The sequence below is a fragment of the Cuculus canorus genome, chromosome 2, assembly GCF_017976375.1.
Source record: "Cuculus canorus isolate bCucCan1 chromosome 2, bCucCan1.pri, whole genome shotgun sequence".
Taxonomy (NCBI): Eukaryota; Metazoa; Chordata; class Aves; order Cuculiformes; family Cuculidae; genus Cuculus; species Cuculus canorus.
This window is the reverse complement of record NC_071402.1, coordinates 158,552,035-158,696,213: the sequence shown is the minus strand read 5'-3', so window position 1 is coordinate 158,696,213 and position 144,179 is coordinate 158,552,035. Positions and strand designations below refer to the sequence as shown.

Sequence of the window (144,179 nt, the reverse complement as noted above, 5' to 3'; positions counted from 1 at the left end):
AATGCTTTATATGGGAAAGCTGAGAGGAAAGAGTAGTAACAAATATTTCCCCAGCCAATGTGTTCCTCAAAGGCTAAGATGTAGGAAGGCTTGTCAGTCTAGAGAAGATGGATTAGTGAGCTAATATAAGTGAAGTTGCCTAATAAATGCAATTTATGCCTGGATCTGCAATCTGCATGGAACCGACCCTCCAGGGCTGCCTGTCTCTCTGCACGGTGCATCAATGCACACACACACCACTGTAGAGAATGCATTTAAGTGTCAAAGGGTTGTGGTCAATCAATCACTCCTTTGGCCACCACCTCTCTTCCTCTCCCCTCAGGGGGGCAACGTTCTGTGTTTTATTGTTTCCAGTCATCATTTATGTCTTTTGAAAGAACAGGCCTTCTTTGTCTGGGGCTCCTGCGAGTTGTACTAGATGGGAGGGGTGGGGGGATTCTCTCACAGGGTCTCCTAAGGCAAAACCTACAGCTGATTTCTGAGTACACCACGTACCGTCGTGTCACAAAGATACCACAAACAGAGAAAAGTCATGCAGCCATGTGTTATGGGAGCTGGCCCCATATTCATGCCAAGATTCTGGATTTCCTGGCGTTCTAAAGCTCTTTAGACCATAGGGATTATACATTGCACAAGGTATCAAATGCCAAACACTGACTTTTAAAAAAGCACATGGGAAACAAATCAAAATGACCTCTTAAAAAAAGGATCCTATAGATATGTTTTTAACAATAACAGAGTAGGGAACTCTGCCTTATTAGACATTTACCCAGCTTATCTGCCTGCTGGCATTCCTCAAGTGCACTTGAACACATGCTGGGCCACCTAGGTCTGCAATCCTCTCCGATTTCACAAAACAAGCAAGGTCAGCCCAGGCCATAGGTTGGATAAGATTCCTTCCAGTGAAACCTTACTGTCCATCAAAAATGGTGCTATTCTATTAATTGGCAATGAACTTCTTTTTCAGTCTAAGATTATTCCAGAGGTGGGAACAGCTGGAGTTGCTTTATTTGAAAAATGGGTCAAATCCATGTCTTTCTTACTGCCTGGCTATTGAAGAAAATATGAAAACACTCACCCTAAATGGCCTGGTCAAAGTTATTTTTAACTTGTTTTCCACCGCTCTACAATGTTTTTGATAGACAAAATGCTACGCACAGCACCTATCTTACTGACTTCAGTTTGCTTTTTGATACAGCATCAAGAGAGTTCCCTAGCCAGCAAAACCCTTGTACATTTGCTCTGTTTTCAGCAGGAGCAGCGCTATCAAACTTGATTGCTGAATTCAAATTATCCATTTGTTGCAATAGCCACACAGGTATTTCAGGACTTGAACTGTATTCAATGGGATTCAAGTCACACAAATATAGATGTCAAAAGTGTAGAGAGTTGCCTGAGCTTGTAACCCTCAGTTCTTAGACTCAACAGGAAAAAGAGGTCTTTTTAGGACATGATCCATATGATCTGGTAAATACATGTACTTTCAGATGAGTAAAATGTGGAAAAGTGCTTGAATTAATTCAGTAATTTTATTTTTGGAAGTCAGTAAGATGCAGCATTTTTTATTCAGTGCTAAGAGCCCTGAAGTTTTAGCACATTCTGAAACAATGGCATCAGGCTGTGGGCTGATTAGCACTTTAAACCAGCGCTGCCCATAACTTCTTCTGTGCCACCCATTCTCTCCAAAGTCACCAAAAGGATTTCCTACCCCCATAGCTCAGAATGTGAAAATGAATTAACTATTCATTTTGGGTTTAAGTAGGGAAAACTCAGACTGGGTGAGACTAGAAACAAAAAAGATTGTAAACAAGCATCTCCACCTACTCTTTCTGATCCGACTTGTCTAATGAATTCCTATGCATAGACTCATTTTCAGAGCAAAAAATCAGTCCATACAGTCCCCTTCAGCACCCTAGGGAATTTGTCTTTCTCACACTGGAAACCTGCACTCTTATGATCACCAGTCTTCTCAACTAGGTCTCTGCTCTTCTGCGGGCTCCATTCTGTCTGTGTCTGTATTTCACTCCCTCCCTCCATAAATATATCTGTATTTAACCCTCCATAAATGTCATTTTCCTAAGGAGGCCTTGCTGCCATCAAAAGGATTGTAATTTCCATGCTCTCTGCATGCAGTTTTTTAAAGGACTGTCAGTTATCACGCATCTAGAGTTCAATTTCCATGCATTTTAAAAACAGTTAATTATTCAACTGGCCTGTGTCTCTGAATAGACTTATCCTTAGGCTACCGCCTGACATCAACAGTGCGAGAAAGAGATGGGAACCCATAGCCCGTAAAAGACATGATTGCAGTCATTTGACTTGGTTCAGCCCATGCTGTTGTTGATCTGAATTCCAGGCTACAAATCCATGATTTTTGTTCAAGGTCAGAATCTACAGTAATTTCAATCAGAACCCTCTTAGATGAAAAATGTTTGCAAAATCCAGAGTTCTGTTCACGCAGGGTGATTTATTTTGCTAGGCATTCTTTAAGATGGGTTGCCTGAAATCTTATTTTCATGCTTTCCTTGCATATAGAATATAGACTATAAAGTTCAAGGATTCATTGTAGCTTTATCACTAAAATTAGTCAAGTTTATGAAGACGGCTTGAGCCTTCTCAGAATAAGGACCACTCATACTGAAGTACTCTATAGTGCTGTAGACCAAACAAACATAAAATCTAGATCCAGATTCTTCTTTACCTTTGGACACAACCAGGAACCCCACAGAAACTTGTGGATACAGGCTACGAACAGCAGCTTTGTAATTGGGTTTAAAAGAGTGAAAAGTGAAAATATTATGATATCTGCATAAACCTGAATACCTGCAGCAGCAGCAAGTGAGAAGAAAGTTGCTACAGCAGTGATGTGTGTTTGTGAGACCTGTTTGTGAGACCTGGTATCCTTGCTAGAGAGCACAAAGAAGGACAAGGAGCTGGGAAAGGGAGGGGACACAGACAGATAAAAAGTTTTATTAGGTGATTATTAAACTATTCTGCATTGCCAAGCACAGCACAAGCCTGCCAGCTTGCCTAAATTCAAAATCAAACTTAAAATTATGATAGGGGCCCTAATCAATTGGTGTCTAATGATCGATTTTCTGTCTGTGCTGGCTGACAATCTTCACTACCCTCATCAGTCTGAAGAAGAAACTCAGAGGCAGCAGAAAATCTTTCCCCGAGGGCAATACATTTTGGGCTCACTCTGGTGCCTTTCATACACACAGCCTCCTAATCTGGTAATGAAAAGTGTGATGAGAACCCGAACTACTGAGCAGCTAAGAGGTTGACTTCTTTCCCAGTGAACAGAGAGAAGATAGGACTGTCTTTCAATCACATACTCATAGAGCCTACTTCTTTTGACATGACTGTTTCATTCCATACACCCAGGGGCAGTATCTAGTGGGTGAAAGTGGGTGATCTGTGTTATTCATCACTGCCACATAATGAAATACCATCCATGGCATCTTCATCTATTTAGGTACCTTAATAGTGGACTTAAATCCATTCTTCAGGTATGGGATACGGACTTCTACCGTAGAAATTAAAACTTTCTCCTGAGGGTTGAAAGTGGATGTTACTTCCATTGTTCTCCGCCTTTAGCCCTCAGGGGAGACAAATCTTCAATCAGATGTTGAGTAAAAAAAAATGATCCAGGTCGTGATTCAGTAAAGCATCACAAATTTTGATTCTGACTGAGTTTGCTGGGTCACAAGCATTTGTTTGGCTTATCATAGAGACGACTGAGACAGACAAACATGCCTGGACCCAACAGCAATGTAGCCCAAGAGAATGATCCTGAGAGACACATGGGCTGGATGCACCCACACCTGGGAATATTGCAAGGACCAGAGTAAGGCCTTTTCCAGTATGAATGGATCTCATCTCTCTGACAGGCTGGTTCCATTTCTCTAGTGCCATCAGCTTTATGATTCTACATGCTATGACCGGTCTATTTTTAAATAGTGTCGGAAATACAGCCTTGCCTACATCATGCATCTGGGAACACTTTAATTGAACAACTTCTCTCTTGCAAGAAGCTTTCTCCACTCCTTCCTTTCATTTGCCTTGACCTCTTTTTCGTCTCCTTACTGTGGTGATGGCGACCTTCTCAGATCCCTGGACTAGGGAAGGTCATTGTCACTATGCCAGGCTGGCACAGAGGAAGCAATACGGACAGCCTTCCTTGACCTATGATGTTGTCCACCCATCTGAACACAAGTGTTCTGTGGGAAGTGTTAGCTGGCTTTAGGATCTGGCGGCAGATTTCCATGCTCAGAACTAGCGGTTCTGGTAATTCTCCAAGAGACGAAAGGGAGGAATATATAGCGCTGAGTGGAAAGGGAGTGCTGTTCTTAAAGAACTGTGTGGGGCTGACGTAATATTCTGTGCTACGATAGTCCCAGTAGGAACATATGACTTTGGGGCACAAGTTTGTGGGTAGCCATCTTCTTAACGTAATGGCAGCACAGAGCAATCCAGCCTCTGTTTTTCCACTGCGTACACATATGCACATCCATGTGGTTTCGCCTGCAAGCACGGAATAGCCTTTTATAAAACCCATGCCTTGTCTTTGTTCCTGAACTATTAGCTCACCCTTAGTGGATCTGGTAAGCTTCTCCTCTACAATTAATAGCCAGATGTGTACGTGGGGTGGATGGAGAAAGAGATCTCAGGGCTTCAGCACTTATAAATCCCACAGTAAGTTCCTATCTATTCCCACTCCTGCAGGAACACCATGGCAACGAGCTCAAACTGTGCAAATTGGCTGCAAAATTCTTTTCTTCAGTCAGTAACACAATACTTCTTCTTTCTCCAGACATCCAATATACACTTGCACCCCCTGAACACCTCTTACCAGCTCCCAATGAGATTAGCAATTAATTTGGTTAAGATGTCCTTTTATGGGAGTTAAAACTTTTAGAGTTGCTGGTCTTGGAAGAGACGTTAAAACTGCTCTCTGTTCTACCAGACCATTCAAGCAGAACATCACTACCTTGCCTCTTGGACACTACAATCCAAGTGATGTGAGAGCAGCTGTTGAGCTTGGAAAGCCTATTGAACCTGTCTACCATGCCTGAGAAGTATTTTCTGCATGGGAGGTATTTCTTCTACTGATCTTTAGAGCAGGGATAGATTTAAGTAGACAAATTATTTGGGCCCAACCTTACAAGACTATTCTCTGAGGAACTGTAATACTGCAGATCTATTTCCACTGTGATTCAAATCTTTTCCTCACTATCGGTTAGAAAGAAAATGTCAAAACATGCTACAGCTTAGTAAAACACAGCAAGAGTTGCTAATTTCCTTCCTGGAGATCCTATTCTACATTCTCATTGCAAATTCTGGTCTCAAAATGATATTCAAACTCCAGCGTAAATTCAGGACATACTAATGCTCAGTCTGTCTGCTTTCTCCACCAGAAGGCCATAGTGGGCTTGGTAGCTGCCATGGTCTCATTTAGACATTCTTTTCCCATCTTTTGCAATCCCTCAGATGCATTGCAATTTCTGTTACAGAAGTAGTGAGAGATCCTGTGTAAACTGAAACCCCATTTGGAAAAAAAGCCATAAAAACTAATAAAACAAAGTCTTTAGATGAGGAGCTTCCAAAGACAATACAAGTAAATAATCTTAAGAGAAAGGGAGGTGAATGAAATGAGACATAGCGGGATGAAGCAATTGGTTTAAAGTCACATAGCCTCTGCTACATCTTCTCACTCCGATCCTCAAGGTGGCTGAGATGATTTGTGGATGAGAAGCTGGACATGAGCCAGCAATGTATGCTTGTAGCCTGGAAGCCAGCTGTATCCTGGGCTGCATCTAAAGAAGCATGGTTAGCAGGATAAGGGAGGTGATTCTGCCCCACTACTCTTCCAGGTGAGACAATACCCGGATTACTGCATCCAGTTCTTGAGTCCACAGCACAGGAAAGACATAGACTTGTTGGAGAGAGTCCAGAGAAGGGCAATGACAATGATCAAGGACCTGAAACACCTTTGCTATGAAGAGAGACTGGGACAGTTGGGGTTGTTCAGCTTAGAGAGAAGACTCCCAGGAGACCTTATTGTGACCTTTCAATACTTAAAGGGGGCTTGTAATAAAGGTGGGGGAAAACTTTTTAGCTGGGCTTACAGCAACAGGACAAGGGATAATGGTTTGAAACTGAGAGAGGAGAGGTTTAGTCCAGATAGTAGGAAGAATTTTTTTACGCTGAGGGTAGTGAAACTCTGGCACAGGTTGCCCAGAGAGGTGGTAAATGCCTCATGCATGGAAACCTTCAAGGTTAGATTGGATAAGGCTCTGAGCAATCTGACCTAGTTGAAGATGTCCCTACTTACTGCATGCGAGTTAGACTGTATGATTTTTACGGTCCCTTCCAACACAAACTGTTCTATGATTCTATGATACTCCCAGTGATTTTTTTTTTTATTTTATTTTTAATTTAAAGGAAGAAAGATCAACGTCACAGCAAATGCCAAGGGCATGATACACAGAGGCTCGGGGTTTGTTTGGGGAAAGAAAGATTATGATAAACACATGATGCTAAAAGGCTTTGTTTTAGGGTGATGGCAAGGAAGGAGAGAGTGGCAATTCCAGTTATAGCACAGAATAATGTTTAAAGACAAACAGAATAGGAACAGAAAGGGAGAAACCGAATTAGTAGGACAGGCCAGCAACATCGATGGAAGCGTTGTTGTCTTTGAACAGCAATAGGGTGCCTCTAGAGAGAAAAAAAAAGTCCTAAATGGTGAAAGTCGTGTCAGCAGCAAAAAGTTGGCAGGAACCAGTGCCTGCACTGAGTGGTGCTGGCCTGCACAAGTAAAGCTGATTATTACACAGAATCACTTATTTGGTCCTCAGTTTTGACTCCCTCAATCCTACTACTGCAGCCTTTCTCCCAGCTGAAAAAGTGACATTCCCAAGATGTGTTTTAGGCTTTTTTTAACTCATACGCTCAATGATACTCTGTTTTGAATGCAGAATTGGTGCACCTAATGCAAATCAGGAAGATTCTGTCATGAGTAGACTTACTTATTTCTTCACTGGGAAAGTCTGAAAAACATTGAAGTAAATGGGAATAAGAAAACCAAATCATATGGGGGCAAAGTCCCTGAACTGGGAGTTCTTGTACGATATTGGGGAGGTCTTTAACACAGCTAGCTGTACCTCACTCCTTGACTTTGAAATAAGAGATGAAGGCATTTCTATTTGTTTGGATAGCAAGCTTTGATTGAGCTGAGCTCCTCAAAGCTGTCTTGGACATAACATTTACATTTCCAGGAAGCAGCATTTTCTTGGTTGTGCTCAGAGAGAGCATCCATTTTCTTCCTGGGACCATTTTTCACCCTGGAGAGGAGTCTCACACATTGCTCTCCTGCTTCTTGTGCTCATTCTTGTTCATTCCTCTCAGATAAAGTAACGTTTACTTAAGTCTGGAAAATCTTACTTTATGAACCTTTTACTTCATGGTTTGGGCTCGGCTCAGCTGAAAAATTAGAGGCCACATCTTCACGTAGTATAAAACGGGAATCAGGCCAGTTTCCACCAGGGGAGAATCCAACCTCCCCTGGCAGGAACAACGCTGTTCGTATCGACCAGCGAGGGTTAACGGGCCGTCATGCTTCACTTTTAACATCATCTCTAACAAAAGGAGAACACAGGAGACATAGAAAAGGAATGGGAGATTTTCTGAGGGAACATAAATATAATTGCAGTCAGAGGCCAATATTTTCCACGGTTTGCAGCAGAGTCATTCACAAGCCTCAGACATCAATAAATGAACCTTTAACTTGCCTCCTAGCTCTGTTATCTGTTCCACACAGTGCTTTAATTACTTGGTGCCTAAGAAGCATTTTGGACATTGAAGTCTGTCACCCCTTAAGCTGTCTGCCCGACTCTTCATTTCACGAACAAGATACACACGACCTTGTTTAGCCAATGGCAGGCTGGTCACACAAGTATTATGTTTTTCCTCTCGCTGTCTACTGTTTCACCACTGTAGGAATTACACAGCCAAGAGCACAGTAGGAATAATGGCTCTATTCATTTCCCCCTGGGACTAATTCTTACAGATGGCAAGCACTGCGATGGGGCAAATTAGCTTCTTATTTCATTTGGAGGCTTAAAGTTATAAGCTCATTTTGTTGTTGTTTATGGGGATAACTCACCACAGGACGGTGCAACCCTGTACATTGCTGTTGGAAGGAAAGGAGGCAAATCCTCTACCAACAGTGGTCAGGAGGTAGGAAAGGGGATGCTAGGAGGATCCTGTCACTGCTGAACTTGTACCCATTGTGTGCTCAGATCTGCAGCTGGAGGAAAGTTTTCTGGCTGCCTGGGCTCCCAGTCAGGTGCTGATATGAACGGGAGGCTTAGCAATGCTCCAATCCAGGATCACGGCAGCAGCAGCTTGGGAAAACAGGATTTGTGAGTGCTTCTGGGGAGAAGTGGAAGGAAAACAAGGACAGTTTCCACAAACAGGCTTGGCTGCTGTTAAACTAGTTGAAAATATGCTACAGATGGAAACCCAGGAGATCCTTGTTTACCTAAAAAACCTGACAAACAGACATACACGTGAAAGTTTCCTTTCACTGTCATTTTCCTCTAGAGACACGCGACACAGTTTCGAAACAGCAGCAGTTTCAAAACTCAACAGAAGTTCCTTGCAAAGGGAAGTCCATCTTTTTCCCTTTGGTAATCACTGTGTGGTTTGTGATCACCCACTGAACTATGGCCGTGTGCACCACCGCACCTTTACCAGATGGCAGTTCCAGACAGGGCTGGGCCTTCACATACATCGTCGTTTGTCTGATTTTCCAAACAGAAAATAGAAGGATATTTCCTCAGTTTTGAGTGAATCAGCATCTCTCTAGAGATTTCAGTTTGTACCAGCCACTAATCTTGCCCATAACATCACTTTTTATGGGAGCTTTCATGGTCAAAGTCTCTTCTCATGAGTAGAAATGTATCATGAATAGTAATAGAAGATGGATGGGATTTAATTTGCTTGCAAAAACATTGCATTTGTGTCTCAGAGAAAAATTGTCAGCAAAGCCAGTAACCATCATTCATCAGACATGTTATTAAGAGCTGTTTTCCTGCAACTTCCAGCCAAGATAAAGGAGCTATTTTCTGCAATGTCCCAGAAGATCATAAGGGTTGTCTAACCTCTCCTCGAAGAACCCTAAGGAGAGTGAGTTCAGCCTCTTATCAGAGAAATTATAGGTGTTGACTTGAATCATACCACTGAGATGGTTTTAAATGCGTGATGGACTGAGTCCCCAAATACTCTGTCCTCTTTAGTTTTTACCAGTGCTGCAAAGAGCTCTCTGAATTGTCAACATTTCAGCTAAAATTGAATTTTGGCTAAAATTTCATTTCAACAAATGCTGAAGCTGAAATGCACGCAAGTATTCCAATTCTGATCTATGAGCCTATTAACATCCCTATTCTTAACTCCTTTACATTTCCACCTCTCCCAAAAGTCACCTTCTGCTCTGATTTATTCTGCATTATTTATGCCTGTGTATATTTGTTACTTAAGTGTCTTTCTGCTTTATCTAGGAGGAATAGGAGAACAAGAGCTTGCCTCCCTTCACTCTCAGTGTTTGCATGTCCTCCTGAATTGGTCTCCTTCAACTCATTTTATAGTCTTGGAGAGAAAAAGGTATTTTCAGAGCATGATTCATCCAATTTATTCTTAGGGATGAATTGAACTGTAGATAGTACCTGGTGTGTTGACAGGTTCTCTGCCCATTATAAAAGGTCTCTGTGTTTTTCTCAGACATGTTTATGTATGTTATAAATGATCTTCAACTCCCTTCAAGCATCCTCATCCTTTGTGCCCTGCCCAGCTACACACTTCCTATTGCAGTGCCACACCTCTGACATCCATGGTAATTTCTCTTCCTTAAGAAACATGATGCAGTGTTCCAGATTCATCAGACACTGAGCCTTTCTTCCACAGTCCAACATGCCCCAGAGGGCACAAAATTGTATGCAGACACGATCAAGTGAAATTTAGTTTTTCAGGGCCTTCCCTCTCACAATCTTTCATTGACCCTGAGTCCTTATTTTCCCTGAGTCCAGGAAAAATTGGAAATTGGAAAGGAAGGAATTTTCCTTCCAATTTTCAAGGTGGAAATTGGAAGATGTCTTCATGACACAGTGCAGAATTTAACCCAGCAGAAAGCCATGTTTAGATGATCGGTGCTTTTAGTCCTTTAACTAGACCAGGATTTCCATGTGGCACAATTTTGTGTGAATCTTCTCTTATTCCATATCCTGTGATCTCACCCTTTAGATCCTACAGCTCTGGGTAATATTGTAGCATTAAGTAAACCTTACTTCCTATTGCATATTTTTTTCTATAGATTAAAGCAATTACTGGCCATTGACTTTACGCTTTCATGTTGCTGAGATTTAAAAAGACCTCATAGCTCCTAGGAGTGAAATCAGCAGTATTTACACAAGGCTCTTATTGTACACAAGTGGCAAGAGTGCACATACTTTGGTCATGTGGTACAATTTCCAGTCAAGAGTTAATGAGGTTTGGATGGTCACCACAAAGAGAAAAGTGGCATAGATCTTGTTTACATCTGAGATGTTTCTAGATCTGCATAAGAATATACATGTTTTTGAAGCAGTTCAAAATATTGAAGGTTAAAATCACTGTCAACAGTCTCTCTAAAAATGAATCTTTTGGGGAAAAAAATATAAGAGTTTGAATTAGAAGCAAAAACTTCTGCACATATGAAATAGATATAACCTACTATGATGATTTAAAAAATTATAATGACCATCACTGCATATAAAAGTCTCCAAAATGAAAAGTTATGACAATGTTAAAATTCATAATTCTCTTTCCTGACAAGATTAAGACAGATTGTTTCCATCCTACAAAATGCTACATTTGCATATGTACAGACACAGACATATGTTTGCAAAATGCAGCCTGCTAAGAGACACATCTTTTTTCTGAAATTTTTACTTGCAGAAAAATTAAAATAAATTCTATTTTCAACACAGAAACAGTCTTTTCAGAAAGCTTCCAGCCACGAGTGAATATACTAGTAGAAAAGCGATGATGAACTGCAATAGGTTTCCCAGGGAAGCTGTGGCTGCCCCCTTCCTGGAAGTGTTCAAGGCTAGGTTGGATGAGGCTTGGAGCAACATGTTCTAGTGGGAGGTGTCCCTGCCCATGGTGCGGGGGTTGGAACTGGATGATCTTTAAGGTCCCTCCCAATCCAAACCATTCTATGTTTTTGTGAAAACTAAACCTGGTTGTTCTGTTGAGCCACCATACCATGAGTTAATGTTCTAGATGGTTTGAACTATCCCAAGACTGTAGGTACTCTGGTGTAAATACGGATGATTAGAGCAATGCATGACGCAACACCCCCTCCATAGCTTTTCTACACGTATCCACCACCAACACCTTGGCTTTAGAGAAAGGATAGCCTACCTGTTCCTTAGGTCCATGGTTTTCTCGGCTCTACTTTACAAGTGGAATGCAGTTTTTGAGCTGTCCTGAGCTTGGCTACAGTCAAGCTCTGTTTCTGATCTGCCGCTTTTCCTGATGTGACAGGATGGAGCTTTGTCATAGTTTGCCCTTGGCTCTGCAGAGCAATCTCACTCTCCATTATAGAGTGACCACCTCCATGTTCTTCCAAGGCAGGCAAAAAGAAGAATAAAAAAACATGTCTTGATTGTAATGCCTTGTAATTGATATGCCTTCCTCAGCCTGATGCCTCCTCTCCCAGGTTTCTGTCCACCAAATCCTACGTTACATTGAGCCAAGTCCTTGCCTGTGTCCACCTCCACTCAGCCCCAAGCCCTTGAGGTGGAAGCCAGACTATAAAAGCCATGCAAGCACACTGGTGAAAGCCCATATCAGCAATGTATACATACAGACTTCCCTACCTTGCCGGATTAATGTTTTCTATAGTAGACTTGTTGCTGGTTTTACAACTGTAGACTCAAAGCGGGAAGGTGAGGAAGGGAGGGCCAAGAGAGGAGGCATCAAAGTTGAATAACAAAATCATGGCTAGCCTTGCCAAGGCATTTCATTATACAAGTTGAGCAGTGAGATCGTTTCCTACGCCCCTGTGACCAAAAGTATGCAGGGAGCACGTGGCTCGAACCAGCCGGTGAAATGGATAGCTGATTGAGTCCAGAAGCTGTCTCAGCTGTGTAGGAGTGCAGCATCACCAGTGAATGAACGAGCTGCTCCGGAGTTTCTCTAACTCTGGTCCAGGGGATTAAATTATTCACTCCAGGGTTTGCAAGAGAAAGCCTGGGTAAACCTGTCAAAGGCAGTGCAATAAGCATGCAAGGAGTTCAACTCAGCATTCCTTATTAAAGGAATAGAAATAAATGATAAAATGAAATTCCAGCATCTAAAAAGCAAAAAGCTCCATGTTTCTGGAAACTCCAGGTTGAAGAGCTTGTAATGTAATGCTGCTGCTTTCTGTTTTATTTCATTTTTCCAGATCCATCCACACCATTACACATACACACACTCTCTTCCTTCTCCTAACCCTACACACTAAACTCTGAAGCTAAATAAGCATCACTACCTATGTGCATACTTGCCAGTGTCCTTTGTTCACCGAATTATAAATAGTAAGTGATAGCAGCAAATATTAACAGACTGAACAACATCTTTTTTCTCCTCAAAGCAATAAAAAAGATGTATCAGAACTTATCTCTCCAGAAGTACCTGCCCAGGTAGGAGCCATCTCACTTGGATCAAGCTGTTTCCAACGGCCACTGTACAAGCTCCCTGAGTATTGTTAAACTTGTGGATTAATGTCTGTGCAAACCAGGAAAGCACCCTAAAAGTTAAGCAGTAATCTGGAAGTGAATGCATCTCTTTCCTTCTGCTACAGTTGCCTCAAGCTTGCAAGATTCATGAAGCTTGAAGAATAAGCAGCAAAGAGGGGTCTGCCTGTTTATTCATACCTGGTCAAAGTTTCTGGTGTCTAAAATAAAATATGAATACCCTTTGCAGAAATCCTCCAGAAAGCTACTCAGAACAGGAAAATATTTCATGGTCTTTTTCACTACCCATAAATCTGAAACGGCACACAGCATCCCTCCCTTTATTGTTTCCATCTTATTAGGGAAGTTTTCTCATTGCCTGTAATTCTTGCTTTGTGAAGTTCATTCGAGGAGCTAAATTCTACACCCCACCCTTTATAGAAGGAGGTGCGGTGCTGAAATTAGAAGTGTGCATCTCATTTACAGTGGTTGCTGACCAACTTCCAGATATTTCATCGTGGAGTGTTGCCCCATCTGTGCCATTTTGTGGAAAGACAGCCCTGCTGCAACAGTGCAATCAGCAAAGATCGAAGGGAGGAACAGTGTTTTTTATTAGATTGGAGACACAGTGCTTAGGAAAAAACCTAAACCAGAAGAGTAAATAAGACACAAGTTCCTTGGTAGGCAAGCCTTTCTTTGAGAGTGAAACAGGACCAACAAGTTTGTGCTTGGATTCTAAAGTGTACTTCACTTGAGCAGTTGGGTTGTATCCAAACTGCTGAAAAGAAGTGTTTGGCAACATATCACAAACCATTAGCTGTTCATGGGTGATGGGGCAGGAGCAAGAAAACACTGTTCCTACTCTTGACATAAAGTTAGGAGTTACTAAAATGAGCCATCGTCTTTTATGTACTCATACGTCTGTCAGACTCTTTTATTTGTACATGCATCGTTTTAAAAAAGAAATTCTCATAGTTATCTATAGGGGTATACATTATACAGAGCCATATCTGCACTTTGGTAAGGTGTCCCCTCAGCCTCCTCTACTCCAGCCCAAACAACCCCTGTTCTCTCAGCTGCCTCTCATAGCACTTCTGTTCCAACCACCTCCCCAACTGTGTTGCCCTTCTCTGGACATGTTCCAGTCACTCAATGTCTTTCATGGAGTGAGGGGCCCAGCACAGAAGGCAGGATTTGAGGGTGGCCTCACCAGTGCTGAATACAAGGGCACAGTAACTTCCTTGCTCCTGCTGGACACACCATTTCTGATCCAAGCCAGGAGGCTGTTGGCCTTCTTGGCCACCTGGGTACGCTGCTGGCTCATGTTCAGCTGGCTATCAACCAGCATCCTGAGGTCCTTTTCTGCCAGGCAGCTTTCCATCCACTCTGCCCCAAGCCTGTAGCGCTGCACAAGGTTATTGTGGCCCAGGTGCAGTACAAAACGTTGAACCTTATTGAACTCCATCTTGCTGGCCTCGGGCCATTGGTTCAGTCTGTTCGGGACCCTCTTTAATACCTTCATACCTCAAGAAGATCAACATTCCTGCCCAACTTGGTGTCATCTGCAAACTGACTGAGGAAGTACTTCATGCCCTTATCCAGATCATTGATCAAGATATTAAACAGAATCAGCCCCAACACTGAGCCCTGAAGAACAGCTCTTGCGACTGGCCACCAACTGGATTTAATTCCATGCTCCACAACTCTCTGGGCCCATCCATCCATCAGTGAAGGGTACTTCCATCCAAGCCATGATAAGCCAGTTTTCCCAGGACGATGTTGTGGGAAACTGTGTCAAAGAATTTATTAAAGTCTAGATAGGCAATATCCACAGGCTTTCCCTCATCCACTAATCAGATCATCTTCTCATAGAAGGAAAATAGATTTGTTAAGTAGGACCTGTCTTGCTGGTTGATGAGAAGTTTGACATGAGCCGGCAATGTGCGCTCACAGCCCAGAAGGCCAAATGTGTCCTGGGCTGCATCAAAAGAAGTACGGCCAGCAGAGCCAGGGAGGGGATTCTGACCCTGTATTCCTCTCTTGTGAGCCCCCCCTGAAGTACTATGTCCAATTCTGGAATCCTCAACAGAAGAAGGATACGAAGCTGTTGGAATGGATCCAGAGAAGACTACAAAGATGATCAGAGGGCTGGAGCACCACCCATACAATGACAGGCTGAGACAGTTGGGGTTGTTCAGCTCAAAGAAGAGAAGGCTCAGAGAAGACCTTATTGCAAACTTCCAGTACCTGAAGGACTTACAAGAAAGCTGAAGAGGGACTGTTCACGAAGGCTTGTAGTGACAGAACCAGGGGCAATGGTTATAAACTGGAGAGGAGCAGATTTAGACTAGACATAAGGAAGAATTTCTTCACAATGAGAGTGGTGAGACACTGGAACAGGTTGCCCAGGGAAGTTGTGGCTGCCTCATCCCTGGAGGTGTTCAAGGCCAGGTTGGATGAGGCTTTGAGCAGCCTGATCTAGTGGGAGATGCCCCTTCCCATGGCAGGCAGGGTGGAACTAGATGATCTTTAAAGTCCCTGCCAACCCAAACTATTCTATGATTCTATGATTATAAACCCATGGTGGCTCGGCTTCATCACCTGGTTATCCTGTATGCGCCACATGATGGCAGTCAAGATGATCTGCTCCATAACCCCTGAGGTCAGGCTGACAGGCCTGTAGCCCCCGAGATCATCCTTCCATTCCTTCTTCTAGATGGGTGTCACATTTGCTAATCTCTAGTCAAGTGGGACCTCACCAGTTAGCCAGGTCAGCTCATCCTAAAGTACTTCTGAAGCCTTTATTTAGTATTACTGCTACTCTTTCAAGCAAATCCTCAGCCAGTAATGAAGTCTTGCTATGCCAGCTGGTAAATAGATACTAGAGGTAAGTGAACTGCAGGATTTCTGCAATATTCAATATCAGTTTAATCAAATCTGGCTGCAATCGCTATTTTAAGATCAAGTGAAAAGCAAACTGCTCCTTTTTAGAAGCTGTATTCTGAAAATCCTAGACTCTCTCTTCTCCTTTAAGCCAAGTTCATGCCACTGTGATTCACCCGCTCACCTGTTTTTCCTGGTTTCTGTAGAAAAGGAATGGCCCAATAGGCAGGCCGGTTTCAAGCTGAGATAGAAATGCAGCTTAATATGCTGTCAAAAATGATTTGAAACAGATCTCTCTGTGCCAGCTGATAAAATTGAAATGTGCTGCTTTGTGTTGAGCCACCCCAGGTTGGAAGCTGACATTTTAGCCTTTTCCCATGAAAGAAAAAACAAATAATTCTTTGGGATAAAGTGAAAAAAAAAATAAAGTCAATATTCAGGTCCTCCCTTGAAGCATTTATAAAATTACTGATGTGAGACAAAGCAGTGGAGTATGTAATGCCTGTGTCAGAACCAAAAGGACAAGGCAGGGCTCCCAGGTGTGACTCCACTGGTACTTAATTCCTTGGTTTCAATGCCGTAGCCACTGCAGGAGACTGCCAGGCATCTCAGCCACGGTTTGCAGGAATTCATCCAACCACATCCTGACATGTGCAAGTATGCAAGAGCAACCTACGGCCACAACAATGCAGTCATGCATTCAGCTCCTCAATCTGCCCTTCGTGCTGATTGACAAAAAGGATGAGCTGCGTGGTAAGCAGATATCCTCGTTTGATTTATCTTAAGCTGATAACTTATTCCACTTATGCTACAGCATCAAGGTTTAAAAAGAGATGACCCAGCTGACCTCCAGCAACATCCACCCAGCCCCTCTCCCTGTTGGCTCTCATCAAAGCCCTGTCTGTCAAGCACTTACAGACTTTCAGCCTCTGCAATCTCAGTATCACAGGCAGCAAGAGTTTGTATACAAAGCTGTCACCACCCTCATGAGTGGGTGGATTTTCCAGCTCATCTGTAACCTGAGTGGCACTTCAGCCCTGGGATCTTTCTTCCTAGTGTCAACAGCATGCAGCGCTGTGCTATCCTGTTACACATTATCTTCGATCAAGTTGATGGGCAGGAGGGAGCAGAGCCAGAAGTAATTGTGACAGGCTGGGTGTTTTTACAGGCACAATAGTTAATGGGTTGGTTAATGTAAAGGATTAGCCCCTTCATCCCCAGGACATATGAGAGCTGAGGAAGGGGGTGGATCTGCTCAGCAAGCCCCAGTAGGAAATGCCGCGATCAGCTTGTAATCAGATAGATGCAAATCAGAAAAATCCTTTATAATATCTTGTTGTTAGCACAACGGCTGGCATTCTGGGATGCTGATGCTCATGGATGCACGGGATCCAATACAACAAAACAGAGCTTTAATGTGAATCATGCTTCAGGGGAGCAGGGAAAGAACAAGAAGGTTAAATAAATGTTCTTTTCCCTCAGGCAGGGGATAAGAGGGAGAGGCAAGGGAGAAGCTCTCAGCTGTGCTGCCAGGTCATCAGGCCTCCTCTCCCAGAAACTCCCCCCGGCACACGATAAAAAGCATTACGTCTCTGTGTTAGGGGGTTCAGTAAGCAGTTGCCCAGGGGTATTGCTGCATGCTGGAGCTGTCTGTGTGTACAGTGGACATTTGCCACATTGCCTAAGACAGCAAAGCCTGTAGATCCGACCCTGAGGCTCCAGGCTCTCCCTCTTGCATCCACCTTGCATTACAGCAGCATTATCCAGAGGAATCCATCAAGCGCTATTGTATCACCGCTAAAAGCCCAAGCTTATAGGATTTATGGCCATATGCTCGCATGGCTTATGCATCAAGAAGTTTAGAAACTCTTCCTCCAAATTCTTCAGGCAGGCTAAAACCTCCTGCCTGACAGCTGGATCAGCTTACAGCACACAGACAGCCCTACTGAGACACTCCTCAGAAAAGCTGCTAAGCATCAGAAGAAAAGAACTTTGACAGGGTTCCTCACAGCCTCCTCCTAGAGAAACTGGTGTGCTATGTCCTAGACAAGCGGTCTGTGCAGCAAGTGAGGAACTGGCTTACAGGCTGCGCCAGGAAGGTCGTGGCAAATAGTTTTTTCTCAAACTGGCCACCAGTCACAAGCAGGTTCCTCCAGGGATTGATATCAGGCTTGACGCTGTTTCATATCTTCATAATGATCTGGATGTTGGGATCAAAAGCACGCTGATGACTTTTGCAGGTGAGTGGGGAGTTTGACACTCCAGAGGGAAGAGCTACCCTCCAGGAAGACCTGGACAGGCTGGAAGAGTGGGCTAGCAGGAACCTTAAAATGTTCAATGGAGATAAGAGTAAGATCTTGCATCTGCGAATACATAACCCTGGAATGCAGCTCAGACTGGCTTCCATCTGGCTAGAGAGCAGCTCTGTGGAGAAGGACCTGGAGGTCTTGGTGGACAACAGGCTCATCATGAGTGAACAGTGTGCTGCAGCAGTGAAAGAATGCCAATGGGATGATGGGGTGCATCAAGAAGGGCATCACCAGCAGAGATAAACAAATCATTATCCCACTCTGATCAGCACTTGTGAGGCTACACCTGGAGTAATGTGTCCACTTTTGGTCCCTGCTATACAAAACAGAGGCAAACAGGCTGGAGACCCTCCAGAGGAGGGCCACTAAAATGATCAGAGGACTGGGAAACCTACCATATGAAGGAAGGCTGAGAGAACTGGGTTCATTCAGACTTGTGAGAAGGCTTAGGGGAGACCTTCACATACCAGTACATAAAGGGTGTCTTCCAAGAGGATGACACCTTGGAAGTGTCATCACTTTTTACAAGGAGTAACATGGAAAAGACAAGGGGGAATGGGTATAAGTTGCTCCTGTGGAGAGACTAATTGGATTCCAGAAGAAAAATTTTCACCCTGAAAACAGTGAAATATTTGGATAATCTCCCCAAGGAAGAGGTAGATGTTACACTGGACACTTATAAGGCTCAGCTTGACAAGGTGCTAGTCCATCTCGTTTAAACTATAGATCACCTAAAAGAGTTGGACAAGATGATCCTTCAGGTCCCTTCCAAACTGGCATTTTACGATGGTATGATGATTCTATGAAAAGCAACCACGGCCAGCAGGTATCTGGGAGGAGTTAATGCTGGCTTGATAGCATCCCAGTGAGGAAGGCAAATCTCAAGGAGGAAATATGGGGCAGTAGACAAGTCTGGTTTCCCCTGTGTCATTAAACCAGGAAGATACGGATTTGCCTGCAGCCAAGTTTTCAGATATGCTCTATAATTATTTGCATTTTGCATTAGGCTTCTGGGAGTTAACCATGTTCACAGACTAAATCTCTGTCATCTGCATAGCAAAGGGATATTTAGCATCTTCTTCACCACAATAACTTTCAGCTGTGTGACCTGGTCCCAACTACTTGAAAAATAAATTAAATTGGTGAAAACTCAGAAAGAGATTATCTGCTTCCTTCCCTTCTTCCCCCAAATGGCAACCTAATTTTAGCAACAAGAAACACAGGAAACAATACTTGTTTTATTATAGTTTAATTTTTTTAATATTATTTAACTTTTAATTTAATATAATTTTTTAATGTAATTTAGTAATTATTTCAAGTTCTGATATTTAGGTGGAGGGAAAAAATAACGGAAAATGTTCAAAAGTAGTGACCTTTCTGTCTTTGATTTGCCAAATCACATTCACTTCAGCAGCTTCACATTATGGTCATTATTGCCTTTAGAACCTGGCTAATTCCCAAGACCCGGTCACTGTGCTACCTTCTGTACAATCACTATCTTCCCTTGTATAAGTATCTACAATTACAACTAGGTTATACCCTGAGATTAGGTCTGTACATTTTCAAGAGCCCAATGTCACAAAGGAAGAGCGAAAAATGGCTGGTGGACCAACCCCTCATTTCTCAGTTAAATGGATGGTGCTTAAGGGGAGGTGGAGTAGCAGGAAGTTCACAAATCAAGCTCAAGCAACCTGGTTTAGAAACTATCTGAGGTGCTTTGAGGCTGATAGTCTCAACCCGCTTTAAGGAAGGAGGATTCTTGGTCACAACTAAAAGAAGCATCTCAGAAATTGTGCATAAAAGTAGAAACTAATTCACCAAATTCTATGAGTGTCCACAATTCACATGGAAGGACTGTTGTCAACTGTTCCATCAGTACACCAAGTTGTTCCCAGTAACCTCACTGAATATGGTGAGAATCAAGAACCTCATCACAAGAGATCAAGTAATCTCTGAACCACCTACCCACTTCATTGCTGCCTTCAAAAAGCAGTCAGTACTGTTATACTGCTGAACACATCCAGCCACCCTTGGGTCAGATATTTGGTCTCCATCATATCTCCTCCTCCACTTCTATTATACTTTAGCAGGGTTTTTTTTTTTTCTAGCAGCCTGTCTTCTCTGGGAATCAATTACGAAGCCTCACAGCCTGTTCTGCTAAGTGAAAGAAAGATGGACTTGCAACCAGAGCACTTCATCTGAATACCCTTGAGATGTGAACACAGCAGGGGTTTGAGTTAAGGAGGGGAGATGACGAAGCCTGGAGTATTATTTGGGAGCAGAGAGAGAGTAACTCAACTGAAGCAGTCTATTCCATAGATATATAAAGTGAGAAGAGATTTAGCCCACCATTTTATCTAATTTATGAGAGAGAAGAGTGCGGAAATTCTTATTACAATTATTATTAATTATTATTACTCCTACTATTATTATTACTTTGTAATGATACTCTGTAGTGACATCCATTGAAAAACAACCCTTCATTTCTTCACTGCGGACCATTCTTCATCTTTCCCAAACATGCGTGTAAATTCCATAGAAAATCAAATATTTTCTTTTTTTGTTTTTGCCTTTGGTTGATGTGCACAAAAAGATTCAAGTTAACAGGGCTAAATTTTCTGCTCAGGCATGCTCCAGCTTTGGAAATCTTCCAGATCTCCACATATGTAAAAAGGTTGAAAGCAATTGTATTGCTGTTGTGAAATATGAGTGTCAAAGAGAAGTCAAAAAGGAAAGTGTTTGTTCTGTTCTTAGATCAGGGCTTGGGCAGCTTTCAGAAAATTAGCCAGGGGCAAAACCCCAAACTGTGTCAATAATATATAACATTTAATAGCCAGTTTCTAAGAGGGAGCCATTCATTTTTGGGCACTGAATGGGGTAGGAGTTGTTCTAGCCTTACCTTACAGGCAAGTACATGGTTTTGAAATACCAGTTAGAGTTTAGACACATGCTGTGTTTTAGGAAATAGTGAAAGTTGCAGCAGGTCTAACAAAGAACAAGGTCCTCACTCAGCAAGGGATTCCCAAAAGAGATGGAGCTGGAAACCACCCTGCATCAAAGAGGTTAGAGACAAAGCAAGCATTATCATGCTCATTACAGATCAAGGCATCAAGAGATTAAAAGCTGGAATCTCATCTATATATATTTATATATAATATATTCACTATTCTGGCATTGTAAAGGGACCTTTAATTGACACTCAGTTACAGATGGTAATTACGAAGTGTGTACTAAATCTGCTCTGCAGAATTGCCAGTGTTGAGAGATAAAACAAAGGAAAAGTCTTTCATATTTTCCACCAATTCATAAATAAGGTAAAGAAGTAACGCAACATGCCCACGGTACAGAGGAAATTTGTGGCACAGCTGTTAATGAAGCCCAAACAACCACATTGTGATCAAGGACCTGTGCTTTTCAGGGGTTATTTTTATTAGGTTTTTTTTCTGTAGAAGTCATTTAAGCAAATATATATTTTAGCAAAGACTAGAGCTGTTTCAGCTGGAAGTGGACTTTTTAAATGGCCTTTCTATAGCAAAATAATGTCCCAGCTCTCAGCATAAGTGGGGAAAAGAAAACAAATATCCCCAGGAAATAGTTACAGCAAATTTTTCACCGATAAAGTAGTCAGTAGTTTAAATTAGACACACCTCATTTATAGATCTATGTTGATTCCACCTGCAAGGGCAAGAAACAAAAGAGAACTAAAAATCACGTAGAGCTCACACACTGTTTTCAGCACCCTTTGCGATATCTTGCTTTGCCAAGCAAAACCCACTTCAGTTCCGTGTCAGACCAAAAGCAAGTCTATACTGCATGACTCAAGATAATGTTTTCATCTAACAAGTGAGCAGGAGCTGAGGAGGGTGGGAGGGGTAGGAATGACAAAAAAAAGAAAAAAAAGAGAACTGTTAAGAAGAACAGTTAATTAATGTAAGAATTTGACTGGATCAATCCACGTATTCGTTTCAAGTCACTAAGCTTTGGGCTTCTGCACCTGGACCATTGAGGTTGCCTTCCACGCTAACAAAACAGCAAACCTGATTCAACATAAACAATGTTCCATACCGCAGACAAATGACGTCAATTTAGGATTTATTTATTCAAAGCAAGCATAGATTAGAAGTAATAGATGAGAAAAAGGATGACAAAGGATGAGGGGGGAAGGAAAAAAATAATTGACATCAAAGTTTTTGTTCAGCAAAGAATCTGCAAATATGCAGCATGTTAAGCATATGTTTAACTCCTTCTGGAAAAAAAACACTTTCAAAGAAAGTGTGATTCTTAATTACAGAAGAAGATTTCACATTTATTCAAAAAGAACTGAAATAATTGTTGCTCTCAACTAAGAAAATAATTTGGGTGTTTTTAAAGTAGCTTCCATATGGTTGAGAGGTGACTAAATATGCAGGGAAAAAGTTCTGGAATCCTCAACATAAGAAGGATATGGAGTTGTTGGAACGGGTCCAGATGATCAGAGGGCTGGAACACCTCCCATACAAGGACAGGCTGAGAGAGTTGGGGTTGTTCAGCCTGGAGAAGAGAAGGCTCAGAGGAGACATTATAGCCCTTTTAGTACCTGTAGGGGCTACAAGAAAGCTGAGGAGGGACTGCATACAAAGGCTTGTGGTAATAGGACAAGAGGCAATGGCTATAAATTGGAGAGGGGCAGAGTTTGACTAGACCTGAGGAAAATTTTCTTCACAATGAGAGTGATGAGGCCCTGGAACAGTTTGCCCAGAGAAGTTGTGGCTGCCCCATTCCTGGAAGTGTTCAAGGCCAGGTTGGATGGGTTGGGCAGCCTGATCTAGTGGGAGGTGTCCCAGCCCATAGCAGGGGGTTTGGAACTAGATGATCTTTAAAGTCTCTGCCAACCCAGACTATTCTATGATTCTATGAATCCATGATTCTATCATATACACATAGATAGAGTTAACATATGGTTTAGTAGGAAAAAAAAATAGGAATATTACTAAGAGAGAGCCATATCTGCCCAGCTCACTCAGGTATGTGTTTTCCCGTGCACCATGTCTCCTACAGCTTCCATAGATGTAGATCCTGAGTCCAGGGCAAGCACTGAGTGATCTAACTCTAAGGAACTCTTCCACTACGCAGAGATTAGTACCTCAAAGATTTCAAGAGGTCCAAGACCATTTCCATTGAGAAAGCACCTGAATCAGAGCACTCAGTCCCTTCCATGGAGTGCACATTTTGGATCTAGTAAAGAGTCACCGGATATTGGTGGTCTCTCCTGCTCTCATAATCACGTTTTCGTCATAACTTTTGGTCCTTGCTAGTAGGTCTTGCGTGTATTGTCGTACAGTGGGAAGCACGTTCTAGCGAGGCAGTATATACCTTGCTTTGATCAGGCTCAACTGAGACATCTTTCTTTCAAGTATCTAAGAGTAGAAGACACAAATACAAAAAAGAGTCATTAAACAGTCAATTTCAGACTCAGCCAATGCTTCCCAAAGAAGATGAAAGTTGTGATTTCTACCTAGATGTGCTGTTAACCCCTTATAAATCCAACAACTGAATATCGAATAATTTTCTGATGCCCTCCATTACACACATCTAATCAGCTCAGTTTCATGCCAAAACCACAATGACCTCTCACAGGGTGAGCAGGACAAACTTCCTGGTTTAAGTTTCTTCCTTCCTCAGTGTATGGAAAGGGATGACATCACTTGATTGGATGGGAGCTCTGCGTGAGTCAAGACTGCAGTAAGCCAGAAGCAAGTACCGGACTTAAAATCCGCCTTTCACACCAAAGGATTCGTATGTTTCTTATGAAGCCATTCAAGGAGAGTATAAAGACACCATGTAAATATCACTAAGGGGAAAGTGAATTTAAGGTGGGGCTAATTCAGAGCACTGTCATTAATTTAACCTATTGGAAAGTGCAGCTTACAGATTCCAAGCAAATTTGTCTTCAAGTACCACATGAGCAAACAGGCTCAAAAAGTAAAATGTAGGAAGAAATTAGCATAGAATTGCCAAAGGTGTTGGCCATGTAGCCTCTCCTTCCAGAATAGTAGCTAAGAATAATACAGGCCAAAATATGAGAATACGTGTACATATATGAATGCACCTATCCAGATATAACCATAATTTCACACATATGCAAAGGCATACATCACAGCTGAGAAGGTGTGAGGACTTACAGGGTGTTATAGCTCCAAGAAGATGAAGATTTAGCAGCTGGATGAACGAATATGCAAGTAGCATGAGAATAGATGGTGTTCATCTCTTAACTACTTGTGGCTGTTGATGGTGCTTTTGCGCAGCACTGTATGGGAAAATGATCAAGGGTTCTAAACTCACTAATGCCAGCTGTTTCTTTCCCAGAAAACCCCATAACTAGGAGACAAGATCAGTCTGAGATGTAATGCTTCCTTTTGAAAGCTCAAATGGAGCAAACTCCTATCAGATACGAGTCTGATCTGCATTTCATGATGGAGAATCAGGGTGAATCCTGAAGATAATGCTCTGGTTTTATAACATTCTTCACTGACTCACTGGGATAAATGGTAGATATTCCACAATTAAACATTGTGAACTAAACCAAAATAAAATGAAGATTATTAAGTGATTAATTCCCAACATTTTGTTAATTATCACCTGAAAATCCACTTTTTTCCTGTCTAGCCCACATAGTTGTCTAGACAATCAACACCTGCTCTTAATAAAGAAGTAATGTCCCAAACTGGAAACACTGTTGCCACATGACACAGACATGACCTCTGATCATCTCCTTCCACCAGCAAATGTTCAGAACAGCTGAAGATGGCCAAGCCCAGTTAACACTGCCCACCTGCTGCTGCAGTTACGGAAGCCCGGTCTGCTCCACTGTGCTGAGTGCCTTAGCGGTTTTGTTTTGGTTTTCTGCTGTGCTTTGTGTAGTGACCTAAATTGGCACAATTACGGCAATCACACTCTCACAAAATTGGAAAGAAAGCAAAAAAAAATATCGAGGATGTTTGCTGTATATTTTCTTTACAGAAAAAGTCATCTCTCCTGCATTCCAGTAATACAGCTGACAGCAGATTGTCTCCTAATCCTCTTGGATGGGTCAGAGGCCTTCATTTACATTGGTGTGCCACTAGGAACATGAGCGTTGCCCTCCAGAGATCATCTCCAGAGAGCTGATGCAATGTTTATTTTATAGTCAACCAGACTCCACCTCCAGCCCAACAATCCAGGAGAATCCTAATAGCCAAAATCTGACTAAAAGACTGAGAGGCAAAGCTCATCCAGCAGGAAAAGTGACAAACTACTCTGATCACTTGTCATTTTCATTCTAATCTCAGCGATATGTCAAAACAAGCCCTAGCCATTATACAGAGGAGCCCAAACCGCTGAGGTACTGCCTCCAATGATGCTGATGTTGGTGCTGATGACAGGTTATGATGTTGCTTTTCTAAAGAGAAAGACAAACTCTTATTATGTGGCAGTCAAATACACAGAGGGTAGCTAATGGTGACCTTGCTTCTTGAAAAAATGAGCCACACGCAAGACCATAATGTGAGAAAGCCTCAGCTGACATTTTTTTTTTTACCTAATAAACTGTCCATTCATTCTCAGTCTAAAGCTGTATCTCCCAGTCTGTTTAATTAGCACTGAATAATAAGAAGTCACAGCTTTAATGGAGGGAACTACCATTTAGACAAAGCTTTACCTTTGCTTACTAATATATCAGACCTCCATTAGGAGCAAAATTAAGACTGTCTCTGGATGCTGAGACATGTTTGTTCATGCTACTCATTCGCAAACGCTGACCATATTAGCCCTGATGAATGAGTGAATTTGCAAGTAACTCTTGGGTGCTGTTTAGGACTTAGCATGGAAAGCAAACATTTCCAGGAGTCATTTTCCATGCAGCCAAGCTGTTCTGCAGAGCAAGAATGTTTATCTGTAGATGCAGAAGTTGTTACTTCACAATTTGCCTCTACGTTAGAGGGACCTGAGGGTCATGACAAGCAACCTACTGGATCCATCTAAGATAGCCGTTGCTGCTTACTGTGGTATCTGACTTTAGAAAGCAATGACTCCAGCACAGTTGGACACTGGCTTCCCATACTGCTGTGATAAGACTCCCACAGGGCAACTAGCTTGTGGTTAAACTATGACCCCAAAGTCTCTCCTCCAAAGTATACAACCATTTTTTGACATCACCAAGGTCTATTCAAATCAGACTCTGCTAGGCATCCCTTGGTAATAGGAGGAGGGAATGTATGTATAATTATCCAAATAAGTGAAAGCTGGCTTCTCAACTCATATGGACCCATGTAACCGATAATTTCACACCAAGCAGAGATGTTACCTGTAATTCAATCTAGTGCCTGGGAGCAGAACTCTGCTCTCCAAGGGAAAAATACATTACTGAATAGAGAGAACTGGAGTGGAGATTGAAATAAAATAATTAAATTAACTGAAAACTTGCAGTTTTCTCCCCTTTCCAGACAGATTTCCTCCCAAGCCCTTCACCCCTTCTGCAACAAGATGCAAACTTTAATGTAGTTTTCACCCATGTGCGTGTGTATGTACGCATATACCTTTTCATTTCTAGTTTTATGCTGTGAACAAAGCTTAAACTTAGAAGCCCAGTTAACAGCTTGGGCAAAGGACATTGTTTTTGCTTTTGCTTTTTCACTTGGGCTGGGAGGGGGATAAGGGGGTGGGCTGGGAGGTGAATTGTGCAGGGCAGCAGAAGAAAGATGAGATGCCAAGGCAAAAAGAGGAAAACGGAGAAATTTGCAAGATTTGTTCAAGTTCATCCACCTATTAATAAAGGGCAAATGAGGAGTGACAGGCAGATAACACTGAGCAGGCCTCCACCATTTCACAAACCATCGCCTATAATTTCAGTGAGTAGGAACTCCAGCTGACAGATTTTTGGAGCCAGCCAGGGTGCTGTCATGGGCCTCGAGAGAGGAAAAGGAGGGGGTTGGCTGGAAGGGGGCAGATTTTGCAAAGAGGAGAGGGAGGTGAGCAAGGCTGAGGTCAACAACGAGGTGTCAGTAGCAGCTCATGTTGTGTAGTCTCTGGTCGCAGGCACAGCAAAAGCCACTGCTCAGTTTGGATGCACTCACAGCAGGATCACTTCATAAACTCTGCAGTCAGCTGCAGCAGAACTGGGAAAAAATGACCAGCCCGTCTTCTCCAAGGTGGCTTCTTACACTGCATTACCTGACATTTTCCCTGACCCAGCTTTACATGACTTAAGTGCCAGAGGTTGCATTAAGGAGGTGTGAACATCATGAGTTTGGATACCAGCCAAAGTTCATGAAGGTCAAGAAATGATTATTTCCACCAACTTCAACTGGACTTTCAATCAGTTCCAGGTTCAGCCTAAGGCATTCTCTGCATGTACTCAAGAAAATGAGGTGACGTGCCATGCAGTGAGTAGGATCACACAGTAGTGACTCACTTGCGGTTCCTCTCTCGTGATACGTTTGACAAGGATTTCTAGGAACACTCCTGCTTGGGGTGCATGGGAAATGAGCATCCTACCAGGTTTGTTGCTATTGTCTCAGAAGAAGAAGTGGGCAAGACAATCTCACGTGCAGGAAGATATTTAAAATATGGAGACAATATGTAAAATTAGAATCATAGAATAGTTGGGTTGGAAGGAACCAAAAAGACCATCTAGTTCCAACACCCCTGCCATGGGCAGGGACACCTCCCACTGGATCAGGCTGCCCAAGGCCTCACACAACCTGGCCTTGAACACCTCCAGGGATGGGGCATCCACATCTTCCCTGGGCAACCTGTGCCAGTGCCTCACCACCCTCATGATGAAGAAATTCCTCCTTGTGTCTAGTCTCAGTCTGCCCCTCTCCAGTTTATACCCACTGCCCCTGGTCCTATCACTGCAAGCCTTTGTGAACAGTCCCTCCCCAGCTTTCTTGTAGGCTCCCTTCAGGTACTGGAATTAGGGCTGAAATGTTAATATGTTGATTAGCAGATCCTGGCATCAGTTCCTTGCTTTGGGGACATTTTCAACAAGCAAGGACAAACTGCTTGGACAGCCAGACGAACCTCAGCTGCCACTGCTTCATTTACAAATACAGAGCCAGAGGAAGTTTTTAACCCACCAAGGGGTGCTGAGAGGGTAGAGGAATGGAAGTCAGTGAGGCAGTTCCACGTTGTGATTGAGAAGGAATTGCTCCATTAGCTTGGTAGGTACTCATCTGGTTTAACTGCATTTGCAGGTCTTGCTCAATGTGCTGAAATACATCTTCAGCTTTGCCATGAGCCCTCAAATAAATTACCATGGAGAGGTGTTTAGAGACCCCGTAGTTAGCAATGTGTTTTGAGAAAAGCACTAAAGAATGATGAAGAGTTGGTGAAATTTTATGTTACAAATATTTTTACAGCTTTAGCCCTATTTTTAGTTAACAAATCATCTATGGACCAATTATAATTTCCTTTGCACATATTAAGTACACATAAGAATTTGCCAAACACACTGGTGTTAACCCCAAGCATTCAAAAACCATGAGTCAGCCTTCTCTTTGCCTTCTCCCCTCCCCTCCCACTCATATTATCGACCTAAACTTCATCAGACTTCTACATAAATAAATGTAAGCTCCTTTTATTTGCCTTCTTGTACAGGAAATTTTTCCATTTTTACTTTTTAAGGTTACTTTTGCACTTCTGAGGATTATTACTTTATTTTCTTTTTTTTTTTTTGTTTAAAAAAAAAAAAGCCTGAGATTTCCTCATAATTACTTGTCTTGCAGAGTGAGGGAGCACAAAAAAAAAAAAAAAGCTTTACAACTGAAGACTGGGAAAAAGCACATATGATCTTTGGATTTCTCCATTTTAGTTGTATCCGCACAGTCTTATCTGTTTTTTACTTCGTTATGTGGAAAATGCAAGTAGGCAAATACTATGCTTATGGCTTCGTCTTCCCAGCTGGGATGGTAGTCAGATTGAAGATGTGGTCAGACCTTCATAAGTGTATGTTGGAGCAGTTTGAAAGCTTTCAGCCTTTTTAAATAGAGAATGATTCCTCCTCCCTCCAAGACAGCCGTGGTGATTAAGGGTCATCATTCATGCCTAAGCATAGGCATCCCATGCCATGTGAGAGGTTCTAGAGTATTCCAGCTGGCATCAAGCACGTGGAGGACCATTAGTATTCCGCAAGAGATGTCTGACATTCATTGGCCCTCTGTGGATGTCTTGCACTCCAAAGACCCTGAGATGGCACTTTGTGTCTATTTTTAGTGAAGTGTGGCCTTTCTCTACTGTAGTGAGATCCATATAAATGGCTCTGAAGATGACTTCAGCAAATTAGAACTTTGCTTTCCAGTGGACTTGTGGTCAAGTTACCACAGTATGGTCAACAGCATAACAACTTACTAAACCATTACAATCCTCTGCCCACAGTCCCCAGGAAAATCAGAATCAACGAATCTTTTAGGTTGGAAAAGATGTTTAAGATTATCAAGTCCAACTGTAAACCAAATACCTTCAACTCCACCACAAAACCACAACCCTAAGCACCACATCTACACATCTTTCAAATACTTCCAGGGATGGGGACTCCACCACTTCCCTGGGCAGCCTCTGCCAGTGCTTGACAACCCTTTTGGTGGAGTAATTTTTCTTAATATTCAATCTAAACTTCCCTGGTTCAACTTGAGGCCATTTCTTCTCATCCTATCACTTGGCAGAAGAGATCAAGGCCCACTTCATTGCAACCTCCTTTCAGGTAGTTGTAAAGGGTGATGAGGTCTCCCCTCAGCCTCCTTTTCTCCAGACTAAACAGCTGCAGTTCCCTCAGCTGCTTCTCATAACGCTTGTGCTTCAGACCTTTCACCAGCTCCATTGCCCTTCTTTGCACATGCTCCAGTGCCTCAATGACTTTCTTGTAGTGAGGAGCCCAAAACTGAACACAGGATCTGAGGTGAGGCCTAGCCAGCATCAAGAACAGGAGGACGATCACTTCTGTATTCATTTTGGCCCCACCATGGTTGATACAAACCAGGATGCTCTTGGTGGTGCTCTTGGCCACCTGGGGCACTGCTGGTTCACATTCAGCTGACTGTCAACTGACACCCCTAGGTCTTTTTCCACCGGTCAGTTTTCCAACCATTCACACCCAAGCCTGTAGTAATGCATGTGGTTGTTGCTGCCAACCCTAAGCTTTGCTGAACTCCATCCCATTGGCCTCATCCCATCTACCCATCCTGTTCTATTTACTCTGCAGAGCCTTCCTTCCCTCAAGCAGATCAACACGCCCATTGAGTTTGGTGTTATCTGCAAACTGACTGAGGCTGCACTCAATCCCCTCCTCCAGATCATGGATAAAGATAATAAACAGAATCAGCCCTAACACTGAGCCCTGGGCAACACCACTTGTGACCAGCTGCCAACCAGAACCGTGGTTGGTGTGTTTCGGCCACATAGTCATCTTCAAATCTATGAAAAATCTGCAATATGGTCATCTCCTCTTCTCCCATACATCAAAACAAAGAAGATATCTCTCTCTCATTTGTTAAAACAGTGCAAAGCCCCTTCAAAGAGATTTGGGAGATTGTCTTTGCTGCTGCCAGAATAGCTTCTATTAGACAAGCACATAAACCATAAGTTTTTCAGAGGAGGGGCTAGAGTTCTGTAAAGTCATGTTCTCTCGGTTGCAAAACTCAAGATCTCTTGCTTTTCTTCTTCCCAAAGCCCTACCCACCTTTTATTTTACTTTTTTTTTCATGTAGATTACCGTAGCTCCTGGATAGTTCAGACTGATGGCTGCTCAGAACTACAGTTCGCCACAGATTTCCCCTCCATTGACTATCCTGAAAGTGAAACACCTGGTGAGTTAGACCACCCTATCTGAATGGCAAGAATATATCCTGAATTTTCTTCTTACAGGCCTTTGAAGTAGATTATACATTTCACTTGCTGTCAAACTTGTCTGAGAAGACTGCAGATCTATCATTTGATCTTTATAAATTTAGTAGGGTGTTGTATATTAAATAGTGTAAAATATCACTGAAAATATTGTGAGAAAGAAATGTGAGCAGTGGTTTAACAGAACATGAATAAAAAAATAGATTTGCATGCTTAGATTTCCTTCAGGTATGGGAGGACTCCAGGTTGTAGATGCCTGCACCAGTGTCGCAACTTCAACAGGCGACACTGAGGGAAGCTGAGCAAACCCTCACCAAGATCCAAGCCCTCTTTACTAGTGTTCATCCAAACACTTTGATAAGCAGGAGCAGAAGTGGATGAGAGCTTCAGGACCAGGACCACACATACCTGGAGAAGGTCCACGCACATTGCAGAAAGAGAGGCAAAGGGCAATGGATTGGGTCTCACACCTCCAAGTCAAGAAGAGGTGTTCCTAACTTTACAAAGGTTATATAGAGGTTTGACTGTCATTTTAAGGTCGTAACTTAGGTATACATTTAAATACTGATATAGATAAAGGTATGTATGAACTGTAGTCTGTTTTTGTACATGGCTGAAGGTCTAGAAATGCAAGTTTGGAGCTCTTTGCACTTCAGAACTTTCTTTCTCATTTAAATGGACAGGGCCACAGAAATGCTTAATGCACAAAACATCATCCATAGAAAGCTTCTTTCTGAACCAGTGTTCCTTACTGTGCACTGTGGCAGACACTGAAGTAAATCCCTCCTGGCCTGTGTGGTTTTGTGAGAATCCAGGAAAAAATAAAAAAATTAAAAAACCAAAATTCACCAGATCAGCTTTCTAAGCAGTGAATTTCCTTGTGCTTTCTTAGAAACCCTGCTCTGCTTTTCCCATCTCCTGCCAAGCTGTATAGGATTGGATGAGCATAATTTTATTTTTTCTCCTTCGACAGGAGCTAATGCCAGTGCAAGAAAGTTTATTATTGTAACTTAACCCTCTCTTGCAAAGTGCATTTAAAGCACCTGGCTTTACATTTTGAATGAAAGTGGAACTGAGCCTACCTTGCTGAAAATTTAACTGCTTTTTATTTGACTTGCAGGGGTTTAAGTCAGCTGCAATGGATTGCGGTTAAGAGAGTCTCTGGTAAGAAAAACCTACCAGAGGAGAGAGCAGCTGGAAGTAAAATAGAATTGCAAAGTTCCTGACATGCTCTGTGTGTCAGTCTTCAAATCCTACCTGTGCAAAGGAGGACCCATTTGGAGGGTTTGGTTGGTTGGCTGGTTTCTTTTAAACTCGATTATATATTTTTATATTATTATTATATTTAATGAATTTGAACCTGGAGGTCAGGGGGCGAATGGGTGTCTGGAGGCTGCCTTCACTGTAAAGAGAGAATTGAGTGACTAGCGCAGCCTTAAGTAATTTGCAGTCATCTGATATTAAAATGAGAGAAATCCCACCCCCACTTCTACTGACTGGGAACTGTGCCCTGCAGACACTTTTAATGGCTGATGTGGCTCCATGCATCCTAACCTTTCAGGAATGCTTTTTTTCTGGGATTTTTATTGATTTTTCTGGATCTAAAAAATACCAAAGGAAAGAAAAAAAATAATTAAAAAGCTAGATCAGATGGAAAACTACTGATAATGCAGCATTAGAGAAATATCTAGAGGAGCTGTCAGCAAAATCATCCTGAAAATGTGGCAGCTTTGTAGAACTGGCACAACCAGGTCAAGGAAATCAAGTTACAAAAGTTAGTAAAATTACTGACCAGGGGTCATCCAGGACACCCATCACACTAAGGCTGGTAAACAGTTCTGCAGTCCCATCTTCCCCCGTGCGAAGGTTGTGATCATAAGCAGTGAAAAGAAATTGCAGGCTTTCAAGTATTTTGTTGGAAAATGGGGTTATATCAGAATCTATGGTGTCCAAGGAATAATAAATTAATCTGGAGTTTTATGTAGCTTGTATTACTGAATGTGTAATTCCTTTAAAGTTGAACAAGGATTTCCAAGCAAAACAGGTCTTTTGAATCATAGGCAATGTTCTGAAATGAAATACTGAGCTCGCTTTGCATCACCTCTCTTTCATTTAATTTCTTTTCTAGTTATCAGAATGGTCCCCAGACAAAGTCTGACAGGGATTCATCTAATTCCTGGGAATTCAGTTAATTTGTCCTCTAAATACACGTACGCATTCAACTACTCCTGAAAACTAGAAATTAACAATTTAGACAAGATACTAAATTTTAGATTGCTAATATTGACTAAAGTGAACCTTACTTTTTCCTTTATACCACCTCCAGCTTCCACTTGCAGAATGAAGATATTGTCACACTTCAGATGGTGTAATGAAAGAGTCCAAGACATAAAAAATAACACACTGGCAGTGGAGACACTAAAAATACTTTCTTTAGAGCCAAGCTTAACATTGCTGTTTTCAGCGCCAGCTCTTTGTTCTTTAACTCTGATTCACCTCTAGATCTTTCATTCTGCTTGCAGTAGTCCATCTTTTATTTCATTCTCTGTAAATAAGGAATGAGACCTAATTCAGATGAATCACAGGAACCAGAGAAACAAGGGCTGTTCTTCACAGCTTTGGGTCATTTTGAAATCAGTGTTTTTTCAGTGGTTGAAAGGGTCTGACAGCCAGAATGTTGTCAGACTGACATTGTCATTTGTCACAGCGTTGGGGATGAAAACCAAAATACCACCCCGCTTGATTCATGAAAGGTTGTCCTTATGTCAGCTCCTAAAGAAGGTTCATTGCTCTGTCTCAAGCATGAAGCTTAAGGTAAGAGTTCGTCTCACCCAACCTCTCAATAGCAGTGGGTTGTTTTCATCTCTGACCCTGCTTTGAGCAAGAGGTTGGACGAGGTGACCTGAAGTCTCCTCTGAGCTGAATTTGCCTATGATGCAGTATGACTTTCAGGGAAAAGGTTATCTTTGGAAGTAGGAAAGAAAAGGAGACCATCACCACAACTGACGCAACGATTTGGCAGGAAGCCTGATAAACCAAGCAAGCTCCTACCAGTAATATAACAAAGTTCAGTCTGGAGAGACTGAATCCCGAGGGACAAAACCCATCCTGTTCCTGCAAGGAACAACTCTCCACGGATAAGTCACACCACTTGCTGCACTTTAGCCTTGCTGCATCCATCTGATCCGATTGCTAACTTCATGACCTTTGTCCTGCCTCAAAACTTTCCATTTTCCATTCCTGACCTTTGGCTGCTGTGCCAAATTTTTCTCCTACTCTATCACTCCATATTTGAGATGCAAACCTCAACCACCGCATGGTCCCCTGCTTAAAATCTATCAAGAGAACATATGGCAGACCTTCTTTGTATATTTGGCCACCAGCAATAACCTCAAAAGTTTACCACATGCTAAGAGGAGACAGCATTCACTTCCCAGAGCCATCTTTCCTTTCCTTATTTAGAGAGATATTTCACCATTGGCTTGTTGCATTCTTGGTTAGTACTCGAGTGGTCAGGTCACTTAGTACATCAGACTCATAGGGCAGGCGGTCAAGGCTGTGAAACTTTATTTGCACATCGTTAATCAGAGGCATTTTATCTCTTTACAACACTAAACGTGCTGTTAATAGCACTGGCAAGTTTTAATTATGCAATGAACCTTAAAAACAGTGGTAAGTAGGGAAGGCTAGAACCATCTTCTTTTTGTATCTGTTAACTCGTCAAAATTTAAGGGAGGGGGAAGAAGGAAGAAAAGAGAGAAAAGCATTTCTGACACATTTCCTAGGAGTAGCACAGCAGAGGAAAAGTCCAAGTTCAATTTTTTTAATGTACTTTCCTATTTAAAGCATCAAAAGTGTAAGGCATCCTCTATCCAGACGCAAAATAAGGTGTCTACAGCAGAAGGCTAAAGGGGATTCACAGTGAAGAGCATCCCATGGTCCAGTTCACTAAAATAAACAGCAAAATCTAGAAAACCAAGTCAGCTGCTTCTGAGAGAGGGGGTGAGTCTTTGCGTGCTGTACCCTGAGAAAGAAAGGCAGATTTTACATCTCAGGCACAACTAAGCTTGCTTAGATTAGAGATGGAGAACAAAGCAGAGAAAGGTTTTGAAAGACATGGACAAAATGAAGCCTGCAGCGCAGTTCTTGAGCAGAAGACCTTTGCAACAGTGAAAAAGCAAATACACAGCCATACTCAGAGGGAAGAGGGTGACAGAGACTTTTCCTAGGGACTCAGAGGAGTTTGTGAAGGTGACTGGAACTTAAAGACTGTCTAGAAATTTCTGGACTGAGAATAAGCTGGAGGAGAAGATTTTTCTCTGCAAGGTGACAGCACACAGGAGTTCTCTCTATAAACACCTATTAATGAATGTAGCAAAATCTCTACTGGCAGGTCTGAACATCTCTGTTCCAGGAGGATGTTGCTTCCGTTTGAAGTCCAACAAGCTCTGGAGGTCAAAACTCAGCCGAAGGTTTGTGGATCCCTCACTACAGGAGACAAAGTCACCTCTTGCAAACTCAAGAACCCACCACAGTTCCTGCCAAAGACTCAGTTCTGCTGTTCAGTGCATCACAGTGGCTTCAGGAATAACTCAGCTCTTTAAAGAGGTGACAGAAACTGAATACACCCTACTAAACAGCGGTTCTCGTTGAATTCTTTCTTTTCACTACTACTTTGCCAAAAGCTCCCTAGGGCAGCTTCTTTCCTTTGTCTCAAGCCTATTTCCTCACATTTTTGCACCCATTTGTCAACCAAACAGCAATTACTGCTCTTATTTCACTTGCAAGTATCATCATGCTTTAATAAAAAAACAGTCATCAATAGTCATTCCTACAAATGTGGAGTAGTTCCACTCTGTGTTCACTGCAATAAGTGAGCAATGAGCTTGCTTATTTTCAGGGTTCAAACTACAAATTTAATAGATGGACAGACAGACAGTCTTTGTTTACCAAAAGGACTGCAGTACTACATCTTCTGCCACAAATCCATGAAGCCAACTTATAACAAGTAGTGCTGAGCAAAGCCCTACAAAATAAGTAGAAATGACCACAAATATGCCTGTGTTTTAAATTCTAGATGAGTTGGCACTGCCTGTAAGTCTGCTGGTTGGAAAGGAAGCAGCCAAACCTAAGTAACTGCAGCAAGGGGATGAATTTGCCAAGCAGTGCCTGGCATCCAAGTTAGTGCTGCGGAAAGCCCTTTTCAAAAGTGGTCTTCATTCTCCAAAGCAGCTTGCAGAAGCTGTTCAAAGAACAGATGCTGCTACTGTGTGACCTTTGCACCCAACTAAAGCAGCTCACCAGGAGGGAATGCTGAACCCTGTATAACCAGCAAGTGGTTCTCCTCCTGTACTCTGCACTGGTGAGGCCACACCTCGAATACTGTGTTCAGTTTTGGGCCTCTCGCTGTAAGAAAGACATTGAGGTCCTGGAATGTGTCCAGAGAAGAGTGACAAAGCTAGTAATGGGGCTGGAGAACAAGCCTTATGAGAAGCAGCTAAGGGAACTGGGGTTGTTTAGCCTGGAGATGAGGAGGTTGAGGGGAGACCTTATTGCTCTCTACAACTACCTAGAAGTTGTAGTGGTGGGGTGGTGGGTGTTGGTCTCTTCTCCCAAGTGACAGGTGATAGGACAAGAGGGAATGGCCTCAAGCTGCGTCAGGGGAAGTTTAGATTGGACATTAGGAAAAATTTCTTCTCAGAAAGGGTTATCAAGCACTGGCCCAGGGAGGTGATTGAGTCACCATCCCTGGAGGTGTTTAAAGGCTGGTAGATGAGGTGCTTGGGAGCATAATTTAGTAGTGAACAGTTACGGTTGGAGTTGATGATCTCAAAGGTCTTTTCCAACGTAATGATACCATGATTCTATGTGCTCACTCTCACTGTCTTGAGAGTCAAATTCAGGGCATTAGTTCAAGAAAATTATAACCCTTAAAAGAAAGTGATGAAAGGCAGCCACTAGAGTGTTTACCTAGATATAATCTATTACCTTCTCTTTAAATACAAAGAGTTTGGGAAAATATGCAGCACTTTTCTTGTGCTTTCAACTCTGAGGTTACCAACAAGGACACTGGGGGCAAATCTGCACAGCACTGAAGACTACTATTTTTCTTTAGTAAGGGTGTTTGCCCACAGAGAACAAATGGTCATATTCCAGCCACCAGCTGCAGCAAGTAAAGCAGACACAGGCACCATAAACTCAGGAAAGGGATTTCCTGCTTCTTTAGTTGTCATCATTCCTCAGAATTTGGAGTTGATTCCCAAAAGGAGCAGCAAAGCCATTAATTAGAGGTCAGTTTAGAGACACCCTGCTTAAATGAACATAAGATCTTTCTTCAGCTATTTTAACCCTGCAAGAAACACCTACCACAGCTACCTCTCACATCAGTGAGAGAATCCACTGATGCTTCCTGCTTCCACACTACAGAGTTGATATCTTCAGTGGATTGGCCAAATTTAGAGAAATAGTCCTTCTTCCTGGGCCACCACAGAAAGATAACATGGTAGCATTGATCAGACTGAACTTTCTGTTTCCACCAATACTGAAAGACATGAAGAAACAGGAAGTCTTTGATGGACTCCTGGAATATTCAACATCAATGTGTGCTCTGGTATTTCCATGGCAGAATTGCAGTCTTCACCAATGCGGAATGGTTGCATATGACTGTTATTCAAATTGGGAATTGGGCATTTTAGTCGTGACTAATACTTTTACTTCTCTCTGCTTCCTGTCTTCTAACCTCTAGAACATCAACCTTTTACACATCACTTGTATGGACAGAGCTGAAAACTCATTTGTACTAGATAAAATATTTTGGATTGTTTGATACTACATTGCTGTGTTTCCAATTACATTTCCTTGCTTTTATCTCCTTTGTGTAATCTCTTCAGTCCCTCCCACTAATTAGAACCTTATTTGCCTTTTTTCCCCTTTCAACAGTGTTTATCCTTCACATTGTTCCTTGCATCTCTGCTTAGCAAGATCGACTTCTGTTATCTTTGTTTTTTAAATATATGTTTAGATTTTATTGGCACAGATGTTGGTTAAGGCTATCCAACTATTCATTACAGACCTCATGATTTTCCATAGTAAATTTTCTAGACAATCAACTCAGATCAACATTATTTTTTGTCTCATTCTACATTCTTTCACAGAGTTATGTTTTATGAAAAGCCCAATACTTCAGATTATTACCTTTCATACATAACATTCCCTCAGAACCAGTGGATATCTGATGATTTTCTGATGGCTAGACCTCCAGATGTTTTATTTTATTTATCACATTTGGCTTGTTTTCTAGGACCAAGTCCAAAATAGCCTCTAATCTCAGAGGTTGCTCAACAAATTCTGTGAAGGGTTGTGAAAAGATATTAAGGGGAGAAAAAATACTTCTGCAAATCCTAGCATTGTCTTTATGCACTTAAAATATATGTTGATCAATAATGACCTTGTAGCAAGATTAATAAGGAATTTTAAAACGTACTTTTGGAAGGGTGTTGAAACTCTCAAAATAAATTCATTCCTTGCTTACACAAGTCAGGAAAATCTTTTGAAGGAAAGCTTTTCATATTTGTTCATTAGAAGTTCTTTGTGCTTATTTTCTGTAGCAAATGGCACTTGCCACTGATTGAGATTCAGAACAGCTTCTGGATCTGTAGTCTGAGCCAGGATTGCTGTCTTCATGTCCAGAAAAAAAAAAAAGAAAAACAGAACTATGATGAGAAGAACCGAATGTGCAACACGCTACAAAGCTTTCCTGCCTGCATGGAGGGGCTAGAACCAAAGGGGATCTTTCTGAAAGGACAGATCACCGCCACCTGAGTGAAGGGGCATGCATAGAGGTTAAAAAAAATAGTTACTGAAGACACAGCATCCCAAAATTAGAATCAATGAGCCAGTAAGTTTGCAATTAACAATTTCAGTGAGTAAAGCCATTTAACTTTCTGATAGTCAGGAAGTATGTTTCCATAGTAGAATGGTCTCCAGGAAGAATCTATTTCTGTCCACCCTATTTTCCCTCTGGTTCCAATCTAGGTTTGGTATCAGTGATAGATAATAGAACTCAGAGCCTGGGAATCAAACGTTCGGAGTTAGGTGGAGGGCACTCATACCTATAGAAACATTAAGACTTCTTCCACCAGATAAGTCAGCCACCTCTACTAATGACTGACACCATCAAAGGAACTTAGTGTTGTGGTTATCCTGAGAGAACTTATGTTGCTTGGCAGTGCTATCAAGGAACCATCCCATTCTTTGGAGCTAACGTTACCTGCACTATGAGCTGTGAACCTGCCCAGACAGTGGCTCTCCTTCTCCTGCCCATGACAATGCTAGAAGAGAGTAAGTGTAGGGCTAGGAGGAGTCTGCGGTGGTGCTGGCTTGTCAGTTGTCCAGACCCAGGGAGGGGGGAAACAAAAAGAGGACTCATAGAGACCTCTCCCAGTGTCATCTCACACCAATGACATCACTATCAGATGAAAGCTACTCTGAACAGGTTCCCGTACTTCAGGTGAGGTCAGAGAAAAAAGAGAACAAAAGAGAGGTTTCCTAGCCTAATTTCACCCAAGCATTGTATTAAACTTCTATTTTCTTGAGATCTCTATGTTAGTGAAATAAATAAGTTTTACAGCAAGATGCTCTGAATGGCAGAACAGCCATATGCTATTCTGTTTTATTTGTTTTACACAGAAGTTTATCAGAAGAAATAGATGAGGTTTCACTTTTCGAGTTCATGGTATGATCATTTCCTAGACTTGGTCAGGCCATCTCCACTCAGGCTCTCCACTCATCAGGACTGCTCAATGTCCAAGTGGAGACCAGTGATGAGTGGCGTACCTCAGGGGTCAGTATTGGGACTGGTGTTGTTTAACATCTTTGCCACAGACACGGACAGTGAGATTGAGTTCACCCTCAGCAAATTTGTGGGTTACATCAAGCTATGTGGTGTGGTTGACATGCCGAAGGGAAGGGATGCCATCCAGATGAAGCCCCATCCCTGGAAGGGCAGGTGGACCTAGTGGAAGGTGTCTCTGCCCGTGGCAGGGAGGTTGGAACTAGATGACCTTTAATGTCCCTTCCAACTCAAAGCACTGCACCATTCTATGATTTCAGTGGAAATTACAAGTTCAGTGTCATAGGCAAATCTTGATTCATCTGTAGGTAGATACCTCCATGCTCCTTTCTTGATTCCTATAGGTCTTCAGCTGAAATCCCAAAGCATGAAGAGAAGCCAGACTAACTGCATAACTAAGCACATAGTCTAATCTTGTCAACTTGCTCTGAGGTGCCTCTCGTCAGGTTTAGTATCCTTGGTTTCTTGCAGCCAGGCTCTCCAATATCATGAGTGCTCTCGGGAAAGGCAGTAACAAGACAAATGACACAAAACCAAAGAGAATTCTTTTGAGATTTTAAGGAAGTTTTGAAACTTTATTATTATCCTAAGGTTCTCCCCAAATCTCATGTAAATGTCTTTCTTTTCTTTCAAACTAAATTAAAAACTAACATGCTGAAATTCAGACAAAAAAAAAAAAAAAAAGTAGGAAATTTGAGGATTTTCCCACCCCACCCCATTTTCAACAGTTTCCAAACCTTTTTACTACGATGGCCTGAGAGGGCTCTTTATTTTTACAGCTGCTGCATACCTAGTTCTCCTCGCTGGAAGACGCACATGCAGCTCCAGCGATTCTAATCTTTTCATTCCAGGAAAGGAACCAGCTGTAAATCCACTGAAGTAAGATCAGGATACAGCACCAGGACTGTTGTTCTGGCCTCCCACTGGTTAAGACTTCCCTTGAACTGCTCTCACACTCAGTCCTGTCGTGGGTCCAGGAACCTCTGTTTTAAGAATCCCTTCCCACCTCCCAGTTCTGACCTCAGTAAGCCTTTAAAGGCAGTGGTATTATGATTTTCATGATCTGATGAGACACCTCTGCCAAGCAACAGTTGAGTCAGATTTGGATCGGCTGGAGGTGCTTGGTTTCTTCCACCCTTAAAGCACCTGAGAGAGGTGCTATGCTTGCATCCACTTCCAATTTCCAAACAAATGGTAGGGATTAAATTACTCCACACACACCCCCTGTCCCTGGGTGATACCATAAATGAATTTGTGTGATGGTGTTGTAGTACTCGCTAGCACAGCTCTTCCCTCTTTCACTCCAAGCAGGGCTTCCACGTTCCCTTCTGACATCATATCAGTCTTCCCCTGTACGGTAGGCCATGAGAACAACAAAAAACATTAACATTGTTTGAAAAAAAACAGATCAATATCTGCAAAGAGTGATAATTTCTCTGCACCCATACAAAATTGCTCAGGGAGTCACCCCAGGGTGGTGAGAACATCAGCTCCAGGCTGGGTCTTTCCCAAATCTTTATGGTAACCTGGTGCCGAGTGTGTACAAACACTCACAATGACTGCTTAGCAACATCTCCTGCCAACCCAGGCAGTGGCAGAGCAAACAAAAAATGTACGCTGTTCTCTCCAGCTATTTCTGCTATGAAAATATATCTTCAAGGAACAGTAAAACTTGTGTTGGGCTGATGAGGATGAGGTGGAGCAGGACCCCTCACCCCTCTTTCCGCACCACTAACACAAGTCTTACTTTGTCTTCTTGGACTTGGCAAATATCATTTGGGCTCTAGAGAGCTTCATGTCCTCCATAAAATCTGGCAGGTGTGAAAGCTATACATATTATACATACATATATATATATATCTTGTGTGTGGTAGAAGAGGCAGTTCTGCAGCAGAAGCCAGCAGTAGTTCCTACTACCCAGATGTCAGAAGATCTGCAAGATTTTTCTAGACATGGGCCATCCCCTCTTGTCCTGTCTAGATCAGATGTGGCACAACATATGGCCGTTTGGCATAGAAGGAGAGTATTGTTCTCAAAGCCATGGAACGAATAGATTCTGAGACCAAAGGCCACAATACACTCCCATTGCAGTCCTGTAATCTTCTGCAGTGTGTCCTTCAGTACTGTTCAATGTATGGCAGGACAGGTCATAGAATCATAGAATCATTAGGTTGGAAAAGACCTTAGAGATCATCACCTCCAACAGTCAACATGTCCCCACATATGCCATGATTCATCTCAGGTTTTCCACCTTTGGGGCATCTATTGCTATTGATTTTGGTGGCAGCTTTGGAGATGAGAATGCCTGTACCAGCCAGACAATAACTACTCACGGGGTTCTGAGCTAACACGAATGTGAGCTAAGTGCATCCATGCAGTACAGACCTTTGTGATGTAAAGGTGTTGACTCCAGCCTAAAAGCATACTGGTCACTTTGTGGGTACTTTAATTAATACTTTAATTAAGTATTAAACTTAATTAAAAGGAAATAAAGTGCCTTGTTCCGAATGATAACATTGTCCTATCATAACTAACTTGGGAGCAACCCTGTGCATTGCCGAGTCCTTCATTCTCACACCACACCTCACCACAAAAAGCTGTTTCTCTGATTTTCTGAGAGGCCAAGCATAAGTTTCCTCATTAGAGGACAGTTTCAGGAGGTGGGCACCTGCATCAACAAGATACTCTCCATTTGTCATCAGCTTAGCTGACAACAGATCTGTTTTTTCCTAGATACCCCTGAATACATTAAACTGGCTTAAAATCCAGCATTAGGAATGTGAAACCCTACTGAGATGGTGTTAATGATTCCTAGTCAAAACTCAAAGACCATGCAGTTTCCCAACAAGCATTTAATAAGCTTAAAACCCCTTGTAAATCGTCTTTGGAAAAAGTTCTCAAATATTTGGGACTTGCAATAAATTTCAGATGACTACTATTGGGTAAGTCTTCCTCTTTCTATTGCTGTTAAATATATACCACCAGTGCTCTTTCACAGGTAACTTCTGCATGTCAAGATTGTGACCGTAAGACACCTTCAGAGCTAGAAAGGAATGGCAGAATGTCAGAGGCGGACACCTCTGGCAGAGCCTATAATAGTGACCTTTTGAATGTCTTAGCTGAAGACATTTACATTTACTCCCATTCCCAGCAGTGTTTCAGCCTTGGGATTAATGTTCGCCTTAGCTTAATGTGGCTAACGTAACATAAATCTATAAAAAGTGAACCTGGGCCACACAATACATATTTCCTGGTCCGGCATCAACCAAAACTTTGTCCATAATTTGTATTTCCTGCTCCTGCCTGTGTTGTGTATGTTTCAGTTGTAGGAACGTCAGCTAAAAGTGACACCAGCTGCTCTACAAGCTTCAGAAGCAGTTTCCAAGCACAGCTCATAAATACTGTTTCTTACATTTGGCTATGTCTGAGCCTTTCTGGCCATGATACACTGTCCTGCTCTCCACGTCTGCAAGAATTAAAGCTCCTCAGAATGCCTGCCCCTCCCTACGTCTTTGATCCTTTTGCATGGACTGAAAAAATTCAAGCTGATACATATGTATAAAGCACGTGTGATACATCAGCCCGGTAGAAAGCTCTTGCATGTATTAGCCCTCTTCTGGAGGAGTGAGATTTTTGTGGTATGATGCACAGAGCCAAACCTGCCAGCATTCCCTGAAAAGCAGGAATAACGGGGAAAAAATCTGAGCTCATTATTTGAGATCTGATCATACAATTATACATATATCTCTTAATTATTAAACTAAACATCCACCCAGCTAATTTCCCAGTTGCTACCCTGCAAAAAGGGCCCTGGGAACTGTATATTGGATTCAGGGTATATTGATCTATTTGAAGGGTAGCGGCTGGGTTTGTCTGTACCGGTGAGCAGAAACATCTGGAGGAGAAGGAGGGTGAGTTCCAGAGCAGAGCAACAGCTGGCTGCCCGATGTGTCCACCCTAGCCACAGCTGGCACAGGCATACCATCACAGCCACAGAGCTTCAGCCTCCTTCCACCGGCACCGCTACCTCCTGTTATTGCCCTCACATCATATTCTCAGCCTCCTCATGTGCTACTTGTCACTTAGACTATTCCCACACGGCAGTGGCACCGCGTGGCCCTGTGCAGCATAAGGACACACGGTGATGGGGAGCCGGGGGTTGTATCATTTGCATCCCTGAGCCATGAGTAAGACCGTTTCCAAATACAGCAGCAACTTGGTCTCAAAGGTTGCAGGACCATTCATACCAGGAGCAGATGATTTGTGTATACTGTCATATGACATTATTAATTCTCCCTCCCAAGTGGAATACCTCCTCCTTTGAGGCAAAGCCCAGCTGGTATTTAAACACACAAAGGACCCCTGTCAACTATCCATCCTACTAAAGCTCTGACAAATCACTTTCCTCTCCCCAAGCAAGTTACAACAGGCTTGTCAATCCCCCCTTCCCAACACCAGCCCAGAAACATTTCTTTCCCAGTCAACCACCGATGGTCAGAACCAGTCCATAAAACCAGCTCCCTGGGGATGTGCAGATGACTTCTCTCTGCAAGAATGCTCTTCCCACCACCATACCGCAGAGGAGGGGGTTCAGGTCTCCAACCCATGAATCAAGAGCCTTTTGTACTTGCTGCAAAGCCAGAGGGCTATTGGATGATCTAAAGATTTCCTTAATTAAAACTAGAAATCAAATTCTTAAACTAGATATGATTCTATTTTGGACCGACTCCTAGGTTTGATTTTAATCCTTCTAGTCATACTTCCTTCTTCTCTTCCACTGAAAGTCACCGTCTAGAAGCCTTTGGCACCCAGTGGAGCAGACTTATTATAAAAGCACTAAAGAGCAGACCAATAATTCCTGAAAACTGAAATTGTGGGACAGGAATCAGTTAAGTTCCTGGCATTTTAGTGCTTTTTCCCCAGCCTGCTGGATATGTTTATCAACATGAAGTGCAGAAAGTTGGGGTATCTCTGAGAAGCTAAAGCACTTCAGGCTCTTTGCCACAACATGTAAGCTGCTAATGAAAATAAAGCAAAAATCTTTAAAGTCATAGACAATATTATAAAGAAAAGGAGATTGTGCATGCCTGTTTTTTCTTGTTGGGGAAGACAATTAACTTATCAGAAGGGTGTGATGCCAGTTGGTGAAGCTAAAAATCTCTCCAATGGACTAAATCCTTCAGTTGCATTGTAAACAAAATGATAAATGGATGAGTTGGAATATTATTAACATTTACTTCTCATTTCACCATTGGAACAGCCCCTGGGAAAATCTGTGCCAAACAAAAGGTGTTCCCAACCTCTGCCTTTATGAGGCAGTAGGTTGAGGAGCAAAAAGCCCTCCAAGACACATGCAATACAGATTAGGTTGCCCTAATAACTGCTGTCTAGGAGTGGTCTGAGCATATTAGCTGTTAACTAAATCACTTATCCAAAGAACCAGGTCCTAACTTGGGGATAAATCTAGGACAAACCTTACTAATGACAGAAGTCTGAGAACAAAAGCTGGGCTTTAGGAGCTACATTCCATCTCTACAGCCACCCCATCCTTAGGGTGGAAGGCCAGTGGAAGAGTCAAGGAAGTAATCAGGAGCTGCTGACCATCTCGTAGCATGACTTCCAGGTTAGTACCCTTAGAACCTTATGGAGTACACATCAAAGGAGCTCTTCTTGCCTAGCAATCCTAGGCCATAAATGGTTTTCTGCCTCCAAGGCAATTGACATATCTGGAGAATTGCTCTTTGACTTCATTGATCTTCACTGAAAAGATTTGAAGTACCAAGTGTCCGTGGGCATCCATGGATGTAGCACACATGCTGAGCTGACAACTGTCAGACAAGCAGAAATCGAGTTTCTGCTAGTTCTGGGTTAGTGAATGCCTTATCTTGGGAAGCGTTTCCAGACTCTGATGGCAAATTCTGTATTCTTCAAATTTCTTTTACAGAGATTACTTCAAATTTTAAAGCAGTGACCTATCCCATGGCTTCTTTTTGCATTGTTTTATTAAGTTTGCTTTGGTTTTCCTAGAGGTTCAGAAATGAAGATGGCTTTATCCACAAACCAACACTTAATCAGGGTCAGAGCATCGTCCTTCTTCCCACTTCCCAACCACTGCATCTTCCTTTGCAAAGAGCGTTAATTATCCCCCTACGCAGAGCAGGGTTTGGCTTCTCTGCTGAATACTCTGAGTATTAGTGCCAGCTGTTAAGGATGACACAGCCCCTGAGTGTACTGAGAAATGTGCTGAAACCACAAATTCATTTCATGTCAGTCACCGCTAGCACACTAGAGCCTTTGACCACTGCAGCTAAAATAGACTACTCTCAGACTAGCCATCTAGAAGAAACAGGAGAGGGGTATTTTACATCACATTTTCCATAAGACAAGTGGATCCAACTTCTTAGGTGGGAGGGATTGGATGTCAATATTGGGACCCTTTTTCAGAAGCTCTATGAATGGGATAAAAGCAAGTGCTGACCTTTATTTTCCGCTCAATTATATTCCAGACAAATAACAGGACGCATCATAGAGTCACAGGCGGTACCCACAAGGATCATTGAGTCCAACTCCTGTCCCTGCGCAGGACAACCCCAACATTCACACTGTGCATCTGAGGGTGTTTTCCAAATGTTTCTGCGATATTGTCAGGCTTGGCACCATTACTGCTTCCCTGGGGAGCTGTTCCAGTGTTCCACCACACTCTGGGTGAAGAACCTTTTTCCAATATCCAGTCTAAACCTCCCCTGGCACTTCATCCTGCTATTTCCCATTTAGTATCTAGCTGATGAGCTCCATGCATTGCCTGCACAACCATCTCTGCAAGGCAAATGCAGCAGGTTAGAGGGCATTGTCCTAGTGGCCAGATCCAACCCTCAAATCTCCAGCTGGGTCACTGGCTCGCTGACACTGCATTGGTGATCAAGCCAAGTTATCCAAGTTAGTAGTCCATCCTCTGGAGCTGTGAAAAGAACCCAAAGGTGATCCTTTCTGTTTGTCTAATGGGCTGGAGCAAAAAATATAAGAAAGGGGTAAAATAAGAAATCCGAATGAAAAGTTAAGACTAGACTTAGGGCTGGTTCTTGAGAGCTGGTTCTTAAATTCCATGTTTTATGGGAAGCAAGAGAGCAATCAGGATGAAAGCAGAGGTTTCACCTCACTCTTTCCATTATCCACAATGACTGCTTGTACTGTGGCAAGTTCTATGTAAACTGATCAGAGAGTAACTATGTAAGTTACGTCATGCGATTGCTCTGTGCGTGGATGTACACAAGCTGCACTTGGGAACTGAAGTAATATCGAAGATATATGGAGTTTGGATGTGATCTGGAGAATTTTGAAGCAGAAGAGGCCTTTGATGGAAGCTGTGCCTGATGAGCCATTTCTACTCACATTCTCAGATATTTCATTTTGACCCTCCTCTCCTTTTCTACTCAGGATCCTTCCATGGCCTTTCTTTTCAGATTCAGACATTCCACACACAAAATCATCCCAGATAAAGCGTATTGATCATCACCAGGGTGTGCTGTGCAAAGTCGTCTTTGCCTGCGATCCTGAGCTACAAGCACTGGTAACTCCCTAACACATTCAATACACTCTCTTATCTTCTTTTAAAGTTCTATACAATTCCTGTGTGCTAAAGTTTTGTGGGAATCAGTTCCAATTTCCAGTACCTAAAGGAGGCCTACAGGAAAGATGGGGGGGGGGAGGAATCTTCATCAGGGAGTGCAGTGATAGGACAAGAGGTAACGGTTTTAAGCTGAAGGAGCAGAGATTTAGATGAGACATTAGGAAGAAATATTTTACTCTCTGGGTGGTGAGGCACTGTCCCAGGTTGCCCAGAGAAGTCCTGGATGCTCTGTCTCTGGAGGTGTTCAAGACCAGGTTAGATGAGGCTTTGAGCAACCTGATTCAGTGGGAGGAGTCCCTGCCCATGGCAGGGTGGTTGGAACCGGACAATCTTGCAGGTCACTTCCAATTCAAACCATTCTGTGGTTCTCTGATTCTATGAAATGTCCTCTATAAACACATGAACAATGTTGCCATGGTTTACCAACAGTGCAAAATTTGCTGCAAAGACAAAATATTACGTCTTTTGTCTTCTTCCTTTTACAGCACTCACCTTGGTCCATCACAGCTGGAAGTATTTGTCTTCGGTAGTCCCTGTCAAATTCCAAAGGAGATAACCCACATCATGGGTCTTATGTCCAATCCAGTACCTAGGCAGATGATATATATGGGGAAACATCTGCTCTCTATACGTAAGTAGTAATCTTTCAGTTACAAGTAGCCCAATTAATAACCCTGACAGGATCTGACTAGTTCCTTTTCCAGGGAATACAAGCAGACAGGCAATGGTAGCAAAAACTGAGAAAAAGAACATTTTGGGTTTTTTGCCTGCAGTTCAGGTGTCACTGCACCAGGACAGAATCAGCCACAGCAGGGGAGAATGGAGGAGACGTCCTTTGCCGTTGCTATGGTCTGTTAGTCCTGTGTCTAATCAGAGGGTTTGAGGTCTCCATACCATCAATACAGGACTATAATTTCACATTACGAAACATCAAACCCACAAACGTACACTGTACACAACTTTAATGGAAACAAGTAAGTCCCCCAGACTAATAACCATTCCGTCATTCCTTCGGGTCTTGACATGCCATGGCCTAAGGCTCAGGTTATTTCATGTTCATTTGGCTTCTTTGTGGCCCTGTGTGAGGTCTTTCTGGAGTTTAAGCTGGAGGACAGCCAAAGTGTCAAAGGGACACCTTTCCTCTGAGCTGTTGAGTGGAATGTCCTCAGTTTATGAACACTGGAGTAATTCTAGGTATATGGCCCTCATGAGCACCATCAATCATAGATTTTCATTTCAAACTCTCCCTGCTTTTTATGGCACTTCCCATGGCTGGGTAGGAGAAATGCTGTCACTCCCACCAGATCACTGGAGCTTACTGAAGTTGCTGAGCTGGGTGCTAAGTTATTTTTAATACCCAGACTGAAGCCTCCAGCAGATTCCTGATGAGGATTGTGGAAATCTGAGAATGAAAAAAAAAACCTTTCAAACATTCCATCTCAATCCAAGTGTAGGGTAAAACTAACTGTCCTGATGCCTGTTGGGACAGGACTCATGTAAATAAGTGGGACTGTGGACAGTTTCTCATCGAGAAATATATGTATATATTCTGTAAAATCCCAGGGCAGAGATAGATTGGAGTCTGCGGGACATGGTGCTAACACCTCAGGTGCTTTAGAGTATACAGATTTCTCTGTTTACTGATTCATCTATCACTCACAAGGCTCTAGAAATTACTATTGAGGTTACTGATTATCTCAGGGAACATTCTCCATGTTAAAATGCTGTAACCAAGAAAAGAAACAAGCAAAACAAGTCTGAAATATCAGTCTAAGATTGTTCCAAAACCTACAATTACTCATTCCCACACACTTTAATGGACATGTTCAAATGGAAGTGGATCACTTAGACACATCTCTCTGATTATGTTTTTAATGTAAAAAATGGCATAAAATCATAAAATATCCCATGCTGAAAGGTATCCAGATGGAAAACCAAGTCCAATTCCTGTCCCTGCAGAGGACAAACATGACATTCACACCATGTCTCTAAGAGCGTTGTCCAAAAGCTTCTTGAGTGTTGTCGCACTAGGCATTATGACTGCTTCCCTGATGAGCTGTTCCAGTTCTCCACCACCCTGTGGATGAAGAATCTTTTCCTAATGCCCAACTTAACCCTCCTCTGTCACATCTTCCTGCCATTCCCTCAGGTCCTGTCACTGGTCACCAGAGAGAAGAGATCAGCGCCTGCCCCTCCTCCTTTCCTTGTGAGGAAGCAATGACCTGTGATGAAGTCTCCCCTCAGTCTCTCCTTCTCCAGGTTGAATAGACCCAATTCAGGGTAAAATTTCCCATCAGAGCCTGAAAAAGCTTCCAAAAAAGATAGCTGTACATTGGTGCTTGAGAAAACAGATTGGATGGGACCACCAGAGTCAGTGACCAATTTCTGAGATTTATCATGAAGCAGAGTTTTTATTCTATAGAATAAAACTTCCCTCCCTTCTGTCCTCTGCAGCAATCTGTCTTCCTCCAAGGTTCAATTGACCAGCTGCTTAGGCAAAGAGATTTTATAGATTTTCTCAATTTTACAGGTAGGAAACAAAAAACACACAGAAAGCAACTATTTGACAGCTCTGGGTTTAAGGAAGAGGCTGAACTTGGACCTGTATTTCCTTTGGTTCAGACCAGCATGCTAACTCAGATTCAACTTGCATCATTTTTACTTGTGGCTCAGACAGTATGAAGCACGCTGCTTTCCAAAGCGCTGTAGTCTTCAGTCCTAACAGAAGGCTCCTTTTCAGAGGTGAAGATGAATAAGCAGAGCAGGGCTAAGGACTGATCCATTCCACCTTGGAATATGATAAACTGCATGAGCAGCAGGAAAGCATGAGACTGCACAACCCTCCCAGGTGCTCTGGAGAGCCTTAGCCTTCCCAGTAACTTCATGGAACAAGAAAATGAACCTTACCATCTTAGCCTCTTCCTCATGTCAAGACGTATCCTTGCCAGTCCAGAATCAAGTCCTGGAGTTACCGTGCAAGGTCGCTTCAACAGCGTGGCATCTCAAGTTTTTCCTACCCTTCTCTTTTACACCAACTCCTTCCTCTCCCTGCCTTCTGCTTAAGCTTTCCTTGAACCATGAAGGGTGATGGATGAAATGGAAGAGCACAAGTTTTCCCCCAATAGAGAGGGGGCCACTGCAGGGCCAAGATACAGAGAAGAATTTTCCACCAAAGCACCGTTACTCCTCCATCCTTCCTAGACATTCAGAGGCTCAGCAGCCTCCATCTCCCAAGGCTACAGCCCAAGGAGTCAGCAGCTTTGTCCAGCTACTCTGCAGCCTTGAGGGAAACAAGGGGGGTATTTTATTTACTTGTCCCTTAATTCAGTTGGCAAACATTCCCCACACAAAAAAATACTGGGCTGGGAAGAATTGATCAATGCACCATCTTGCATTTACCAAATGGATTAGCTAGTAATTGCTGGGTGTCTCAAATGCAAAAGGGCTCCTGACTCCTATGTATAGCAGGTCTTTATTTAATTTATTTATCATTATTATTTCCCTCCTCCTTTCTCACCCTTGACAACACCCTGACCTGTTTCCTAAATCCCTTTTTGGAGGGAGGACTGCGGAGCAAAGGAGGGGTATAAGGCTCTTTCATTAGTGAGCCTGAAAATGACTTGGGAAGACAGGATATTAACCTTTATGGCTCCTAATGCCGCATTACAACGACTAATCCTGCATTCCATGGGAGGGTGAAGAACAAGGAAAGGATGGGCAGAAGAGAAAATATCACTCATTCTGCAAAATGCATTCACCCCAAAGAAAACAGAAGTCATTGCAAGATATGTAAAGAAACCAGACAAAAAAAAAGAATTTAAATAGACTTGAGTGGATTTTTCCGGGAATGCAGAGAAACTTCCAAAGAACAGAGGGGCCCTGGAATGACTCATTGAAATGATAATTTCATCTCATCCTTTCCTTCGCTTCACACCATTCCACATGCCCTCCCAAAAGTTATCTGCTCATGATTGTTATTGAGCTTTTATGACACAGGTGGTGGGGCCAGGATAATAGCTGTCCCCACCAGAGATGGAAACATGGACAGTAATACAGTTATGTGGTCTGATGGTAAAGTGCCACAATACAGAGGGAGCAATGGGGCTTAACAATGGCTCTCAGCAGCCATCCCTTCTGGACAAAATGTGGGATGACCAAAATTGTTTCTCACTGTGGGATGACTGATAATGTCAAGAGACAGGCAAAGCTCTTCATCTGTCCATGTTACCTTGCCAGCAGGCTCCACCCACCCGTCTATCTCAAAGAGTGACAGCAGCTAGGGTAAGCCAGTCCTAGGATAAGTCAGTTCTAAGCCCATAGTCTCCCTGCTCAAATATTTCACTCTTTATATATTGTAGGGATCATAGACACACAGAATGGTTTGGGTTGGAAGGGATCTTAAAGATCATCCAGTTCCAACTCCCCTGCTAAGGGCAGGGACACCTCCCACTGGATCAGGTTGCTCAAAGCCCCATCCAACCTGGCCTTGAACACCTCTGGGGGATGAAGGATCCACCACTTCTCTGGGCAACCTGGGCTAGTGCCTCACCACCTTAACAGGAAATTATTTCTTCCTAATATCTCATCTACATCTCTCCTTTTTCACCTTAAAATGATTACATCTCATCCTGTCCCTGCACTCCCTGATAAAGAGCCCCTCCCCAGCTTTTCTGTAGCCCCTTGAAGTACTGGAAGGCTGCTGTATGTTTTCCCTGGTGTCTTCTTTAGGTTGAACAACCCCAACTCTCTCAGCTTGTCCTCATATGGGAGTTGCTCAAGCCCTCAGATCATCTTTGAGGCCTCTTCTAGACTCACTCAAACAGTTCTATATCTTTCTTGGGCTGAGGGCTCCAGAACTGGACGCAGGACTACAGGTGAGATCTCATGAGAGCAGAGTAGAGGGACAGAATGACTTCCCTCAGTCTGCTGATGCAGTCCTCGATACGGTTGGATGTCAGAGTCTGATTTCACACAACCAGACATGAGTGAGCCATAAGGTCATCAGAAAACAGAAGTCTTACTACAAGCCGCTGCCTTGCATACACACAATGAAGCAGGGAGAATAGGGATTTGGAGATAGGAAGGAGAAACACATAACTGAATACACAATAAAACATCAGCCATAAAAGGAAAAAGAAAGAAGAAAGGAGAGTCAACACTTGAAAACACATTTGAAAATTAACTTTGATAGCTGTGACGTAAAGACCATCTTGAGGTTTTGATGTCTAACAAAACAGAACCTGAGCTTGAGTCAGTGATGTCTTCAACATCATTTTTTCTTTTCCAGTGGTGCAGAGGGAATCCCTACAGCATTGTCTGACAAGGGTTTTGTTGGTTATATCCGTGCTTTTTAACCAGCAGCATTGACAAAGCAAGGAACAGTGTAAAAATTCGTTAGGATCTGGATAATTGTTGAGCCTCCTGGAGGTTGTACTCCAGAATAGGGTTTTTTTCCAGGAAAAAAAGAGATGGAAGTATTATATGGGAATAAATTTATTTCCATAACATTTTTTTTCCAGAAAAAAAGAAAGAAAAAAGAAAAGAAAAAGAAAATTAATGCTTTAAGATGAAATTTTCCTTCTCTGACAAGTACAGAGTGGAATGATTCATGTTATTCAAGCAATCTGGAGGAGAGGGGGTAAGGAAGGGGATTAGTTTCTTGGTAAACTTTACAGTGTTTTTTAAATTACAGAATTCTCTTCAAAGCCAAAGTCAGATCCCACACATTTTGCATGCCTTCCAGTCTGCCTCTCTGCAGATGAATGTACTGATACATACCCATCTATTAACCCAGGCATCTAACCAATCATTAGATTTCATTACTACAGTCTCAAGAAAGCTCCTCGCATCTTGCTTAGAGATCTGACTCCTCATCAAGCCTGACAGCAAGTGAGAAAACAGAGGTCCTGGCTTGAGATCTGAGAGCTGGGGTACAAACACGTATTGAATTATCACTGCCAGCTGCTGTAAAATCACTCTCTATTCATGCTCCTTGATCACATTCATGCTTTTCTGCTCAGACACCCCACTTTTAAACCATTTTTCTCTTGGTTTATGTTCATGCAAATTAAACAACATAAACCAAAACAAATCAGCCCTGTCAAGCTTTGGGTTTGCTTCTTTTCTGCGAAGACACTCACTAGGGCTTTGCTTACTGCATAGCCAAAACCTAAGGACAATTAGGCTCCAGGTTCCCTTTTCAACTAAACATTCCCATCCAGGTCATGGGTTCTGCTCCAAACCAGACAGTGAATCCACTGAAGTGTAGGTAAAAGAGTTTAGCATTGTGGCACTCAGTCCCACAACTCCTTGCAAACCACCATCATGCTACAGATGTCAGGGATGCTGACCTGATGAACCTCTGGGTCAGCGTCTGAACATCCTAATTTTTCATCTAGGTCTGTAGGGGAAACATATTTGTTTTTCTCGAGGACAGATTTTATTTATCTTTTTTTCCTGGATTCGCAACAGCTAGCAAGGAGGAAAGAGGGTTAGAGAAGCTCATTGCCTCGCTAATGTGTGGTTTGCAACAAGAGCTGCGGAAAGGCTTCTTGAAGGAAAACCAAACTGGCTTCAGGAATGAGCCAAACCGAAGTGTTTGGGAGGGATCTGGGGGAGAGAATGAAGAGTGGAGAGGGGAAGAGGTAAAGGACGGTAATAAGACGGTAATAAGAGCTGTGTGTGGTACTTCTACATAGAAAATAAAGGTCTTGAGGAATGGATTTGGGATTTCTCCCTTTGGAAACAGTCGAAAAAAAGCGAGCAGAAGGCTGCATTTAAGAAGAGGTTAGAAATGTTTAAAAAACAAATAGACCAAAAACCCAAAACCATGTCCTTGAGGGTTTTGCTCCCATCAGCCCTCCCATTCCAGGGGAGCACACTGGGTAAGGCTACGTGACCAATGAATGCATCCTGACCCGAAACACACCACAAGAATAATAGATCTTATATATTCCTTCGGTAGAGTTCAGAACATTTTATGGCAAAAATTGTGTTTTCCACAAAATCTCTTTTCCACCAGGAACTGGAACTATAAGATAAAAAACAAATCTTTTAGAAATTTTCCATCTAAAATATAAAATCTAGAGGGAAAAACCATTTATGAGGGGGAGGGTAAGTTTTGTTTAAAACCAAAACATCTCACTTCTAAGAGGAAAGCCAAGGCATGGGGAGGTTAAAGTGGCTTGTCCAGAAACCCACTTGGGACTTACACCTAGATCTCCTAAGCCACAAGCCAGTCTGCCTTCAGTTAAACTGTAATGTCAACAGAGATTTCAGGCAAACATCGGAAAAAAAAGAGTGCAGTATTACTGGTAAAGTCGCCGGGCTGTAAACCAGCCTCTTTAGAGATCTCTGTGCCCACACACGTACTATTCATCACTGGTGTGTAACAGAAAAGCAAGGCAGGCTGTTCCCAGAGAGACCATTTACCCCTCTTATCCCCCTGTAATAACCAACCCACTAAAAGTGCGTAAAGCATTCCTTGCGCAATCTGCTCATCTGCTATGTGTAATATCACACATACTATGTACATAAGGTCAAGCTGTACACGCACAAGCCATTCCCAAGGCTCTGAAATTCCTGCGTTCTCCACATGGGCAACTTCTGTGAGTGAATTCCCCTGAACGACACCGAGTTTCAGCCTCTCCAGGACCTCAAGATTTTCTCCTAAGCAAACAGTACGTTAATCCTGCATGGAGTTTTTACAGAGCACACGGATCATGTCACGTATGGAGACTCTCAAGATGTCATCTGCCACTTAAGAGGTACTAAGAGAGCCAAGAATAGCAGAAACCCAGAGCAGCGCATACCCTTGGGTGCTCTACAGCTGTGCTCGAATCTGGAAGACATGTAATTTTCACACCATTTCTCACCAACCTACATTCAGTCAACTCCATTTTCCCAGCTTTGTGGTCTAAACACACAGATCTCCAATTTTCACTTTGTCTTCTCAGTCAAAAGCATTGGCAGTGCCTAGAGGGAAAATGCTTTCTGTCCACTGCATTTCTGTGCTCTGATTTACATTGGTTTCTGGAATTGGCTCCTCTAATAATTATTTAATTACGAAGAGAGTGGTGAAAAAAAATCCAAACAACCAGACCTACCTGGATGGATTGATCAACATTGGTTGAGGGCTTCACTGCACAACATCTTGGAGTGAGAATGAGGTGAGACACTGAGGACTGAGATGGAAGAAACCTCAACACAGTGAAGCAGAATATGTGGCATTCTACCTCCCTCCCTCCCAGCTCCTCTTTTTGCTGGTAAAGAAGTTTTTTCAACTTGCAGCCCTAGACTTACCCATCTCTTCAAGAAGAGTACACATTTCTCCAGCTAATAAATGTAGAAAGGCTTTTCCAGAGAGGTCCTTAATGTCATAAAAAAAAAAAAAAATACAAAGGAAGAATTCATAATTTGGGAGGTAAATTTGTAAATTGACTATTGTTAGTCATTGGTCAGCATCTCCACAGTGACTAGATCAACAGGCTCTTCTCTCAGCTGCAACCAGTCACATACTATCAACACCCTCTCCAGAAATGAAACAGATCTCTTCCAAATGAATGGAGAGATTTTTCATTAATTTTACACTTAAAACTAGCATCAAGTGCAACCAATCTAAACTATCATCAAATCTGACAGAAAAACACATTATAAGATAGGTTTCTTTGCCTGATTTTGAGGGAATTGGAATGGAAATGTTGGATCTGCAACACAACTTAGACAAACCCAAGACTTGGTCCCCTCAGGAACATATTGCATTGGGCTGAGGGTGTGTTGTACAGCGATACCACCACTGTGTGATGCTGCCCGTAGGTTCAGTCTCCAAGGCTTTTAAACAAAACTGGGTTTAAATATTTTGGGTTGACTTTTTTTTTTTTAGGATCTAAGCAAGTTAGGCACTGAGGTCTCACTGAAAGCCCTTTCTACACCTCTTGGGGACCTCTGGAAGCCCCAGCTTTCTACTGCTGTACTCTCCAACTAGCTAGTGTCTAGCTCCACAGACAGCGCTGAAATACAGCCTGATAACAAAAGGGTTAACATAATACCTAAGGCATGCTTTAAACATGCTAAGAGATTAAAATTTAGACTGCTGTATGATTTATTGGCAGATACGGTACTCAGAAAATATCATCCTTTACCAGTCCCAATGGTGAATAACTCATTGCACTCAAATCCTCTCAGGTTCAAGAATTTCATATATCAAACTCTTTGTTCATATATCTGTTTGTTTGTTTTAAAGGCTGGATCTACTATATAAGTCTTAAGACAAGCTCCACATAAAGAAGAAACCTGTCAGGAAATGACAACAAAGGATAAACTGCAGATTAGCCCCTAACAATCACTGTATCTGTCAGATGTCTTCTCCAAACGCCGGGTGATCGGGGTCAAGAGAATCTTTGTCTCTCATGATAAACCTGGCTCAAAACAGAGGGCCACACTCAAATCTATCCTCTGGCTCACAGTCCGTGTGGCATGAGAGATGATGGTCAAGTCCAAGGACCCTTATATCAGAGGAAGAACATGTTGATGCCACTCTGGCAGCCAAAGTGCTTACTTCTGCTGGTACCCTCTCTGCAGACATAGAATAAGGATTTGCCTTGGATCTGTTGTCTCGTGCCTTTCTTCTGCTTTTGTAGTAGAATAGCTGGCTGAGAGGGTCTGTGCATCTAGCCTTGTGTGTATTCACAACAAGGTGCTTCACAAAAGAGCTCTTGTTTGCCACCTTAAAGATGTCCACTGAAGTCAGTACAAGAGCATCTGTTGAGCCAGTAGGTGTTGGGTCAAGATCTAAAACAAATGGACTTCACTCTTTAAGATCCCATATATATCCACAAAACACTGCGGTATGTGCCAGCTACCAAGAGAACACATGGGGTAGATGTGAAGAATAACAACTCGTGAGAGAAGGTCTCACTGACTGGAATAAAGAAAAAAAAATTGCAGTAATTAAAATAGGATCAAACTTGCTCAGAAAAACCAACAAAAACAATCTATCCACGTATGTACTTTTCTCTAAACCTTAAAAAATAGGAAGAAAAAAAAATTCTTAGTTTGGCTTGGATTGAACTGAGTTGAGTATGAAGACCAAACCCAGTCACTAATTAACGGTGTCTGGTTTTCTGGTATTTACGCACCATAAAAATTAATAAGAGACTTCTCTGGGAAAATAAATGGTTAGCTGGAAAGCCAGATTTGGCTTTTGTTTTTTTCTGTTAGTCATAAGCTCTCAGTGAGATTCCTTGAAACTTTGAGCTGGTTACTTCCCAGGAACTTTCAGTGATTTCCCAAAGCCAACATTTCACATGAGGAACTGATGCAGTCTCCCGATAACAGCATACGGAGACTGGGTGTAAAATTTGACCGTTCATGCTGATTCCCAGACCTCATATTCTCCAGGTACACGTATGTAGGAAGAGCAGGCAAAAAATTTTTTAAAGCTGCACGTAATTTCAGTTGCAGCTATATAAATAATTTCCTGGATATCAAGATTTAGGCATCAAACACTCCATTCTTAAGCAGCGGTGGTCACCTATAGTGGTCATATGGAGGTCAGTGGGTTGGGGTTCTACACAAAAAAGTCCAAAGCTAGACAGAGACTGACCAGTGGACTATGGTGCAGTCTTCAGCTAAATTCCGTCATCTCCTCATATAATCCAGTCAGGCCCCATGCAGAGATACCAGGTTCAGCAGGTGCAGAGCCGTCAACATGATAGGAAAACGTTACTCAGAGAGCAAATAGCAGATTTAGAACACAAGCAAATTTTGGGCCTCACCAAAGCCTTGGGTATCTCATATCACCCACTTTCCTGGTGGAGTTCTATACTTCTTATCAGCCTCCCAGTCTCTCAAGAGGTAAATCCATTGCACCATTACCATTCATGGAAGCAACACATAGCAGCTTGGGTGGGCTGGCAGAGGAAGAGTGAGTGCATCGCTTTCTGCTGAGCAGACCTTGGTGCAGACCAGCAGAGCTCAGTGGACATGGAGCAAATGAACCCAAGAGCCCATTTTAAGGTCCTCATGAGAAAAAGTAGTGCTGACATTACATCCTCGCATAACCACTGGCACCCTGAGATTGAGGATCACAGGCCAAATCTTCAGCTGGATTAAATCAGGACAGCTTTTGACATTGACAGAGCTCTCCTAATTGACATCAGCTGAGGATCTGGCCCTCCTCTTTGTTTTTTCGCTGTGAGTTTTATTTTTCTCTCTTTGCAGTTCTTCTGGAATCTGTGGCCTGAGCTTTCCACCCTTAATCAATCCATTTCTTGCAATAGCATAGCATCAGAGGAGTCCTGTTCGGGCATTTCTAGTCAGTGATGTCTTCTTCAAGGCTTGTGGAGAGCTGCAGGTGTTTGGCTTTGGATCAAAGGAGGAACTAACAATGCTGGTTTATTCCTGACATTAGTCCTGATATTTTGATGAAGTATTTCAGTGATGTCAGAGCCAAACTTTAGAAAAATAATATATATAGTACACAGGGTTGGGACTGGTGGATGGATTAAAAGAACATGATTATTTTGATTACCTTGATTTAGAACACCAGCAGTGCTGAATCATGTTCAGCCAAAGAAATATCACGGAGACAAAATTTACTTCTCTATATGCAGAAAAGCAGAAGATGAGGAAGGCAGGGAGGAAAGAAAAATTACTCTGACTCAAAGGATGAAAATACACACCAGTTCAACATTTTCTTCTTGTAATGATTTTCTTTTTTGAGGAGGCAACCACAAAACACGGAGATGCTTAATCCATTAAAAGTGTCATTTTCTGGACAGAATAATCTGTGTGTAGTCAACCCACCAGCCTCCTTCTCACTGGGTGGGCTCTGGCTGGGGAGTGGATAGGCTCTCACGTGTTTCTCTCGGAACAGGTCGACGTGTCACGGTCTTTATGGATGGTATCTAACAGCCTTTGCTGGAAGATTGTCAACATGAGCACATGGGAAAATAGATTTTTTTCAGAGAGTAGCACAGATTTGATTGCCATCTGGTACCACGGTGGCAAAGGGGAGGATGACTTTTTATAAGAGTATGTACCTTGGGGAAGACTGAAATTATGGTTCTCTTTCAATGGTTTCCTTCACCAGTCATCGAGCTCTTCCCATTTTCCTCAAGGACTGGAAAGGCAGAAAAATCCCCCACTTTTTACAATGCATGGATGGATGGAGAGAGGTTTTGGAAACCTAGCTTGAGCCAGAGCAATGTAAAGCATCACTGGAGAAAGAGTAATTTTCATGAAGTATTAGCATAGGCAAGGGCACTGAATGGATGAAGACTTCTCCTTCCCTTGCTCCTCTCCTCTGAAATGGGAAAGGCATCAACAGGGCCATTAGCATTACAGCATTTACATACACACATTGAGGGCCTGTTTGAAAGATAGCTTGGGAAGATGAAGCAAAGGTCTTAGCATGAGCACAATCAAACAATAACCCTCTCTCCAGCAGCTGTTGTGTGGGGCTGCAGCTCATCTTGGACACAAAAGGTTTAAATTCAAATTTCAATATGTCCTTGGTCACTCTTAACTGTACAAAGGCTTTGGCTATTCTGTCAAGTACCTACACTTCTCTCTTATTTTGTGACGTTGCCCAAGGATCTCATCTTTGACTTGATGTAAGAAAAATACATGAAAGCTCACCCAAAAAGCGGCACTTCTATTGTACTTGGAAAAAAAAAAAAAGATAGTTTCTTGCTCATGTTATTTATACTCACTCTCTGCTTTCATTTGTGCATAGGCTTACGCAAGCATGCAAGAAAGGTCTTGATAGTATCATAGTAGTATAGTTTGGGTTGGAAGGGACCTTTAAGATCATCCAGTTCCAACCCCCTGCCATGGGCAGGGACATCCCACTAAATCAGGCTGCCCATCAGTCCATCCAACCTGGCCTTGAACACCTCCAGGGATGGGACATCCACAACCTCCCTGGGCAACTAGTTCCAGTGTCTCACCACTCTCATAGTGAAGTCCAGTCTAAATCTGCCCCTCTGCAGTTTATACCCATTCCCCTTGGTCCTATCCCCACAAGCCTTTATAAATAGCCACTCTCCAGCTTTTCTGTAGGCAATACTAATTATGCCATACCTGTGAAGATACCCTAGGAGTTTATATAAATGATCTGCACATCTCCTCTGCTAATTTAAGTAAATTCTTTTAAGAAAACCCAAATAATACAATATTCTCCTCTTTTTCCACACAGAGTCTGAAGCTGATTGTTTTCTACGACCAAGACCATTAGCAGGATGACAGTGAGGGGGTACCAGATCTCAAACCTGGAAGCCACTTTATCTGTTTCTTTCTGTAGTTCAAAAGACACCCCTAATAAACCTGCACACTAATTTCAGCAGAGCTGATCTCACAAACACCACACTTCAAAATAGCACTCCCATTTAATTTCTTTTGCTTTCATGAAGGCATTTTTGTTTCTCCCACACATTAAACGGGAAACTGAACATCAGGAAAGGACACACATCATGTCAATACACCCATGACACAGAGCTCAAAGAAAGATTGTCTCTGTTCCTGTTTCTGCTGAGCTTTCTGTGCACTGAGCAGAGCTTAGTCCGTATAGGTTATTTTCACATAAGAAAGTTGAGCTACTGCAGTACCACTGACAAAGCATAAGCAAACCTAGCTGTGATAATACAGATCTAAGTACTTTCTTCCTTAAGCTTTTGTTTGCTTGCTTGCTTTAACGAGAAGAATGGGCTGTAGAGTCACAGGAATATGAATAGCCTCTCTTTTTAATCCACGCATTTAAAGAAATGTTTGGTCTAGGTTTTTACAAAAGCAAAAAGATTTTGCCTCTCCCTCTCCTTTGGCCAGAAAAAAAAACCCAGGAAACACGTTATGCTATCTTTCCAGTTAAAATATCAGTTAAAGATTATTTTCCCATTAAAAACTAATCTGTTTTCATCAAAATGAGCATTTGGACTCAATGACCTCAAAGGCCTTTTCCAACCAAACAATTATCATACAATCATAAAAGCATAGAACCATAGAATAGTTTAGGTTCAAAGAGACCTTACAGATAATCTAATATCAACCCTCCTGCCATGGACAGGGACGCCACCCACTAGATCAGGATGCTCAAAGCCTCATCCAACCTGGCTTCGAACACTTACAGGGATGGGGCAGCCACAACTTCCCTGGGCAACCTGTTCCAGTGCTTCACCTCCCTCATTATGAAAAAATTCTATGATTCCTATTCAATCAAACAGCAAAAGTAACCCTTATATACACCAAGCCCTGAATACGGCAGGTAGGTGAGGAACTGCGGGCCAATATGTGTTACATCTATAAGTCCCAAGAGATCTCTACACTGAATCCAGTCCTGACACCTTCACATCACTGGAGTTAGCAGACACTCAGCAAAGGTCCTACGCTGATGCATCCCACTCTAGAAAGGGTGGTGAATTAAGGAGTAAAGTAGGATCAAAAGATCAAATGCAGAGGCTGAAGACTGGGATTCCCTGGAAGGAAAATGAAGGAAAATCTCTTGCATGAATCTCACCCTGGTCCCAGGCTGTGTGTCCTTCCCCACCGAAGTCATCCTAACCTTCTGCCCTGCATTTCTGCTTGCCTTTGGATGTGAGAGAGACCAGGATTATCTCACCCTGGTATGAGTGCAGAAAAACAGCCAGTTTCTCCTGTTTTCAAGGGTTGGGAGTTCAAAATTTTCCTTCATCTTAGCTGTAATAGTGCTCTGACTAAATGAACACTTTACTGGATTTAGTGAACTATTACTGGTGAATAAAACATGCAGGCTTAGGACCACCATGTACAGGCACAAACCTGTGAGATGGTCCCAAAACCACCCTTGAACACGAGGCTTTTCAGAGATGGGGCATATCTTGAACTATCCATTTGGTACCATGAGAAAGAGGTCTTCTTCACTGAGGATTTTCCCAGAAAGGTTATAACTGCCCCAAAAGCCCCTTGCATTACTAAACCACACACAAACTGAAGCCCAGAGGGCATGGAGCTAACTGCTCATTTCCCAGAACCCTTAGGCAGTTTGTAGTAGGCTAATAAAAAGAATAATGGATCATGGGGGAAAATCATAATTAGGCTTACAAAACATACCCTAGGCTTCTGGTTTTCTTTCAAATATCAGTCCCACCAAAGGAGTATTTTGTGTTTTTAGGATTTCCTGAGTAAAATTGGGAGGAAATCGTAAAATGCAAAAAACACCCACAAATGAAAAGTCCTTATCTTGACATGAAAATATTATTCAGAATCTCTGCAGAGTGCTTTGCTAATTTCCAAAATGAATGATCAAATACTGAGTGATCCTTCTTTGACTGCCAATATTTTTAATAGGCATCTTAGTCAATGTTAGTACAGCTGTCCTTTCAAATCAACTCTTCTGATGACTCACACTTGGATTCAGAGATTTCCCGAGGTTTTATCTGCTCTTGGTGGACCCGTCCTTGAATCTCGTCACATGAGAGAGCAGGAGGTGCCTCCTCATCCAAAACACACAACCCAATGGACAGTGAAAAGGACACACACAATTAAAAGTGGCAGGAAAGGAAGATAAAAAAAAAAGATGGGGGTGGGGAGGAAGGAAAAAAAATAGTAGACCAGCAGGGTCATTTCATGCTCCAGCAGATTGGCATTTATATATAAAAAGCTCTTGGAAAGCCGTACTTCTGCAGCCTTACTCATGGCGAGTTCACATCACCTGTTTCCCCTTTGAGTCGACATTTCCAAGGACTTTGGCTTCTTGACATGGAGTTGGAAAACTAAAAGGCAAGAAAGTCTTCACATTTAGAAGAAAATACAGCTCCTTGCAAAGCCCCAGGGAAAGGTCAACAGCCAACAGAAATGAAGAAGAGGAAGCCATGAGGCACTATCCTTACTGCACAGAAAAGCTAATGAATAAATATTAATTTTAAGAATATTATTTCACCTTAATGCAGTTTTCCAATGTCACTTTGACTGAAGAATTAAGGAGATTCAATAGTGTTGTTGTGGATGGGAGAAAACATTCCCCTCTAAAAGGTTGTTGTTCAGGTAGAAAACTGCTTTTTGTCCCAAAGTGTAATGTAAGAATGGATCTTGTGTAGATAACAGTAGTTTTACTACTGCCCAGATTGCTTTTGGTGCTCCTGGAAAAAAAAAAAAAAAATGGAGAAGTCTCTGGGCTGAATACTTTAATTTTGAAGACTCCAGTAGCTTGAAATATCTCCAAACCTATTAAACCCTGAAACCAAAATAAACATTTTGTCCTCCCTTCATGGAAGCATAAAGAATGTCTTAAGTCAACCCGTCCACTCGCCTGCCAATACCAAATTGCCCTCAAGAACATATTCTCCAGGGCTTTGTCAAATCAGCTTTAGCATTCCTCAAGCAACAGGGGGTTCTACCACGTTCTTGGAAAGTCTATTCCACAACTTGTTCCCGTATCCTTTTTAAAAAGCACCATAAAGTGCCTGTTACCTGCAAGCACCATAGCTGGAGAGGACCTGAATTTTCCACTCTGTGGTAAATCCCATGCTTTCAGATATCTTTCCAGTTTGGATCTAAAGGAAAGCAAAATATATTCAAACTTTCCTACTAAACAGTCTTTTCAGAGAAAGGAATACTAGCAGTTAATAGAAATATTCACGTCAATTAAGACAAATCTTTTGATTGAGCTCGAGGTTTATTGCTTCTATAGAACCAATATACTACAGGAATTAAACTAAGAAATAGAAATGAAAACACGTTCCAAAACTGAAAGCCAAAACTCTTTTCTTAATGAAATCTCATCAGAATTAACATTTGCAAACCATTTCAATTTTATCAAATTGGCTCTTTCCAACAGGAAAAGATTCCTGCAGAAAATTTCTCATTGGCGCTCAGACAGATCTTTGCAATATCAAGGTCACAAAGAGTGTTTTTTTGTTTCTGCTCTCCAAGAATTTAAACTGCCTGATTATTCCTTTCCCAGAAGATGCATTTCATAGAAAATTATTATAGAGAAATTTAAGGATGCCTTTTAAATTGAATATTTTAATCAGGGTATTTAGAAGCAGTATAGGACTTATGGTTAAATTCAAACAGGGCTTGGGTAGAGGCGATTCTTTTTATTTTCTCAGAATTTTAATTCTTGCACCCTTTTTTTTCTAAATATGTTTATCCAGTTAAGAACCTAAGTGTTTCTTGAAATGAAGAAAGTGTGAGCACACAACTTGATCTGCTCCAGAAAATAAACTTATGTCTAGGTTTAATGTGGATTGGCAAATATTGGAGGAGAGGGAAAAAAAAGAACAAAAAGCCTGACAAAACAAAACAAAACAAAACAAAACATATACTTACACACACAAAACCCCAAAATGGAAGGAATCTTTCCCCTTAAACCTTGGCAAAAGTAACATCAAGTCCTGGGTAACGACATGGGGCAGTGTTCATCCCTCTGCTCTCGTATGCGAGCAAATACCTGACATAAACACATATTTCCTCTGCAAAACCCAGTCTCCCTTTTGCTCTCATCTTAAGGGTTTATTGCACACCCCTCACCACCAAACCCCCCAACATTGATTAATAATTGTTTGCAGAGGGAAGCTGCTTGCACTGTCAGCCTTTTAGTATTGATTAAGAAGCACTCTGCAAGGAAAGACTGGGTGGTTCCAGCTCTGGGTAGTGCCAATGAAAATAAAGCTGGTATTAGTGGTCCTCAGCTTCTTTGCTGGGGCTGAGAAAAAGGCAGTATTGTGGGCCAGGAGACTGCTCACCAAGATGTCAGTCTTTGCCAGTTACCTAACAACAATAATAAGCATTGGATAAATAGGTGGGATACTCACGAGGGGAATCAGCTGAGGGAATTAAAAATGAGTAAAGGAAGAAAAAGGAGAGGAAAAAAAGGAGGGTGTTAAACTTTCCAGCATTCTGAGAGAACAAGGTTTTATCCTCAGTTCGAGGGAAAAACAGATTTACTAAACACGGTGACCTCACTTGTTTGCTTAGCATTCGGTAACGTGTATTTTATTACCTATGATACCTCCATGCTTGCAAAGCCTTTCCAGCAGCCCTGTGAAGGATGCCGAGTGTATGGAAAAGAAATAAACCGGCTTGAGGACGGAATGGTACAGCTGGGTGAAACAAAAAAAAAAAAAAATACAGGCTAAAACCGGTTGGGTGTAAATAAAACTGAGTGAACACCCTGATAGAAAACATTTCTCTCCTCTGCCCAGTGTCAGATAGCAGTCAGGGTCACTTGAATCATGGATGGTGAGGTGCAGATGGTGATGAGAAGAGACCTCTTACTTGTCCTGCCTTACTATAGGTGCTCTGTGGACTTGTTGGGCAGATTGAAGGAGACGTGCTAATGGGAAGAGGCCTGGAACCAGGTTGTATGGTAAGAAAGTCATAGAACCATTTGGTTTGGAAGGAACCATAAAGATCATCCAGTTCCACCACCACCACCCCCATCACGAGCAGGGACACTGAATCAGGTTGCTGAAAGGCTCATCCAACCTAGTCTTGAACACCTCCTGGAATGGGGCATTCATGACTTCTCTGAGCAACCTGTGCCAGTGTCTCACCACCCTCACAGTGAAAAATTTCTTCCTAATAGATCAACTAAATCTCCCCTCTTTCAGCTTAAAACTGTTCCTATCCTTGCACTTCCTGGTAAAGAGCCCCTCTCTGTCTTTCCTGTAAGTCCCCTTTAAGTAGTGGAAGGCTGCTATAAAGTCTCACCAGAGCCTTCTCTTCTCTAAGCTAGATAAGCCTAGCTTGTCCCACCTAGAGAGGCTCCTTGTGGGATCAGCCCCCGCCTGCAACACAGCTACTCCAGGAGCAATCATGACAGGCACTGCCAGCACCGGGTATGAGTGAAAGTGATCAGCAAAATAAGTTGATCACCAAAAAAAATGGATGTGATGCTGATTAATTGTGGTGAGGGCAGTGTCAACCTTACATGCAATCACAGGAAAGAGTGTCCCAAAAGTGATGCAATTGAAATCAAAGTTGAGCATTTTTATAGCTGTAAAATCAGGACCTTTGGCCACAAGATATGACCATAGTGTATGGAACAGGAAAACTGGTGGTCTGCAGCCTAGAGACAAAGCCCAGGGAAGCCCCAACAGCCATTTCCTAGAGCCCAGCTCCACCTCAGATGTCTCCTTTTCCAACTTTTTGCAGTAAGAGCATCTGTGCGCTGGAAAGAAGTAAATGAGAGCCTATGAACTGAATCCTAAAGTTCAACAGCATAAAAAAAAATATAACAAAAGCAACAGAAATCCCAGTAGCATAAAAATATTAATAACAATAATTAAAAAAAGTGCCGCGATTAAGAGACGGGACGCAGCTTGATGCAAGCAAATGTCGTCTTTATTGTGCAGCTAACTTATATTTATACCAGTTACAGCTAATTTAGGCTCATACATATTACAAAAAGCGAGCTCAGTATTGGCTAATACAAAAGGGTCTTCTGCCTCACTTAACGACAATTTCCTGCCATTCAACAATAAGTACCCGCGATCAAGCCAGCAATCTTTGTTAAAGTTCTTGTCTCACTCCCTCCCAGGGCCTGTGGCCTACAGTCTCCAGCGCGTCTGCCTTTATCAACTGATCTGTGCTGGGGGTTTTCCTGAAGCAACCCCCAGCTGTTGCAACAAAAAAGCAGGGAGGGGAATGGACTAGAATGAGGTGAAGCCCAGCGATCTCTGGGTCAGTCCGGTTTAAAAAAAGAAAAACAAGCCATCAAATGACCTATCTTCCCCCTTATATTAGAAGAGCAGAGGCTCTGCCTGTTCCTGTAGCAAAGATCATACAGGAGTGAGTTCAGGCAAGAAACCACTTTTGCTATTATTTCAAATTTAGCCCAAATAGCATTTGGTCAGGTTGGACTCTCCCCTCCAACCTGACCAAAGGCACCAAATAATCTAGGACCTGTGTAGACCAGATCCATGCAACTGTGCATCACTTCTCCATCTGCTGACTAACTTGCTACTGCTTTACTAGGCAGGAATGGAGGTTTGCCTGGGCAGAACATGAATGGGAGAAGAATGGCTCTTTGAATGACGTCCAATACTTGATCTTCCCTCAGCCACCCTTGCTCGGTGTCCCGGCCCTGGTGTTGTGCAATGTATTTTCTGAACTCTAGTCTTTCCCAGGACCACACTTATTCTTTGCCTTCCCCTTTGATATCTTTCCCTTATTTCCTGGGGTTTACTTTAACATGAGAGCCAACCTCCTGCCATGAATCTTAGTTCGATTTCACCCTTGGTTTCTCCACCTCCTGACTAGGAGCCTCCTTGAAAACAGCACCACAATCCTGGCACCAAACAGTAATCCAAGCTGCTCATCTGCTTGCCCTCATCCATTCTATGAACCCCTAACAGCACATAAACAATGGATCCCTGGTCTGACCTGTTGCAGGTGAATTGAGTCCTTTCTGGGCAACAAACAGTCGTGTTACAGCGCTGTGAGTCTCGTGGGATGAGCCCTGTCCAGAGGCAGATGATATTAAAGCAGATACAGCACTGTGTTCACCTGTTCAAATGGCTTTCACCTCCCAATTCATTATCATCTGACCTCTCCAGCATGTTGCTAGGGCAGACAGATATGAGTTGACTTCATTTGTGGAGTCCTGGCAAACCTCATGCAATATCTCCATTGCTAGCAATGCATATTAATATTAAGTCTCATTTAGGTTCCTCAACACCAGGGTGAAAGTCACAAAGCAGCAGCTCACAAGGCAAAAAGAGAATGGCCACACTTGATTCTATTCATGCAAATCAGTCCTGTGTGTGACCATCAGACTGGGCACAAGAACTGTTGTGTAAGTGAGGGTGGAGGAGAAAATATACAGCCTAGAGAAAGGAGAGGCACAAACAGGGCACTTTAAGTGGCTCCTATAATCTGTTAAGTGGTAGAAGCTGTCTCAGTGCCTACTGTGGTTAAGAGCCTCTTATAAATGGAAGAAGTGCATCAGCACAGCATTTCCACGCACTCTGGCTCAGTGCTGGAATAACAGAAGAGGTCAGCAATGCTGCGGCCATCACCTGAGCAGCTACTGAAAGATAAGGGTAGAAGCTCCACGAGACTAGCTTGAACCTTATTCCTGGAACTCCTGGACAGGCAGTCTGAAGCTGCAAGGTGATCACAGGCAGAAGCAAAGAACCGACCTAGGAGTTATCCATGAAATAAGCAGTTACAACAGCATTCCATTAGCTGTTCCTCCCAGCCAATGGTCATCCATGCCAAGGAATGGTTGCAATGGCCAGATTTACGTCTCGGCAGGAGTTCGTTCTTTGAAAACGAAACCACATGCAATTCCCCCTTCTTTGATTTTTTTCAGGAGGAAATTTCTCAGTAAGAAAGACATGAATTTCCTGGGCTGGGATGAGGGGAAAAAAAACCAACCAAACAAAAATTCCTCTTTTTGGTTAGCCACAGGGATTGCACAATCGTCCCAGGGTGTTGTCGGTTGGCCTGTTCCGAGGAGCTCTCTCCCAGCTCCACCTGGTGGCATAAAGGATGTTTGGGTTATTGCTGTGGGCATTGGATGGGGACCCAAGGGGACATGGATTGAGTTTCTGCTGCTGCCATTTGGCATGAGTGCCCCTCGTTATGCATGGCATTGTTTTGCCTCCTCCCGTGAGGTAGGAACAGCTTTTCACTGCATAAGTGAGTAAAATTGGTCTCCTACATGTGTGCGTGGTGTGGTGGGGAAATCACAGCTAGGAGGAAAGCACTTAGAAAGAAAGCAAAGGGAGCCTTGGGCTCACAGCTGACAGCTGTTTGCAGTATTTGCCTTGGGGCTGAATCACTCCTGACAGTCAAAGATCACAAACTACCATCAAGAGTCTTCTCTGAATGTGGTTAGGGATGTGATATCTTCTAGCTTCGTGTATGAGAGGTCCAAGACTGAACTCAATTGCCAAGACATAGGTATATTATGCCCTTTAAGATGACCTGAAATGCCTCACCTGTCTTGCTTTCCTTCTCACATGAAGGAGTGGCAGTTGGATTGCTACCTTGTGCTGGTGAAGATAACTTCAACTCCATCAGTATATTTGACATGACCATAATGATAAGGAGTTATAAAAAAATGAGATACAGATATAGACTTGCCCACATAGTGATATATTATTCCAGGGCCCTTCAAAGCCTTGAGCCTTTGAATGAATCAGATAACAAATCTTGATCAAGATAGCTCTAGGGTTTGGTCACCTCCTGTTCTTATCACAGATTTCTCCAGCTACATCAGTCAGAATAGAAAGAGTGGCATCGTTGCCTGTATCAACTTTTGAGAGAAGGAAAGAAAAAGAGAACCGAATGGAGGAAGAGAGAGAAAGAAACCAAGAAGAAAGCAAAGAAATGCCAGTATTTCCAGATGAAAAACAGAAGATCCCTTCCCCAAAAGCAGAAAATAATTATGGTTCGTTTTTGAAAGGTAGAAATCAGGTATTATAAAACGTGTAACAGAATATATTTCCTAAGAAAATAGAGAGAAAAAAGAATCATGAAGTCTCCGTTTTTTTCTTAAATATTAAATATCTAATTGGTAAACATTAAAAAGTATCAAAACTCATGAACTGGCAAAAAGTCCTGGAACTCACCTATAGACAATTAAGATGACACAGATCTGAGCATGTAATAGTTTGACTTCTAACATAAAGCTGATTATGAATACTGTTAATTATCATTGCTGAAAATACTCCCAGGAAGGCCGTGTGTATCCTTTGAGGATCTTCCCCTGGCTTACAAGTAACAGGCCTGACTTATACATGCCAGGAACTGAGGTCACTGGTATGAGAAACATCATGGTGTGAGAAGCAAAGCTTTTGCAGGAAGTTATAGGAGCTATAGAGGGTTAATGCCGAGTTCAGAAACACTGATGAAGCTGTATAGAGACAATACAGCATAAGGAAAGAGGGAAAAAAAAGGGGGAGATAAAGCCATGCTGCCAATGCTTCCAAAAGGCCAGTATCCCACTAAAATCCTGCTTATTACGTAAACTCCCCAAGTATATATAAAGTTAACTCATATGGAGACCAGCAAAGCAGATGTCCCAATCTAACCTCCACCCGTCAGGATCTACAGGGCAGTTCGCTGTGGATTGGTGTCCTCCACCCATTCAGGCACATCCCTTCTGGAAGGGAGAGGTGCCAATATGAGCAACAGCAAGGCAGCGAGGATGTAAGATGAAATCTGCATTTGGCTCTCTCCTAGGGCAGAAGACAGCATAGAGGACATTTCCAACACAAGAAAAAGAAGTATGAGATCCAAGAGGTTTTTTCCAACCTGGTTATTCTATGAGAGCTACACTGTCTCCCTTAACTCCAGAATCAACCGGTATGTTTGGAAAGAACTAAGGTGAATTCGGTAAATGCTCATTAATTCCAAACCATCTTTGATAACTGTCATAACACACGGAATCATAGAATGGTTTGGGTTGGAAAGGACCTTAAAGCTCATCCAATTCCAACCCCCCTGCCATGGGCAGGGACACCTTCTACCAGATGAGGTTTCTCAAAGCCTCATCCAGCCTGGCCTTGAACACCTTCAGGGATGGGGCGTCCATGATTTCTCTGGGCAACCTCTTCCAGTACCTCACCACCGTCACAGTGAAAAATTGCTTCCGAGTATGTCATCTCAATCTCCCCTCTTTCAGCTAAAACCACTCCCCCTCATCCTATCCCTGCACTCCCTGATAAAAAGCCCCTACACAGCTTTCCTATAGGACCCCTTTGTCTGCTGGCAGAAATGTTTTTTAGAAGAGGGTAAATGCCAAGTTAATAGCCAATGCAATCCAATTAAAAAACCCAGCTGTAAATATGCCCCATCCTCACTATGTCCTTGTACAGCCAGCCTGTGCTTCTGAGCTCGGTACATATCCCAGTGACCTGTCAGAAGGAATAAAGAAAAGCTAACAGGCGTAAGTGAGCTCATTCACACCTGGGGAAGGGAAAATTTTGGTTTTGTTGAGGTTTCCTTGCCTCGGGAGACAATAAACAGAAGAAAAAGAGAGTTGGCTCATGGAAAACATGATAGCAGACCAGCCTTGACACTCAGGACATTTTGCAGTCTAAAATTAATGAAGACACCAAATCACGTAAAGGTCACCCACTAGTGCCTCAAAGGTCTCCTTTACGCTTTTTTTATTCTTGAAGACTGTGTCCAATATTTCAATGTTGTTACCTTGTTAGAAGTAACTAACACCATGTTTTCATCCTTAATCCTTAAATAAAGCAGTAAAATCTCAGCCATACACAGTCTTCTTAGACATTGGGAATAAATTCTTCACCTTAAGGGTTAATGGGCACTGGAACGGGTTGCCTAGGGAGGTGGTTAAGTCACCATCCCAGAAGGTGTTTAAAAGACAGGTAGATGAAGTGCTCAGGGATATGATTTAGTAGTAGACAGATACGGTTGGACTTGATGATCTCAAAGGTCTTTTCCAACGAAGCGATTCTATGATTCGATGACTAGGTTGGAAGGGACCCACTGGGTCATCGAGTGTAACCATTCCTAACAATCCCTAAACCATGCCCCTCAGCACCTCATCCACCCATCCCTTAAAACACCTCCAGGGAAGGTGACTCAACCACCTGCCTGGGCAGTCTCTGCCAGTGCCCAATGATCCTTTCCATGAAAAATTTTTTCCTGATGTCCAACCTGAATCTCCCCTGGTGCAGCTTGAGGCCATTCCCCCTTGTCCTGTCCTCAGTCACTTGGGAGAAGAGCCCAGCTCCCTCCTCTCCACAACCTCTTTTCAGGTAGTTGTAGAGAGCAATGAGGTCTCCCCCTCAGCATCCTCTTCTCAAGGCTAAACAACCCCAGCTCTCTCAGCTGCTCCTCATATGACTTGTTCTCCAGCTCCCTCACTATTCCATCCTTCTATCTGAATTACCAAGTAGGGTTGGCTGATAGACTTTCCCAACAGATGTTGGGGGCTTGCCCAGGGATGGAGGTTCCCTCCAGTTTACACCTCAGTGCCCAACCACCTTTGTTTTCTTTTTATACCCTCAGCCCTCCCAGCAGGCTGCCCAGTTCTCCTGGGACATTGCTCACAGGCAGCCTGTTCTGCTTTAACAAGCATAATCCCTTGAGGGATTCTTCCATGCAAGTGAGGAGGAGAAATGAGTGATAATTTATGATGAGTGCCCTTGCAATTAGCACCTTGGAAAGTAACACTGCCTGGGGAAGCTGAGAAGGCCATAAATGAAAACGTAGCCAGGACAGAAGTGTCATTCTGATGCTAAGTTTAAATTCTTCTCAAAGTCAGTGGGAGCTGGAGGTGGTGGAGGATAGGAACGGCATAGCCTAGAGAGGTGGACAAGGCCCCAGGCAACTAGGAGTCTGAAATAGAGAGTGGACTGAAACAGAGGCTCTGGACTTGAATTCTAGTATTTATAACTGATATTCTAGTATCAGTTACATGGATGTGGAATTTCACACTCTGATCAGAGCCTTCTAGGGTCTTTCTGTTGGCTCCAGAAGGTTTTATATCAGTCCTTGAGTTTGGCATTCTTGCAGACCATGCTGCCAGCCATTAAACTCATAGGATATATGAATGTAAATACATAGGCGCAAGTATGAACGTGTATACACACATATACTGATAACCCAAAGCATGAACAGCCAATAAAGAGAGAGTATATGAGCAGAAGCAGTACCTTATTAAATAATTAAAGGCTGTTCAGTCCCTGAGCCTGTTGAAGAAGCAGCAGAAAGTTATACAGCACCCACAAACAGTAATAGGTATAAAGATTGATTACCTTTGCCTTGGCTATTTTTTGGCATGAACTCTTTTTCAAGGTCTGGTAATGTCTTATCCAAAAAAAAGTGATAATTTTTGTGAGGTTTAGTTATAGTTAAAATCACTTCAGAAGCATCTGCAGAAATACTTTCAGGAGTATCTGAAGGCTGATGTGCTGGAGCAGCCATGGTGGACTTGAGTTTCATTTTAGTCCTGGTCAACCAGGAAAGCCATCTTTCCCCAAGATGTGCTTTACCTACTGGAAGAATAAGAGAACTGACTAACAAATACTCTGGGCACAGCGTGTGAGGATTATTTGTAGAGCACTTGAATTTCTGCATGTATTTTAGCAGATTTAGAGAGTGTTGAGGAACATTCCTGGGCACTGGAACTTGGTCGAATATATTGTTAGAATATTAGAAAATCCCAGGCGTGCTTTTGGCTCAGGTAAAAGCACACTCCCAAGCAATTCCTGGGCATGGTTCAAGAGTCAGCATGGGCCAACGACCATTCCTAGGAGATATTTTGCACAGAGCCACCTTGTTCTGGAAGGCAAGAGTATTTAACAGGTTGGATGTGGGATGTTTTAAGCCAGGTGGCACCAGCATCAGACCTATGTTTAATTAAATTGTGGAGATGTAGCCAGAAAACTTAAATCTGTTCCCTAAATTGACACTGTGACTCTTGGCAGTAGGAGCAGAGATGACCTGAGAGAAGACGTAGACAGTGAAATGTCTCCTCCTCTTTTCTGAGTAACTGGCAGCATCTCCTCTCACTATCTCTGTGTACTAGGTCCTGAGGGAAAATCTCCATTTTGCATTTGACAGCTTTTCTACCCTTTATTAGCCTGGCTACAGCCCACCAGTACTGTAGCCAACAGCACACAAGGGAGTAATAGTTATAGCGTCATCTCCACCCCACTTTGATTCCCACTACAAGACTGGTAGTTGGCAGAAGTGGAAGAGACAGCTTCTAGTATAAGCCTGGAGAGCCAGGCTTGAAGCAAATCCGTAGGGAAACACGCGGATCATGCTGCTATCCCATCTGCTTCCCATTGCAGAAAGGCAGGGTGTGAATACTGAAGTGTAGCATGATTCATGTATTTTTCCTGGCCACTGGTGGTACTCCCACATCTCAAATAGTGTTGAGGGTACTCACCACTACAAGGTTTAGTCCCAGTTCTCAAAATGACCAAGGTATCACTTTGGGCAAGTCACATCTCCTTTCTAGCCCTCTTTCATCTCTCTCACTCTGTGTCTGTACTTGTATTTAGACAGAAAGAGAGTAGGCATAGCACCTCCTCTTAAATAACCCAGTTAGGACCTCTGCAATGAGATGTTCAAAAGTTTGAGCTATGTTAATGGTGAAGATGAATCCATATGTGGGACTTGACTTTCCCATCTCATCTCTTGGTGTTTTTATCCAGATAATGGTCAGATGTTAGTCCTTCATGCCTTTTTAAGAGGAAGATCTGTATAAAATTTGTCCTCTCAGGCTTTTTTTCTGTGTCTTTCTCCTCATTCTGTTTTTTGGGTTTTTTTTTTTTGCTCACAAATGCATGTTCCTCTACACTCATCTGCACTCAGTCAGTAGTTTTGTAGCTGGATTACACACACACAATTCAAACAAATCACATAGAATTGTTTGGGTTGAAGGGGACCTTAAAGATCATGAAATTTCCACCTCCCAGCCATGGGCAGGGACACCTCCCACTGGATCAGGTTTCTCATAGCCTCATCCAACCTGGTCTTGAACACCTCCAGGGATGGGACATCCGCAACCTGTGCCAATACCTCACCACCCTCACGGGAAAACATTTCTTCCCAAGATCTCACAAAAATCTTCACTTTCTCAGCTTTCCTCAGATGTGTAGCAGCTTGTAAGAGGTTCAGGCAAGTCCTTACTTCTTCCTAAGCTAAATGAACCCCTTTTGTTTATTGGATTTTACTTTCGTTCTCATACTCCCCTCCCGTTCAACACATGTACAGGTGCAAGCTTAAACCACCTTGATGCAAAGACCTAGCAGCGGCCTTGGGAAAGCAATGGGAGAGAAAGGGGAAGGAAATCTTTCTGTTTTTATGAAGGTGAAATCTCTCATCTGATACTTTTTTTTTTTTCTCTATTTTTTTTTAATCCCAGATTTTTACAATACACATTCTAGCTTCACCCACTTCCTCTGTGGGAACAGCTGTCAAAACGCTGCTACATCCTAGGCTACTGCGGCTTTACGACTCACATTAGCAGCTCTTTAAGGGTCTGGCTGAGGCTGGCTGCGAGGTTTCAAGCCTGTGATTTCTCATTACCCAATTGCCAGGAAGTGTAAGGCAAGGTCAGATGGGAAACTGAAGAAAGCAGGGAGGTAAACTGCAGGGTTTGAGGGGAGGTAGACCAGATGTAGCTCCATGGATCCCTCATCCCCAAACCCATCATCTCCAATCATCCCCTCCTCTTGCTGAAAACCACCTGGACCAAATATCAATCAAAGTATCTGCCTAGTTCCTCAGACCTTTGTGCTGATCATTCTCGTCACAAGAAGGGTCAGAGCAAAGCAAAAAGCAGAAGGTGCGTTGGTTGTACAGGTTTCTCACTGATTTACTGAACATTTTCTTGGGTGGATGCTGTAGATAATAAGGTTTGAGGAGTGCTACAGTGAGGATAGCAACATCAGTGTGATACTGGAGAAAAATACCATCATTTCTGTTTGAGGACGGACAGTGCTGATTCTGTGCAAAGCACTGAGGAGCCATCTCTTAAGGAGCTGGTTAAAGGCCTGGATGTGATCGCTACACCACAGCAGAAAATGAGATTTGAAGGTAAAATAAATGCAAGAATTTTAGTTGCATGGGAGGGAAAGAATTGGACAACCAACTCTGACTTTATGAAGTACCTTGGAGACACAAGCCAGAGTTTTCTAAATCCTCCAGCACACCATCAAGAACACAGTAGCCTTTGTTCAGTAGTCTAACTTGGGTTGTACAGCAGTTTATCAAGGGTACACTGAAAGGGCAGCTGTGGCTGAAGATCTTTCCAAGCTCAGATTTTCTATTAGATGCCCAATCAGCCTGCCAAGCAACTTGGGTTGTCTGGCTGCTTGTTTGAATCATCTGGACCACACTTAGCTGCCTCGACAGGGTGCCAAACCCTGAGAGGGAGTACCTGGACACATGCATGAAAGCCATTAAGTTACTGCAGGGTAGGACGTTGCTTTGTGTCAGCTGAACTACTTATGCGTTTTTTCTTACCCCACCCTATGCAGATGCTAACGTGATTACTTGACCATTGAGAGGGAGATGACAAGGATGCCAGAGCTTGGTTGCTTGCCTCAACAGACAGTGGCCCAGTAACCTAAATAGACTCTTACTTAATGGTCCACTACCTGCTATCTCAATAGGGTCTTTCCTGCCACAAGTTTTGTCTGCTCCGGGGTTAGGTTTTGGGTTGGTTGATTGTGTGTGTCTTTGTTTGCTTTAAACATCTTGAACAGTTGGACCATGGGTGGCTCCTGGGTAATTTCTCAGTTTTCTCTTCACCCACATGAAAAAGCAGCATCTGTCAACCATCCCACTACTGTGGTCCAGAGAAGCAACATCTCATTGAATGCACCCATGTACAGAGACACCGTGTTGCTGTGCAGAGGCCTTGCAAACCCAAATCACCTATGTTTGAGTCATTATTAGGTTGTAATATGAAGAAAAACAGCCTCTGGTTATTTAAATCTCAGCTGAAATTAGTTTCTTCAGCTCACAGTAATGCTATCAGGACACCGATGTTTAAACTTCCAAAGCACTAAATTCCCTGTGATTCAAAAGTCAGCACAAGGAGCTAAGATGGACAGAACTCAGAGTTCGCTTGGCATTAGATTGTTGCCAAGGCTGGGCTTGTTAAGGACTTGTTTCCTGAGCTGTTGACTCTGGTTTCTGCAGGCAGAATTATTGCAGAGAGAAAAGGAGAACACTTGCTCTAAAGGTTGCGATCATCCCTTCCCCTGAAAGCCTAAGGCTTTCAAAAGGGAGAAGGTTGCAATGGGATACAGTAGATGAAGATCTCCACCACCCAACCACATAATTGGGATAATTTCACCTCTCCCCAAGCACGGTACAATCTCAGGCTGGAAATTCACCAATCTACTCAGGTAGGCAGCACACCTGCCACCCTACTAGGCTCGACAGCTTTTCAAAGACTTATATGAGCCACTAGTAGAGGCTGGCTCCAGGACCAGAGGTCAGGAGTGGTGCTAAGGGAGGCACAGCCACTGAATTTAGACCTTTTTTTTTTAGACAACCACTGAAATTAGACCTTTTTCAGCAGAAGGGGAAAAAAAAAAAAAAAAGGAGGACACTTCGAGTATAATTTAAAATACATTTATTGTTTCATTTGTTCTGGCTTTTTTTGTTATACAAAGATGTTAAATAACTTAAATACATTCTCAACAGTCACTCAGAATCAGATTTATACCTACAAGCTGTACATATGAGGTAGAGAAAAATAACTTAGGCTCCCATAAGACATTGGAAAGGAAAAAAAAAGAAAAATACTAGTCCTTCATGTTAGTATTCCCACCTCCCTTTAAAAGGAAATGCCATCCCAAGTGTGCAAAACAAATCCTAAACTTTACATTCAGGCCTCAAAGAGAATTGTTAGAGAGGCAGGGTGGAACGAGGTGAAATTCTAGTGCTAGTTTCATGATCACTGTTTCAGATGGATCTATGCCCAAGGGGATGTGGCAGGGTTATCCACACAGAGCCTTCCTTAGTCCTGAATTCATCACCACCTCTATTAAGCTGCATATCTATGATTTTATCCCCTTCTCTTGTCAGCTTTTCCTACCCACCCACTAATACAAGAGATTTCCCCTTTTCTTTTTCCTCAGAAATATTGTTTCCTGCAATGTGTAAATAGCTTGGTCAAATCCAATGCTCATCAGTGAAAAATAGATTTAAAAGTTATTCAATGGTAACAACCATGGCCGTAAGACTTAACTCCTTCAGCAATGACCAGATTTCCACTGGCCTGATCTTGTGCCATACTGCGCCTCCTTCAAGTTAACGGTCATAAAAGGCACTATTTCTTTTGCAGGAGAATTTTGCTCTCCAAAAGTAATCTCCTAGTTAGCATCCTGAAAACTGAAAGCCATGGAAGCCAGACTCACCACAGAGCTAAATAGCTAGGAACAAAGAGCTTTGCTGCATTTATTTTATCAAGCATAGAACTGACCCAATTTTACTGCAGAAACAACTGAGGAATTTTTCACAGGCACTATAATGCACCAGAAAATTACCTGAAGCAGTACCTGCTCCATGAAAGTACTCTTGAGAAATCTGTCCCTTCATCTGAGTTCTCATCCAACTCTACTACAGTCCAACCAACATCATTTTCTCCTCGTGTGTTGGCTAAAATAGGGCAGCTGAAAAAATGATTAACAACCAAATTCAAGAATTAGGCTGAAGGAAAGTAGATGTGTACGAGCTGGCTGACCACAAAAAATCCTCAGAAATTATTTCACCCCTGCTCAGGTCTTCAAACCAGCAACCCCAAAAGCTCTTTTGAAAAGAGATGGTCCATAACACATCCCCCCTGTTCTCAAAATGAATGACAAGCTCCCTAAACCACAGCAGACCAAGTTCCTAGCTCCATAATTTTACAATGCCCCATTCAATTAGTTTAAACTTGACTTTGGTAGATCAAGCCTGGAATTTGGTCCTCTTCATGTAACCTTCCCATGTACTCGGATTATTTTCTTGTTCCCAAAAATCTTTTTAAGAGTCATTCTTCCCATGCCAACTGAGATCAATGACAAATATCTAGGTATTGTAAATATGTTCTGGATTTCTTCCATCCAGAACCATCTCAAGACCAGGATGCACAATTGAAAAGGGTAAGCTTGAGGTTTCAGGGTAGGTTCTTTGATTTTTATTACAAGTTACTGATTCTTCATAAGTAATTTTTACTGTCAGGTATAATAATAGAAAAAAGTCTGTTAGATTAAACATTGTTCCACCAATTGGAAATTTTTTGAGAGCTGGAAGACAATGAGAACATAATGTTTAGGACTAGTTTTGCATGTCTCTACATCCGGCATATATGAGTCAGTCACACAGAAAAGAAGCTTGTTAAAAAAACAGATGACGGGTGCAACAATTATTTGTGTGGGGTTTTATTTCTTTTAATAGAAAATTCTAATATAAAACAGCAAACATTTTCAGTTTGCCTTGTTTACAAAAATATTATATATATTTTTTATATTTCTGACATAACTAAATGCACTATTCAATAAAAATATTCTTCCATCAGCTAACTTCTCTTTTAAAAAAATTAATAAAAAAGTTATATAAATAATGGTTGCACCCCCCCACCACTCCAAAACTGATCTCACAAGTCTTGCTGGATCAGCTTAGGAGAACCAACACTTTGACACTTTTGGGGGGAACAGGGGGCAAAAGGGGGATCCAAAACCAGAGACCTCCCCTACACCTATCCATCCTTCTCCAGTTACGTCTGCTGCAAAAAAACTGTTCCTCTGAGGGGAAGAAAAAGGGAAAAAAGTTGCTTCGCACTTTTTGGTTTTAATATGAAATGACACCATGAAGGATTCAGGTACCCAAATCCACTCTTGTAGTAGTTTTACAAAAACAAGCAATTTCATTGAATTGCACTGGAGATCCAATGGTGTGGTGGTAGAATTAGCCTCTCTGGAAAAATCCAGTTTCATAAAGCTGGAACAAAAAGGGTTCTACAGGATGCTTATCAATGTTTTATAGAGGACTTCAGGGTCTCTTATCTAGGGTTTTCTGAACTTGTGTATGGAGTAGCAAAAGCAGAAGCTCCTGCTCCATGGGTTAATTCAATTCCAACATGCATCTATCACCAGCAGAAAACCCAGCTCAAGCATTTGAGAGTTTGACATCTTTTCTACCAGCTGCTACTTAGAATCATAGAATATTTTGGGTTGGAAGGGACATTGACAGTCATCTAGTCCAATCCCTGCACAGTGAGCTGAGTCATCTTCAACTAGATCAGGTCATTCAGGTTGTTTTATCCTACTCAAGCTCCACTGAATTTTTCCAAAACGAGGCTTTTTCCCCCTATTCTTTCTTCAAAGATAAGGCAAACATTGGAAAATGCTGGATCTAAATACCCCCACGCACCCAAAACACACACAATGTGGTGGAGGGGCAGAAGAAAACCCACATACATTTTACCACCCTAGGTCAAAAGGTCAAGAAGACAAGTTCTCCTGATTTCAGAGTGTTAGTATATTTTATACACTGCCTATACATTTAACACATGTGCCTCGCTACTATTTAGTTATTTATATTTTTTTTAACCACAGGAGAATAAACCTTGCTATTTACAATATATAACAGGCAAGTAATATATCCACATTAACATAAATACAATTTGTTTTTTGTGTGTTTTTCTTTTTTTTTTTTTTTCTTAAATACTTACAGAAAGCATCCAGGCTTCAGTGCGTGAGTTATAATACACAGAAGAGCTCTTTCACTCAGTAGTTCATTCACTCTTTGCCTCTTTCTTCTAGTCAAGCTTTGACAGTCTGCCTTATTGCCCACCCATCTCTCTCTCTCTCTCTCTCTCTCTCTCTCTCTCTCCTCCCACTGCCAAACACACCAAGCTACCCCTATCCCATCTGACCCAGGCATTTTCTCTGCAATGATATCGATGCCACCACCGCCCTCTCTTCTGCATCTAGGGACTCATTCTCCTCTCACACCAGTGCAATGTGGACTTACTCCAGCGAGGTCAATGGAGACAGAGACACCAGTGAAAAGGAGGAAAATGAGGCCCATGGTTTAAATATAACAACAATAATAATAATTAATAATAATAATAATGCACATAAATTGGGTCCCATTCTCTACTTAAGAACAAGTTTTTTTTTTTTTAAAAAGAATGGGGCTAGAAATATTAATTCAGACCCAAAAATCCTCATATCCTGAGCAGGTTTGGATCCGGCCTTACTTTGGAGGGGAAGAGCTAATCTAGCAGACACATAAAAATGTAACAGTGAGTTTGCACATATGTGTGAGAGAGAGAGACAGAGACAGAGGAAGAAAGAGAATTTAACATAATACCACATTGAAACCATAAGAAGGTCCTTCTGAAGGGCTTTACAATAAATAAATGTTAGTTCAATATTTATACATATATATTTATGTGTCAGCGTGTGTGTATATATACATATACACACATGCACACAGTGAATAATAGGTTTCTAGTCAGTTTATTTTTTAAACCATTAGACAAACTGCTCATGGGTGAATTTCAAAGCGGTGCATCTCCCAGAAGCTACGAGACCTTCCTGCGCAGAATGTACCACCGCACCTTTGCTGTGGTGGAAAGGATAAACACTGTGTGTGGAGTCTTCCTTCTCCAGCACCACCCCAACCTCCAGAATTGTACAGCAAATATCAAAAAAAGGGGACAGTATGCTTCACCTCGCAGGACCATAGCACTATTAACAGTAACATCCTGCCCCTCCCCATGCCTCCACCTCAAGATTTGATGCCAACAAGCCAGGCTGGACTACAGGTATTTATTACCAAGAAAAAAAAAATATATATCTTTTCTCCTCCCAGTAGATGCACATGAACAGCTTAAATATTAGTGGCTATTATTTGGGGGGAGAGGTGGGAAGGAAAAAAAAAAAAGAAAAAAATAAAGGTAGAAAAGAAAAACACCTTAAAAAATAATGGTCCATCTTGGAAAACTGCTCTCTTTTTTGCTTGGCTAACATCTATTACTTCTTGAAAAACTCCAGCCAGCTTTCCTCCTTTGAGAACCAGAACAATGGCTTATACAAAATAGATGGAAATTGCTACTACTGAACAATCAAAAATTGCTACCAAAAATAAAATAAAATGCCCGCCGCTCTCCAGTATTTCCTTAGAAAGCTTTGTTGAGGCATTCACTGGCTGCTTACAATCCACTTTTATATGACTGAAGGATATTGCCACATCAAGTCCTGGATTATAAGTACCCCCTTCAAAGGTAAAAAGAAATGCTGAAGGTTGTCCTCTATTTCACAACATCAGAGCGATCTACCACTGCAGTCAATTTCTGGCTTCTCTGGCCATTTGATAGTTTGTCTCTACATCGATTGGTTGTTCCAAATCCAATAGTTGCTTACTATTTAGCAGTTGCATTTTTAAAATACAGTTCTCGATCTAGTGGTTAAAAAAAAAAATCTTAAGGTCATACGGTTTACATACAGCTTGTGTCATGTACCACTGCCATGGTTTAGAGCAAATGGAATGATGACCTACTGAGAGAAAAGTCAACTCCTCCAGAGGTCTGATCTAGTCCAAAATAGCTGCTTTACAATGCAAGGCAGCACTGTGTTCCAACATGCACTGGAATTTCTCTTGTCCTACTCAGAAATGCACGTCCAAATTCTGGCATAAGCTGGCATAAGAACTAAAAAGTTCCAGTTCAGATTTCTGAAGTAGTTACCACAGGGTGAATTTGATCAATGAGAGGTGGGAAGAGGAGAGAAAAATAAATCATGCGCAAAGTGAAAATAAAACAAAAGTATCTAGTGGTTTTTTTTTTTAAAAAAAAACACAAACAAACAATTAAGACAGTAATAGTGCTAAAGAAACTGCATGTCAAGAAATTGCTTTAAAAAAGAACATTTGATGGACTGAAGGGGACAGGCACGTCTGGTTTTCTATTGTCTTCCCAACCTCTTTCTTGAATATATTTCTGTCTGCAACATGGTGGACCCAACATTTTTTGAGCTGTATTTAATGATCAAAGCATGTGGATATGGAGTTGTCGTTAAAAAGCTTACCCTCCCAGTGGGTCTCTTTGTCAGAGCCTTGTTTGCTCATTGTGCAGAAACTCCACTAGAGGAACTATTAGGGCTGTTCCTGCTTACCCTATGCACTTCTCTCCAGTTTTAGAGATGAAAACCAAAAATTGACCACTCCCCATACCATCTCATTCAAAGCAGAAAGATTGTTCTTTCTTATCTCCTTAGCTCTCTAAACAGTTGGGTAAGCCTCAGGAATAAAGTCGTAAAGGTTATTTATGCCAAAAAGAATATATTAGCCCAGGAGTTAATGGAGAATTGGTGAAATGATTAAGATGTTCCAAGGACAAATGGTCCATCAAACTGCATGGATGACTAAGGTGAAGGTCAGCTGGTGTCTAACCCCAGTGTGACAGGCACGTATTTCCACATGGTTGGACCTCATTAAAATTCAGTCTACATGAAAATAAAACAAAACAAAAAAAAACAAAAACAAAAACAAAACAGCAACACAGCTGGGTCACCTGTACCCTACAAAGTGCTTATGTCTTAACATAGCTTTCAGATACCAGAAGGTCAATCAAACCCTGTTTGTCTCCATATGTAGTTCTCATAGATCTCCATTGCCCATCACCGAGGGTTGCCATCAAGCAGAAAATGCGTCAGTCTTTGCAGGTGTAAACCTCTTCTCTCTGGGTGCATTGCTTGCATTCCACATAGCAGCACCAACGGACCTGGCACTGGCATGGACGGGTGACCACCCGGCTTTGTGTATTGTGCCCTCGCCCACAGCAGATGCTGTCACAGTTCTTGTCTTTGTAACATTTCCTTCCCGAAGTCCCAGGTGAGTATCTACTCATCATACAGAAACTTGGGGAATCGTCAATGTAGACAAGATCCGTAGTCCTTGGGATTTGATCACTGTGACCAGGGATGGACTTCTTGGGTGGGGAGATGTCTCCTTCCCCTGTAGCCTCATTGGTAGTGCTGCCCACTTTCAGCGATGTCTCGTACTTCTGCTTCAGCTGCTTCCCTATTTCATGGAATGGAGAGAGCTGCCTCCAGCATGTTCGGACAGTACAGGATCCAGATACTCCATGGCATTTACAGGTTGTCTCCACTCCAGCTTTGATGACCTGCAGACACACATGGCCCCAAAAGAAAATCAGTTATCGGGGAAGAAATCAAGGCATGGAGCAAAAAGAATACTTCCTAGAAGACACTCCTGGAACACAAAGTTGGTGATAACAGAAAAAATATCATTTGGAAGTGGACAGAAAGCACACGCTACAGGAAATACTTGGTTTAGTATGGTTCCAGTTTCCATAAATGTGACATTTACCTCCCATAATATTGCTTTATTGACTAGTCAATGATATGAGTGAAGCGTACAAAGGCTGATTGGTGCTGACACTCATCTATGTAGGCAGCGGTCTGAAGCTGAAATACAGCTAAGAGTTACAGAGATATAGACATTTTAGATATATATGGATATTTTAACACCTAGTTACATATTTTAATAAGAATAATATGATAAGATAGAACAAAAGTGGTTTAGTGGAGAGAAGATGAAGGACGGTGTCGTTAACACACGTAAACACACAGGTGGGGTGGCATATGCTCCAGAACGTGTGTGTGGGCAGTTTGAACCTTTCTTCATGCCACAACACACAGAATACCATCTTAAACTCATGCAGTTCCCAGTTAGCAACACAGACCCAGTGGAAACATGGTTAAGCCATGCTGTTTCCTCCAGTAGCAACCAGGCATAGAGAGCATCCCACCCAGTTCTCTTTGTGACTCAGGAAAAACCTTTGTGTAGATGAAATATATCTATAAGCCTTTGAGAACAACAGCCTGTATCTCCACCACCGAAACCAGCAGATCCAAAAACATCCACGTAGCTTCCACCTCTCTAGCCTGCATTCAGGATCCGCTTCTGGAGTGTAGTAGAATGTTCAAAAGGACCTGCCAAGTTTTTTCTGCTAGGAATGAAGAAGCCCACATGTGCTGTTAAAAATAAAGAGCGCTATTGCTTGATGGTCAAACACATGTTTAGTGAAGAACATTTTCACGTGAGGTGAAGCCCAAGGCTGCCTTGGTCTCCTCTGTGCCCTTCCTTTCTATGAAAAATAAAGACGTAAAGAAATGGAAAACAGACCCGTGTGTGAAGGGCTCCATAATCCCAGGTGCTTTAATGCAGCCTGCGGGATTTACTCTGTCTGTGGCACCAGCTGTAGACAGCTTGGAAGGTTGGCTTCTCACCCAGAGGGTTTCAAGAAGAAAAAAGCATACTCTGGGTTGATGCTGCAGTGAGAAGAGTCCATCTCAGTGGGTTCAGTTCTCAGATCATTAGGCAATATGAGACTACAACAGGGCTTGTGGCTGCAGAGAGGACTAGAGGAGCAGTTTTCAATTTTCAAGCTGAGAAAGGATGTGGGGCAGTGCCTCTGCCTGGGGATAACCGGTCTTTGAATTTTCAGTTCTCGCCATGGGAACAGACTTCCAGCGCTATATGCTGCCCCATCCCCTCTCCAGGAGCTGCCCCATGTCAGGATGAGGAACCTCAACTGCTGTCTTGATGCACCAGCAGCACCTTGGGGTGAACAGGTCTTGAGATTTGAGCAGGCAAGACAGTGTGCAAGGCCACAAATGTTAACAAAGAGCCTGACCCGGGATTGGAAAAAAACACTTAGCTAAATGCTGTGCAGGGCTTCTGGTGAGGGGATAAAAAGAAATGGCATCCCACAGGCATTCAGGAGCTGCTACACCCAAATGTTGTTTACTTAAGTCACCATCTAGGGGGGAACAGTGTGCAAGTTCCAAGTCCCAGGCTAGCATAGCTTCTATAATGTATTACAATGAACCATCTATAAGGTATTTTCAACCAGGATGGAAATGTATATTTTATTCACTCCACAAAAAAAAGCAAAGCACTTATGACGAAGGTCTTCAAAATCAAGTTGGAAAAAAAAAGAAAGACATTTAAATCCTTCAATAAACCTATCCCTGGAGATGTTCAAGGCCAGGCTGGATGGGGCCTTGGGCAGCCTGATCTAGTGGGACACGTCCTTGCCCATCACAGGGGGATTGGAACTAGATGATCTTTAGGGTCCCTTCCAACCTAAACTATTCTATGATTCTACGATTCTGTTCCCTCCACACCAGGACCCTCATGTTAAACTTTGTGGCTGGTTATTTCTCTTGATTAGAATTATCAAGGGCAAGACTTGGTTTCAAATCCTTTTTTTTAATTACATTTTTATCATTATTGTTTTAAAATTCAAACATCTGCAGTGGGTGTTGCAAAGACAAATAAATCTCATCTTGCAGATCACTAAAGTAGCAAGATAACTTGTTCAAGATAATAGAAAGCAAATTTGCATGTTTGACTTTCATTTGCTTTGGGAATAAACCAGTCTCCATATAGGAAAGCATACAGATCTTGCTTGTGGGTGGTTTGCATAGAAATGGCTCTCTTCAGACCACCAAAAAGCATAAATACAGAAAGAAGAGCAGAGCCAGTGGAACTACAGCATCCAAATAAAAGATAGAGAGAAAAGAAAGAGAAAGTTATTTTCAGCAGAAGCAGCAGCATGGAAAGGAGAAGCTGTATCACGAAGGGAAGAGAAGAAAGCAAAGAGTCAATGGTTATTCGTCTTGAAGAGAGTCAAAGATGGTAGCAGCCCCTCAGGTGCTCTAGAGGACCTCATGCCTATTAACGGACTGATACTAAACAGGATTTCATCCTTTTTGAATCAAACTGCGATAAAGATAATTCACAGCACCAAAGCATATCCATCTCCTTATAAATAGCATCTGAATATTCTCCCCCACCTTCTCCAGAGGTAAGTTTACACTTCAGACTCCTCCACGGGCAACACGAGAGCTGGCACATTATTTGAACAGTCACAGATAACCTGTGTTTTGTCAACAGATTATAAACAGATATTTATAGTTCTAGTTCTCCCTCCCCTGCCCCTTCCCCCCAAAACAGGCTACATATTGACTTTAAATGGGAAAGCTTTAACCACCCCTTAAAATAGCAAGTAAGAACAGAGTCTGCTTTACAGAGCTGTCTCCCATCAAGGTTCTACGGAAAGTGCCCTTCCTTTGGGCATCTATGGTATCTGACAAAAAAAATAAATAAATCTCCCCCTTCTGCCCATTATGGCATCTGCCAGCATTATGGCCTCATGACAGCAGAATACTGGCTCCGGTCCATTTCCCGACCATCCGGTTCTTAATTATTTGGCTGCATGAGTCCTGCTGAGCACCATGTGCAAATGTGCAATAGGTCATGGACTCAAAATTGGGGTCTGGCTCAATCCTGATATTACAGAGACATTTTTAGAAACTCACTATGCATAATACGGCCTTCAGCAAAGCCTGGCCAATGGTCACACTTCATTCCTGTGACAGCCAAGACCTTTTCAAATGCAATCCAATAATACACAGTAGCATTCAAACAAGTGACGGGTTACAGAGAGAGATGTGTTACTGCTTATAGTACTCAGCTGGACAGGCTTGGTTAGGGGCTGTCACGCTTTGTGTGCCAAAGTGTCTAGCCAACTCTGCAAGAAATCCCACAATGTTAGACAAGAGCGTACAGAACACATTTCAACACCAAGGGCGAAAAAAACCCCTCACCCATACTGTCCCTTATGTAAAGCCACATTTCACTGGCTGTCCAGAAGCGAGAGTTGAGTTCATGTGAAACAAAGCTCCTATACCTGATTTCACGCCCAGACCATCAGCAAACTGGGCAAAATTGCTGAGATACTTGCAGAAGGTCTACACACTACAGTCATTCATCAGTTTGGGCTTTTCTCAACCCTTCCAACTCCCCCAACCCGTCTGCATCTGCTCCACCTGGAAATGAGACAACCACCATTGTACAGTAGATGGGAAAGCAAGAAACCAACAAGGCACGATCATGAAATGCAGGAAGGGAGCATGGACACAGTGCTGTTCTCATCAGGAGCCATCACTCCAGAGCTCAGTGGGAAAGTTGACGTTGCAGGTGAATTATATCCAAGGCAATCATGTGGGGCTGGTAGGCATGGTAAAATGCATGTTGGAAATCCAAACCCAGAGGGACTGGCAGGTAGTAGATGGCAGCAGACCTTCAGCCAGGAATAGGCGTGTAGTTTTAGGCACCTGAATCACACCACTCAGTTAGGGTTGACCTCGCTGAGGTGGACTTTTGAGTTTAAATGCTTACATTTGAAAAACACCTCTAAACTCCCATCTGATTCAGTGGAGCCGAAGCAGGCAGGAGGTCCTGTAGTGAAGCAGACCCCTGCAAACACTCAGCTGAACAGCTCTCCAGGCTCCACCAACCATGCTGACCACAAGTCCACCCACAAACAGCTCATGGGAAGGCACTTCAATTTAAATACCTCAACTAAGCAGAATGCCATTCTCTAGGCAGAATTCAGATATCTAATTATCATCATCTAGCATTATTTAAGGTACAGTGGAACACTTCACCAGCTGCCCCCAGCAGCATAAAGGTCTTTCAAAGGGTACTAATGTGTATATTTGTTATACTCCCCTTGTCTGTGTATAAAAAGTCATGAACAAAACATTCCAGTCTGGTTTTTTTTTTCCTTAACCACTTCTAGCTCCTTGTTAAGCAATGCCTAGGAAAGCTTAGATGTCAGGCAGTGGTAGACCAAAGCATAAAAGGTTTCCATTGTCCCTGTTCTCATGAATGCACCAGTTCATGAAATCAAGCATGTGGATTTTCATATGGCCACTGTGCAAGCGTGGTGCATCCCAACAGCCCCATAAACCTTCTCCTTGAAGGGCCGGGAAGGGTTCAAGAATGTTATAAGGCAGCTATAGCGAAAATCCTAGAAAAATTTCTTCCCCAGCCAGCCTCCCCTGCTGCTGTCAGTCACGATGCAGCTACTCAAGGCAATGTGTGATGGAAAACTCCTGCCTACAGGCTTCTAACCACCCACGAGTCAAAATGAATCTTGGCAAAGCCCTTCTGTTTCCCATCTCGTTCCTCAGCTTCCACAAAGACCTTCCTCTTTTTGTTGCACTCTCCTATCACAGATTCTTAAATCTACTTCATTCTTCCAGGAAGCAGAACAAGACTTACCAAAGTCAGCAGGTTACTTGAAACACTATTGGAGAAACCCTTCCTGTCTGGACCCTGAGACAAATGGATAAATGTCTAGATCATGCTTTCAAATGTGGAAGAACCTCCAGGATAGAGTAACTTTGCTTTTATTGCCAAAAGTCTAGGGTACGTGAGACAAAAGACTTAATACAAGCCTCTCATTCCAAGACCATAGGTAGCTTCTGTTTTCTTTTCAAGGCCCATCACAGTTCAGAGCCTGATCTGCTCCCATCCCACACAGACTTAAACCTCCCTTAAACACAAGCCATCCCGCATTTAATAATCGTATTTGATCTACACCGGGGTAAGTGATCACACGAATGTTTTTGTCCTATTACAAATGTGAAATAAATTGCATGAGCTTAAATCCAAAGCATAAAATGTTTCATGCTCACTATGGCTTAAGCACCACCAGCAGAGCTGTAGTAACTCAGGAGTAACAACACAAGGGTGCATCTGAATGTTTATTGCGTTATATGCTGTAGAGAGCTACTACTATAAAAGCAAAGTTGAAGACAACTACAGGGTCAGGGATAGCATCGCACATTGAAATGATGTCCTCCCACTCTCCTCTGAACAACCACCTGGTTGAGTAGTCTCATAAATAGGAGAGCAGTTTGGGAGGAAAATAGTTCTTTGAGCAAATTAGTTTGTTTGACTTAGGAACACAAACTCCCATTGATTTTGTTGTGAGAATACCAAATACTGACAAAGGCACAATGAGGAAAACAATCATGATCGAGAAAGACTGCACCGCCTTTATTGGTGCTCACTGCTAAGAGGAAATTAGATAGCACGGCAGGACTGCCTGCCCAAATGGCTTTACAAGAGCCATAGGGAAAAGGGATCACAGCAGAGCATTGCTATGCAACATGTAATCCTTCCTCACAACAATGGTTTGCTACGAAGCTCAGACTAAGTGCCCCCGTAATGATCAGTCTCAGACATGCTGCAACACACAATTTCTCAGTGTTTTAGCTGAAACACTGAGGACAGATTCCCATTCATTCCCAGCTGGGTCACGGGGCTCTGGCGGTGGTTTTTCAGACAACTCTTGTCTGGGCAGCAGCAGTCCGAAGCGGACACGCAGCCGTGGGAATTCCTCGGTTAGAGCTCCGCTGTCGTCATGGCTAGTCTGCGGCTTCGAGGCTTCAAACCATTCGCTATGGTTTGGGAGAGAGGGAGCAGATGAACCTCCTTAGAGTTAAGCTTATCCAGGAAAAAGCCTGCCCTCGACTACTTCTGAAAGGGCTTTGAGATGCTTCTTTACAAGTCAAATCTCTTCCATCCTCTATATACATATCCTCCTTCAATTTAAATAGGCTTAGTTATTCTCTCAGCTCAAGTATTGATGTTTGCTTGGACAGCAGCCACAGTCTCAATTTCCTCACAGCGCCCAAACAACGAAGACCAAGCTTTTCTCTTAACATTGGCCATCGCCATTGGTTGAATTATAAAAGTTGCACACATTGTTAGGAGTTTTATTTTTCCTTCCCTTCTCTTTTTTCTTTTACCGCATTAAAAATGCCATTTTTTAAGCCTTTTCTCATTTTTCACTTTCGCTACTCTTCTTTCTTTAAAAATATGAACACTCAGTGAAATATGCATTAAAATACAAACACTTAAACATAGAATAACATAATACAATTTTAAATTGAGAACTTTAAAAGTACATTTTTCCCCTTCGGTATTTTTAGTGTGCTTCACGTGCTAAGAGAGCTCTACATAAACAACTAACTGCAATTACTTATGGCACACAGCAAGCAATTTTTTCCAGAGTGTTGACTTCCAGGCCTTAAAAAGACTTTGGCTTAGCCAATCTCAGCCTGAAAGAAGGAGGGGAAAATTCAGAGAGTATGTGTATGCATTCCTACCTGTCATAACCTGGAGTAATTAATTAATACTAGTGGTGGCTCCACAAACTGGTCTCTGTGTACAAAGTCAAGGTCTCATCTCAGAGAGGCTACTATTGGCTAGATTTGGTAAAAGTGAAAGAGTGATGTTAGGTTTCTCTATGCAAGTGCACTCTCTAAAGAAACTATGTAAATGATGCATTTTGTCTGCTTTTTTTTTCTTCCATGCACCAACTAAGCTCATATAGATTTGTCTCATCAAAAAGATGAATGTAGAGAAAAACAGAAATTAGCACTTAAATTTCCTTTTTGACAAACTCTGGAGTCTGACTGGAACCATGTTTGCTAGTACGAATCATGAGGCAGGACGGGCAGTGCTTGTAAACACTGTCTCTGCAACAGGAGACCAGGGTGCAAATCTGTGCTTTGCTACGCCTGTGTGTGACCTTTAGTAAGTCACTTAATCTTTCTGGGTCTCAATTTTCCCTCTGTAAAATGGAGATACAGAAATGAAGAGGGTGGCGTGCTCTGATAACATGCTACGTGATAGCTTGTGAAGTTCCTCAGACAGATGATAGCTGGGCAAACATCTACCTGATATGGAGAGTCCGTCTTCAGCACAGGAGGCATGCTCAGCCCTTGAGATAGAACTCTGCCAGCACTGCCTAAGGGGAAAAGCCATTCCTTGCTTGGACTTCCAAAACAAGCAAGTCAACAGCGAGGAAAAGTCCATGGACCTCCCACTATCCTCTCCAGAGCATCCCATATGATTTCAGAGATGCAGGTGTAACATGTCTCAGAGTGGGTCTGTAACCCTACGGCCACAAGGGTGACAAAGATCCTTCAGAAACATGCATATCGCTTGCACAGACCAAAATGTTGTTGATATTGTACAAAAACAATTTAGGAAACCTCATAAAGGGAATCAATTCAAAGACAGATATTGCCTAAAGAGAGACTTTCCAAGAGCAAGAATTTTTCTCCTTCTCCATTTCTGCCCTCTCATAGTTTTGCACTAAACACTCTTGGCTCTTATTAAGGAGACTGTGGTTATACCCCTGACTTTAGGGTCCTGAAGGCAAAAGTTTGCTTGTGTCCCTCCTTCTGGAAGGATAAAGGGAAAAGGGAATGAGAACATGACAATTTTTTCTTGGGTAACAGCAGCCCCCTTTAATAGTGCCCCTTGGATCTGTAAGACATGCTTGACCAGACATACCTCTGGAAGAGGTCAGCACTCCTGGGATTAAGAAACTTAGCAACGCTCCAGAGAGGGAGTTGGAAAGTCATGTTTAATGATACTTTGCTGAGAAACTGGGCAAATTTAATTAAAACATCACTTACTCGAGCCCAGTGGAACTAATTGAGTGCTCTAATATTCCAACTTTTCATTAATGGGTTACAAAAGAGGGCTGCACTTGTGTGTACAAGAGGGGAAAAAAAAGAGGGGGAGGATATAGAGAAGAAGAGAGCTTTAGCAAATCTGCCTGTGCTTCATTTAATATAACCAGGAAACTTCATTGCCAGCCATGGAGCTTTAATACAGTTGACTTCTCTCAGCACCACCGCCCCCATCCCCTTGACGCATACACACATCTCCCCCCAACACACACCCTCTCCACCCAAGACCCCTCTGAAAGAATAGCTGAATGAGCAAGAGTAGATTTGGCAAAGGAAGGGAAATTGCTTTTTTAATAAGTGGTCTATTCAGAGCTCCTACTTTTCAATAAAGAGAAGGCTGGAGAAGTCCTGGTCTAATTACCTCATCCTCACGCTAGACAAGCTCGCCCTTTCATTAGCGATTGAGGTCATATCATATAACTTTGTGAGCCATCACAGGCACAACATGTTCAGTGATTATTTCATTGGTGGCGGCAAAATTATAGTCGGCCCATCAAGGTTGTAAAAAACAGAAGTAAAATAATAATTAAATGAGAACGTCTACCAAGAGACACTAAAACTAGGCGGGATAGGATAATGTCACCCTCATAGAAATACACAGATTGTTTGCTAGTGTGACAGCACAGAGAAATAGCCATGTTGACCAGAAGCATATAGCGTTGGTTGCCAAATCAGTCAAATAAGCACACATCGGGTTTTATGCTGGGTCTCCCGGGACTATTTATACATTTTGCCATGTTTGAAAGTAACGAGACGGGAAGGATCATATGTTGTTAAGAATCCATGAAGAGACCACCAAGCTTGTGCTATATCTTTAATAGATATTCCTCCATTCCCTCAGTGAACACACATGTCCACCTCCTTACATACACTCTAATAGACCAACACAGCAGCAAGCTCCTGCAGCAAAAAAAAAAAACACTGGAAAAGAAAGTCTTTGTCCGTTCCTAGTCTGGTCCAAAGCATCTGTAGTGCAGCAAAAGTTCCAGTTCATGCATGTATAGCTTCGTTAACAGACACAAAATCTGCAGTTTGGTTAGAGAAAAACCACAGTAGATGCCAAGTAGGAATTCAGGAGAGCTGGCTTCAGTCTCCTGCTCTGTCATCAGCTTCCATAACCTTGGGAAAGGCATTCAGTTTGCAGCTTCTGTTAAAAATGTCCATAATCATCTTTTTGTAGCTTTCAGGGGCGTTTAACACATTAGAGGCCATAAGAGCATCTTAGTTATATAATGAGGGGTTCAGATCAAAATTGTGCAGTTCCAAAATGGCAAAGATTAAAGCCATCTGCACTCCGATATTGCCTTTGATCCACATCAAATCAAATACATGAGAGTTATTACCCAAATAACCAAACTAGTTTACTTTGAAGTGGTTTCAAGCTGTCATAGCCACTAGAGTAGCACCTCTTGCTACTCAGTGGTTGGAAAGTCTATAAGGCAGCAGTTGGTTGATGGGCAGAAAGATGAGTAGAGGAAACATGCTGAGTTTCACATTTAACCCATTGATTTCATCAAGGAAAATATCGGTAAATTCTGCAAAGGAACCTCGTATGTCTGCTGTACGACCGAAGGAAGCAGTATGAACTGATATTAGAATGGTTTGAGTTGGAAGGGACCTTAGAGATCATTCAGTTCAAACACTACTGCCATGAATAGAGATATCTCCCACTGGATCATGTTGCTCATAGCCTCATCCAACCTGGTCTTGAACAGTTCCAGGGATAGGGAATCCATGACTTCTCTGGACAACCTGTACCAGTGCCTTACCACACCCACAGGAAAACATTTCTACCTAAGATCTCAACAAAATCTCCCCTCTTTCAGCTTCAGACCATTACCCCCTCATCCTATCCCTGCACTGCCTGATAGACCCTTCCCAGCTCTCCTGTAGCCCCCTTTCAGTACTGGAAGACAGCTATGAGGTCTCCTTGGAGCCTTCTTGTCTCCAGGCTGAACAACCCCAACTCTCTCAGCCTGTCTATACTAAATAATCTGTACCAAAGCGTAAGCAATGTCAGAGGCAATCCATCAACCACCCTAAGGCCAACATTCAGTCTTCAAATCAGTTTCCATGTTTGGAAAACTGAAGCAAGTTTTGACTATGCAATTACAAAGCTAGTCTGGGTTCTCATCTCTGACTAGAACATCTCTGATCATCCTCTCAATGACACCATATTGTGTCAATAGTTTCGGTCCACACATCTTGCCTATATAGATGTATGTTCTCCTGTTCTTTAGCCACAATCCTCCTAAAAACTTCCTTCTCAATATGCAATTCGCTTCTTCTCTGCGTGGCTTCATGGTACTTCTGTGAATCTGGTGGGCCGCTTGGGTTGTCTTTCAACCAGATTTAGGTACAATTAATCTATGAGCATAAACAAAGAAATCATTGCAACCACTGCTGCAAATGGGCAAGAAAAGCTGTCAGACAGCAATACCAGCTTGACAGACATGGCGTGAGCGGACAAAAATAGGAACACCAGATCACTGACCTGCAGTAAAGGTCTTTGACTTGGATTGCCATGAGGGCTCTCGGTGTCTGGACAACCGTCACAACTGTTACTCAGCTGTTTAGCTGCAGATATTACACTAGTGCTTACAAACCACTGCCAATGACCAGGACCTGGATATGCCAAGTGGAGGCAGAGGATGCAAGAGAGTCTCCGATATCTCCCCTTCTCCTGGGAACTAGCTCTGTGGGGTTAGGACAAGAAATGGCAGGCAGAAAGGGCAGATTCACTCCCTCTGACTCATCCTTATAGTTCTTTTAGCTCAAAGTCACACAGTGTAGAGTAAACAAGGAGACCTGACCTAAATCCAACACAGGGTTCCAACCATGCAGGTATCCAGCCTGCAGCTACTGCGGCAGGGAGTACTTGGAGTTAGGTTAAATCCCTCAGGAAAATTTTTGAGCCCCACTACTGCTGGAGGGGAGAAGTTCATGGAGTTACAAGTATACATCAATGGCACCTAAAGCCACAGCCTTGCAGGTTTGGACAAGACTGTGTTATATGACTCTGGAAAGGGAGGAGAGCTGGGACATCTCACCGCACTCTCCAGCATGAAATCATGGCCTCCACAGACCACCTTCTCCATTTGCAGTCTTATTTGCTATACAGCCAACTCCAAAGAGTTAGGACAGGCCCTTGGGAACAACCAAACACAAGGATTAAAATAAATTTCATCACCCTGCAAAGTCTGTTTCACACGCCAAAGAGCTGCAACAGGAGTTCAGAGGCACTGAGCCTTTTAATCCAGAGGCAGAAAAGCTGTCAGCCAAAGCCAGACACCAGCTAAATCCAGGATATTTCTAATCCTGATCTCAGCACTGTCTAGGAGCATCTGGTGGTAGGGAGAGGGGGAGACTTTTTGCTGGCCAGCACTCACTGGTGGCATTCTCCAATGCCCCAATTCTGTCGTGAGGAATGACATTTTATGCATACACACAGGAACAACTGAGCTGGGGTGGTGATTCCTAGAATGCACAACTGGCTGGGCTGCATTTGCCTGGGAAACTGGAGACCCAGGTCCCCCATCCCAGCCCCAACTCTCCATCCAATCACACGGACAATAACAAGGCTCAAAGGCTATTTATAGCCTTACAGTATGTCCCTCTTCGAGGTTGGCGCAATGAAACACTGATCCTAAGCACCTGTGCTGGCCAATCTGAGGGATTTTCGTGTTTGAGCAACTCTAGGCTAGGTACAGCCAAGTAGATTACGGGAGAAGGTGGAAAGCTCCTTCCTTTCCCCTCTCTTGATGGGATAACTCAGCAATTGCAGTCACTTTGTCCTTTACATCAGTCCCACAGGGAGGCCCCCTGGCAGGAGGGTAAAGCCTCTTGGGAAGAACATGGGGTAAAGAGCAGAAAGTCCTCCAGCAGAGATAAGGATTGGGCGGGTGGGGAAAGAAATAAAGGACTATAAACCCTAGTACTGCCAGCTGCAAACTCAGCAGCTCTAGGTGAGATGGAAGGCTTCACATGGGAGCCTTCAGCCAGAAAACAAGGCTGAAGGGACTTTTAGGACTGAGGTCAGTCATAGAATATCTCCACCCTGGTTCCCTGCCAGTTGTTTGTCCAGACAGTTTTAGATAAACTTGGCTATGAAGATGCTACTGCATCCATGTTCTACTGAACTGCTGCAAGAAAAGCACCCTTCAACCTGCGTGAGGGTGGCACAAATCTCTTCTGCCTTGTCTTGTCTCATGTAAGCCTGGAGCACCTGCCTTTGCATCCCTTTTGCACCATAACACTCTCTCCTCCCTGTAGAAAGCCAAAAATCTTTCCTCCTACTTCAAATTTTTGAGACCTAGACAGTCCTACTTCTTTCCCTCTGGTCCCATCAATGGTTTTGGACAACTCTTGAAACACAGTCCCTTAACCGAGTCTTCACCCCTCCAGAAGAAGAATCCTTCCATATGTTTTGCATCCAACACTCCTGTTTCCACACTCAAGTGCAGGACCTTGTTGTCCCCTCAAATCCCACAATGGCATAAACCTCCACCCTAAGCAGTCTACAACGTACCTTCATGCCCACAAGGTTATTGTGGAAGTCCACCCTGGCTCGCAGGTCCTTGTTGGGTTTCCTCCCCAGGAACTCCTTGACAAACTTGTTGCTATATTTCAGGTTGTCACCGCAGCCACCCCACTGCCAAGCCTCACGGTTCTCCAGATCAGGTGCCTCGTCACAGGTGCAACGCTCCATTCTCCCCGCACTGCACGCCTTGGCCATGGCATGTGTCAGCCCCGCAGAGGAGATGGCGTACAAGAAAGCTGTCTCCTTAAAACCTGCGGAAGAGAGGAGGAGATGGCTTTAATTGCAGCTAGAGAAAGGCTCGAAGAAGAGAAAACAAGGAAATAGAGGCAAAACCCATTGTGAGAAGAGTTTGAGCGACGCCAAAGAATGATGAGCTCTATGTGCATCACTGATGGTGGAGAGCACAGTGGAAGACAAGGAATGATGGGTAAAGGTGGCACAAGCCAGGATTCAAGAACACAAATGGAATCTGGCCAGCTCTGTGGCTGTCGCTATGCAGAAAATCTCTACCTGAAAACAAAGAAGTAAGCAAGAGTCAGACAGGCCATGGAAATACCACCACCATGGTACATCACCACTGCTACCAAGGGGACACCAAATAGCAAGAACCCAGACGGAATTCCAGGTTGGCTTAGCATGGGCTAGCAACCATGAGTGCTCTGTATTCTTCCCTTTCCCTCCCCAAAATATCACTAGGTCCTAAGCCAGTCCAACAAAGTTGTTCACAGAAGACACCTGAGGGCTTGGAAGACACCAGACAGCCTGTCACCCAATGCAAGACCTCACTCAAATGCTTCAAAAAGCATTTACACCTCAAATCTCTCACACACAAACCTTTTTTTTATACCTCCAAGCTTACCTGCAGGGATGCAACAGCATCCACACCCCCCTACAGGTAAACTAAGACCCAGAAAGACCCATGATTTTGATCTAAATGATAAAAGCCAGAAATAAAAAGCAAACATATCAATATTTATAGCTCCTCATTCTGCAGCGATGGAAGCCGTAAACGACTGCATATTTGAGATGCAATTCCAGAATGGCTTTGGATCTGACTCAAGAAATCCCCCACTCAAAAATAACACAAGTGGATGGTGACAGTAGTGGATATATCTGTAATCTGGTGTGTCAACCAAGGACATGTGGAGACACTGCCAGGTCATTTTTGGAACTGTTCCTTGGGAGGTTCGTGGTAGTCCGAGCAAGCTCATGGGCCGCAACCATGGCCCATCCCCAGACCCTTCCCAAACCATTGCCCAGGTGCGCAATGCTGAACTTCAGTAGAAGACTGATGTAAATACAGTCCAGGAGACTGAAGCTCGGTCTTTCCAAGGAGGGTGACTCAAACTAGATTGTGATAGGAATTATCCAGCCATTCTACCGCTCACTTGGAAAAGAAGAGCAGGAAACTTTCCCTCGCTGGAAGGAATGTCAAACTAAAAAAGGCTGAACTTCACACTTGCCAAGGACACTCAAGAGTGGGCAGGGTTGCGAAAGCAAATTTGAGGTGTTCCCTTGTTTGTTTTCTCCCTGAAATTAGACTATGTCCTCTAGCACTCCAGAAACATCAACATTGCAAACTGTCTCATTGGGAATGGTGTGACAATTCTTTACTTAATTCATACAACAAAAACTCAAGGATATGCAGACCAAACTCCTTTGGGGGGAGGGGGGGTGTAAAAAAATAAAAAGCTTTCAAAGCAACTTTAGGTTTTTGTAGGCTAGTTCAGCTTTTCCTAGGTTATACTCCAGGTCAGACGGCCCACATGCCTGTCATGGGGATAACACTGCTAGAGACAGATACTCACAAGCCTCCACACTTCCAGCCTGTGGAATTGGCCTCTTAGAATCACAGAATGGTTTGGGTTGGAAGGGACCATGAAGATCACCTAGTTCAATCTCCCCTTCAGTGAGCAGGGACATCTTCAACTACATCAGGTTGTTCAGAGCCCTATGCAACATGACTTTGTGCATGGAGAGGTACCAGTGGGCTAACAGATGACCCTTGATGGAACAGGGTGTGCAAACTCTCCTCAGAGTCCGAGACCTACAAGTAGCAACAAGCAGCCTGCATGTGGTCCCACTTAGTAGATAGCCCAGACCTAGAACATGCTTGAAGCCTCCTGGTTTGGAGCATTGAATTCAGAGTGGCTGTGAAATCTCAGCAGAAAGTCAATGCTGTGCAACCACAATGCATACCAGATTTGACAGAAAGCCAGGAGGAACGGTTCATTTGCCAGGTTCTCCCCCTCCATCAATCTCTCTCCATCAGCTTCGGCTCTACTTCTTCCATTCCCCATGACTAAAAGCTTCACAAATTCCCAATGCCCATCAGCACGGGTATCATCTCACCCGCAGGCAGCTCAGGTGGCTTCCAAGCAAGTCCATGTGACTTTTGGCTCTGGCCAGATTTAAAGCCATCTCAGACATGCACTATTTGATTGCACCAAGATATTTTGTAACAAGATAATGAGGTTTAAATCAATGCAGGCATTCTAACCCCCAGTGCAGCGACAGCCTGCCATCCACAGCTATCCAGTTTCAGCCATTTCCAAAATTGTTCACGAGTATCCAAAGAGGATAACAAGTCCCTCAAACAATCCCCTGTTATTTTAAGAACCAGGCTGCATCAGCCCAAGTTGCAAACCGGCAGCCAGGCTCTTCTGGTGACCAAGTGTAAATATGGAGGGAGAAACGTTTCTTCCATGAAATTTAGGAAGTTTTGCCTTATTATTTTTTCTTTCCTGTCCTTAAAAACTGCAGCGGTACTGGAGGAGAGGAAGCAAGCCCATATGGACATAGCTGTGTCTTAATGGGTGATACATGTGTCCCTTTGCCCTCGGGTATCACTTGCTGCAATGCTGAACCAGGAACCAGCAGCTCCCGGAGGGGAGGAGAAAGATTTACAGGGCAGTGTGTTATGCTGCAGGAGCAACATCTGAAGGATTTACGGTATTGGTGGAGGGCAGAGATGTTCCAAGGGCATAAAACATGGAAGAATGAGACAGCAGACAGAGCCTTGCATCCCTCAGCGCTACCATTTATTACACGCAGTCCTGACAAGGTGGAGAGGAGGCAGTTCTTCCTGGTGTTTTAAGACAGATGAACTTTCAGGCTGCTTTGATATACCCCTTGCTGAGGGCTGCCCATGGGGGCAGGAGCGTCTGAAGGAACAAGCAGTGGCCTCCAGGTGTCAGCATGAGAAAGTGCTTGGCTTTCCCAAGGCGTCACTAATCCAGGAACTCCTTTGGCATGCAGGGATATTTTTAAATGTCTTGCAGCTCTGGCTGGACCTCTAAGGTTTCATAAGGACTTTCCTTGTTTCCACCACAGTCAGTGACACTGCATTAGTTAAGCCCCAGGGCTTCTGAATTACTCCTCCTCACTAATTAGCGAAGGAGGGCACTTTGTGAACCTCTGCTCTTATCTTTGAGCACATCAGATGCTGGGTTTCTAGGTCCAGCTCTGTTGCTGAGCATGGGAATTTCTGAAAGTCATTAAAGCCCTTGATACCCCATGCAAGCTATCTGAAAAATGGTCCTGCTGCAGCATTAGCTTCAGTCCAGAAATGAGAACTGGATTTGACTGGGAGGGTGTAGGAAACTGAACTACATGAGGTAGCACAAAGGAAAGAGATAAACATATGTTACTGCCATACAGCACATGCTTTGCCTCTATGCACTGTCATGGATAAGCTGAGCCTGGCTTTGTCTACAACCTTTTTTGGACCACTGGGGAGGTGGTGCCCACGGCTGGCAAAGGATGCTCCAGGATGACCACAATGCAAAACACCAGGGAAGATGATGGGTGCAAGAGGTGGCAGCACTCCACATTGAGACCCCCTGCCCACTCACCTCTCTTTAGCAAGCTGGCCCTGTAGCGACCCTCAAGGGTGCAGTTCCAGCGTTCAAAGCGAAACTGGTATTGACACTCCAATGCGCTCATACTGATCGCCTCCATCAGGGTCTCAGCCACGCCGGGGTCCCGCCGGCACATCCTGCGCTGCTTCTTCTCCAGCTTCAGGCGGTCACAGACTTTGTAGTGGGCTTTGACGGCAGCTTCCTCCATTTCTGAGGTCAGAGGGAGGATGGTCAGGGGTTCGTTCCCCGTCAGCCTGCAAAGGGACAGACAGACACAGTGGTGAGGACAGAGAAATACAGCCCACGGTAGGAATTGCGGCTGTGGTGGGGCCGTCTCTCTCCAGATGAGCACCCAAGTGGACTTGCCAATGCCTGAGCAAGGCTTTTACCACAAGGTTTTTTTTGCAGTGTGCACACAAGGTGGTAGCAAAAGGAGACATGTAAGAAGCAATATTTGAATTTATGTCTGCTACCATCTCTCACAGAGCTTGTTTGGACACAATACCTTGGCAATCTCCACCACAGGACTGTGTTGAAAACTGAAATGGGGAAGAAATAATTGAAGGTATTTAACTACATGAACTTGGGAAACTAGCAAAAAGGCAAGAGCACTACAGCCACTCTTGAGTGCATAAAGAAGTCTTTTTAGTACATTAAGCAAAACTAGCTTGGGAAGGGAGAGAAAGTGATTCAACCTACCAGATCCCAGGAGACACACTGAGAAAGCACATACAAACATTCAGCCCTCAGCAAAAGAGATCCTTACACAAAACTTAGCAAGACACAGCCTGAGCCTTGAGCAGGATACACTTTTACAGGCAATACTGCTAAAAGCTTTTACAAGAGAGAACAAGCTCCAAAACCTAAAAAATGACCTGAAGAAATACGTGTCCCCTTGCCTTCTCTGAGCACAAGGTCCTTGACTTGTACAATGTGCAACAAAAGAAGCCAGCGTACTGTTCCCGGTGTCGAGTGACGAGCGGCTGGAAAAGGACCAGGCTGGCATCGGACCCAGGGAGCAGAGAAGCTGCAGGAACATCTGCTGGGCTCATGAGTGGTTTGTTGGCCAGGCTGCCCACACCCCACTCTCCTGGCTCTGCCCTTTTCCAGCCAAGTGCCAGTCCATTCAGTCAATGAGAATCACTAGGTAGAGTTTCGAAGGACCTGAAGACACATTTCCCACAGCCAAAAAGGAAGAACTGCTAAAAGCCAGAACTAAAAACATGATGGAACATTGCAATGTTGCAGAGACGAGCGCAAGGATGGATTGCAGGCTCAGACATCTCCATTGCTGCAGGACCACTCGGGGTAAATGGGGTGGAGGGCACTGAGGGATCCTGGAAACCCTTTAAAACCCCATCTGCCCTGCAGGGGCAGGGATTTGTTGTTTCTTCTTTTAATGAGGATTTCTCTCTAATCATTGGGATACATCCTGCCAGGAGCACAGTACTCGGGGACCAAGTACCTAGGATGCTTCAACTTCAAACCTCATTGCACAATAGGCAAGAAAATCCTGACCTGAGGCACAGCCAGCAGCATCCTGTATAGGTTCAATCATTAATAATAATTTAACAAGGTGGTTTAACATCAGGTGTCTAAAGGAGGGAGACAAAAAATGGCTGGGTTTGGATTTTTAGGAGAATAAAGAGATGTTCTCCCTCAGTTACCTTCAAAACTATTAGAATTTAATAAATAAAATCTGCAACTCTAAAAATAAAATCAGAGTGGTTTGTGGGAAACATAGAAAACAAGTGTAACCAATGTACATTTCCAAAAAAAGTTACCCCAAATTCTGTTCCCCTGAAATGATAAAAACATTCAAAAGGCCAAACAGCAAGTTCCACCTGAAGCACTGACAAACATTAACTCTTATGTTTTTACTCTGTCTGGACAGGGACAGAATGTGGACGTGGGCTTGATAGTTGCCCAAGGAGATGGGTCATCATGCAGCCCCGCTGCCTCATTAACTGAGGCTCCGAGCAGGCTTGTTCATGAGAAACGAAAATCTCCAGGACATTAATTCCCAGACTTCATCAATACTTCTGTTCTGAAGGTTCGTTCCTGCAAGCTTTCACAGTTGGCGCAAGAGATCCTCAGCTGGCAAAACTGAGAGAGGGAGACAGAAAAGCACTTTCTACAGCTCCCCCATCCCCAGTTTACCTTTCCAACTGAGAAGGTTCTGTTTCACTACCTGGAGCTTGCCTTTTCTAGAATAAGTATCACATTGCAGTTTGCTCTCACAGTGAAGAAGGGTACAGGAATTGATCCTACAGCCAAGATTTCTGCAGTGCAATGGCTGCATTTGAACTTCTTTCCCAGCCTCCCCCTTGGGTGCTTGGCTTTGATACTTCAAAGTGTAGTTGCTGACAGCAGAGCCCAATTGTGTGTACCTCTAAAGTGCATCCCCATAAGAGTAACCTAAATAAAAGCAAAATAGATAAATAGAAAGATAAGAAACAGAATTTGTGGTAAGCACAATACCAGAGGACAGCCCTCCAGCAGCCTCTTTGAACCAATGGTTGGAAACTCCTGGGAAACAATAGAAAACTGAATCGCTAGATGGACCAATTGTCATCGATGTCAGTGCAAAAGTGCGCAGTGCAAAAGGCTTAGGTTAGACTTCACCAGCTCCGATATGTGGGGCACATGGATAACAGCCATAGTATGCCGAGAAAGCTGGGCCAGCATACAGACACCTACCTCACCCCTCTGAGAAAACAACCCAAAGACAAGACAAAAAAAATGTTCTTACAGGGAAGGCAGAACATCTTTTTCTACCTCCTGTTTCCTGACTAAGCTCTGCCCTGTCCTATATGAGAATAGGGGACACATGGAAACCCCAGCTGGTGAAAAACAAGTCACGCCATGGACAAGACGATACGTCCACCACTGCCTGGTTTATTGCTTGAACCAATTTCACTGGCTTTCAAGCTGGTCTGAATCAGAGCAAGGAAACTGAACTAGGAAAGCATCTCCAGAACAAGAGAAGTAAATTTAGGGGAAAGGGGCCTTTCTTAGGCAACAAGCAATGAAGCTCTTCCAGGTGAAGATGTCCATGAGCAAAAGCAGCACATATGCACATACACGTAGGTTTTCCCTCACTGGTGCTGGATCCGTACCCATTTCAGCAGGGGGGACCAATGCAGCAGCCTCAGTTTGGTACACACATTCCAGCAGCCCCAGGAAGAAGGTTGAGGTGGAACTTTTCAGAGCGTGGCATCAATAATAAACAAGCCCAGACAGAGCCAAGGAGAGCCAGTGCCCCCACCTGAAATGCTGCCTCGGAGCTGCCACTGCATGAAACCTTTATAATTCTATAAAGCCCTTTTATGCAATCTAGGCTGAGTGAGGTCCCATAAGGCAACGGTGTCAGAGTCTGATGCTTTCTCAGCTCCTCACAAAGACTGAGCTGTTCCTTCCAACGAAGTTTTTTGGGATGGGGGAGAAGGGAGGAATTTATTTTATTTTTTAAACACTCGATCCACAACTGTTACAATTACACTGCAAGCCGGCACTTGGTGCAATTGTATTAATTTGGATTAAGGGGGCTGAGCACAAGATGAAGGTGTATTTGTCCACTAGGAACCTGGAGAGAGACCAAACAGCTCATTGCACACAACCAATGAAGCTTTAACTCTCTGGAAATAAACTTTGGCCTCTGAGAGAAATACAAATCTACGAAGTCAAGAGACATTCTGCTTCAGACTTTGACCTAATCTTCTGTGGACCTTGCCTGGCTTCTGCTCTGAGTGGCACGCTTGCACTGTCTAGGAAGTGCCATATCTACTCACCTCAGAGGAATCTTTGCAACGTCATTTGCTCTGGTCTCCTCTCCTTCCAGTTCCTTCTGTCACTACTTTGCAGCCAGGAAACCAGAAGATTGTTTTATCACCAGCTGTAAATAACAAGACCTATCCGGTTTGTACATACACTACTGGTGGCATTCGGTTGCCTTGGTTGTGAACTTCATGTCAAACATTGCTAATTGCTTTGCTCTCCTGGAGTTCAGACTTCATCACCCAGGCTTGGGAGAGATCCTAAACACAGCCCCGGTCATTGCACAACTCAGACCTATAGCTGCACAGCCAAATTTTATCTGTAGCACCATGGGATTATTGTCCTTCCAGAGAGGCAATTCAACATGGGTCCTGCCTTCAGCTCATGTCAAAAGTCAAGAGTTTATTGCCTCATCAGCTCACACTTTCGTCAGTGTCCCTGTATTGTCCCTTGTTTGACTGGGGATTTTCCCAATGAGAACTTGAGCTGGACAAGACAGAAGTAAGGCGCCTCCATAGACTGGTGAATGCACTCTCGATTTTTGACATTTCCTTTGCTTTACCCACATGGAGTGACAGGCCTGCTGAAATATTGCACTTCTATCCCAGTGCTTCCTTCTTTGCAGAGAGATTTATCTTTGGTAAGTCTGTACAAAGACTGGACTGATTCTATTTACAACTTTTACATTAATGTTTTTCTTCTCTTTCCATCATTTTTCCTCTCTCTCAATAAACAGAAAAGTTTCTGAAAAGTTGACAATTTGAATACTAACATTCTTCACTAAATTAGTATGTAAGTAAATAAGTATCTAAATTAAATGTCTCCACAACTCCAGGAGTCAGAGTTAAGCTCAATATAAGGTTTAGATTATTATTATGTTTTGCATCCAATAACCTTCAGTTGCCCTATCCCCCACCATCACACTCGCACACGGTGAAGAAGCCTTCCTAGATTGACCTGCTATGTTCCCCCCCATCCCACAAAGGCTAATTGTCATTTGAAGCATAAGAAGCAAGAAGTCCAAGAAAACTGAATACCACGGTAAGTGATGAAGACTTGATATTTGGAGCAAGAGATGACCATTGAAGAATCAACTAACTAATTCGGCACTGTGCTCTTCGGGGTTTTTTAAAGTGTTCATAAGTACAAGAACAACTATTCTGCTTACACTAACTCAATGTCCTTTGGAGGAAACTATCTGAAGAGTGCTCACCACCCTCATTTCTGCTCTTCCCAGAGCTGTCAGAAGCATTAGTGGACACTCAACTCATTTGGGATCAAAGAAGGCTTTCTCCTCCTTGCTACTAAATAACAAGTTCTCTGTTTTCTTTCTACCTCTCAGAGTCAGAACTAAGTATTTTTGCTCCAAGATGCAGTGCTCACCCTAGTATTCAGGCATCCATATCTATTTCTACCTTGCTTAGAGCACAAAATCCAAAGCCACACATGCTAGTTTCAAAATTCTCTGTCGTTCTCTGAGCTACAAAGCCAAAGGTTTCCTATTTTGACTCACATGTATGTATGCAAAACAAATCCTAGATCAGCTTGAGTACTTACAAAAGAATAATGCAAGGTATTCTTCAAACCTCAGCAAGGATTTCTTAGAATCATAGAATAGTCAGAGTTGGAAGGGACCTTAAAGATCATCTAGTTCCAAGGCCCTTGCCATGGGCAGGGACATCCCACTAAATAAGGCTGCCCAAGGCCCCATCCAACCTGGCCTTGAAGTCCCGCCTGGCCTTCATTTCTCAGCTTATCTTGCCATCCCAGCAAGTGTTAGGGCCCTTCATGCAGATTGTTCTGTTATTCACTCCTCACCCAACCCTTGTTTTCTGAAATTTTCCCACCTATCTCTTCTGTCATGGTACTGAGACACTGTGGGTGTCATTGAAGGTAGCAGGAGTAAAAGTGATTCCCTAAGTCTGAGAAGATGTTGACCATCCATGGCTTTACGGGACAGAGCTAAACAGCCTACGCTCTACCTTCAAATCAAGAAGAGCTTTGCTAAAACTGTCTATCCAAGCACTTTGCAAGGCTTCCACCCCTTGTCATCATCCACAGACAGGTGTCCTTCATGCATGTGGGTGTTCTTTTCCTTCAAGGTCATTCCCAACCAATTCTCTGCTTTGGGCTCACCTCTCCTATATGCTTTTCATGACATTCTCCATAAACAATGGTGTCTTGCTGTTGGAGAAATTACTGTTTTGATCCTTACCCTTCCTCTCAATAGCATGGTACACACCCAGAGCTTTTCTTTCGACGGCAAACCCTCCAAGAAGGGCTTCCTCATTAATCAATAGTGCCCAAATCTCAGCTGGAGCTTCTACTTGCAAAGAAAAAAGTAGCAGCCCTCCCACCACAGAGATCACTACAACATTACACGCTTCCACCAACATACAGTAGGAACAATAAGGCCTTGCAACCCCACTGCATTCAAGTGGAAATCAGCCGTACTCCGTGCTCATGGTCATAGAATCACAGAATTGTTTGGGTTGGAAGTCACGTTAAAGATCATCCAGTTCCAACCCCCCTGCCATGGGCAGGGAATCCTCCCACTAGATCAGGCTGCCCAAGGCCCCATCCAACCTGTCCTTGAACACTTCCCAGGAGGGAGCATCTATAACTTCTCTGGGCACCCTGTTCCCGTGTCTCACCAGCCTCATAATAAAGAATTTCTTCCTAGTGTCTTGTCTAAATCTTTTCCCCTCTAATTTAAAGCCATTCCCCCTTGTCCTATTACCACATGATGGAGAAGAGGTGTTTCACAGAGGGAAAAGCCTTCAAGTCCTTGGATCTGCTTCTGAGTGGTGGGAATTAAGACGACAGAGGGGAGAAAAGCAACAGCATGGAAGAATTTCCAATCCAATAAATCTCACTTAGGAGGGAAGGAAGCATCAGTCTTCATCAGATTTCTGATGAAGTATGCTTAAACAGGTTTTCTGGTTTGGGGAAGCAAAGATTCTTGTAGGCTTCAGTCATTCAAACTTATCTTAGATCACTCCTCTGCCTGGACAGATCTATAAAGCCATTTTTCTGGTCCTCTTCTCTGAACATCTTGGGTAAGGAGATGGAGGAGTGGGCATGCAGAGATCCTGCTACACATACCCAACAGGCTCTTGGGTCCTATCAAGAGTTGCTTCCAGTATCCAATGAAAACAGAAACAACAGCTGCTTCTGAAAGAAAGAATTTGCTAGTGCGAATCTCCAGCTTTTCCCTTTCTTACACTGCTCTCCTGACCATTTCTAACACTCACATAGCCACTCTGATCCCAAATAATTAAACTCTTTTCAGGCCCAGGTGTTACAATAGAGATAATTTATGCCCGAGTTTCCCATCTTAGCCTTAACTGAAGTTCACACAGGAGTCAGAGGACTTCTCCCAGGCTGCTGAACACAGCGTTCCAAGCAAATGAAATCTCCCCATCCCAGCTGTCCTGTATTGTGAAGAGCACTGGACCCCAACATCCTTACAAAGCAGTTGTCACATCAGGTCAGAAGGGATTTTTCTGTGAATGGGGTAAGACACAGATGGTTGCCTCCCAGATACAGGATGGTTGCTGCATGTATAAATAAGCTTCCATGCAATTTCCTGCCAAAACATTTCCTCAACTTCTCCTGTAAATACTACCAACAAAAAGTCTGGCCTGCAGTATACGAGGGCGAAACTTAGCAACCAAGGGAAAAAATACTTCAGTGAACGAGCAGGGAGTACGTGACTCAGTTGTCAAGAGCTGGAGATGTTCTCGTTATGGTGCATTCCTGAGTAGCACCTATGGGACCAAGGTGGCATGAGGAACAGCTATTTTTGCACTGTGGCAACCAGAAGGACCACAAGCAAATACTTCAAGCTGCTGCAGCACTTCCCACTCCTGCAAGGCAGAGGATCTGCACAGGTTAGGAACTGTAGCTGTAGGTAACAGCACTCCACTGAAGTAAGGAAGCACTGCCTTCCCTTTTGCCTCCCTTCACCCAGTGAGAAGGGCATAAGCAACCACAGGAGAACCAACCCCACAGCAGAGGAAGGAATCAAACTTGGGTCTTTCAGCCCTTAACGGTGTGCCTGAACCACAAGGCACTACTCCTTGAGCCTCTCCTCCTTTCTCCCCCTACCTACAATAAACCTTATTCAGGAAGTTTCCAGTCCATCAGAACAACATAATTTTTATTTTAGTCATATATCTCAGAGTTGCACCATTTAGATTCACCAGGAAGAAAACAATACAAGGAGAGAGCAAATCCAAGGACCAGCTCTACATTCAAAATATTCCCTTGCAATTCACGTGGTTTGTGCTGAACAGTTCCAAACACAAAACTAACTTTAGAAAATACTGCTATGATTTCAAGGAGGGGGCATTAATTTTTACAACTCAATGACTATTGGCTGCCCTTGGTCGGGAGGTCCTAGGTAGCTTGGCCCCCAACCTAATTCCACTGGAACAACCCATTTTGTCTGTAAGTAAGCAGAGGTAGAGAAAGGAAGCACGGAGTGGGGAGAAGAGGAGGGGAAGGTTGTTTCCTCTCACCCTTCATCCTCTCAAGAATGAAACAGCAATCAATGAGATTTATGAAGGATTTTCAACGCAACTTAAAACTGGCCGGTGAACCGCGGTGCCAGTGGAATGCACGGGCCAGGCAACAACAGGGGCTTTCGCTCCCGATTTAAGACGGCATTAGCTTTGTCCTTCGCAGCCTGTGCCAGGAATTACACCCTGCTCCGCCCACATCCCCCTTCCTGGCTGGACATCTCCCAGACCCCCAACAGACCCCCAACCCCACCACTGCTCCTTATCCCAGCCACTGCTTATTTTTATTTCACTTTTTTTTTCCAGCTTAACATCATTTCTTTTGGCGTGGGTCCCACTAGACTGTAGGCAACTTGTACCTTTGAGTTTCGGTGCAGGGAAGCAGAAAAGCAGGGAGAAATGTGATGGAAGAAAAGGAAGAAATAAGCTCAGATTTTTAACCCATTTTGCTCTCCATTGTGTGATGGGAGGAAAGAGAGAGGTTTTCAGAATATTTGCCATGGTGAATTGGTGAGCAATGCACACACATACAACATATCTATGTTCTACAGTAACACCTCTTCAAGCAGGAAGACAAAACTACTGTAAGTTATGGGAGGGTTGTTTGATTGTTGCAGGTTTGTTTATTTGTTTGGCACTTTTTTTTGTGGGTTGAGGGTTTTGGATTTTTTTTTTGGAGATTGTGGGGCAGTAGTTGTTTGGTTTTGTTGGTTTTTTTTCCACTACTGAAAATCCTGCCATCCTGGAATCTCAGATACCTGCTACAGTAAAAAAACAGCTCAACTCCATCCCTGACATGGAATTAGAGTAGTTAATTTTAATCTAGAATTGGGCTTAAGAGTTACTGATGTAGAAAGCAAGGGCTATTTCTAGATGACATATACAGAAAATATACATAATCATCCCTACCCCCTGCCTTGCTTTTGAATTCTTTCTGACAGGGTTGAGGACCAGAAGAAGATCACAGATGTAATGGATCACACAAAGGAATCATAGAATGGTCTGGGTTGGAAGGGACCTGTTCTGTGTTGGAAGATCATGCAGTTCCACACCCTCTGCCATGGGCTGGGACACCTGGATCAGGTTGCTCATAGCCTCATTCAACTTGGCCTTGAACACTTCTAGGGATGAAGCAGCCACGACTTCTCTGGGAAACCTCTGCCAGTGCCTCACCACCCTCACAGGAAAAAAATCTTCCTAATATCTAACCTAAATCTCCTCTCTTTCAGCTTAAAACTGTTATTCCTGCACTCCCTGATAAAAAGCCCCTCTCCATCTTTCTGATAGGCACCCTTTAAGTACTAGAAGGCTACTATAAGATCTCCATGAAGAACATAAGGTCTCACAGTAGAATAATTTACACCAGGCTTTAAAGACAGCAGACCAAAAGTAAAAGGCCAGGCTCTCAATGGCACGATTTTCTTGCAACAGAGTGTTGAGCCATATAAATGCTGTTACATCAGCTCATACCATAAAGCCCTAATTCCCAAATGCCAGAAAGTCATGATGCTACAATAGTTTTAGTTTTCTGTTCCAAGCAAAAGGAAATACAAGTTCTTGGTCCTTCTTGTTAGCTTCTCTTGTCTGGGAAGAGTTGCACATAGCAAATGTTATTTAGCATTTTAAATACAAAGAACAAAAAAAAAAAAGCCCATTTGCTCATTGTGCTTTTTGAACTGGGGTTGCATTATGGTTCTTCCAGCGCATTTAATAAGGCAGCATCAGAAAGCATCACACATAGGGCAGGGGCACTCCTTCATAAAAGCAGTTCCAATTCCCACCTGTCCTCGCTCTCTACAGCTCAAGCTGCTGAGATGATGCCTAACCAAGTCCTGCAGGCTCTGCCCAGGGCTGAGGGCTCCACAGGGAGCGCTTTGCTCAGGGATCAAACCTGCTGAGTCAGGCCAGGCGCAGCAGTAAAAAAATAGTAATAAAAGCAAGAATGGAGCCTGTTTTCCAAACAGTGCATCATTAAATTGCAAGGCTCGTTGCCATCGGATGTTGTGAAGCCCAAAAATATTAACAGATTCCAAAAGGGATTAGACAGATTCAGGAAAGGGAGGTTCACCCAGGTGGGTGATGAAGCATGAGGGCTTGAACACAGCCTCTGGCTCAGGAAGCTTCTAAACCACTGGCTGCCAGCAGCAAGCAGGATACGCCAGGAGACACATCACTCGTCCCATTTCTCTTTGGCTTCCCCAGATGTCCATGCCTGGCTGAAGAAACCTTGGGTTTGACCTCGTACAGCAGTTATGTTCTCAGCACCAAGGCAGGCGCCTGTAAGAGATGCAATGCAGGACCCTGCTTTGGCTGCAGTATTTAAGCCACCTACACGCTCCAACCCTTCGGATGACAGCAAGAACTGCCCCAGCGGTGTCAAGCACGCACCACTTTGCAACACTGGGTTGATGAACTCATACAACCGCAGCACCCTGCCCTCTCCTCAGAGAAGCTATTGATGCCACGGTCACTTTTGGCAACCGCACCTCCATGGTCCCAGCAACAATCCTGCCACGTCCCCAGCAAGCCTCCCACCCACGGCAGCCTTCAGCACGCCAGGACGTGGGCATGCCTTGCACGGCTGCAGCGACAGTGCGGCCAGCCATGTGTTAGTGTCAGTCTCTCCCACCCGCTCCTGCCAGGGAACAAATCTGACTTTGCAATGAATCACCCATTTGTTTCCTTAACACCTCAGCCAGCTCTTTTGTTAAGCCTTTATCTCCAAAATTTAACAGCTCCACAGCACACATCATGCAGCAGGACTTGGCCTCTTCCTCTCTCCCCTCCCCAACCCGTCTGCTGGATAAATCCTGCTGTCCTTCCAGAACACTGCCCGGTCTGTTCTCGGCAGATGCTGCAGCTACATAGCTGCCCTTGCCCAGACCACAGAGATTGGCAGCCAGGGAAGAAACTCCTTGTAGCCAAGGCAGCAGCTTCTCTTGCTGCCTGGAGATATCCCTGTGCACACACACACTCAAGTAGCACAGCAGCTAAAGAGAAAATAAAGGTTACTCTCCAGACACAAGTCTCAGAAGCTGGGGGGTTGAAACTGAACCTTTGAGGGAAGCGCAGTGAATGTAAAGAGCTTCTCCAGTTCATTGGGACAGAAGAACAACTGCAGAATGAGCCTCCTCCTCAATCCCAGCCCTAGTTTTTATATACAAGACCCGGACGTCTCAGCTGGAAGCAGAGACCGGGTCCTAATCAACTTCTGGATAAATGAGAACTTCTACAAACAAGCGCGCAGATTCATGCAGAAGGAGGTTTTCACCGCCTCCCCTCAAAACATCTTACCCAGCCCCTATTTTATATCGCACGGAGGTCAGCTCGTGGAGTATTTAGATGGTTGGGCGGTTTGACACATCATCTGAGCTATTTCGGGAGCAGTTTACAGCTCTGCAATTCCTCCCCTGCACAACAGCGATAGCTTTTCCACTCTAATGTCATATTATCCTCGTGGCAGGTTTAAAATCTAAACAGGTGAAAAAACAAACTTTCTGAGCACTACAGAGAGCAGAATGCACAAGAGAAGCATTATGGTGATGTGATAGTAGAAGTTTATCCTCATTCTAAGCCGCAACAGAGATTATAGAAATGAACTGTGGAAGTAGAGGTTGGTTCCTTACAAAACTTGATAGCAGAATACTCAAAAGCTTTTGCATAACCATCAGTCCATGATGAAAGTTGTATCATGAATGTCTTTCTAAAGGAACTTTGCAGTCCTGAAGTCTTACAAGACTCAAATGAAATTTCAACAGTCAGATCTCCAGCTAAGCAAGTTCGCTCTAGCCAAGGTTTCAAACTCATCAGATAAGGACAAACCAGTGCAGGAGGTTACATTCTCTGATGTATGCTAAAACAGGTTTCCAAGAGGCCAACCAACATCACACACCTTACTGTCTTCAGCTCCAAATGCAAGGACATTGCAAGGTCCTTCCCTCATTGCCATCCACTGAATATCACTGATCTCTTCCCTTTGATTTCCTCCAGAACCCCAAAACATCACTCCTCCACACCACAATTTGTCCCAGCAGGGGGAAGACAGAAAGACAAAACAATGTGAACATCTGCCATCAACACCTTAATGACCATTCACCACCATCAAGGAAGGCCCAGGTCCCACACTGTTTTTTATATATATATATATATATATATAAAACTTTATATTTTTTTATATATATATATATAAACTTTCCTGAAAGGATTGAATCCATGCAGTTTTGTGGAAGGGAAGCAGATGCTGTAACAGCAGCTAATCATGTGCGATGAATAAATTGATTCCGATAGCCAAGACGTCCCTAGCAAACCTGTGCTGCCGGCAGGAACCTCACTTACCTTTTGCAGGTGACTGGGCTACAGAATATACATATTTTTTATTACACTATATAGAATCAAAGAATCACAGAAGGGTTTGGGTTGGAAGAGACCTTAAAAATCATCCAGTTCCAACTCCGCTGCCATGGGCAGGGACACTTTCCACTGAATCAGGTTCTCAATGTACCATCTAACTTTGTCTTGAACACCGCCAGGGATGGGGCATCCATGACTTCTCCAGGCAACCTGGGCCAGTGCCTCACCACACTCAGAGGAAAACATTTCTTCTCAAGATCTCGTATCTCCCCTATTTCAGCTTAAAACTGTTTCCTCTTGTCCTGCCCCTGAACTCCTTGATAAAGGGTCCTCTGCACCCCAGCTTTCTTGCAGTCCCCTGTCAGTACTGGAAGGCTGCTCTAAGGTCTCCCTGGAGCTTTCTCTTCTCTAGGCTGGGAAAACCCAACTCTCTCAGCCTGTTCTCATATGAACAAAGAGTTATATTAACCAAAATACTACAGCCCAAGGAGATCCAAAGCTTTATTCTTTGAGTGCTGCTGAACAGATGGAACTGCATAACACTCATCTTCAAAGCAATGCATTTGCACTCAGTAATGAAAAGAAAAATCCCTTATGCATTGTATTAAAAAGGCATGTGGGACACATTTAACCAGCATTAAGGAAAGCATTTCCTTCTTGTATTGATCATCCATCTATCCAACTAAGTTGTATTAAAAAGGCAGGGGGGAGGACAACAAGCCAAGTGTTATACATAGCAAATTCTGATTAGATTATGAAACTAAGAAGATCTTAACAAGTGGACAGTGTACATTTTACATAATTAGCTTGTTACTTATAAATGCCTTCCATAGTGCCAATGGCAGATTTTCACCACCTAAAATAGCCTAAAGCTCCTGGATTCAAGAACCTCTGCCATCTCAATTTAGATCAACTCAAATACAGAAACCACGAGGTGGTTTCGTTACACCAAGATTAAGAATTGAATCGCCTCCTGTGTGCCTGGATGTTGGAAGGGGTAAAAGATTACAGAAGGTAAAGTCATATTATGTCACACTGCACCTCACCAGTCCAATCCTCAACAAATGTGAAAGCTGTTCCTCACAGCATTTTGAGAGATTTCAAGTTAGTTAGGTGGGGATAGAGCCTCACTTTAAGACTGGAGACAAAGACGCAGCGTTGTGGGATGCCACAACTGTATCCATATTCATTTCACAGAAAGCTGTTCCCCATCTCCATGAGACACACATTTCATGAAGCTGGGATTGGTTTGCCTCAATTCCAAGAAGCAGCTCAGAGCAAGCCTCAAGTTACAACCACTGCCTGTAAAATAGTGCCTTGGAAGTAGCAAATCAGGTGAGGAAGCCATTTGATTTGCAAGTCCCAGTAAATGCAGAATTACATAATAGTATTCTTATGCCAATTCTTACACCGCTCTTGTCCAGTGCCTGCAGATATCCAAAGAGAGCAATATTTTTAATTCTACGCAAAAAGGGCAAGAAAACATGCTAGTAACCATCTTGAGGAAAAATTTTCTAAACCATACAACAACAGCTGGCAAACCAAGCAGAGCAGACAGACAGCACTTAAATCATTGGTTACCCAAAAATGCCACAGAGGAAAGCTATGAGCTGTATGGGTGCGCATGATATGATGCCCTATCTTCGTCTACTGAGTAGCACAGAATCATAGAATAGTTTGGGTTGGAAGGCACCCTAAAGATCATCCAGTTCCAACCCCCTGCCATGGGCAGGGACACTTCCCACTAGATCAGGCTGCCCAAGGCCCCATCCAACCTGGCCTTGAAAACCTCCAGGGATGAGGCATCCGTAACTTCCCTGGGCAACCTGTTTCAGTGCCCTATCACTCTTATAGTGAAGAAATTCTTCCCTATGTCTAGTCTAAATCTGCCCCTCTCCAGTTTAGACCCATTGCCCCTCATCCTATCACTACAAGCCTTTGTGAACAGTCCCTCTCCAGCTTTTCTGTAGCCCCTTCAGGTACTAGAAGGTTGCTATAAGGTCTCCTTAGAGCCTTCTCTTCTTCAGGCTGAACAACCCCAACTCTCTCAGCCTGTCCCTGTATGGGAGATGCTCATACATCATTGTAGCCTCCTTTAGACCCATTCCAACAGCTCCATATCCTTCTTATGTTGAGGATTTCCAAACTGGACAGAGTACTCCAGATGAGGTCTCACAAGAGAGGAATAGAGGGGCAGAATAACCTCTCTCAACCTGCTGGCCACGCTTCTTTTGATACAGCCCAGGATATGTTCGGCCTTCTGGGCTGCAAGTACATCAAGATATATATAAAAATACCATGGTATTATTATGGTATACCATGGTAATATTAACTATGTCATTTCAACATGACATATAATGGCCATTCCAAAGGACTGAAGGGGAAGATGGTGGCCATGTGTCAAATACAGGCCTGAGGAACTTGGGAAGTGTTTTCCTCTTTCTTCATTCCCCTTTGTCTTAGTAGTTTTACTCCTTACACTCCATAAGTATCATTGGCTCCACTCTCTTCAACAAAACTACAGTGCAGAATATGAAACTTCTCCTTTAGAAAGTTTATCAAGTTACAGCTGAACAAATGGCACAAGGTTTCATCTGACTGTGAGAAACTATAGCAAAATCAGACGATTAATTAAATGTATGCATTAGGAAAGCAATTCTATCTAAAAATGTTACGCAACCACATTCTACAAAGGAACATGAGACAGATATTCTTTTCCAAATTCCCATCCTGTCTTATTCCCTCAGGACGGAGGAAGGAGGCAGGGGACCATGGAAAGAGCAAACTATCTTATGAGTGTCATGGTTGAGAATTAAAATCCACTCCAGCAGGCCACAAGAGAGGGTCTATTCAATCAAGCAGCTTTTACAGTTGCTCAGAAGTCCTTAGCATGCCTCATTTTCCAGATACCGAACCTTTGGGTTTCCCTAGTAATGACAACTAAACATTGAATGACCTAAAATAATGCTAAGTACTCAGAAGTAATGAAAAGAAAGCTGACTTTCAGCATCAGAGAGGATGCTATAGATCAGTGGGCCCTTGATATGCTGTCTATGACACAGAGCTCAGAGAAAGCTCTTTAAAACACCCAGGAGAAACCAAATGTGTTTTCCATCAAGTATGGAAGCTGGACAATGTATTCTAAATAAGCCTTGGGGCCACATAGTTAATGAGAATGTTAAAGGAGAATATTTAGCAATTGCCCATTCAATGAAAGAGGCAAGGATTTTGCAGAACAAAACTAGCGTGTAGTCACAAAATAAAATTCCACCGCATACACAAAGGAGATAACGTAGGTTATTCAAACAGCTCACCTCTGAGGTCTCCCAAATTAAACTATGAAACCTTACATTAGCAGTAATTGTGTATTAAAAGGCATTAAATCACACTGCTGCTAGATTCACTTGCAGATGTAGTTCAGTAGTTACACTCAATTTTCATATGTGTTTGTCAGAAACTGTTCAGCAGTACCAGGGATGAGCAATTTCCAGGGATGCCAGCCTATACCTACTACGTATATGTAGCAGGGAAATCCAGTGGCATGTATAAATCAAATAATGAATCTATATGTGACAATGCTTTAATGCAAGTGGAATTTGTCTGACATGGAAATACTACAAATAGGAAAAGAAAAATTAAAAACCCACATTGGGTACATCCTATAAATTTTGCTGTATCTCTTCACAAACAACCTGTATGTTCCTTTTCAATTTAGCCCTTCACAACCTAACACGATCAGTAATAAAGACCACTGAGGACCTTCCATTCCCTGGGCCACTCCATCAACAGATGCTCATTAGAGCTACTCACAACCAGGGCAGCTCCAGCCTGAAATGAAGTTTCCATCTGTCTTTAAAATGCATGTGGGCTTGCTTTACAATTCCAACATCCCACCTCTTTCAATGGGTCTGGGGACTGAGTCATCATTCCCAAGATGATACAGGGCACAGCAACATGGAATCTATAAGAATTAGAGACTATGGGCTAGTAAGAACGATAAATAAAATCAGCAGAATTTAACTCTGTTTCCAAGCATCAAAAAGCTGCTCAGCTATACAGTGAGATGTCAAAACCTGCAAATAGTGAACTATGACTATGAATAGCACCTTGAGTACTGTGTGCAGTTTTAAGTGCCACAGTATAAAAAAGATATAAAGCTACTGGGGAGTGTACAGAGAAGGCCACAAAGTTGGTGAAGGGTTTAGAGGGAAAGCAATATAAGAAGCGACTAAAGTCACTTGATCTTTTCAGTCTGGAGGAGACCAAGCGGAAACCTCACTGCAGTTTGCTGCTTTCTTATGAGGGAAGGAGGAGATGCTGATCTCTTCTCTCTGGCAACCAATGACAAGACCTGAGGGAATGGCAGGAAGATGTGCCAGGGGAGGGTTAGTTTGGACATCATGAAAAGGTTCTTCACTCAGAGTGTGGTGGAGCACCGGAACTGCTCCCCAGGGAAGCAGTCACAGCATCAAGCCTGACAATATACCAGAAGCTTTTGGACAATGCCCTTAGACACACGGTGTGAATGTTGGAGTTGTCCTATGCAGGGACAAGAGCTGGATTCAGTGATCTTTGTGGGCCCCTTCCAACTCCGGACACATCCTATGATTCTATGGCGCTAGAGAAAAAATACACTTTTTCAAAGAAAAGAAACAACGTGCCTATGAATAAGTCTTTCCAGAAGGTTTTCCCACTGTATGGGAGAAGCAGGACCAGAGCTGTCCACTCAACGCTAAACAGCATGCAGGAGATGAAAGTCAGGGAGAAAGAAGTTAAAAGCTGGCTGAACCACCAACTGTACTCTGCTTGCACTCCAATTCAGCATGACTTATATTCTCCCTTGAATTCTGTGGCAAAGCATATTTGAAAGGAGGGGTATGAATGCAAGTTGAAGGGAAATAATTAGGAGATTCAAGGAAGTTTTCAGTTTATACAGATACATAAGCCAAGATGAGATATCTCTTTGGCCTCTTCTACAAACTTGAACTAGAATTCCCAGTGCTTCAAGCAAGTCACTGCAAAACATCATTGCTGAAGCAGCAGTTGAAACCCTATAGCACCACGACAAAACTTGGCTAAGTCCTTCTCTTTGGTTTTACATCTTTCCCTGGTAGACAGTATCACATTCCCCTTCCCGTTTTTTCATCTGTGCTTGAGACTTTCCAGTTGGCCTCATGTCAAGAAAATTGTCCCAAACTTCATCTCTCATCCTTCAAGAGTGTGTGCATTCTGCCAAGACTTCCACCAACCTTCCTGGCTCCCTCCAGCCCTCCCTGAGGTTACAGAGGCATCCAGCATTGCCTGACCTGTGTCCCAAGGGATGGTAACCCACAAGTCTCACACCTCGCTTCCTTGAAACCCCACAAGCATGGGTTACACTTGCAATTCTGCAGGCTGAACCACAGGAACAAGAGAGGCAGGATCTCATTTGCTTTGCCAGCTTTCTCTCCACCATGGTCCCCAGTGTGATGCTTCATTTTCTTGGTGGTAGAGAAAGGAATTCCTCTAGTTTACCCCTCTCCAGCCCTAAAATAGCAGCGGTTGAATGTCTCAACAGCATATAACTGGCATACACAGCTGGAGCAATAAGCAACGCTGAAACTAAAATCAGAGATTTTGTATCAAAGGAACAACTGGGAGATATTCACTTTTTTATTTTTTTTTTTTGTTACAGGCTGACTAGTGAGTGTCAGGACAGAAGGGAGCAAGAATAACCCATCCTAGCACACCACCACTGCTATTACGTATCATTAGAAACAGTATTTGTACTCATTTCTTCCACCCTGTGTCAAAAAGTTTAAACAAGCACTCAAGGCTGGTTTCTCATGCTCATGATTTCCCACTCAGCTTTCTGTATGTTCCTTTTCAATTTAGCCCTTCACATCCTAACATGATCAGTAATAAAGAACACTGAGGACCTTCCATTCCCTTGTTGATAGTGTTGACATTTCAATAACAAAATCTGATCTAGTCTGGAGCTGTCGAGCAGCAAAGTCAACTTTATCAAAGTGAATGGCAGTTTCTGGGAGGAAAGGCCCAAATAACGCCAGGATGAGAGGAAACCCTCCTCATGGTGCTCTGTAAAATGATTTCTTGTTAATCAAAATCAAAAGCATTCTTCACACCAGAATTTTTCTCTAAGTTAAAGAGGACTTGCAAATAATTTAAAAAGCCCTCCAAGTTTCCGAAGTATTTTGAGTGATAAAACCAAAGTTACAGTCTGAAAATAAATCATAACAGTAATATGCACACACTTGAGAGGAAAAAAAACCCAAAAAACAAACAGATATAAACCTACACTGGAAAAATCTTACACTTAGTGCAGCCAAAATGCCAGTTGATACATGTCACATTTGGGCACTCTAGGCAACGCTATCACAATGGCTAATACAGTCAGGCAGAGCTCCAAGACGAATGCCCAAAGCCCAAGAGGACACACAGATGCTCCCCAGAGCCTTAAAGAACAGTGATGGCATCTCAAGCCTTTTGCTGAAGCTTTCGCACACGTTTAGCATCTTGAGCTGCGGAGCAAGTCAAAGTAAGGCTATGACCTTTCAGACGTTGTTACCAGCTAATCCTTCTTGAAGGAGGGCCCCAGAAAACTTTTAGATTGAAGTATCCATGAGATTAAAATGTTTATTCATCTTGTATTTTGTACATTTATGATTTCAGCGTCTCCTGGCTGCAAGAGCTCAGGAGGACAAAGGGCCAAGAAAGAAAGAGAACGACTCAGGCAAACGGAAAGGATAGCAACGCTAAAAAATGCTTCGTGTGTTTGCTAGAAACCTGTCATCAGTCTGCAAACAAAAGAGTAAAACAAAATTAGGGGAGATTTTTCCCCAGATGGAAATACCTTGTGCAGCCGAGTTGACAGATCTATTGGGCGTAACGAGAACTAAGAGCATAACGTGAGAGGTGCTCCCTGCTAAGATTTTCCAGGTGTTTATATTTGGCAACAGTCAGGAGAATTGCAATGAACCCCTTAAGATCAACCCAATCTATCAACAACTCAAAGTCATCTCAGCACAAATGCTAACACAGAGGTCAATTAAATCCCACTGTAGCTAGAGATGCTGTGTTAGCAACCGCCTGCAGAAACAAGGGCCTTCCTTTCTCCCACCCCAGACTGGAAGAGGGTTCAGAATCAGTCTCCATTGGGAAATCTCATGGAGACAATCAAATCCCTGAAGGATCATGCTGACCCTTTCCAAGCAATTCACACTATGGGAATCATAGAATCATTGAATCACTGGGTTGGAAACGACCCACTGGGTCATCAAGTCCAACCATTCCTATCACTCCCTAAACCATGCCCCTCAGCACCTCATCCACCCATCCCTTAAACACCTCCAGGGAAGGTGACTCAACCACCTCCCCGCGCAGCCTCTGCCAGTGCCCAATGTCCCCTTCCATGAAAACTTTTTTCCTGATGTCCAGCCTGAACTTCAGGGCATTCCTCCTTGTCCTGTCCCCTGTCACTTGGGAGAAGAGCCCAGCTCCCTCCTCTCCACAACTTCCTTTGAGGTAGTTGTAGAGAGCAATAAGGTCTCCCCTCAGCCTCCTCTTCTCCAGGCTAAACAACCCCAGCTCTCTCAGCCGCTCCTCATACAACTTGTTCTCCAGGCCCCTCACCAGCTTCATTGCTCTTCTCTGGACACGCTCCAGAGCCTCAACATCCTTCTTGTGGTGAGGGGCCCAGAACTGAACACAGTACTCAAGGTGCGGTCTCACCAGTGACGAGTATGGAGGGAGAATCACCTCCCTGGACCTGCTGGTCACGCCGTTTCTGATACAAGCCAAGATGCCATTGGCCTTCTTGGCCACCTGGGACACTGCTGGCTCATGTTCAGTTGGCTGTCAACCAACACCCCCAGGTCTTTCTCCTCCAGGCAGCTTTCTAGACAGACTTCTCCTAGTCTGTAGCACTGCATAGGGTCGTTGTGCCCCAAGTGCAGGACCCGGCATTTGGCCTTGTTAAACCTCATGCCATTGGTCTCGGTCCAGCCTGTTCAGATCCCTTTGCAGAGCCTCCCTACACTCCATCAGATCCACGCTTCCACCCAGGTAGCAATCAAGGTCTCCAAAGGAGCTTTGGCCATGCACCACACAAAAGTATAATTTTTGACTGCAAAATGGAGAAGAATCATAGAATGGTTTGAGTTGGAAGGGACATAAAGGATCATCTAGTTCCAGTCCCCCTACTAACGGCACGAACACATTCCATTGCATGAGGTTGCTCAAAGCCTCATCCAGCCTGGCCTTCAACACCTCCAGGGATGGAACATTCATAGCTTCTCTGGGCAACCTGTGCCAGTGCCTCATGACCCTCACAGGAAAACATTTCTTCCTAATATCTCATCTCATCTATATCTTTCAGCTTAAAACTGTTCCACCTTGTCCTATCCCTGCACTCCCTGATAAAGAGCAGCTCCCAAGCTTTCCTGTACGCCTCCTTCAAGTAATAGAAGGCTGCTCTAAGGTCTCCCTAGAGTCTTCTCCAGACTGAACAACCCAACCCTCCCAGCCTGTCTTGGTATGGAAGTTTCTCCAGCCCTTGGATCGTCTTTATGGCCCTCCTCCAGACTCGCTCCAACAGATCCACGTCCTTCCTGTGCTGAGGACTCCAGAACTGAACACAGCACTCCGGGTGAGGTCTCCTGAGAGCAGAATAGAGGAGCAGAATAACCTCCCTTGACCTGCTTGTCACACTTCTGATGCAGCCTAGGATACCATTGGCTTTCTGGGCTGCAAGTGCACATTGACAGCTCACATTGAGCTTCTCATCCACCAGTACCCCGAGCAAGGAGGACAGAGTTTTATAGCAAGACAACAGCTAAAAGCCTTTTTAACTCCATTTGCTAACTTCATCCTACAATAACTATTATTTGTGTAGTAGAACTAACACAGCTTGCAAAGTCCAGGCTTGAAGGCTTACATCAGACATCTTTGGACACAGATGATAAGACATTGCTTTGCTCCACCACAGCAAAGTCAAACTGAGCTACAACTGTGCAACAGAATCATGCCTTTAAGTAGGATTCTGCACAACAGGTGTTGCGTGAGAGCAGGGTAGAAGTTATCCAGTGCTCTGTGAAGTTTCTGGGCTCAATACCTATTGTGTCTCATTCAGGATGCTGGAGAGCTGCTCCCAGGCAAGGATGGTCCCTGACAGTTGCATGTTTCTACACATCTGTTTAGAACAAAAGAGCAAGTAGATCAATGGAGGGAGGGAATTTCAGGACAACACTCAACATCCCCCAGGCAAGGCTTTACAGCCTCCCCAAAATAATCCTCATTGGTTTCACACTGAAGGCCCCAGTGCTTGCAAGGCAGGTTTAATTTTAGAGCACACATCGGATTTGCTTACATAATTTTCTTGGTTTGGAAGGCTTTTTATTTTCCTTAGTGAGAAAAGCTGTCCAAATTTATCACGTTAAGCAGGGGGCTGCTTGCCCTTAAGGATCTTTAAACACATTGGCTGCGATTTTACTTCTAAAATTTGCATATCACAATTAGGGCAATATGGAATTAGAGCAGCTTTAAAAAGAGAGGTGGGAAAGAAACCATTAAAAAGGACAAATCCTTAACCAAATTATACTGGCTACTAAATACAATGGGGCCAACATGGTGTCCACAGGCTGCTGAAAACAGGGCAGCAAGAGATCAAGCAAAGTTCTAGTCTGAACTCACTAAGCAGGTTGTATAAAAATCCCACAACAGGGATTTTTATTGATTTTAAAACTTTTCAGTAATTTTAAGAGAATACTGTCTTTCTATTAAAGATACAGTTACGAACATCAGAGAATATGTTAGCCTCATCATCGAACTGGAAAAGGGCTTAGTCTGCAAAGAAATCTCTCCTTTGGGTATCCTGTAAACCAGTCCTCATAGCAACAGAGTCAGAACTTGGTAGCAGCCCGATACTACTCCAGATTTATTTCTGTTCCATCCAGTTCTACTCTTAGTCATCACTTGACTACAGCAAGAATTCAGCTTTTGAGGTTTGTACTTAACCTGAAATCACAAAAAGCCACAAAACCCTTACACCAATAGCTTGTTTGATCGGTCTTCCACTCTCCATCATTTATCAGCAGTCATGGAGGTCCCAGATGACAGGAGGCTTGCCAATGTGATGCCCATCTACAAGAAGGGCTGGAAGAAGGATCCAGGGAACTACAGGCTTCTCAGTGTGACCTCAGTAGATATGGAGTGATTCGTCTTGAGTATGCTCACCAGAAATGTGCAGGATAACCAGGGAATCAAGCTCACCCAGCATGAGTTCATGAACGGCAGGTCTTGCTTGACCAGCCTGATCTCCTTCTATGACCATGCAACCTTCCCAGTGGATGAGGGAAAGCCTGCAGATGTTGTGTACCTAGACTTTAGTAAAGCCTTTGACAGTTTCCCACAGCATTGTCCCAGAAAAACTGCCTGCTCATGGACTGGATATGCATGAACTTCACATGGTAAAAGATTGGCTGGATGGCCAAGCCCAGAGAGTTGTGGCTAACAGTTAAATCCAGTTTACAGCCTGTCACAACCAGTGTTCCCCAGTGTCCAGTTCTGTTCGTCAATGATCTGGATGAGGGGATAAAGTGCTCCCTTAGTAACTTTGTAGAGGACACTAAGCTGTGCAGGAGCGTTGATCTGCTTGAGGGTAGGAAGGTTCTGCAGAGGGATCAGGACAAGCTGGATCAATGGCCGAGGCCAATGGGATGAGGTTTAATAAGCTCAAGTGTTGGGTCCTGCAGTTTGGTGTATTGAGAAGCTCAATACAACAATCCCATACAATGCTACAGGCTTAAAGAAGAGTGGCTGGAAATCTGCCTGGCAGAAATGGACCTGAGGGTGCCGGTCAACAGCAGCTGAACATGAGCCCACAGCAGCCCAGGTGGCCAAGAAGTCCAACAGCATCCTGGCTTGGATCAGAAATGGTGTGGGCAGCAGGAGTAGGGAAGGGATTGTGCCCATGTACTCAGTGCTGGTCAGGCCACATTCCAAATGCTATGTTCAGTTTGGGGCCCCTCACTACAAGAAGGGCACCAAGTTGCAGGAGCATGTCCAGAGAAGAGCAACAAAGCTGGTGAAGGTTCTGGAGCACAAGTCTTATGAGGAGCAGCTGAGGGAACTGGGGTGGTTTAGTCTCAAGAACAGAAAGCTGAGGGGAGATCTTATCACTCTCTAAGATTAGCTGAAAGGAGGTTGCAGCAAGGCAGGTGTTGGTCTCTTCTCACAAGTAAAAAGTGATAGGATGAGAAGAAATGCCCTGAAGTTGTACCAGGGAAGGTTTAGATTGAATAGTAAGAAAAATTTCTTAATCAAAGAGTGATGAAGCATTGGCACAGGTTGCCCAGGGAAGTGGAGCCTCTGTCCCTGCAGGTGTTAAAAAAAAACATGTAGATGTGGCACTTTAAGACATGGTTTAGTAGGCACAGTGGTGTTGGGCTGATGGTTGGACTAGATGATCTTAAAGGCTGGAATAGACCTCAATGATTCTATGATTACTCCCAATTCTGACATTGACTAGCTCATTTTTGTAGAAGGAAGTTGGGTTTTTCCTAGAGCAGGTATTGCCCAACTCTATGGATGAGCTGCAGGGGTCAATTTAGGTAGCCTGAAAAAAAAGCAAGGAAACCCCACAAACGCCCCATTAGTGCCACAGGCCAGAATCCCTCAGACTACAGGTTCACAGAAGGGAGAAATCAGTTCAGATGTTTGCACATTTCCTTACCTACATAAAAACCCATTTTCAAGGGCCAGCTCCAGCACCTTCTTTACCATTCTGTCCAATGGTCACAACAATGTACAATGGGAGAAGTCTCATCTCAAGTGAAATTGTTTTCTTTAGGTACAAATTGCAGTACACAGGTCCATGCAGGTCTTGCACTTAGGTTTCCAGCACTCCTGACTATTTACAAGAGTAGCCCTGGAGCTCCCTGCCAATATCCTAGGAAGCCTCAAGGCTTGGAAAGCCACTCTCTAAGTTGCTTTTGATGTAATCAATTCCAACTTCAAAGGCAGCTTCTTAGCCTCCCTCCTTTAGGTGATGGTTAAAAATCAATCAATGCCAGCTGTCTTCAGTCATTGAAGTCTGACTTCTCTTGGCCACAAGAGAAGAGAAAGATTCACACCCCCAAGACAGAAGCAGGAGAATAATTAGCTAAAGCAGACTCTCACTTCAAACTTGCTGCACAGAGAGATGGCAATTCTTCAGGAAAACTGACCTCTTTTGTATCCAGATACCTTTTCTCTCAGCAGCTGCAAACCTATTCATCATCTTCTGCCACAAACCCTTCTTCCTACAAGCATGGCCACAGCAGCAACTTTCAAAGAGCTATACTGGACAGGTCCTCGGGGTTGTCTAGGCACCTCTAGGAGAAGAAGAGTGTTTGCAGATGGCATAGTTTGGCAGGAAATATTAATTCACCTTTTCATAGATCATGAGGCTGGAAGAGAGCATCACTCCCCCAAGTCAAAAATTGCATTCAGAGGAAACACCTCCTTTCAATCCAATCTTGGTGTTTTCTCAAGAGTGAAGTTACAAGTTGGCTGCTTAAACAGAAGTCATGTGTGCTCGATCATCACTGTTTTCAGTACTGCCCAGAGCCATAGCCCCTGGAAAATCTTGAGATTCTACAAATGAAGTTATCTGCCTCTTGTCTTGAAGAAGGAGACACCAACATCTTGTGGTGATAAAATCATTGGGGTTTGCCATCAAAACCTAGCAAGACAGAGTTCTTGCCCCCGGTAATTTAGAAAACTGATGTTATAATACATTTATAGGACTGGGTTTTCTTTGCCGCATACTGCTAGAGAATACTCAGAGTATTCCTTTTTGTGGGTATTCTTTGAGCAAGAATAAAAAGGGAAAAAAAAAAACCCTCTCAAGACCTGCCTGCTGATTTCACCAATTTACATTACTGGTCTAGGAAACTTAGAGAAACCAGATTTAAAACACAACTACATCAAACACCCATGTTGACATTGCTCGTGCCCACCTCACGAACAAGCTTGAAGGCAGTCAGGGAGCAACACAGTGATGGTCTTCATCCATGCACAAGCTGTTGCAGGTAAGGAAAAAAGAACGAAAAAAAAATTAAATCCACTTATGGTTCAGCTAGAGAAATTTCGATCACCTGTTAAAGGAAAGAATTTTATTACTAGGAAGCAAAGCACTGATTAAAGCAGCTAGGCTTGCAGTGGAGTACTTTTCATTGAGCATTTGAAAGGTTGGTGTGGGAAAGTGCCTAGCAGGGATTGTTCAGACACTTGAAATAGGGGCCTTTTCAGACCCAATTTATAATCCAGATGCAGCAGGTTGCTGTGCCCCTCTGCCTCTGCCCTCCCAAATAAAACACAACAGGTCCTGAACATCACCTGGTTAGGAAGGGACCACTGGTAGCTTCAGTCATGCCTCTCCACCATCCCCTGGCCATGAGATGCAGGCTTTGCATGGCAGGACAGCGAGTCCTTTGAAGGATTTCAAAGCTGCAGCATCGCAGCAAAGAGCAGTTTCACAGCCCTGGCACAGCAGGGCAGCAGCATCTGCATCCCACTTGCGTGCAATGCCTGTTCCCTTCTCTGCAGCCTGTGGGGCACCAGGGGATTTCCATGAAAGTCATGCAAAACCTGAGCTAAAAGAAACTGAAAGTCTGTTCCCTACCCTGAGAAAGCAGCTCATATACCTGCCAGCTGCTCCTGTGACCACCCAAACTGCTCACCTATTTCTTAAGTGACGCTATACTAAGTAGAAGAGCTGAAATATCATAAGCAGGGTCAGATATGCAAGGAGAGAAGTGAAGTTACACAGGGCTATTAGCAAAATAAACTTTCTCTCTGGCAGGCTGAAAAAGCAGTACCAAGAGCAATGTTGGCACTCCTTTCAGCCATCAGATTTAACCCTTCCTTTCCTCACCCACCATCCCTGTGAATGAAGGTAAAACTATACCAAACAACGATCCCCTCCCCAGTGGACTGGCAGCTGTTCAGCAAGGACTAAAGTTGGACCCAGAGCAGCAAAACAGGGGGCGCAGGTGAAGCCCAATGGGTCAGAATGGTATAAAATCAGTTAATGGACTGCAGGGATACAGGCAAGGTGAGAGCACCTCAAATGCAAAGGGATCACTGCTACATCTCCCCTTTGGAAAATAGAACCAAAATGGTCAAAATTTGTATGAAAGTGAAAAGTTAGGCTGTGATAATTTGACCTCTTGCTCAGCGATGTTCTCCTCACTTGGTACCAGGATTCCTCTGTTCTCCAACACATACATCATCTAATGCTTAAACCACAGAAGAAAACACTTATCCTGCCCAACTCTTCCCAAAGCAAGAATTATCTTGCCCAGGGCATCACAGAGGCAATGACTTTTTCACTTAAGCTTCAGAGAAACAGAGAGCAATTTCTTTCACAACCACAACTCGGCTTCAATTGGAGAGTAAAATTACTGAGCTATGAGGATGAAGTCCTGTCATTTTATCCAGCAAGTTAAGGACAGCAGAGACAAACTGGTGTGACTCACTGCCCTGCATTAAGTGGAAAAAGCAAAGAAAGTGGTTTGAAGAACTGCAAAAGCAAGATGTGAAAAAATAAAAAAAAAAAAAGTGAAAAATCCAAAGAAGAGCAAACAGCTCTAAAACAGCCCAGCTGGGAAAATCTAAGCACAGAATCAGCAGATGCAGGAGCTCTTCACAGGAACGAGTTCTCACATTAGCCTAGGCTAATGTTCTTGCAGTTTTATATCTGAGAGGCTGCCTGTATTAGTCATCTGTAAGGGGACACTTCAGCAATGCTAACTGGAATGAATTGAGTGCAGGAATGCAAAGTGGGGTGGTTAAACCACATAAATTTTGAAGAAGTGCCTCCACACAAGGCTCTAAAGTGCTCTTAATTCAGTTTAGCCTGATTTGCATTGAAATAAAGTATGTTGAAGTGAATTAAGGATCTTTAATCCCCAAGGAGAGCGTTTCCACTGGGGCTAGTTAAGAGTAATTGAACTAATCCACTTTAAAAGTCAGTTCAGATTAGTTGTGCTAAGTGGCTGTGCAGATGAGGTCTGGGAGCACAGGGACTGTCTCTAGCATGCAATAATCACATCAATCTGCCCGTGGGGCTGCTCTGGGAGGACAGCTACAGCAGGGCTGTTTTGCTATCCAGAGGCTGGGAGTGGTCCAAGACACTCAAATAAGAACACTAATAGAAACATCTACTTGTGCTTGACAGGTGCCATCTGGTTGCAACTGAAGGCATTTTCCACATGTATTTTCTGTACATAGCATATATGCTGGGTACAGCCAAGGGGAAGCTGTTTTTATGAGCGGCTCAGGGACCAGGTTACTTATCCAAAAAGTGCTGGCGGTATGTGTCATTCAAGCCATGCTTGAAGCTCACATACCCTCACTGAAATACAAAATATAACTTTGCGGGTCTCTACTCCCCCTGTCCCAGAGATGTTAGGAAGGGTACTGCAGGCTTCGTGGAGGACTGAAGGAACTATTTCCACCATACACTGATGGCTCAGGGTGGTTGGTTCCTCTGTTTAGTGCCATCACTCCCACCCCACTCTTCTGCAAGCTCCCAGAGCATTACCCACTTCCCACTGGTTTCTACCGCAGCTTTTCAACTGGTTAGAGCAAAATCAGTTCATCCCTAACCAGAAATAAGGAAAAGGTAGCTAAAAGAAGAGGCAATAGAAATCAGAAAGAAGGCTAACAATCACTCCAAACCCCATCCCGCCCCAGTTTCTACTGGGGTTGCACCCCTCCCCAGACCGGGCAGCAGCGCAGAGCAGCCTCAGCACAGGTTTTGCCTTTCTAGGAAAGCACCGAGCCCCTCTGATCCAAGCCAGTTCTTCCCCAGCTAAGAATAATCCCCCCAGCTGCTGTTTGATTTACACATTACCATGGATGCACAGTGTTTTTTATCTGGTAGATATACAGGGGGAGAGGGAGCAAGTCTGCGTGTGTTCGCTCTAGTTAATGTTTCCTGTGCGGTTCAGGCCGTTATGCCTACAGGTATGTTTATTCCACTACTTTAGCAAACCAGCAGACTTTTTAATGGAACTGTTGATATTTTTCCTGGCTGATCCTCCTGGAGAGGCGAGGCAGTGTACAAATGAAGTTCATTCCTAGCTCCAGCCTGAAGCTACTCGTCTCCTGGGACCGCAGGGAATTGAAGGTTTCCATTGCACTGGTCAGGTTTCTTCCTTCTCCAGCCTTCAAGTTTTAGATACATAAACAGAGGCACTCAAGCAGCTGACAGTAGCAAGAGCAATGTGTGGCTGGTGCTTTATGCACAGGCAGCAGCTGCACTGAAAATCCAGCCGTGTATCTTCCAGCAAGGTTCTGAAAAAGGATAGTGGGTGCAAAACTGCACCCCTAAAATGAAGCCTCAGTTTTGAAGTCTGATCTTACAGGCTGAAGCCAGGGGATTCCTGCTTCCTAGCATTTCAGAGATCACTAAGCCATCAGTAAATTTGTCTTTATTGCACCTCCATTACTGCTGCAACAGGAGCACTAACTCCAATCCCTGAGGGCTCTTCTCCATCAGGCACCTATAGAAGACACTTTCAGATGCACTTCATAGTCCAACAGTCCTTTGGGGTCCTGAAAAGAGCCAAAGGACATACACCAAGTCCCTGACTAAGCCTGCTTTCCCCAGGAATAATCCGGGTTTACAAGCTGAAGTACCCCAAGGTTAATGGATGTGCCCAAAGCTGTGCAGATACCTGGCAATTACTCTGCTCCCTTCACCCCCATGGAGTAACAAGATAAAACTTATCCCAGTCCTCTGAGTACATCCAAACAGATCAGACATCAGCTCTTGAGTCACTTAAATTGAAAGCACTTAGAAGGGCTCTAAAGAGCTCTGGTAACTGAGTAAACAGCCCCACACAAGCAGGCAAGAGCATCTGTTTGGACAAGGCTACTCAACTGTCCCTGCTGCTGATCCTGTGCTGCCAGTTCGACCAACAGCAAGTGAAGCACAGCATCCCTGTAGAAACCTCTGGGAGCAGAAGGGGTCACCATCCACCTCTCTGCCAAACGGTGGTCCTGTGCCTACAGCATGGTCTGCAAACAAGAGCATCCAATCCCAGCCAGCTGCTAGGGGACACAGTAAAAATACAGCCTGTATCACCACGTAACAGGGTCATCAAACCTAGTGCAGTCACAAACCCTGATGAGTCAGAAAAGGCCAAGCCTTCAGGCTCACCTCCCTCCTCCCAGCACCAGGTCCAGCGCTCAGATTTTCCATGAGCCTTGCAGCAGCCCTAACAAGTGCCTCAAGGGATGCGTTACTGAGGGAGGATGCCCTTCTCTTACCCTGGTACCTCCCACAAGGCAATGTCTGGGACAGCCCACGGGGAACTCAGTCCATGCACTGCGACTATAAGATCCCCACAAACAAACCACAGTTAGTTTTAAGACATTTCTACTATATCAAATAAGATTTGTTTCTGCACTGTCGTTGATCCCTCTGCAAGCTCAGGAGATGAATGCAGGATTACACTTGGTCCCAGTCCCCTCCAAATGCTATCTCTTTGGCCCAGCCTTTTCTGCACCTTGCAGAGACAAGTCTCTGCCTATAAATACATTTTCATCAGCTACAAAAGCCAGCATGGAGATTATGGCTTGTGAGGCTGACCGCAAGGACTGCTCAAAGCCTTTAGTCCAGTTCACAGTCTCCCAAGAGCAGCTCTTCGACTTCAGTCCTCTCTTCAAACTCATGCTAAGCCTCTGGATTTCCAGAGTCAACATGGGACAAGCCAGAAGATAGAAATAGTCACCAGGGATGTAACACAGCAGTGCTAATGAGCCAAAGGAAGTGTTGGATCTTTGGTTAGACCCTGTAATTCAGCTCAAGTGGCTGTTTCACCTCTGGCCTGTCAGATCAACTTGCTAACCACAGACTGGGAAATAGCTCCCCACTAGCTCCCAGCAGATTTATCTTTGGCAGGGTCTGAAAACATCCCTACCCCCATCACCTTTGATTACAGAGAGGCCAAGAGATGCAGAACGATCTATGTTATAAGTTTGCCAGGTATTTCAAGATCTCACCTTACACTGGGAGAGGATTAGGGCTAGAAAAGAATTTTGTCGAGATTAAGCAAAACAAGTCAGTTCTTTTAAATAAAGTATCAGTTCTGGTGAACTCTCCCCAGAGGGGTTTGAGCTCCAGGATAGGATTTCTTGTCAGAGGAGATGGGCAGAATTGGAGAGCTGCAGCACAGCAGGGCTTGCAGCAGAACAGTAAGCTGAACTGTGTCACTAAGCTGGGAAAGCTCCACTGGTCATTGATTGCTCTGGGATAGGTCCCTGTAGCCAAAAACAATGGAGCCAGCCCAAAAGGATCTGCACAGGTTGGATCCGCATCCTAAGTGCAAGCTGTTTCCCAGGTACTCAGTCCCACCAGCTGCCCTGGCTCTCAGATGAATACCCAACCCTGAGCTGAAATTGGCTGCCAACACTGTGCTCTCATTGAATCATAGACTAGTTTGGGTTGGAAATGGACCTCAAATATCATCTAGTTCCAACCCACATCATTGCTCATTCACATCACAACTCTCACCTGAGCAAGACCGAAGCCGGTTCCACACAACAGAGAAGCTCAGCTCTACGAGCAGTGCTGTTGCAAGAGTCAAGGGCATGTAATACTGTGACACACCTCTGGTCAGCGGGGTACAGATGCCTCTGTACCTAAAGGGAGTAACTGGAAGTCTCCTTTGAGAGAAGGAGTTATCCTGGCCTCAGACCTGGATAGGCTGGAATACTTGTGCTTAAGGACAGAGCAGTAGGATGTAGAGAAGCACCAGAAGTGTCTTTCCTAGGCTAAACTCAAGTAAACTCAAGTGGGAGCATATTTCTTTGTTTGCAAGAATATTTTGCAATGCTTTGGTGCACCTTCAACACACACCCCCCAATGCTGAAAGGCACCGCCTTAGAAGAAGATCTACACCCATAAGAGATGGAACCAACTGGGTTTCCATGGGAACCAGGAGACACTGAAATCAAAGCAACATTTAGGGGAAGAAGGACATCTAGGAAAGGATCTAGCAGCCTCCTGAAGGCAAGACACCTATCCTTCCTACAGGAAGAGTGAGGAGCTTCAGTGTTAAGGCCAAGCAGCATAGATTCCCACCAAAAAACGTACCCTACCAGCAGTCACCTACCAGAGGTCTTAGCACTGATTTGAAGTGAGGCATTGTATTGGTCACCAGGGTAAAATGAAGGCCCTATGAGCTCAGCTTGAGGCATAGTCAAGGAACACTATCTCCGCACCCGGAAGGTGGAACGCTTCACCTAGGCAACTTCAGAGAGCAAGATGTTTACTAACAGTAATCCAAAAGGTGGAGCTAGAAAGCCCCACAAGAGGTCCTCTTTGGTGATATTCTGCTTGGTATTGCAACAATCTGAAAACCTGCAGAGAAGACATTACAACAAGGGTATTTAAAGGTTTGAGCTCACCATAACAGTGAAAGCCAGTCAGTGCATCCAGCAATTCAATATCTGCACTGGGAATTAGCTGTAGGTAGATCATGGGGACTAGCGCATGGCAACACCTCTGTGCAGTTTCTTTTAAGCAGTCAGGTGGGAAAGTCTACAAAGATCACAGCAAGTCATGAGAGCAACCTGCCAGGCTGCGCATGCCAGAGCTCAGCAGACAGGCACTCCTCTGTAATGGGAACATTATATGATCCTGCAGCCGCCCCACCAACAGCCCCTCCAGCCATGCCTACAGAGGGGTCAGCTAGCATCAGTGCTCTCCTGCGCACGCTGTAGCAACACACAGCACACTCTCACATGCAGAGGTGGGGAAGCTGTCACATACAGCTGATTGATGACAGCAAGGAACATAAGGCACTTGGTGGAGGTCGAATTTAAAGGGTAATAACTTGCTCTGACTGGAAGTTAGAGTAGATATTCCTGAAGACATGGGTGAGCCACCTCAGCAGTTACTGATGCTTTCGGAGCCAAGTCACGATCAGTTCCTTTGGGAAAGAAGTTAAGAGCAGCTTACGATACTGAAGCAAGAAACCCAGTGCCAAACCATGGGCTCTGTGCATCGAAGTAATCCATCCTGGCAGGCTGTCTCACCTACCTGCATGTCACAAAGACGTCACCCAGGGGTCAAACTCAATACACCCTTGTGTATCTCAAAGCAAACAGTTTTTCTAGACCTTAAAGATAGAGAAAAAGATTAAGTAATCCAAGAGGCAATGGAAGCTAATTCTTTTGCTTATCAGCTGACCTCTTCCAAAAGGACTTGGCCTTGGAGGCAACAGTTGCTTGACCCCGCTTGCTTTGGGAGGCTGCTCTATAGTTTGATTTGAGAGGTTTTATGACAGCAAAGCAAGGATCTAGGCTAAACTTCTACCCATTTTTCCCAGGATTGCCTTACACGTGGCAATTTAAGAGGGGCCTTTTAAGCAAAGCTCAGGTATACCAAGCATCTCAGTACTAAGTTCACATCTCCAGGGTAAATCACATGTTGCTTGCCAGCACAAGAAACTACCTCCTACCATGCACTGTAAGTGTCCAATTAGGCTCCTTCAGCCTCCGAGAGGCCCAAAGTAGCTTCTCAAGAAAGGAAACTTTTGCTACAATTGTGAAACTTGTCCATTCAGTACACAGCAAACACAGAAGTCAGAGAAAACTAGTTTCCCCCCTAAACTCCATAAGCATCTGGCTATCCAGTTAATGCTATTTTAATCATCTAGGCCAAATGAATCTGCTCCTAAAATTAATGCCAAGTCCCATGCAGCCTGACATCTCATCAACATGAACTGCATGCTCCGTGCTACCCTCCAAGCCAACACAGACTCAGCATTAATGTCAGATACTGTTGAGTTTGCATGTTCTCCAGTAGATGTATAGAAGAGCTGTTTTGCTCTGTGTTCTTTCCAAAGGAAGAGTTCAAGTTTTTTTAACCTATTATTTCCCCTTCCCCCAAAAGAAATCCTTCAGCAGCTGAATGAATAAAATAATCCCCACACCTTACAGAAGGATGATTTAAGGTCACAAGCAGACTGGAAGACCACATAGCATATGCAGGGGCTGCTCGATCCATTTGAAATAGAGTTCCCAGCAACAGCTAAGGGAAAATAAAGAATACATTTTTCTATCAGCTAGAGCAAATCCTGCAACTGCTATGTTTATCCATGTAGTCAAAATACTCCCTGTTCCACTTAGCACAGTGCAAACACACATTACAATAAAATGTAAAGCTTACTGAGCTGATAAACTTCATAAGTGTATTTTATGACAGTATCTCAAGAGATAAGACTCATTAGCACTTACAGCCACGATTGCAGGGAACCTTAAAAAAATACAGTTAAAAACAGGGCAAGAAGAAAAAACTGAGACTAAACAAAAACAGCTTCTTAAGAGTTAACTCTTTCCACACTGTCATCATGATTTCTACCTCCTACTTGACCTGAGCTGGCTCCTCAGCTCGAGGTCCATAAATCAGGAAAATATATCCAATCTGTCCTGCCTGCAGCCAGACGGTGTGGTGGTCCAGGACCTGCCACACCAGTCTCCCTGCAGCCTCATTCTGCAGGAGGAGCAGTAGGCTGCCATCAGCATTTAATAGTGCAAGCAACAGGCCCTCTGCTTGAGGGCTGCTCAGATCGAGAAACCAATTGCATTAACACAACACAAGTCACTAGAGAGCTTTTTTTGGCTGCAGAGAGTAAGGCTGCTTCATTATGGAGGCAAGCCAGAGGCTCAGCATGTTTGCAGCCTGGAAAACCAGGTACATGAGACTTCTTGGATTGCTTTAACACACCCTCCAAGAAGCACCAGGAAGCTGGCAGGGTTGTTGTTGGTTTTTTTCTGGTTTTTTTTTTTTTTTTTGCTACCTGGACAATCGGGGAACTTGAAGTTAAAGAAGTTTGTGTCTAATACAGGGGTTTAGTCCAAATTAAGCAAGTGCCACCTCATCTAAGAATGCTTTCTCCAGGAGGTAGCTATACTTGCATGGTTAGGCAAAGGGAGACTTTACATATAGCACATCAAGACTGTTTGAATACACTAATCCCGCTCTCCTCAAACGCCTTGGGCAGAAAAACATTAGGGTAAGAGCTGCTCCTTTTGTACTCTATAGAACTCAAGTGACCAGGGAACCCAGGCCCTGGAGTTGACACATTGCTCCATGTAACTGGAACAGAGGATCAATACAGAGCTTCCGGAAGCAGAATTCCTTACACCTCTGGTGGCCTGACCTAGGAGACCACGCTCACAACAGTCTTTCCCATGGGGTATTCCAATGTAGCACCTTCTCAGTGGCTGCCAAAGAAGCTTCAAAATCCATATCCAACCTAAGTTCCTCTTCTTAGACAGCAGCTATGGACATACATAAGGGAAGACAGGGCAAGCGAGTTGACCTTCATCTTATATGAGCTGAGCTTTCTAGGTCCCATCACCCCTGTGCAGCTCTTGTCAGCTCTACATCAGAAACTGCCTCACACAGTGGAAGCACTGGTAATGCTCACAGGTTTAGCACCCACTAAGGCTACTGAGACTCCTCCAAGAGTACAGATAGTTTGTTTCAGCAGTGTCTTCTGGCTTGGCTTTTCCATCAAAAAAAAAAAATCTCAAGGAGCTTTAAAATATCAACATTTCACCAAGTAAAACACCAGGAATAAAAATACTGTCAGCATCTACCTAACTGAAGTGAATGGCGCATCACTGAGATGGGAATATCCTCTCTGGGAGGCTGTTGCAAGTTTGCAAGCACAAGTTTGCAAGCACAGTGGATTAAGCAGACAGAAAAACAATGAAAGAAAATACTGATAAAATCCAATCTAGCCAAAGATTCAAACTAAGGAGCATCACATCAGCTTCTCCAAGCAATTTTCTAGACCTTCCACTTAACCCTCCCCCTTCCCAATCCCACAACCTAATTCAATTACCTACCACCGAATAAGCCTTAAGGCAATTCTCATTACCCTGTGATAAAGCACAAGGCCTTTAATTATTAAACACTCATGGGCTTTTTGTGTTGGGGTTGTGGGGCTGGACTCACTTTTATTGTTGTTAGCAGCTTCCAGAAAGCCAGTTAATCATTGACCAGGCCTTTCACCAGGAGACCAGAGTCCCATAGATTCCTGGTCTCTAGTTCTGCATCACCAGTCACACTAAAAGTCACTGGCCTCTTCCTGCTTTGCTAAATATCACTTAATATTCTCTTAACAACCCATCTTCTCCCCCTAGGGAGTCATCTGCAGCACTGCTGGCCGCTGCCAATGTAAGAGGCAGTATTTGGTGAGCATTGTATGCAAGCACTGTATCCATTAACAAGCTGAGTTCAGAGAGAGATGCCCCTCAATGTCTTTCCAAGTAAGGGAAACTGAGGCGCAAGGTGGTAATTCGCAGGTCTCAAGCAACGTGGTCAATCCAGTACATGAGTCCAAGACATACAAATCCATGTCTGAATCAAGTTTAGCTCCATTCTCGGACCACACCACAGATGGAAGCAACTTTCAGGTACCTTCCAGCCTAACCTGGGATGGATGTAGGTCCCCAGGGCTGAAGATGCAGGTCTGGTGGACTTGGATACACACAGTTATTTCTCTAAATGCTCCTGGGTTTATCACCACCCTTATGGCACTTCATCAATTCCAGCACTGCCTTCAAGTATCTACAAAGCAAATGCTTCTTCTAGGAAGGGAGCTCTCCTTCGCAAAGGAATGGAGGTTAACCACTGCTTTCAATTGACACAGACACCAACTTTGAGAAAAGACAGTCAGGACTGAGCCTCTACATAAGAATTCACCCAACTCAAAAGGAGTAGGGCAAGAAAAAGCAGCCAGGCACACCCTTCCTATTCCAGGGAAAACCAGAAATACAGCACCTTAAAAAACAGCGTCACCATCTAGAAAATCCAGAACACAGGAGGGCGGGATGGCAAAGCCACCCTCCCAGCTTCAGGAGCTGCCTCCTTATGATCCAGCTGTGTTTGCCTGCGTGCCGCATTCCTCCCTCACCACCCGAGTCCAGGTTTTGTTTTTTTGGGTTGTGCTGAGAACCAGCTGCTCCATCTCACACACGCCAGAGACGACTGGCGTGTCTGGGAAGCCAACATGCTGTGGCCTGGCTACACAACAGCTTCCCGAGAAGTTCACACGCCTTCGGACAAAGCTGCAAACGCAAGCGTCTGGCCCCACACTACCATCAAGTGACAGGTACAGAAATTCTTGATATGCAAAAGCCATGTTAGCACCAGGCATATCCCACAGGCTGGAAGAAACAGGCAGCAAAGCCTGCCAGCACCAGTGGGCTTATTTTTATTGGAGATGACATTCAAGCTGACGCCACACACTTATAGCAATCGAGTTCAGAAACTCATGCTAACCCTCAGCCCCCTTAAGAGCCATCAGGCTGATCACAACCCTTGAATATCCCTTAGAATCCAGTATTCAGATCTGTTCCAAGCAATTTTAGCAGAATTACACCCTGAATTACAGGGCATATAATATTTCTACCCCAGCAGCTCCCAAAGTGTACTAGGGTACCTATTCTGCACCTGCTAATGGCAGCAAAAATATATTGCACTTCCTACACCAGAAAAAACCTTACCATGCAGTAAGGAACCTGCTCTCACTAGGGATGTGTTGGTAAATTAGGGCAAGCTATGCTTCCCCCCTCTTCCTCTCCCCCACACAAGCATCTAAGGGTTCCTGTTGCCTGCGTGCAGTGTACAGATCAGTTACATTTATGAAGAACATTGCAATCTGTCAATATAAACACTATGTAAGCAAGAGCCACTTGTAACATTACTACTGTCTTGACAAGCACTTGCAGAGGGAGCAGAGCTGCTCGGCTTTTTCTGCTGCTGGAGGAAAGCAGAGCAAACTCCAAGTTACAGAAACCAACATCACTTCTAGCAAAAGAGAAGGAGGAGGTGCATTAAAACAGTCAGACCATAAATCAGAACACCCAGAAAGAAATAGAAGGGGATTGATTTATGGTCTGGGCAGGCTGCAACCTCAGAGCCATAGAACAGGCAGCTCAGGAAAGCACTAAGCTCCTACAGTCCAGTTTGCCGTCCCACTAGCATCAGGGCACAGCAGGACCGAAGTTAATCAGCCTGCTGTCACCCCAGCGTGGCTAATCTTGTCATCTACCACTTCCAAAACTCAGTAGTGCAAGATCCAACACAATTCCCAGATACCATTATGGCATTTCCACCACCCCCCATCCCCATTTGAGAGGGGGAGGTACCCACACCCAAAGCTTGTCAGGCACAAGAAAAGCAGAGAGGGGAGGAAAGTGAAATGTAATGCTTTCTCAGAGATCCCAGCAGTCTGGGGCTGCTCCAAACTATCCCCATCAGCCAGTTGTAATACGGTACAAATTAGTTTTCAGACAGCCCAGCTGCAGAGGAGATGGCTGAACAAAAAAAAGCAGGCTCACTTTCAGAGCAGTCAGTGCAACTCAACAAGCCAGTCTCAGCTGATGCGTATCTCAAGGCAATGCTTCCCCCTCTGGTACAGACTCAGCCAGTAACAGTCTCCCATATGCACTCATACCCTAAAATGCACTCATCAGGCACCCTGATGGGCAACTCAGCCTTTCTCCTCCCTAGCATCAAGAGGTTTCATATCAGAGAAGGCTCTGGAGCTGCAGCATTACCACATCCCTGAAGGCAGCCTCTTTCAGCTGCTTTCCAGTAATTACTGCTAACGGGTCCCTCCTGAGTAGGCACCTACAGGGTCTCAGCTCTGCTCAGTGCTACACATCAGCATCACTTCAGGTCCTGCCTTCACCTTTTTCCCCAAGAAAGCATTGCATTTCACTTTCCTCCCTTCCCTGCTTTTCTTGCGCCTGGCAAGCTTTGGGTGTGGGTACCTCCCCTTCTCCAGGTTGAGCTGGTACCTGCTTCTCTCCTGCACCAGGGAGGAGGTCAGCAACACCCAGGGAGCAGCACTGAAGCTGCCAGCATAACCCTAGGCAAGGGACAAGCCTGTCCCTCCCTTCACCCTGGGCAGTGAACTATTATGTTCAGCGCATGTCCTAACCAGGCGCCTTAGGGATGAAGCAAGACAGCAACAAGTGCCCCATCTGCACCAATGCTTCATTTCACATACATCAAGCTCTACTTCCAGGGGGAATTTATCATTTTTGGCTGCTTGTGCATCCCTCTAAGACACCAGAGTCAGAGACAGAAGCAGCAGTTTCCAGCCATGGCCTTCCCACCCCAGCATCCTCTCCTTCTCCCTGGCTGTCCCAGTAAGGCAGGGACAGACATAACTACATGCTGACACATTCTTGTTATCATGTAACCATGCCCAATTTCTGTCCCCATGCACTAATTCCCCTCCAGGCCACATATTTGGAGATACCGAATTCTTTCCCTGAAATAAGACATTGGGGATGGGGTGGAAGGGATCATCCACAGCTGTCCCTATTCCCCATCAGACTGCGGAACGGAGCAGCTAAGCTGCAGCTACAGCGTGACATCTGTTTAACACAGCCGCCTGCTGCACTCTGGGCCTCACCACCTCCTCCAACAGCATCCAGAGCAGAGGATCGAGCAAGCCACCAAGAGGTATTGGGGTGGCTTTGATGATGCCTTGGACTGGGAAGGAGTATCCCTTCCTCTGCCCAGGATGGAAGTAGTGTTAACCAAGCGCAATGAATTTCAGCTCAGCCCCTGAGCAAAGGGTGATGCATCCAGGTTTTTAGGAAAGGTTTATTAGAATACAGAAATGCTTCCCCACCCTGGGGAGCTCCTCCACGTGTGGCTACCTTTCTAGGCATAGCAAGAAGGGCTAACACCAGCCTTCACAGGGCACTTGCAGAAGCACCAGGAACATACAGCTTTTACCAGGAAAGATTTCCTTCCTTATCAATATACATCTCACAGCAAGGAAGGCTCAGCTTTTCCACACACTTGTTGGATTACATCTCGCTGGGGATTAGCAGCAACCTCAGCACGGACTATTCCCCAGCAGCTCAGCAAATGCAATCTCTGCTTTAGCCCTCTTGGAAGAACAAAGAAGAGATTAGCAGCAGATGCTGCTCTTTCGCTGTGGCTCTAACCAGAGAGCAGGATGCTTTTGCATAAGCAAACTTCACTGCGCACCGCAGCAGCCCCGGAGCGCTTGGAGTGCACATCTGGCAGCATCTCTTCTCCCCTCCTTATTGCCAGAGAGGGAGTCTCAAGTCAGAAACAGCAACCGTACCGAGACAGAGGGAATAACCCAAAGCAGGACACAACTAGCAGCACACTTGCCTCAGCTCAGCACATTCATTCTGAAGTTAAAAATCTACACCAGCCACATGAGGCCAGAAAAGAAATCCCAGAAGCAAGCGACTGGAATGAGTTACCTGCTGCACTACAGCAGATACCAGCACCACATGGATTAACAGGAGAGTTACAGCCAGACTCCTTACAAGCCCTGACAGTCCCTGAGGCACAGTACAACTGCACAGTGCCGGTGGTCTTTGGCAGACACATGAGCTAACGGGCTTGGTACAGCCTTCTGTGTGCTGCTGTGGGAGAAAAGGGCTTTTCCTAAAAGCCTACGCACACAGGACAGGCTCTTTCCTCACAAAACCAGCCCCAGAAGCAGGAAGTTAAATGGTTTTTGAGTTGGAAACAGAAGATGTAAGTAGCACTGTTTGGAAAGCTTTGCCAGACCACAAGCAATGGACAAGCCTCAACACCAGGATTTGTTTTACTGGAAAGAGTGGGGGAAAAACCTCAAGTCTGCTAAAACATTCTCCAGGGCTGGTCCAGTGGCTCCTACCAGTGGTTAAAACACAGCATCCCAAAAAGAAGAACCATTGCTCTTGAGTAAAACTGACACAAAAAACTTCAATCAGGTGACAACCCCAAGTTGCAGCAGGGGAGGTTCAGATGGGACATTAGGACAAATATCTTCACCAAAAGGGTTTTCAGGCACTGGCACAGGCTGCCTAGGGAGGTGGTGGAGGCATCATCCCTGAGGGGTGTTTAAAAGATAGGTAGAAGAAGTGCTCAGGGATATGATTTAGTAGTGGACAGGTACGGTTGGGCTTGATGGTCTCAAAGGTCTTTTCCAATCTAGTGATTCTACGTGATCACATCCCACTCCCCTCACAAACCAGCCCCATTTTGGGACAATTCTTTAAGAAAAACAAAGAAAGCCAAGAGGCAGCTACAAAGTGTGCCCAAGGGTAACTCCAGCTGTAACTCAAAAAGGCAAAGAGGGGTTGCACAGACGGAAAGTCAGCAGACCCTTCTCTGCAAGGAGCTTAAAGAAAGGTGGGGGATGAGGAGGTTTGTTTGGCTGATCCAAATCCATCCCCCCCTGCCCAAAGAAGGGGGATAAGGGGTGCAGGGAGGGAGCGGATCCACCTGCGCGGAGCGGAGCGGGCCGGTAGCGCCCTCTGCCGGCTGCGCCCTGCGCCGCGCACAGGTGAGCGCAGCGGGATGCGGTGCCTCCGCGCTTCTCCGAGCTCAGCTCTCCCTCACTTCCATCGGGAATAAGCCTTGCACTGTCCCAGGCTGGTGACAGTAGCCTGCAGCCCCCCAAAAACAACACAATAACAAAGCCGCTGGGGTGATGCTGGGACCAGCTTGTCAGCCCCTAATGCTGAAGCATAAATTGGGGGGAAAAAGTTTTTTGGGGACTGTGGAGGGCACAGCACGAACCCCGAGCTGCGCTGCTCAGCTACTCCATCGGGAAAAGGCGGAGAGACTCTCCATCGCCTGAGGCTCCCAGGAAAAAAAGCGGAGCAGCTCCCGGCAGGCGACAACCTGCGGGTCCCGGAGAGCCCGGCCGAGCCAGGGTGCTCCCCAAAGGGATTAGGGTCACCCGGCTATAAGGGGAGAAACGCGGGGACAGGGCTGTCCCTCCCCGTACCCCATTCCCGGGTGATGGTATCCCAGCTCCCGAGAGAGGGGGATGCCCGTACCCCGCTCCCAGGGGATGGGAATGCCCACTCCCGAGAGACGGGATCCGCACTCCCGAGAAACAGGGATGCCTGTACCCTGCTCCCGGGAAAAGGGATCCCCAGTCTCGGGAGAAGGGGATGCCCGCACCCCACTCCCAGGAGATGAGATATCCCGTCCCAGGATAAGGGAATCCTGGTAGAAGGGATCCCCCGTCCCTGCAGAAAGGAATGCCGGTACCCACGGGGAGAAAGGATCCCCCGTCCTGGGAAAAGGGGATGCCCGCACCCCGCTCCCAGGAGAAGGGGATGCCGGTACCCACGGGGAAAAGGGGATCCCCGCTCCCGGGAGAAGGAGATCCCGGTACCCACGGGGAAAAGGGGATCCCCGCTCCCGGGAGAAGGAGATCCCGGTACCCACGGGGAGAAGGGGATCCCCGCTCCCGGGAGAAGGAGATCCCGGTACCCACGGGGAGAAGGGGATCCCCGCTCCCGGGAGAAGGGGATCCCGGTACCCACGGGGAGAAGGGGATCCCCGCTCCCGGGAGAAGGGGATCCCGGTACCCACGGGGAGAAGGGGATCCCCGCTCCCGGGAGAAGGGGATCCCGGTACCCACGGGGAGAAGGGGATCCCCGCTCCCGGGAGAAGGAGATCCCGGTACCCACGGGGAGAAGGGGATCCCCGCTCCCGGGAGAAGGAGATCCCGGTACCCACGGGGAGAAGGGGATCCCCGCTCCCGGGAGAAGGAGATCCCCATTCCCAGGAGAAGGAGATCTCGGTACCGACGGGGAGATGCGGATCCCCACTCCCGGGAGAAGGGGATCCCGGTACCCACGGGGAGATGGGGATCCCCACTCCAGGCAGAAGAGGATCTCGGTACCCACGGGGAGAAGAGGATCCAGGCAGAAGGGGACCCCGGTACCCAGGGATAGAAGAAGGCTGCCTGCAGCATCCCCACCTCGGGCGGGACGGATAAGGTGCCAAACCTTCCCTTTTTCGTAAAACTAAGCTAAGAAAAAAAAGTTAAACCGTAGGGAGCGGAGTGGCGGGCACCTACCCGAAGTAGGCGTGGGCCGGGCGCGGAGCGCAGGCGAGCAGCCCTAGGAGCGCGCAGGAGCCGAGCCATCCCAGCAGGACGTGTCCATCCAGCATCTTGCAGCGGCGGCTCCGGCGCTGCTCATCTCGTTCCCCCGCTGCGGCCCCGCCGCCCGGCCCCGCTTCTTATAGCGCGGCGGCTGCGAGAGCCGGGCGGGACCCGGCGGGGCGGGGCGGGGGCGGGGCGGGACGGGGGGAGGAGGAGGGAGCGGGGAGGCGGGGCGGGATGGGATTGGGGAGAGCGTGAGAGGAGTGAGTGCGCGAGGGGTGCGTGTGAGAGGGATGCATGTGCGGGGATGAGTGTGCGGGGATGTGCGTGAGAGGGATGCGTGTGCGAGGATGTGTGTGAGAGGGATGCGTGTGAGAGAGATGCGTGTGCGGGGATGTGTGTGAGAGGGATGCGTGTGTGGGGATGAGTGTGCGGGGATGAGTGTGCGGGGATGTGTGTGAGAGGGATGCGTGTGTGGGGATGAGTGTGCGGGGATGAGTGTGAGAGGGATGCGTGTGAGAGGGATGCGTGTGAGAGGGATGAGTGTGCGGGGATGAGTGTGCGGGGATGTGTGTGAGAGGGATGCGTGTGCGGGGATGAGTGTGAGAGGGGTGCGTGTGAGAGGGATGCATGTGCGGGGATGAGTGTGCGGGGATGTGTGTGAGAGGGATGCGTGTGCGGGGGATGTGTGTGAGAGGGATGCGTGTGAGAGGGATGCGTGTGTGGGGATGAGTGTGCGGGGATGTGTGTGAGAGGGATGCGTGTGTGGGGATGCGTGTGTGGGGATGTGTGAGAGGGATGCGTGTGCGGGGGATGTGTGTGAGAGGTGAGAGGGATGCGTGTGCAGGGATGAGTGTGTGAGGATGCGTATGCGGGGATGTGTGTGAGAGGGATGCGTGTGAGATGGATGCGTGTGTGGGGGATGCGTGTGAGAGGGATACGTGTGGGGGGATGCGTGTGAGAGGGATGTGTGTGCAGGGGATGCGTGTGAGGGATGCCTGTGTGGGGATGCATGTGAGATGGATGCA

General features: G+C 44.0%; 1 protein-coding gene across 1 annotated transcript; it reads right to left on the bottom strand.

The window, feature by feature from the left end:
• Positions 1-77,369: 77,369 nt before the first annotated feature.
• WNT9A (Wnt family member 9A) lies at positions 77,370-143,253 on the bottom strand. Its single transcript, XM_054060553.1, has 4 exons — positions 143,125-143,253; positions 100,533-100,792; positions 96,667-96,929; positions 77,370-83,890 (listed from the first exon to the last, which is right to left on the bottom strand). The coding sequence occupies exons 1-4, from the start codon at positions 143,217-143,219 to the stop codon at positions 83,417-83,419; spliced, it is 1,092 nt and encodes a 363-aa protein (XP_053916528.1). The 5' UTR covers positions 143,220-143,253; the 3' UTR covers positions 77,370-83,416.
• Positions 143,254-144,179: the final 926 nt, after the last annotated feature.

What these genes read in the sequence shown, in the direction of transcription:
- WNT9A (XM_054060553.1), bottom strand. Translation starts at nt 143,219, where the DNA reads ATGCTGGATGGACACGTCCTGCTGGGATGGCTCGGCTCCTGCGCGCTC. An exon ending in CCGGCCCACGCCTACTTCGG is followed by an intron (nt 100,793 to 143,124) that starts GTAGGTGCCCGC and finishes GTCCCTTTGCAG; the next exon opens with GCTGACGGGGAACGAACCCC. An exon ending in GGCCAGCTTGCTAAAGAGAG is followed by an intron (nt 96,930 to 100,532) that starts GTGAGTGGGCAG and finishes TCTCTTCCGCAG; the next exon opens with GTTTTAAGGAGACAGCTTTC.